The sequence below is a fragment of the Somniosus microcephalus genome, chromosome 5, assembly GCF_052327205.1.
Source record: "Somniosus microcephalus isolate GS21.2 chromosome 5, FLI_Smic_1.0, whole genome shotgun sequence".
In the NCBI taxonomy this organism is placed as follows: domain Eukaryota; kingdom Metazoa; phylum Chordata; class Chondrichthyes; order Squaliformes; family Somniosidae; genus Somniosus; species Somniosus microcephalus.
Window position 1 is genome coordinate 116,665,942 of NC_140991.1, and position 144,179 is coordinate 116,810,120.

A 144,179-nucleotide genomic window follows, 5' to 3' on the forward strand; every position below is an offset into this window, starting at 1 on the left:
TTTCTTGTTGGTCACGGTGGCCCAATATTACCTGGTTGGTGGTAATATTGGTGGTTGTTGGTTTCTGTAGGCCTTTGGTTGCCGCAATCTCCGTTTCTTCTTTCTTCCTTCGAGTCTCCGATGATGATGATCCGTTGAACTGTACTGTGCTGTTTCTCGAACTTGAACTCTGAGCTGAACTATTTAACTGAAAAGGCAGGCCTCAATTATACTACTTTGGGGCCTGGCTTATCTGACCGCCAAATCTCGGGTTTCTTTGTTAAATTTGGCGGGCTCGTTATTTTTAATAGGTTTTAAAATTTTAACGAGCTTCAGGGATGGACCATCTAAACTTAACGAGTTTCGGGGATGGTCCATCTACAGGAAACTTTGTGCTATCCGGCACCGACAGGACCGTGCTGTTGCCGTCCCATCAAAACTGCCGGACAAACCAGCGCTAATATTGAAACATACAGAGATTTTGAGCTCCATATCTGGCAACAAACGCTGTTGCTTAGCAACAGCTTCTAAACAGTCGGCCGTACCTTGCAAGCGTCTCTGTAGCTTAGCAACAGCTTCAGCGAGACCTTGCAGAGCCTGACTGGTGAAAAAAAAGCAACAAAAAGAAAAAAACTAACAAAACGGCTCCTGATTTTTGCCGGCGATTCGAGCATTCCGGACAGTTAACCTCCGGATAAACCAAAGTTTCCTGTAACTCTTAATCGGCCTTTAACTGGTTTCGGGATTGCCTTGAAACTAGTTTAAAAATGCAAAACATTTGTCAATCTCTTTGATTGGTTTTGGACTGTGGTTTGATTGTTGTAACCTGTAGGGCTATGTTCTTTCCTTTGTGTTGCTGGGGACATGTCCTGTTTTATTCATGTACCTTGGCTCTGCGAATTTTGGCAGGAACAGGTTTCATTGTCCTTATGTAAAGTTGGGCTGGCCCAGGACATTCCCAGACTGTCCAATATCCAAACTCGGGGGCCCACCCCACCTCCCCTGTGTCACAGCCTTTTGCAAGCCTGAACATGTCTTTTAAACCAGCCAAATCTTCCTGGGGTTTTTATTTTTAAATCCCTTTGGCCCAATACAGTCCAAAATCTTTTCCTTCCTTACACTTAGGGAAAATGTGTAATTTAACTCTTTGAATTCTTCTGTTAGGCCCAACCATACATTTTATCCTTTTTACAGATTTCTTCTGTGATGTTCCAAAATCGTTTTAAAATAAGGTTATTCTTCTGTTTTGGGGATGTGCAGAAATTTTTGAACCTTACAGATGTAAGTAGCAGAATCGATAAAGGGGAACCAGTGGATATTATATATTTGGATTTCCAAAAGGCATTTGATAAGGTGCCACATAAAAGGTAGCTACGCAAGATAGGGGCTCATGGGGTTGGAGATAATCTATTAGCATGGATAGAGGATTGGTTAATGGACAGAAAAGAGAGAGTAGGGATAAATGGGTCATTTTCAGATTGGCAGGCTGTAACTAGTAGGGGTGCCGCAAGGATCAGTGCCTTGGCCTCAGCTATTTACAATCTATATTAATGACTTAGATGAAGGGACTGAGTGTAATGTATCCAAGTTTGCTAACGATATAAAGCTAGTTGGGAAAGTAAGCTGTGAGGAGGACACAAAGGGCTCAAATTTCATCGGGCCATTGAGGAAGGATTGGAGGTGTGTGGGGGGTTAAAATCACGAAATCGGGGGGCACGAACCCATCCTGCCCCCAACCCGCCTCAATGCCAGTTTCAAAGGAGGCGGGTACCCGCCCCGCACTGGGACCCACCTCCCCGAGGCAGGAAGGGGATTAGTGCCAATTAACTGCCTCTTAACAGGTAGTTAACAGGCAATTTTTAGCCTAATCCCTATTTTTATCCCTGAAGTGTAGGCTTCCCAATGGCTCCAAACCATGCCAAGTTAGCAAGGCGGACCGTCGGGCTGAAGGACTTGGAGGGTTCGAGATGTCCGGTGTTCAGGTGAGTGATGGGTGCATGAGTGCAGAGGTAAGTGTGTTTGGTGTGTGTAAAGTGTTTAAATAAGTTTCACTTACCTTTACTTACTAATGCAGCCTTCCTTCCTTCAGGTCTCGGGGATCCCTCATCTCATCGGCACAGAAAGCAGAATGGCCGCAAGCTGTCAAAATCTGCAGCATTCTGCTTTCTGTTCTGGAGAGATCTCTAAATCAGCCTGAGAGGAAGGAATTAACTTAGAGTACAGATTGTCAGTGTTTGACAGCTTCAAAGAGCTGTCAAACACTGATATTTCATCTGTCAAAAGCTCTTGACAGATGAAATGTCAATCTGTGATGTCACCTGTTGCCGGGTGGCCCTTAATTGGCCTGCTGAGCCTGCTGGGCGGGCTCAACAAGGTCAATCAAGTGAAAATCGAGTGGGTTGGCCACGACTCGATGGAGGCGGGACTACAACCCCAAAAGTTGTAGTCCCGCCTCCTATATGCCTTCATTGATAAAATCCAGCCCACCGAGTCTGCAAAGGGATATAGACAAGTTAAGTGAATGGGCAATAAGGTGGCAGATGGAGTATAATGTGGGGAAATGTGAGGTTATTCACTTTGGTAGGAAGAACAAAAAAACAATATTTTTTAAATGGTGAGAAACTATTAAATGTTGGTGATCAGAGAGATTCAGGTGTCCTCATATAGGAAGCACAGAGGTACAGCAAGCAATTAGGAAGGCAAATGGCATGTTGGCCTTTAAGGATTCAGGATTAGGGGTTGGCCATTTAAGACTGAGATGAGCAGGAATTTCTTCACTCATAGGGTGGTGAATCTTTGGAATTCTCCACCCCAAAGGGCTATGGAAGCTGAAACATTGAGTATATTCAAGGTTGATATAGATAGAGGTTTGGACGCTAGGGGAATAAAGGGATTTGGATATTGGGCGGGAAAGTCGAATTATAGAATCATAGAATCATAGAATGTTACAGCACGGAAGGGGGCCATTTCGGCCCATCATTTCCGTGCTGGCCATCAAAGAGCTATCCAGCCTAATCCCACTTCCCAGCTCTTGGTCCGTAGCCCTGCAGGTTAGAGCATCCCAAATGCACATCCAAGTATTTTTTAAATGTAGTTAGGGTTCCTGCCTCTATCACCCTTTCAGGCAGTGAGTTCCAGACCCCCACAACCCTCTGGGTGAAGAAATTTCCCCTCAAATCCCTTCTAAACCTTCCCCCAATTACTTTAAATCTGTGCCCCCTGGTTTCTGACCCCATTTGCTAAGGGAAATAGGTCCTTTCTATCCACTTTATCTATGCCCCTCATAATTTTATACACCTCAATAAGGTCTCCCCTCAGCCTCCTCTGTTCCAAGGAAAACAGACCCAGCCTATCCAATCTTTCCTCATAGCTAAGATTCTCTACTCCCAGCAACATCCTTGTAAATCTCCTCTGTACCCTCTCTAGTGCCATCACATCTTTCCTATAATGTGGTAACCAGAACTGCACGCAGTACTCTAGCTGAGGCCTAACTGTGTTTTGTACAGTTGAAGCATAACCTCCCTGCTCTTGTATTCTATGCCATGGCTAATAAAGGCAAGCATTCCGTATGCCTTCTTAACCACCTTATCTACCTGGCCTGCTACCTTCAGGGATCTGTGGACATGCACTCCAAGGTCCCTTTGTTCCTCTACACTACTCAGTGTCCTACCATTTAATGTGTTTTCCCTTTCCTTGTTAGCCCTCCCCAAATGCATTACCTCACACTTCTCCGGATTGAATTCCATTTGCCACTGTTCTGCCCACCTGACCAATTTATTGATATCTTCCTGCAGTCTACAGCTTCCTTCTTCAGTATCAACCACACAGCCGATTTTAGTATCATCTGCAAACTTCTTAATCATACCCCCTATATTCAAGTCTAGATCATTGATATTTATCACAAAAAGCAAGGGACCTAGTACTGAGCCCTGCGGAACCCCACTGGAAATAGCCTTCCAGTCACAAAAGCACCCATCAACCATTACCCTCTGCTTCCTGTCTCCGAGCCAATTTTGAATCCAACTTGACACTTTGCTCTGGATCCCATGGGCTTTTAACTTCGTGACCAGTCTGCCATGTGGAACCTTATCAAAAGCCTTGCTAAAGTCCATATACACTACATCAAATGCACTACCCTCATCTACCTTCCTTGTTACCTCCTCAAAAAATTTAATCAAGTTTGTCAGACACGACCTTCCCTTAAAAAATCCATGCTGACTATCGTTGATTAGTCCGTGTCTTCCTAAACGAAGATTTATCCTGTCCGTCAGAATTCTTTCCAATAATTTTCCCACCACCGAGGTTAGGCTGACTGGCCTGTAATTACTCGGCCTATCCTTTTATCCCTTTTTAAACAAGGGTACCACAATAGCAGTCCTCCGGCACCACACCTGAAGCCAGAGAGGATTGAAATATGATGGTCAGGGCCTCTGCTATTTCCTCTGTTGCTTCGCTTAACAGCCTGGGATACATTTCATCCGGGCCTGGGGATTTATCTGCTGCTAAACCCCTTAATCCTTCCTCTCTCACTATGTTTATTTCATCTAATATTTCACACTCCTCCCTGACAGCAATGTCTGCTTCGCCCCTCTCCGTTGTGAAAACAGACACAAAGTATTCATTAAGAACCCTACCGACATCTCCCGCCTCCACACACACATTACCCTTTCTTTAGTTATCCTCTTACTCTTAATATATTTATAAAACACCTTTGGGTTTTCCTTCATTTTACTTGCCAAGAATTTTTCATGCTCTCTCTTTGCTTTCCTAATATCCTTTTTAATTGCACCCCTGCACTTTCTGTACTCCTCTAAAGATTCTGGAGTATTAAACCCTCGGTATCTGTCATACGCCTCCCTTTTTTTCTTTAACCTACCCTGCATCTAGGGGGCTCTAGATTTGTAAGGGTACATATTTGGTCTGAACCCTCCGGATCTCCTCCTTGAATGCCTCCCACTGCTCTGACACTGATTTACCTTCAAGTAGCTGTTTCCAATCAACTATGGCTAAGTCCCCTCTGAGCTTAGCAAAATTTGCTTTTCCCCAATTTAGAATTTTTATTCCTGGTCTATCTTTGTCCTTTTCCATAACTACCTTAAATCTAACAGAATTATGGTCACGAGCACCAAAATGCTCCCCCACTGATACGCCTTTTACCTGCCCAGCTTCATTCCCTAAAACTAAGTCCAGAACTGCCCCCTCCATTGTTGGGCTTGCTACATTCTGGCTAAAAACGTTCTCCTGGATGCATTTTAGGAATTCCGCACCCTCTATACCCTTCACACTCATTTTATCCCAGCTAATATTGGGGTAGTTGAAATCCCCGACTATTACTGCCCAATAGTTTTTGCATTTCTCAGAAATTTGTCTACATATTTGTTCTTCCAGCTCCCTCTCACTGTTTGGGGGTCTGTAGTACACTCCCAGCAGTGTGATCACCCCTTTTTAGTTTTTTAATTCGACCCATATGGCCTTGTTTGATGATCCCTCCAACATATCATCCCTCCTCAAAGCTGTAATAGTTACTTTAATCAATACCATCACCCCCCCGTCCCTTTTTACCTCCCTCTCTATCCCATCTGAAAATCCTGTAACCAGGAATGTTGAGCTGCTATACCTGTCCCTCTTTCAGCCACGCCTCTGTAATAGCTATAATATCATAGTCCCAAGTATCTACCTGTGCCCTCAGCTCATCTGCCTTGTTCGCTATAGAAACATAGAAACATAGAAGATAGGAGCAGGAGTAGGCCATTCGGCCCCTCGAGCCTGCTCCGCCATTCAATGAGATCATGGCTGATCATCCAAACTCAGTACCCTGTCCCTGCCTTCTCCCCATATCCCTTGATCCCTTTAGCCTTAAGAAATATATCTAACTCCTTCTTGAATATATTTAATGAATTGGCCTCAACTGCCTTCTGTGGTAGAGAATTCCACAGGTTCACCACTCTCTGGGTGAAGAAATTCCTCCTCATCTCAGTCCTAAATGGCTTACCCCTTATCCTTAGACTGTGACCCCTGGTTCTGGACTCCCCCGCCATCAGGAACATTCTTCCTGCATCTAGTCTGTCTAGTCCTGTTAGAATTTTATACGTATCAATGAGATCCCCTCTCATTCTTCTAAACTCCAGCGAGTATAAGCCCAATCGACCCAATCTCTCCTCATACGTCATTCCTGCCATCCCAGGTATCAGTCTGGTGAATCTTCGCTGCACTCCCTCCATGGCAAGGACATCCTTCCTCAGATAAGGCGACCAAAACTGCACACAATACTCAAGGTGTGGTCTCACCAAGGCCCTGTACAACTGCAGCAAGACATCCTTGTTCCTGTACTCAAATCCTCTTCCTACGAAGGCCAACATACCATTTGCCTTCTTAACTGCCTGCTGCACCTGCATGCTTACCTTCAGCGACTGGTGCACAAGGACACCCAGGTCTCGTTGCACTTCCCCTTCTCCCAATCTATTGCTGTTCAGATAATAATCTGCCTTCCTGTTTTTGTCATCAAAGTGGATAACCTCACATTTATTCACATTATACTGCATCTGCCATGCATCTGCCCAATCACCCAACCTGTCCAAATCATACTGGAGTTTCTCGGCATCCTCCTCACAGCACACTCACATGCCCAGCTTTGTGTCATCTGCAAACTTGGAGATGTTACATCTAGTTCCCTTGTCTAGATCATTAATATATATTGTGACTAGCTGGGGTCCTAGGACCGATCTCTGCGGTACCCCACTAGTCACTGCCTGCCACTCAGAAAAAGACCCGTTTATTCCAACTCTTTGATTTCTGTCTGCCAACCAGTTCTCTATCCAAGTCAGTACCTTGCCCCCAATCCCATGTGCCTTAACTTTACACGCTAATCTCTTATGCGGGACTTATCGAAAGCCTTCTGAAAGTCCAAATACACCACATCCACTGGTTCTCCCTTATCTATTCTACCAGTTACATCCTCAAAAAATTCCAGTAGATTAGTCAAGCACGGTTTACCTTTTGTAAATCCATGTTGACTTTGTCCAATCCTGTCACTGTTTTCCAAGTGCTCTGCTATTACATCTTTTATAATGGACTCTAGCATTTTCCCCATTACCGATGTCAGGCTTACCGGTCTATAATTCCCCATTTTCTTTCTACCACCTTTTTTGAATAGTGGGATAACATTAGCTACCCTCCAATCCATGGGAACTGTTCCAGAATCTATAGAATTTTGGAAGATAACCAGCAATGCATCTACTAGTTCTAGGGCCACTTCCTTAAGTACCCTAGGATGTAGATTATCAGACCCTGGGGATTTATCGGCCTTCAATCCCATCAATTTCCCTAACACCATTTCCCTACAAACACTGATTTCATTCAGTTCCTCCCTCTCATTAGACCCTTTGTTCCCCTACATCTCTGGGAGGTTATTTGTGTCCTCCTTTTTGAAGACAGAATCAAAGTATGTATTTAATTGGTCTGCCATTTCTTTGTTCCCCATTATAAAGTCCCCTGATTCTGACTGCAAGGGACCAATGCTTGACTTCACCAATCTTTTTCTCTTCACATTGTGAGGGTGCCAGTCAGTTCCTTTTTGTAACCTCTAGATGGCACCTTCACTTGTCAGTCTCCTGTGTTAATTGTTTCTCGTTTTCTGGTGTTAATTGTTCCTAACCCTGTGTTAGTTTTTAATCAGCCTGTTAGCTGTTTATGGTTGGCACCTGGTTTTCTTGGTATATAAGTTCTGTTGTTGTTTCACTCAGTGCTCAGTCCTCACTAGGGTGAACCAGGGAGTTAGTCTTGACAAGGTCCTTGTCTTGACTAGGTTCTCTGTGTGACTAGCCTTTCCTCTATGGCAGCTTGCCTTCACAAGCTGGCTGCCATAGTTCTCTTGAGCTATGTATCTAAGTCTGTGTTCTAGTTCTCTCGAGCTATGTATCTAAGTCTGTGTTCTTGTCTCTGGATTTAAGATGTATTTAAGTCTTGTTCTGTTGAGCTGCTTGTCTTGGTAAGGTGCTGTTTGGACTAGCGTGTTGCTATGTGGGAGCCGTTGGGATCTTGTCTTGAGCCTTGCATTGATAAGCCGATTACCCTCGGGGTAGCTTGTCTGGAGTTGTGCCTCGGCAAGCCGGTTGCCCCTTGTGGTAGCTTGTTGCAAGCTCAGTATAGACAAGTGGGCTTCCTCATGGAAGCTGTCCTGAGTTCCTATCTTGACTAGCTGTCTTGTAACTTGTCTCTAGTTCTCTTGTCTCTAGTTCTTATGTATATTGCTGTGTCCCTTGTGTTAATCTGGTTATGTGTGAATTTAGTAAAGTTCAAACAAAGTATTGTATATTTGTCTCTTGTCTGGTTTCTGCACTTGGGTCCAGAACCTACCTTTGCCTGGAGAGCACGGCCTCGTATTTATACGGCCCCGTGGCTCCCCAACCCTGACACACATATCTAAAGAAGCTTTTACAGTCCTTGCATTGAAGTATATACCATTTGGTACAGGCAAACCTCCTTGTTAACTACTACCTTGCCCTTGATTCCTCTGTCATTCCAATTTACATTCTACATTTTTGTTTTCCAATTCCAGTTTTTCTTCCCTCCCTATTGACTCTATACTTAGGTTCCCATCCCCTGCCAAGCTAACTTAAACCCTCCCGAACAGCACTAGCAAACCCTCCTGCGAGGATATTGGTCCTGTTCCCGTCTGGCTTGTAGAGGTCCCACCTCCCCCAGAAATGGTTCCAATTCTTCAGGAATCTAAAACCCTCCCTCCTATACCATCTCTCCAGCCATGCATTCATCTGCTCTATCTTCCTATTTTTGTACTCACTAGCACGTAGCACTTGTAGTAATCCGGAGATGACTACCTTTGTAGTCCTGGGCCTAGAAATTCAGTTGGTTGCGCCAGCCGGTAACGCCATAAGAGGGGTATATTTCCAGCGCTAGGCACTTAGCGCCCGGGCGCAGACCGATCTGCGCCAACGCCCAAATTCAGTTGACATTTTGCGCCGGCGCCGGCGCAAAGTGTTTGCGCCCGCTCAGCTGCGCGCGCAGCTTATGACGTCATTTCGTCGTGCAACGCTGTTTGTGCGCCCCAAACCGGAAATTCAGTGGCGCCCGCCCAATGTGGGCGTGGCGCTGCTAAGAACTGTGAAGTGGAACGCAACAGAGGCCCTGTGGGCCTCGGGGAGCGCTAATTAAAGGGCACTTACACTGACCTATAAAGCCCAGCCATTTTGCTGCAATGACTTTACTGCTTTGGATTTCTGGACAGAGACCAAGGGACAGAGCTTATTGATTTGGGACAACATAGGAGAGGTATTTTTGGCTTCTGGCCAGTGCTTTGACATTTGATTCATTTGATTTCACTGTTGTCAACTTTATTATGGGGGCTGTATGGGGGTCCAACCCTCAGTTGCAGCATTATGTGCGAAGGGCTCGCAGACGCTGTGAGAGAGGACAGGCATGCCTAGACGCAGAGGGGCCATCACGCGTCGGCAACGTAGGCCTTACCCACTCAGGCAATACCGGCAGCAGGTGTCCTATCTCACCATAACTGCGGCGCATTGTGTTAAGAGGCTGCGCTTCAGGAGGGAGGCGGTTGCAGAGATCTGCCAGCTGCTTCACAGAGATCTGCGTCCACAGCTGATGTGCAGGACGTCTCTCTCGGTGGAAGTGAAGGTCACGGTGGCTCTGAACTTTTATGCAAGCGGCTCCTTCCAAGCCGCTGCTGGGGACATAGCGAACATCTCCCAGTTCGCCGCGCATCGCTGCATCCGGCAGGTCACCGATGCACTTTTCGCGAGGAGACACCAATTCATCTCCTTCCCCATGACCCGACAGAGGCAGGAGCAGCGTGCAGTCGGATTTGCCAGGATCGCGCGCTTCCCCATGGTGCAGGGCGCCATTGACTGCACGCATGTGGCTATGCGGGCACCTATCCACAATGCCGAGGATTACCGCAACCGGAAGGGCTACCATTCCCTAAATGTACAGCTGGTGTGTGACCACAGGCAGCGCATCCTAGCTGTCAATGCCCGCTTCCCAGGAAGCAGCCACGATGCATTTATCCTGCGCCAGACTACTGTGGCTGACATGTTCGAGGCACAGCCTCCACCAAGGGGATGGCTTATCGGGGACAAGGGCTACCCTTTGTGTACATGGCTCATGACCCCGCTCCGCGCGCCCAGGACCCCAGTGGAGGAGGCATACATCGAAAGCCATCAAGCCACAAGGAACATCATAGAGCAAACGATAGGCGTCCTCAAGCAACGGTTCCGCTGCCTGGATCGTTCCGGCGGATCTCTACAGTATTCGCCGGATAGAGTCTCCCAGTTTGTCATCGTGTGCTGCATGCTGCACAACCTGGCTATCCGCAGGACTCAGGCACTGCCACCTGACATTGCACCACCACCTCAGGAGGACCATGAGGAGGAGGAGGAGGAGTACCAGCCCAGGAGGGAGCCACAAGGTCCAAGGGCCGTCCGCCGGGGGCTTATTGATCGACATTTCTAGGCCCCCCTGTCAGGGAATGGGCTGTGGCAATGAACGCACCTGAAGGCAGCCGCACCGCAAGCCCTCAGCCGGTTAACGCAACAACCACTTGAAACCTGAGACGTGGACATGCTGAATAAATAAAAAGCTTTATTTCACAAACTCAGGGCCCTTCCCACATGAAACAGAAAAACAGACAAGACCCCCAAAAAACAGTCAAAAACATCTGTCACTCCCAAAACCTGGGGAGGACTAACAAAACTTGGCCATCCAAATGGCCTTCATCATCGGCCTTACAAAAATAAGCCCCCCCCTCCACAACACAAACACCCCCATAAAAACAAAAAATGCCTTGATCCTCGGACTTACCAAAATAATGCCCCCCCAGAACACAAGCCCCCCAATATAAAAAAACCCGCTATCACCACACTCTAATGGGTGTGCCGAGAGGGCGAGTCCTTAGACAGGCTTCTCTGGCCCCTGCCCGACCTGCTGCTCCACCTCAACCTGGGCCCTGCGCGTGTGGCAAGGCTGGGGGAAGGCTCATGAGGGCCACAATGCGTGTCGGCAGATGCCCTTGGGGGTCGGCCTAGACGAGGCCCGGCCCGGGAGGGGCCGGCTGCTGACTGCTGCAGCTGTGGCTGGCCAGCATCAGTCTCAGCAGCAGCTCGTCGCACCTTGGCTGGGGGAGTGGCAGTGTCGGCTGCACCAATGGGGGCAAGCTGGCTGATGGCAGGCGCGTGCTGCTCGCCAGAGACACTGGCACTCGGCCGGGCTGGCAGTGCAGCAAGCGCAGCAATCTGGTGGAGGCCAGACCGCTGTGCTGCAGCAGGGCGGCGGGTGCCCTGGCGGTGCTTCCGCGCCACAGCGAGTGTGGCAGAAGTGAGTGCCCGAACTGCCCTGGTATGTGCCCGCATCAGCTCTGCCAGTGTCTGGATGGCACCACTCATCTCGCGAGTCGCGTCCTGGGCTGCCGCGAGTTGCTGGACACCCCTGTCGTGCGCTGCCGTGAGTTGTTCGACCCCCCTGGCCTGTGATTCCCCGAAAGCGACCACACTATGAGCCAGGGACTCAATGGCCTGAGGCATCTGTTGCACAACCCCCATGAACTCCTGGTGGCGCCGCTCAGACGCCGCTGACATCTCATCGAGGAGGCGCACCTCCTGGGCGAGGACCGTCTCCGGACTGGAGGGCGGACTCTCCCTCTGGGGAGAAGGCCGCCGAGCTGGCCGACCCTTCCCGCGTGCCTCGAGCCCACTGGGCCCAGGATCTGCCCTCCCCTGCAACACTTCCCCCTGGCTCTCCTGCAGGCCAGACGTCTCCCCTCCATTGCCATCCCCTGGCGCGGATGAGGGTTCCCCCGATGTGCCGCCTTCCTCCTGGTCCTCGTCGTCCTCCTCCTCCAAGGGCCTGGCACTCTGAGCTTCAGGGACCACCTCCTCCTCACCAGCTGAAAGCAGGAAGGCACAAGAGTAGCTTTAGAGTGAGGACAGGGCATCAGCGAGGGAGGCCTGAGTGGTGGCATTATGCGCATTTGTCGGTCAGTGCGAAAGAATGTAGATCTGAAGCGCAAGGGCAACGACAGAGGTCCAACCGGTCATGTCCTTACCAGTGGGTCCCAGTACAGGGTCCGCATCTCCGATCGCAACAGGGCCAGTCACCCGGGCACGCATGAGTCGAGCCACGCTCTCCTCCAGCTCACTGAGCACCTGGTACTGGGGCTGGCCTCCCCCGGTGGCAGACTGACTCCTCAAATTCCATGCCAGCTTGGCCTGCAAGAGAAAGGACGGCCTCTAAGTACAGTGTGGTGCCCTGTTGCTGTGTGCACTGCCTCCCATGGTCGAATAGCTTGGCCAGTGTGGTGCCCTGTTGCTGTGTGCACTGCCTCCCATGGTCGAATAGCTTGGCCAGTGTGGTGCCCTGTTGCTGTGTGCACTGCCTCCCATGGTCGAATAGCTTGGCCAGTGTGGTGCCCTGTTGCTGTGTGCACTGCCTCCCATGGTCGAATAGCTTGGCCAGTGTGTTAAGTGCAGAAAGTGCTATTGATGATCATGCCAGTGCCATTGCTGCGGGAGGAGGGCTGCCCATTAGTCCTTTGAGGTCCCTTTGCCCATAATGTGAGGTGCACATGCAAGGATGAGGAGGACACTGGAAAGGGTACTCACCTTCACCATCCGAGTGAGGTCGTTGTACTTCTTGCGGCATTGGTCCGCACTCCTGGGGACATCGCCGGTGGATGACACCCTGCGGGCGATTTTCCTCCAGGCTTTCCTGTACTGGCTCCTGGGAGCCTTCTTGCCACTGTCCGGGCACAAGATCTCTCTTTTGTTTTCGACACCATTAATCAGCACCCTCAGAGCATGCTTTGAGAAGCGCTGCGCTCGTTCACGGGCCCTCTCCATGGCTCCAGGCGCTATTTTGGCCCACCAGCAGTGTTGAGGCCTAGCTGCAGGGCTCCAGTATGCAGGGCGTGGCAGCAGTCAAAGTCGACCCTTCCCCCTTTAAGAGCTGGCTGGCGTCAGGGTGTCTGCTGTCAATCAAAACATGACCGCACCCGCGCTGCGCCCGGCCTCGGCGTTATCAGGCCGCATCGCCGGCTTAGCGCCTGAAGAGAGCATTGCAACGCCAGTTTCAGCGCTCGGCCAAACTCTTGGCCAACTCTACTGAATTTCGGCGATGTGGCCTACACTTTCCGGCGGGCGCTAACTTTAGCGAACGCCCGACTTTAGCGCCCCAAAAGTGTCCAGACTGAATTTCTAGGCCCTGCTTTTTAACCTCTTTCCTAGCTCCCTAAACTCTGCCTGCAGGACCTCATCCCTCTTCCTACCTATGTTGTTGGTACCGATATGGACCATGACCTCTGGCTGTTCACCCTCCCTCCTCAGAATGCCCTGTAGCCGTTTAGTGACATCCTTGACCCTGGAACCAGGGAGGCAACATATCATCCTGGAGTCACGTCTGTGACCGCAGAAACGCCTGCCTGCTCCCCTAACTATTGAATCCCTGATCACTATTGCTCTCCCTCTCATCTTCACCCCCGGCTGTGCAGCTGAGCCTTTCATGGTGCTGTGGACTTGGCTCTGGCTGCACTCCCCAGAGGAACCATCGCCCTCACCAGTACTCAGCACCGAATACTGGTTGGTGAGCAAAATGGGCTCAGGGGACTCCTGCACTACCTGCCTGGTCCTCCTCTTTTGTCTGACGGTCACCCATTCCCTCTCTGCCTGCACACTCTTAAGCTGCGGGGTGACCACCTCCCGAAACGTGCTATCCACGTAGCTCTCAGCCTCATGGATGCACAGCAGTGACTGCAGCTGCCGCTCAAGCTCCGTAACCCGGTGCTCGAGCTGCTGTAGCTGGTGACACTTCCCGCACATGTGGTTGTCCAGACCACGGGAGGTGTCCAGGACTTCCCACATGGCACAGGATGTGCATTCCATGGGTGTGAGCTGCCCTGCCATAACTCTAATTAACAGACTATTTACTAACCTAGCTGGAATTAACTTAAAACTTTAAGAAAGCCAAGTAAAAACATTTACCAGATACTCACCAATCAGCTCCCTCTTTTTGAAAGTTTAGTTTTTAATCCCAGCTGTTAATTTAAACCAATGCCCAAGATAAAGAGAGAAATACTGACCAACCAATCACTTCCCTGCTTTCCTGTGATGTCACTCCTTGTCTTTGTTGACAAGTCTGCTGCCTTTGCTCTCGGGTCTCGCTCTGCCGCGCTATTTATTTCCTCAGGCTCCACTCTCGCTACCTCTCAGGTCTGCTGCCTCAGCTCTCAGGCCTCGCTCTGCCGCGCTCTTTATATCCTCAGGCTCCACTCTCGCTCCCTCTCAGGTCCGCTGCCTCAGCTCTCAGGCCTCGCTCTGCCGCGCTCTTTATTTCCTCAGGCTCCACTCTCGCTCCCTCTCAGGTCTGCTGCCTCCGCTCTCGGGCCTCGCTCTGCCGCGCTCTTTATACCCTCAGGCTCCACTCTCGCTCCCTCTCAGGTCTGCTGCCTCCACTATCGGGCCTCGCTCTGCCATGCTGTTTATATCCTCAGGCTCCACTCTTGCTCCCTCTCAGGTCTGCTGCCTCCACTCTCGGGCCTCACTCTGCTGCGCTCTTTATATCCTCAGGCACCACTCTCGCTCCCTCTCAGGTCTGCTGCCTCCACTCTCGGGCCTCACTCTGCCGCGCTCTTTATATCCTCAGGCTCCACTCTCGCTCCCTCTCAGGTCCGCTGCCTCCGCTCTCGGGCCTCGCTCTGCCGCGCTCTTTATACCCTCAGGCTCCACTCTCGCTCCCTCTCAGGTCTGCTGCCTCCGCTCTCGGGCCTCGCTCTGCCGCGCTCTTTATATCCTCAGGCTCCACTCTCACTCCTTCTCAGGTCCGCTGCCTCCGCTCTCGGGCCTCGCTCTGCCATGCTCTTTATATCCTCAGGCTCCACTCTCGCTCCCTCTCATGTCCGCTGCCTCCACTCTCGGGCCTCACTCTGCCGCGCTCTTTATATCCTCAGGCTCCACTCTCGCTCCCTCTCAGTTCCGCTGCCTCCACTCTCGGGCCTCGCTCTGCCGCGCTCTTTATATCCCCAGGCTCCACTCTTGCTCCCTCTCAGGTCTGCTGCCTCCGCTCTCAGGCCTCGCTCTGCCACGCTCTTTATATCCTCAGGCTCCACTCTCGCTCCCTCTCAGGTCCGCTGCCTCTGCTCTCGGGCCTCGCTCTGCCGCGCTCTTTATATCCTCAGGCTCCACTCTCGCTCCCTCTCAGGTCCGCTGCCTCCGCTCCCGGACCTCACTCTACCGCGCTCTTTATATCCTCAGGCTCCACTCTCACTCCCTCTCAGGTCTGCTGCCTTTGCACTCGGGCCTCGCTCTGCCGCGCTCTTTATATCCTCAGGCTCCACTCTCGCTCCCTCTCAGGTCCGCTGCCTCTGCTCTCGGGCCTCGCTCTGCCGCGCTCTTTATATCCTCAGGCTCCACTCTCGCTCCCTCTCAGGTCCGCTGCCTCTGCTCTCGGGCCTCGCTCTGCCGCGCTCTTTATATCCTCAGGCTCCACTCTCGCTCCCTTTCAGGTCCGCTGCCTCCACTCTCGGGCCTCGCTCTGCCGCGCTCTTTATATCCTCAGGCTTCACTCTCGCTCCTTCTCAGGTCCGCTGCCTCCGCTCTCAGGCCTCGCTCTGCCGCGCTCTTTATATCCTCAGGTTCCACTCTTGCTCCCTCTCAGGTCCGCTGCCTCCGCTCTCAGGCCTCGCTCTGCCGCGCTCTTTATATCCTCAGGCTCCACTCTCGCTCCCTCTCAGGTCCGCTGCCTCTGCTCTCGGGCCTCGCTCTGCCGCACTCTTTATATCCTCAGGCTCCACTCTCGCTCCTTCTCAGGTCTGCTGCCTCTGCTCTCGGGCCTCGCTCTGCCGCACTCTTTATATCCTCAAGCTCCACTCTTGCTCCCTCTCAGGTCCGCTGCCTCCGCTCTCAGGTCTCGCTCTGCCGCGCTCTTTATATCCACAGGCTCCACTCTCGCTCCCTCTCAGGTCCGCTGCCTTCACTCTCGGGTCTCGCTCTGCCGCGCTCTTTATATCCTCAGGCTCCACTCTTGCTCCCTCTCAGGTCCGCTGCCTCCACTCTCGGGCCTCGCTCTGACACGCTCTTTATATCCTCAAGCTCCACTCTTGCTCCCTCTCAGGTCCGCTGCCTCCGCTCTCAGGTCTCGCTCTGCCGCGCTCTTTATATCCACAGGCTCCACTCTCGCTCCCTCTCAGGTCCGCTGCCTCCGCTCTCAGGCCTTGCTCTGCCATGCTCTTTATATCCTCAGGCTCCACTCTCGCTCCTTCTCAGGTCTGCTGCCTCCGCTCTCAGGCCTCCCTCTGCCACTCTCTTTATGTCCTCAGGCTCCACTCTCGCTCCTTCTCAGGTCCGCTGCCTCCGGTCTCAGGCCTCGCTCTGCCACGTTCTTTATACCCTCAGGCTCCACTCTCGCTCCCTCTCAGGTCCGCTGCCTCCGCGATTGCGATCGAAGATCAGTCATGATCTTAATGAATGGTAGAGCAGGTTCAAGGGGCTGAATGGCCTATTCCTGTTCTTATGTATTTATGACGCCCATCATTTTCTAATAGTTCTTGCACCTGACATGTGAATGCTCGATGTTGGCAAAGTGCAAAAAAGGGACAATTCACTGACATCCCTCAGCTTGAAAAGTACAAAAGCTCACCCACAGGCCCTTCTTATTAATGTTTTAAGTGTTGTATTTTGCAAAGTATTTCAAGGAGAATTTCCAAGGGTTCTCCCGATCTCCCCCTGTAACTTAGTAAATGATTGGTGGAAACACTGGAGAAATTAGGTAAAATGTAATTTATGCTGATGCTCTGGGGTCACGCCAGAGTTACAGCAATAGATCCGGAGAACCCCTGCAGGAATTCTAGCCATCCATCTTATATGTACCAGCTCTGAGCTGGGAAGTGGCATCATTCTTTCAATGCGAGAATAGGCAACAAGGCTGATTCAGTTGCAATGGCCCTACTTATTGAGCTTAATTGGGGTTTTAGTGACAGATTCGCAAACCCATTTGCAACATTATTAATCCATGTCACGAGCTGGTAACTGTTGAGTCTGAGTGTCCCAGATATGCTTATTCTAAATCACTGGACACAGACAACAAGAATAACTTAAACAGGTCTTTACTAATCGAAGGTCAGGGCTGAACTGCTTAGCAAATTACTACACAGAGTTTATATACCGGTGTGGTCACCATCGGTACTACAATATACAGTAGCCAAGAGAAAGTAGTCCATCTCTTAAGGTAGTCTCTTAAGGTGGTACAGGTTACATACACCACAATTCCTCCCTTTTTAGCTTAACAGTGTACATCCCAATTTAAACATAACATGGATAACATATATACAACTTCATGCAAAACTGTTCAAAGATTCAGTCTCTGAGGAGGCCTCCTGATCCGAGTTGGATAACGCCTTTCAGGGGTCTCTGATTCTCGTTGCTGGGGTGACTCATCTAGTTGATCTCTTATGGATTGGACATCATCAGGTACATTGGCGTCTGAGGTAGATGCTTCAGGTTCACTAACTTCTTCCACTGGTGTCTCTGTCGTAGTCATGGGTTCGACCCTTGTTCTCGATTCTACAAGTTGGTCAGCATGACGTTGTATTACGTTTTCACCAATATCCACCGTGTACATCAGGGGTCCTTGTCTGGCATGAATTGTTCCAGATTGCCATTTCTCATTCTTATAGTCCCGGGCTAACACTGGTTGTCCTATTTCGAAACTCCGAGTGGTCTTGTTATTTATATGCTGGAACTGTTTGTTTTCGACTTCCCTCCGCACATTTGGTTTTAACAAGTCCAACCTGGACCGCAACCTCCTGTTATAGAACATCATGGCAGGGCTTTGATTTGTCACTGCATGAGTGGCGTTTCGATATGCCATTAGGAAATTGTCCACCTTGTGTTGTAGTGGAATCTGGTCTTCGCTCATGGCCTTTATCGCCTTTTTGAACGTTTGTACAAATCTCTCGGCCAACCCATTTGTAGCCGGATGATATGGGGCAGAGGTATAATGTTTCACCCCATTCTTCTTCATGAATTTCTGGAATTCTTCTGACACGAACTGCGGTCCGTTGTCTGAACATATTTGTTCTGGCAATCCATTTCTTGCGAATATCGTTCTTAGAACTGCGATCGTCTTTTCCGAGGTAGTGGTCGCCATCTTAATCACTTCTGGCCATTTAGAATGTGCGTCTACCGCAATTAAAAACATGGAGTCCATGAATGGACCTGTGAAGTCAATATGTACACGTTGCCATGGGGTTGAAGGCCATTCCCATGGATGCAGCGGTGCAATTGGAGGTGCATTTTGAACTTTTTGGCACCCTGAGCAGCTTTTAGTCAGATCCTCTATTTGTTGGTCGATACCTGGCCACCACACATAAGCCCTAGCAAGGCTTTTCATCTTGACTCCCCCCAGATGACCTTCATGCAGTTCCTTTAGAACTCTCTCCCTTAATTTAGGAGGAATAATCAACCTTGTTCCATACATCAATGTTCCTTGACAGACGGACAGCTGTTCTCGTCTGGCTGAGAATGCCGGTAACAGTGGTTCACCATGAGCTGGCCATCCCTTCACTGTCACTTCGTAGACCCGGGGCAGTGTCGGGTCATTCCTGGTTTCTCTTTCAATACTTGCATTGGTGACTGGTAAACATTCGATGATGGTCGAGTGAAATAACTCAACAGGGTCAACTGTCGGTGCCTCTTCCGCTGTAGGTAGTGGCAGGCGCGACAGCCCATCAGCATTACCATGTTGCTTTGTACCTTTGAATTCGATCTGATATTGATGTGCCCCTAAGAAAAGGGACCATCTCTGGAGCCTCTGCGCTGTCATCACCGAAACACCCTTCTTAGGGTTAAAAATGGAAACCAACGGCTGGTGGTCTGTCAGCAGCGTAAACTTTTGCCCTTGCAGGTAATGATTAAATTTTTTTACTCCCCACACAAGGCTGAGAGCCTCCCTATCTATCTAAGCATAGTTGTGCTCAGCGGAGGTCAATGGCCTGGATGCGAACGCGACTGGTCTTTCCAAGCCATTTGGCAACTTATGTGAGAGCACTGCCCCAATACCATATGGAGAAGCATCACAAGCTAAACGAATAGGCAGCGTTGGGTTAAAGTGAGCCAACACTTCCTTAGAGGTGATCAATGCCTTGCTTTTGTGAAAAGCCCGCTTACAATCCTCGCTCCACTTCCATGGCACTCCCTTCTGCAAAAGAGCGTTCAGCGGGTGTAGCACCGTGGATAAATTTGGCAGAAACTTATGGTAATAGTTAATCAACCCTAGGAACGACCTCAACTGGAATACATTTTCCGGAGCGGGAGCCTTCACAACAGCTTCGATCTTGTCAGGTGACTTGTGAAGCCCCTCCTGGTCAATGACGTGACCACAGTACGAGATTTGCTTCTGAAAGAACTCACATTTCTGGTGATTAACTCGAAGTCCATATTCTTTCAATCTGGTGAGCACCTGTTCCAAATTTGCAAGGTGTTCCTCATCATCATCTCCTGTAATCAGAATGTCGTCCAGGTAGCATTGTGTGCCTGGAATTCCCTGTAATACCTGCTCCATGGCCCTTTGCCAAATCGCTGGAGCCGATGCCACTCCAAAAACCAGTCTATTATACCAATATAAGCCCTTATGCGTGTTGATCGTGAGATACTGGCATGACACTTCATCAACTTCCATCTGTAAGTACGCCTGCGCCAGGTCTATCTTGGTGAAGTGTTTCCCGCCAGACAACGAAGCGAAGATATCCTCAATCCGTGGAAGCGGATATTGCACCGTGTGAAGCACCGGATTAACAGTGATCTTGAAATCGCCACAGATGCGAACCTTCCCCGGTTCCCCCGGCTTGTTACTCGATGAACGCTTCATGACGGGAACAATGGGCGTAGCCCATTCACTCCAGTCCACCTTTGACAGTACTCCGGAACGTTCTAGTCCCTCCAGCTCAGCTTCCACAGCAGGTCGTATCGCATAAGGTACCGGTCTAGCTTTGAAAAATTTCGGGTTTGCATGTTCTTCAACCTTGATGTTTGCCGTAATTCCTTTCAGTGTTCCCAGTCCCTGCTGGAACACCTCTTTAGCATCGTCCAATATTCTGGACAGTCGTTTAGGTTTGACATCGTCCTTTTTACCGGAATCTACAGTTAGTGCTTTTAAGGAATGCCAGTCCATATTTATTCTCCTGATCCATTCCCGTCCCAGTAGTGGTGGACCTCCCTCAGGTAACACATATAAGTCCATTCCTCGGCTTTCTTTACCCTTGTGGACCACCTTTACCTTTATCTTTCCGATGGGGTATACTCTTTGCCCCGTGTATGTTTTCAATACAATCTCCGTATCCCTTAGGGGAATGTGTGGAAATAACCTTTTGTAATCTTGCTTATTCATGACCGTCAATGCCGATCCAGTGTCCAATTCCATCTTCACTTGGACTCCTGCTATCTGAAGTGTGACCCAGATAGTTTGGTGGTCTGCTGTGTTACCCACATTATGTATTCTTAGACAACCCAGTTCCTTACTGCTGGAGTCTGAATCCGTCTTCTGTTCATCCGAACTGTTCTCTGTCACCTTGTGTACCTTTTTGCACTTTTCCTGCGGTGACTTTTTGTTGCTGGTCTTCTTTCCTGACCGGCATACTTTAGCTATGTGACCTAGCCTGCCACATTTTCTGCATTCCTGATTTTTGAACCAGCACTGGTTCTGATCGTGCGTTGTCCTTCCGCAACGATAACACTTTACTGCACCCAATGCCATTCGATTGGTGCTGAGTTCCGATGACCTTAGCTGCATTTCCGCGGTGCCTCTTGCTGCGGCCTCGTGCGATGCTGCAATGGTGACAGCTTTATCAAGCGTAAGGTCCTTTTCCTCCAGCAGTCGCTTTTGAGTTCCTTCTTTTAGTAATCCACACACGAATTTATCTCTCAGAGCGTCTGCTAGTCCTGTACCAAACTGACAGTACTTTGATAGCTTGCACAGTTCAATTAAGAATTCAGCATTGCTTTCCTCTTTCAGCTGCGTTCTTCTGTAAAATTTAAATCGTTCCGCTATCAGCAGCGGCGTGGGGTTTAAATGTTCTTGCAGGATAGTAACAATATTCGCGAAAGTCTGATCCACCGGTTTATCTGGTGTTACAAGGTGCCTCAATAACCCGTACGTCTTCGCACCCATTGAGTTTAATAAGGTTATTGCTTTCTTATCATCTGGTACCTCATTTGCTGTACAATAAACTCCAATGCGTTCTACATACGTGGCCCAATCTTCAACATCGCTATCAAAAGCAGTGATGTTACCGTGTTTAGGCATCCTTGAGAGTTTCTTTAAATATTTTATTTTCCCAAAATGGCGGCTTCCCGCGCTTGTCTTCGTCCCCCGCCTACTAAAATGGCGGCGTCCCGCGCTTGGCGGCTTTTCCTGCACTTGTCTTCTTCCCCCACCGACTACAATGGCGGCTTCCCGCGCTGGTCTTCTTCCCCCGCTGGCTACAATGGCGATTGCCGCGCTGTTGCCGTTCTCGCCTCCCAGCGGTTCTTAATTTCCCCGATGCTGCTTTTGTTCCCCCGCGGTTCTCGTGGGCATTAACGCTTCCCTTGTTCCTGCGCCTCTCAGCCCCAATTGCAGCCCGGCCCTTTACACCGGCTACGGTCGAGTTCTCCGCGGTTCTCGTGGCATTAACGCTGCCCTTGTCGCTGCGCCTCTCGGGCCCGATTGCAGCCCGGCCCTTTACACCGGCTGCGGTCGAGTTCTCCGCCCTTTTTCCTCCGGTTTCCCTCCCCTTCTCCACTGACAACGCGGCCGACTTTCTGCCCGTGTCACTAGATCGGCTTACCCACCACCGTGGTAGAAGGATGATCACTGCCTGTCGCTGATGGAGGACTTCGTGGTCAGTAATTTCAACCCGGGTTCTTGATGCCTCCTGTGCGATGCGGTGCTCAGCAGGCTGATGAGGGCGGATGCCTCTTCTCGACGCCTGTTCTGAGGACGAAGCTGCCTTGGATGCAAAACTGCCGCAGGGTAAGATCGGACTCGTCGCCACTGTTGAGTCTGAGTGTCCCAGATATGCTTATTCTAAATCACTGGACACAGACAACAAGAATAACTTAAACAGGTCTTTACTAGTCGAAGGTCAGGGCTGAACTGCTTAGCAAATTACTACACAGAGTTTATATACTGGTGTGGTCACCACCGGTACTACAATATACAGTAGCCAAGAGAAAGTAGTCCATCTCTTAAGGTAGTCTCTTAAGGTGGTACAGGTTACATACACCACAGTAACTGTTGTTCACAAAAGACAACCACTTTGAGATGCATTACTCTTTTGGATTTCATAATGCCACCATAATTACCGACACCCAGCAAATTGCCCCAGTGTGCTTAAGCCCCCCACCTCAGAAGTGCACATGTTACTGCGAAAGAGTGAGGTTTTCCTCTTCCCATACCTGTCATTTTTATGAAATCTTAAATGAAATTGTTTATTTAATGACAACTACCACTGAATTATGGGCAGTTTTCTATGTTAGACCTGCACCCAGCTGAAACAGTGCCGAGACTGCAAACATTCATTTCACATAGGACTTTATAGTCAACAGAGAGTTCCCATTGATGCTGGATTTATGACATGCTCCTCCGCTGCTATCATATTTCAAATAAATCTGATCATCCAGTAACAAGATTACAAAACAGTTGTCAGTCATTTGATATAAATAGTTGAGAAGTGTAGCTTGCATGGCTCCTTGGCACTCAGGGGGAGATGGCTTTCACCTAAATGTTATTTGCTTCAAAAGTACCTTTTATTTTGGTGAAGGCAAAGAGCTTGGGTATATATTTACACTGGCAGGACTTTAAATGGAACAATAGTATTTGTAAACCTCGCAGGAGCTGAGCCAGAATTCTTAAATAGGGAGCTGCAATTTAGCCTCTGGCAGGTTCCATACACTCAGTCACAGAATGAGTTCTAAAAATAAATGAATAATTTGTTTAGGTTTGATGTGTCAACAACAAACTGTGGCCTAGAAATTGGATAAGGCCCGAAAACGGGCGGGGTCACCGCCCAGCACTATTTGCCTGCGCCCATTCTAAGTGGTGCAAGCAGCACGCAAAATACGTGCTGCCTGCTCATTTACATGATTGCAAAACGCGCTGCTGATTGGCTTAGTGCTCAACGGGGGGGCCAATATCAGGTGCAGTCTACTGGTCAATAAAGTTCGGCCTAGGTTCTCGACACTACTTAAAGGGGAGGTGCTTTGTTGCAGAAGCACCTCATTGTCAGGTGAAAAGAAGCCATGGCTCAACACCCTAGAGAAAGGGTGAGACGTTTCTCAGATGCTGCACTGGAGGCCTTGGTCCTGAGGGTTCAAATATGCTGATGGGTGAGATGGGCGATCTCGCAGCTTCCATTGCAGCACAGGCAGAAGTGACCCAATGTCTCACTGCTGCAGTGGAAGCTCAGACTGCTCCATTATCGCTGGGTTTACAAGTTTCGAAAGGGGCTTGCAGGGTGTCACAGCAATCCAGCAACCTGTCCTCCAGCAGATTACTAGGATTGCTGAGGCGCAGCCGGGGAGTGGTATTGGCTCCGTGGAGCAAAAACCTGCTGTCCTTTCTCAGGATGACAGCATTCCTACTCCCACCACTCCTACCGTGCCCTTGCTGCTGCCTGTCAGCCAGCCAGTCCGGACTGCTGCCACCCATGCCGATGTGGTGCAGTCTACAGCCAGGCCTTCTAGGTCCAGAGCTGCTCGAGATCATCCTGCAAGGCCACCTGAAGTCTCCCCCGCTGAAAGTCAGCAGCCTTACACCAGTCATGTTGCAGCCACTGGGGGAGCACTTCGTAGGAGCACTAGGAAAAGGCACATGAAAGAAAGACACTAGGAATGCACAAGGGTGATTGGTTAACTTTATTCTTTTGATTTGAATTTGATATATTTATGAATTTTGTTTCGGATGTGTGTTTTGTGGCAGCTCTCATTTCAGCTTTGTGCCCAGGAGGACACTGTGATGTTCTGTGACAGAGGGATGGTATGATAGGGAAGTGGTGAGCAACGGGGATCTGGGGTTTCATTCACTGGAATCAGCATCTGATGAGTCGTTCATGGACACCCTGTCCGGAATGGGGAGTTGTGAAGCATGCAGCAGACCACCACAAAATGGAACACCCACTCCGGCGAGTACTGGAGTGCTCCTCCCGAGTGGTCAAGGTAGTGGAACCATTGCTTGAGCACCCCGATAGTCTGCTCGATGATGTTCCTCGTGGTAGCCTGGTTGTCATTATATGAATGCTGGCCACGAGTGGTGGGGTTGCAGAGGGGAGTCATCAGCCAGGTGCAGAGTGGATAGCCTTTATCACCGAGCAGCCACCCTCGTGTTTGACTTGGTAGCTGGAAGATTGCTGGCACACCGGACTGGCACAGGATGAAGGCATTGTGACTGCCGCTAGGATAGTGGGCATTCACCATCATAATGCACAGGGCGTGGTCGCACAACAACTGTACATTAAGTGAGTGGTAGCCTTTGTGGTTATGGAACATCTCAGGATTGGTATACAATGCACACAAAGCCATGTGTGTGCAGTCGATGGAGCCATGCACCATGGGAAAGCCCGTTATCCTGGCAAAGCCAAATGCACGCTTGTCCTGCTTCTCTCTGTTCATAGAGAAGACAATGAAGTCCCTTCTCCTGGAATAGAGAGCTTCTGTGACCTCCGGATGCAGCGATGGATGGCGAACCGGGAGATGTTAGCTATGTCGCCTGCTGCAGACTGGAAGGATCCGGTGGTGAAAAAATTGAGGGCCATGGTGTCCTTGAGGGCCACTGAGAGAGCCTTCGTTGCCCTGCTCTGAGGCTGCAGATCTGGTTGCAGCAGGTGGAAGAGTTCTGTGACCACCTCCTTGGTGAGGCGGAGCCTCCTAATACACTACTCCTGGCTTGAATGCTGGTAGAAGTGTTCTCGGAAGATCCTAGGTGGGTGAGGTCTCCTGCTGAGCACCCTTCTGCCCCTCCCTCTGCAAGCATCTTGTCCTCTTATTTGCTGCCTCCACTCCATCTCCCTATCATACTCAAGCGCGAGGGACACTGCAGAAGCCTTTAAAAGAGAAGCAAGGCATTCTCCAGTTGCAGCAACACTCCCTGGGAACGGTAGCATAGTGATTATGTTACTGGACTGGTAATCCAGAGGCCTGGACTAATGATCCATGAGACGTGAGTTCATAATCCCACCATGGCAGCTGGGGAATGTAAATTCAGTCAATTAAATAAATCGAGAATAAAAAGCTAGTATCTGTAATGGTGACTATGAAACTATCGGATTGTCGTAAAAAATCCATCTGGTTCACTAATGTCCTTTAGGGAAGCAAATCTGCCATCCTCACCTGGTCTTGTTATGTTCATAAATAAATAGACGTTTTCATTATGAACAGCTAGCTTGAGCTAGTCATTTATTCAGCCATGTGGACTAGTGTACAGCATCCATCTTGACCACTGCCTTGTGGGTAGCCCACTACTAAACATACAGCTCCACCTAGTGTACCATTCTAGAATGACATGTTACTGAACATTACATCCCACTTCCTTAGAGGTTAAACAAAATCAATATCAATCAATCATAACGACATAAACATCTTCACAACAGTCAACACATTTTCAAAGCTTTACTTTATGAACTCTAAGCTTTTCATTCTTTTATTATAGTTTTCTTTGTACTCAAAGATTAAGTCTATCAGGCTTTTTTACTTCACGTGTGGATCTTCTCAGCACAGGTAAGTCTGATGTGTTTTCATGAGAGCCTGTATATGTGTTTGTGTTAGATTGTTCTGGTGGTGAGTGACAAGATTCAGTTGCGGCATTGTCATCGATTTGCTTTTGGATAGTTTCTTGTGTTTTCAGGAGGGAATGGCGGTTCCTCCTGAGAATCTGTCCTTCCTCAGTTCTAACAGTGTATGACCTTGGTCCTACTTCCTCAAGAACTGTAGCTTTCCTGTTCCATGCATCTGGATCCTCAATCCTGACAACATCATCCCTTGTCAATGGTTTCAGAGTTTTGGATGACTTGTCATAGTGTGATTTCTGTTCCAGCTTTAACAGTTGAAGTCTCTGTTTCAGTTCCTTACTCTGCTTTTCTTTTGCACAGCAGGGTAGCGTGGTACGCAACTTGCGACCCATTAGGAGTTCAGCAGGTGAAGAACCACACTCTAAAGGGGAGGCTCGGTAGCTCAGCAGGGCGAGATAAGGATCAGACTTGCTTTCTGTTGCTTTCTTCAGTAGCTGTTTGAGAACTTGAACACCTTTCTCTGCCTTACCATTCGACTGAGCATACAGAGGACTGGATGTGATGTGTTGAAAGTCATAATGTGCTGCAAACTGTTGCCACTCCTTACAGTTGAAGCACGGACCATTGTCGCTAACGGCAATCCTGGGAAGTCCATGTCTGGCGAAGATGGATTTAACATGCATTATGACACTGCTTGCTGATGTGCTTGAGAGCAGTGCCATCTCAGGATAGTTAGAATAGTAGTCAATCAGTATTAGATAGTCTTTACCATTCAAATGAAAGAGGTCCATACCAACCTTTTGCCATGGTGCTGTTGGTAAGTCAGCTACTATCATTGGTTCCTTTGCTTGTTTGTTTTGGTGTTTCTGACATGTCTCACATATGCCTATCATGTTCTCAATGTCCTTATTTATGCCAGGCCAATAAACAGTGTCTCTTGCTCTCCTTTTGCATGTTTCAATTCCGAGGTGTCCCTCATGAATCCTTTTGAGCATGTCTTGACGTAGAGCCTGTGGAATGACTATTCTGTTCTGTTTTAGTAATAGTCCACTTGCGACACTTAACTCTGACCTGATGTGATAGTACTTTGGATAGGAACCTTTTGGCCAACCATGATGAATGTTCTCTATTACTGTTTGTAACACTGCATCTTTTACTGTTTTTTCTGCTATTTGCTTTGATTTTGTGTCTGACATGGGCAGTGCAGCAGTGACCATACTCACATGAACATCCACGTCTTCCTCAGTAGAGCTCACATGACTCATTATGGGTGCTCGGGATAGTGCATCTGCTAACATTATGTGTTTGCCTGGTGTGTAGATCAGTTCAAAGTCATATCTTTGCAGCTTCATCATGAGTTGTTGAATCCTTGGAGACATCTCATTCAGGTTTTTTTTTAAGATGGCAACCAGTGGGCAGTGGTCTGTCTCAACTGTGAAGGTGGGAAGTCCATATATGTAGCCATGGAACTTTTCTAGTCCAACTATCAAGCCTAGACATTCCTTTTCAATCTGGGCGTATCGACACTCAGAATCAGTCATAGACCTGGAGGCATAGGCAACAGGCTTCCAATCTTCACCCTCTGCTTGTAGCAAGACCACGCCTAGGCAATCTTTTGATGTATCCATTGACACTTTGATTCTCTTTGTTGGGTCAAAGAAGGTGAGTACAGGTGTGGTTGTCAGCACTGTTTTGAGGTTCATCCACTCTTGTTCATGTCTTTCTGTCCATGCGAACTCATTTGTTTTATGTAGCAGGTCTCGCAGACAGGCTGTCTTGGCTGACAAGTTAGGAATGAACTTTCCAATGAAGTTTATCATTCCCATGATGCGCAGCACTCCTTTTTTGTCAGTGGGTCGGGGCATGTTGAGTATGGCATTTACTTTTTCCATATCTGGCTCTATTCCTTTACCAGACAGATTATCTCCTAGGAAAGTGACTTCCTGGACACCAAACTGACACTTGGCTTTGTTGAGCTTCAGTCCATTCCGGCGTATGCTCTGTAGCACTTTAGTCAGTCTCTCATTGTGTTCTTTCAGTGTGGAGCCCCAGATGATGATGTCATCAACATAGACCCGAACTCCTTCCAGACCTTCAATTATGTGTTCCATCGCTCTATGAAAGATTTCAGATGCAGATATTATCCTGAAAGGCATTCTGAGGAAACAATACCTGCCAAATGGTGTGTTGAAGGTACAGTATTTGGTGCTCTCTTCATCCAGTTTTAGTTGCCAAAATCCTTGTGAGGCATCGAGCTTTGTAAAGTATCTGGCACCTGACATTTCACTGGTGATTTCTTCTCGCTTGGGAATCTGGTTGTGTTCACGTTTTATGTTTGCATTTAAGTCCTTTGGATCCATGCATACTCTTAGATCATTGTTCTTTTTCTTTACACATACCATGGAGTTAACCCAGTCTGTTGGCTCTTCGACTTTCCTGATAACTCCTAGTGTGGTCATTCTGTCCAGTTCTTTCTTGAGCCGGTCACGCAGGGGTGCTGGAACTCCCTGTGGAGCATGTACCACTGGCTGAGCATCCTCCTTTAGCTGGATCTTGTAAGTGAATGGTAGAACTCCAAACCCTTTGAACACATCCTGGAAATTACTCACTACAGAATCCACCGAGTCATCTGGTCTGCTTATGACACAGTTTAAACGGTAGACTCTCTTGTCCAGTTCTAAGTCCTCACAAGCTTTGTCACCTAGTAGTGAATCAAGTCCTTCAGCCACAACAGAAAACATGAGTGATATGCCTATCAATTAGTCCAATAAAAGGCGACGAGTTAAGAACGTAACTGAAGGTTTTTATTGGCTAAATAACAGAGCCCACCCTCGTGGGTGATCCGATCCAACAGGGAGGAATACTAGCCAGTCAGCTACCTTTATACCTGGGCAGGTAATGGGCGGAGTCGGAGGTGGTCAGCCCAGGTATAACAGTGCGACAAGAGGCGACCTCGTGTAGTGATGTGACAGTGAGAACAGTGAGAACAATATACAGTGATAACTATAACAGTGGTTTACCACATTCACCCCTTGTTTAGATTAGAGTCCGGCGGGGTGAAGTGTATTACCAGCTCTGGTATGTCAGTCTGTCCGGAGGCTTCGTTAGCCTCTCCGATCGTCGCAGCGGCGGTGTTACATTATCCGGTGTTAAAGCTGGTGTCTGCGTAGTCGGCAAAGGCTCGTGGGGTTCCGGCATGCCGTCTACCTCGGCTGGACTCGGGGGGTTGGGAGGGGGGGGTGAGGGTGCGAGGTCTCGTAAGGAGACAGTGTCCTCCCGTCCGTCTGGGTAAGCCACATAGGCGTACTGGGGGTTGGCGTGCAGGAGGTTCACCTTCTCGACCAGGGGGTCCGTTTTATGGGCCCTCACGTGCTTTCGCAGCAAGACGGGTCCCGGAGAGGTCAGCCAGGTTGGTAGGGTGGTTCCCGTAGTCGACTTCCTGGGGAAGACAAACATTCGAGCATGGGGGGTGGTGTTAATGGCAGTGCAAAGTAGTGACCGGATGGAGTGCAGCGCAATCGGGAGGACCTCTTGCCAGCGGGAGGTTGGGAGGCCCTTAGACTTTAAGGCTAAGAGGGTGGCCTTCCATACCGTCGCGTTCTCTCTTTCCACCTGGCCGTTCCCTCGGGGGTTGTAGCTGGTGGTCCTGCTTGCTGCAATACCCCTCTCCAATAGGAACTGACGGAGTTCCTCGCTCATGAAGGAGGCGCCCCGGTCACTATGTATATAGTTCGGGAACCCGAACAAGGCGAAGAGTTTGTTCAGGCATTTAATGACCGTGTTACTGGTCATGTCTGGGCAGGGGAAGGCAAAGGGGAAACGGGAGTACTCATCAACGATGTTGAGGAAGTACACATTACGGTCGGATGACGGTAGGGGCCCCTTGAAGTCGATGCTCAGACGCTCGAAGGGGCGGGTGGCCTTGATCAGGCTTGCTCTGTCCGGCTTATAGAAGTGCGGTTTGCACTCAGCACAGATCTGGCAGTTCCTGGTCATGGTCCTGACCTCCTCGATGGAGTATGGCAGGTTGCGGGCCTTAATGAAATGGTAGAGTCTGGTGACTCCGGGGTGGCAGAGGTCATTGTGGAGGGTCTGAAGTCTATCACTTTGCGCGCTGGCGCATGTAATGCGTGAAAGAGCATCAGGGGGGTCGTTCAGTTTACCGGGCCGGTACAAGATCTCATAATCATAGGTGGAAAGCTCGATTCTCCACCTCAAGATTTTGTCGTTCTTGATCTTGCCCCTCAGCTTGTTATTAAACATGAAGGCAACCGAGCGTTGGTCGGTGAGGAGGGTAAATCGTTTGCCTGCCAAGTAGTGCCTCCAGCGCCGTACTGCCTCCACAATTGCCTGGGCTTCCTTCTCGACCGACGAGTGTCGGGTCTCGGGGCCCTGTAGGGTCCTTGAGAAGAAGGCTACCGGCCTACCCTCCTGGTTAAGGGTAGCGGCTAGGGCGAAGTCGGATGCATCGCTCTCCACTTGGAAGGGGATTGACTCATCCACTGCGTGCATTGTGGCCTTGGCTATGTCTCCCTTAATGAGGGAGAAGGCCGCGCACGCCTCTTCCGTGAGGGGGAAGGATGTGGTTTTCAGGAGGGGTCTGGCTTTGTCCGCATAATTGGGTACCCATTGGGCATAGTAGGCGAAAAGCCCCAGGGTTCTCCTAAGTGCTTTTGGACAGTGGGGGAGGGGTAGCTCCATGAGGGGGCGCATTCTTTCGGGGTCGGGGCCGATGACTCCGTTCTCTACTACACAGCCAAGGATGGCAAGGCGCGCTGTGTTAAACACGCATTTCTCCTTATTGTAGGTGAGGTTCAGCCGTTGGGCCGTACGGAGGAATTTCTCCAGATTCACGTCATGGTCCTGCCGGTTGCGGCCGCAGATGGTGACGTTATCGAGATAGGGGAAAGTGGCCTGTAGTCCGTTCTGGTCAACCATCCGGTCCATCTCCCGTTGGAAAACCGAGACCCCGTTGGTGACACCAAAGGGGACCCTAAGGAATTGGTAGAGGCGGCCATTCGCCTCGAAGGCGGTGTACTGGCTGTCCTCCGGGCTGATGGGGAGTTGGTGGTAGGCCGACTTGAGGTCGATGGTCGAGAATACGCGGTATTGTGCAATCTCATTGACCATGTCCGATATGCGGGGGAGGGGGTATGCGTCCAGCTGGGTGTATCTGTTTATGGTCTGGCTGTAGTCGATAACCAGGCGATTTTTGTCGCCGGTCTTGACTACCACCACCTGGGCACGCCAGGGGCTGCTGCTCCCCTCAATAATGCCCTCTTTCAGGAGTCGCTGCACCTCAGAGCTAATGAAGGCTCTGTCCCCAGCGCTGTACCGCCTGCTCTTAGTAGCGACAGGTTTGCAGTCGGGGGTGAGGTTAGCGAACAGGGAAGGTGGCGGTACCTTGAGGGTGGATAGGCTGCAGGTGTTACGCGGTGGGCGGTTTAACTTTCGCTGGTTGTCGACTGTGAGTGGGGGGAGGGGTCCACCGTATGCTAGGGTTACACTTTGGAGGTGGGATTGGAAGTCCAGCCCTAGTATGACGGCAGCGCACAGCTGGGGGAGTACGAGGAGTTTAAAATTTTTATACTCTGTCCCTTTAACCGACAATGTCACGACACAGTAGCCGCTGATGTCTGTGGCGTGCGACCTCAATGCCATCGAGATGCGGCTGCGCGTTGGCAGGACGGGGAGGGAGTAGTGGCTCACCGTGTCTGGGTGGATGAAGCTCTCCGTGCTTCCGCTGTCGAACAGGCAGGTCGTGGCGTGGCCGTTGACTTTGATGTCCATCATTGAGCTGGCCAGGTGGTGCGGGCGGGCTTGATCCAGGGTCACGGAAGCTAGGGTGTAGATGAGCGCGTCGTTGTCATGACAAGATGGCGGCGAAGATGGCGGCCCCCGTAGTTCACATGCGGCTCTGTTTAAATCGTTTGCCCCGCACAAAGATGGCCACCCCTGCTGTTCCCATGAGGCTCTGCAGGCTTCGGCTGCCCCGCACAAAGATGGCCGCCCCTGGTTTTCCCATGAGGCTCTGCAGGCTTCGGCTGCCCCGCACAAAGATGGCCGCCCCTGGTTTTCCCATGAGGCTCTGCAGGCTTCGGCTGCCCCGCACAAAGATGGCCGCCCCCAGGGTTCGCATGAGGCACTGCTGGCTTCTGAGGATTTGCTTCTGCAGGCCTTGGAGAAGTGGCCTTTCTTGAGGCAGGTTTTGCAGGTCGAGTTTTTGGCTGGGCAGCGCGACCTCGGATGCTTCTCCTGGCCGCAAAAGAAGCAGCCAGCGGCCCGATCGGGGTTGCCTGATGTCGGGGCCGGTACCGGGGCTAGCGGGCCCGGTCGGATCCGTGATGCAGACGCTGAGGTAGGTCCCGGGGGCAGCGCTGTGAAGGGTGGTGGGGTGGGGGTCGGGCCCGAGTCCCAGGGTCGCGAATAGTACCTGGCAAACGCTTCCTGGTCTTGCTGGGTGGCCTCTAGGGTGAGGGCGAGGGCTTCGGCCTTGTCCAGGTCTATGTCCTTAGCTTCAAGCAGTCTTTGCCGTGTGTAGTCGGAACGTAGGCCTCTCACCAAGGCGTCGCGGACATTGTCTTCCATGTTCGCAGTAGCCGTCACCGCTTTAAAGTCACAGTTCCTGCCGAGTTGTCTCAGCGCTCGTGAAAATTCAGCTATCGATTCTCCTGGCTGTTGCTGGCGAGATCTTAAGAGATGCCTAGTGTACATGTAGTTTACCGGGCTCCGGTACTGCTGTTTCAGTAGGTTGATGGCGTCGTCGTACGTAGTCATGTCCTGGATGAGTGTATATACTCTCGGGCTCGCTTGGGCTTTCAGGACTCTTAGTTTGGATCTCTGAGGGACGACGGCTTCCTCCAGGTACGATTCGAAGCAGTCCAGCCAGTGTTTGAAGTCGTTGGCTGAGTTTGGTGCCTGTGGGTTTAGATCCAGGTATGGTGGTTTCAAGGCTTGCAGCCAAGCCGGCTGGTGTGGCCCGTTGTCTGGAGGCTGCTGTTGCTGTGCTGCTGGGTGAGCTCCTTGCTGTTGCTGTTCATTATCAGACATCTTTCAAATTTAGCCAATAAAATTGATATGCCTATCAATTAGTCCAATAAAAGGCGACGAGTTAAGAACGTAACTGAAGGTTTTTATTGGCTAAATAACAGAGCCCACCCTCGTGGGTGATCCGATCCAACAGGGAGGAATACTAGCCAGTCAGCTACCTTTATAGCTGGGCAGGTAATGGGCGGAGTCGGAGGTGGTCAGCCCAGGTATAACAGTGCGACAAGAGGCGACCTCGTGTAGTGATGTGACAGTGAGAACAGTGAGAACAATATACAGTGATAACTATAACAGTGGTTTACCACAATGAGATGGTGCACTTTGTCTTTGACTGTCACTTTAAGTGTGCATACACCTAAGCTATCTATTTTCTGTCCATTATAGCTCTTCAGTAGTACTGACTTTTTCTGTATTTTGGGCTTTTCTTTCATATTTTTAATGTCACTCATACTGATTAAGTTTGCTTTTGCCCCAGTGTCTAGTTTCAATGTAACTGATGCTCCATTTACCTGCAGTGGCATCATCCATTTGTCCTCTTTTACTGCATTAACTTTATGTTCAGCATTGTCCATTCCTGAGGGCTGCACATTTTCTGTATCCTTTTCTATATTGTCACATGACACCATTCCTACAAAAAATGTCTCACTTAAATCAGTGTCCTCAATCACATTGACTTGTTGCCCTTTCTTTGCTTTTACTTTTGAAAAGCATTGTTTGGCAAAGTGATTCTTTCCATTACATTCTGTGCACATTTTCCCAAACGTAGGGCATTGTCTTGACTGGTGCTGGTAACCACAGTGTTTACAATTTAAAATTCCATCCTCCGATTGCTTTGCATTTCTGTTCTGCCCATGTTTCTTCCCCTTGTAGGACACAGCACCAACAGCAGCACAGTCACTCATTACAGTCGCATCATTATTAATTTCACTGAAAGCCTTTGCGTGCTGTTGAGCTAGCTCACTGGCATGGCATATTTTTACAGCATCCTCCAATGTTAGTTCGGTTTCTCTCAACAAATGTTCCCTGACTTTTTTATCATGAATATCAAACACAAACTGGTCACGAATCATGGATGATTTCAGTTCAGAGAAATTACATGTCTGTGCTTTCAGTTTCAGATCGGTCACAAAGCTATCAAAAGTCTCATTTTGCTGCTGTGTCCGTGAACGGAACACGTACCTCTCATAGGTCTCGTTCTTTTTGGGAGAACAATGTGTATCAAACTTCTTTAGCACATCGTCCATTTTTTCTCTGTCCTCCTCTTGATCAAATACAAATGTATTAAATACCTCTATCACCTGCAGGCCTGCAACCATGAGCAGTAATGCTATTTTCCTTGCGTCTGGCATCGTACCGAACCCGATGGCGGCAATGTAGATTTTGAATTGTTGTTTGAAAGTCCGCCAATTGCAGTCGACATTCCCCGTGAGTTTCAACCCCTCCGGTGGCTTCAAATTCTCTATGTCGCGTTTCACAATATTCAGCAGATATTACCACTCCTGGTACCATGTTATGTTCATAAATAAATAGATGTTTTCATTATGAACAGCTAGCTTGAGCTAGTCATTTATTCAGCCATGTGGACTAGTGTACAGCATCCATCTTGACCACTGCCTTGTGGGTAGCCCACTACTAAACATACAGCTCCACCTGGTGTACCATTCTAGAATGACATGTTACTGATCATTACAGGTCTGGCCACAGCAATGTGGTTGACTCTTAACTGCCCTCTGAAATGGCTCAGCAAGCCACTCGGTTGTACATAACCCCTATGAAAAACAGTGATAAGAATAAAAGTGAACGGACCACCCGGCATCGGCTTCGGACACGACAACGGCACACCCAGCCCAGCTGACCCTGCAAAGTCCTCCTCACTAACATCTGGGGACTTGTGTCAAAATTGGGAGAGCCGTCCCACAGACTAGTCAATCAATAACCTGACATAGTCATACTCACAGAATCATAACTTTCAGCCAATGTCCCAAATTCCTCCATCGCCATCCCTGGGTATGTCCTGTCCCACCGGCAGGACAGACCCACCAGAGGTGGCGGCACAGTGGTATACAGGCAGATGGGAGTGGCCCTGGGATTCCTCAAAATTGACTCTGGACCACATGAAGTCTCATGGCTTCAGGTCAAGCACTGGCAAGCAAACCTCCTGCTGATTACCACCTACTGCCCTCCCTCAGCTGATGAATCAGTAAACCCCCATGTTGAACACCACTTGGGAAGAAGCACTGAGAGTAGCAAGGGCACAGAATGTACTCTGGGTGGGGGACTTCAATGTCCATCACCAAGAGTGGCTCGGTAGCACCACTACTGACTGAGCTGGCCGAGTCCTGAAGGACATAACTGCTAGTCTGGGCCTGCGACAGGTGGTGAGAGAACAAACATGAGGGAAAAACCGACTTGACCTCGTCCTCACCAATCTACCTGTCGCAGATGCATCTGTCGATGACAGTATTGGTAGCAGTGACCACCACACAGTCCTTGTGAAGATGAAATCTCATCTTCGCACTGAGCACACCCTCCATTGTGTTGTGTGGCACTACCACTGTGCTAAATGGGATAGATTCAGAACAGATCTAGGAGCTCAAAACTGGGCATCCATGAGGTGCTGTAGGCCATCATCAGCAGCAGAATGGTATTCCACCACAATCATGGCCCGGCATATAACTCACTCTACCATTACTCTACCATTACCATCAAGCCAGAGAACCAACCCTGGGTCAATGAGGAGTGCAGAAGAGCATGCCAGGAGGAGCACCAGGTGTACCTAAAAATGAGGTGCGAACCTGGGGAAGCTGCAACACAAGACTACATAAAGGAAAATCCTAAGATGTTTTATAAGTATATTAAGGGTAAGAGGATAACTAGGGAAAAAATAGGGCCCATTAGGGACAAAAGTGGCAATCTGTGTGTGGAGCCGGAAGATGTAGGAGGGGTTCTAAATGAATTTTTTGCATCTGTTTTCACTATGGAGAGGGACGATGTAGACATAGAAATAGGGCGGGGGGACTGTGATATGCTCGAACACATTAACATCGAGAGGGAGGAGGTATTGGCGGTTTTAGCAGGCCTAAAAATGGATAAATCCCCAGGCCCGGACGAAATGTATCCCAGGCTGCTGTGTGAGGCAAAGGAAGAGATTGCGGGGGCTCTAACACACATATTCAGAACCTCTCTGGCCACAGGGGATGTGCCAGAGGACTGGAGAACCGCTAATGTAGTTCCATTATTCAAGAAGGGGAGTAGGGAAAAACCGGGGAACTACAGGCCAGTGAGCCTAACATCAGTGGTGGGAAAATTATTGGAAAAAATTCTGAGGGACAAAATCAGTCTCCACTTGGAGAGGCAAGGATTAATCAGGGATAGTCAACATGGCTTTGTCAAGGGAAGATCATGTCTGACTAATTTGATTGATTTTTTTGAGGGGGTGACTAGGTGTGTGGATGAGGGTAACGCAGTGGATGTGGTATACATGGATTTCAGTAAGGCCTTCGATAAAGTCCCGCACAGGAGACTGGTCAAGAAGGTAAGAGCCCATGGAATCCAGGGTGCCTTGGCACGTTGGATACAAAACTGGCTTAGTGGCAGAAGGCAGAGGGTGATGGTCGAAGGTTGTTTTTGTGACTGGAAGCCTGTGGCCAGTGGGGTACCACAGGGGTCGGTGCTGGGTCCCTTGCTGTTTGTGGTCTATATTAATGACTTGGATATGAATGTAAAAGGTATGATCAGTAAGTTCGCGGATGATACAAAAATTGGTAGGGTGGTAAATAGCGAGGAGGGTAGTCTCAGTCTGCAGGACGATATCGATGGGTTGGTCAGATGGGCGGAACAGTGGCAAATGGAATTTAACCCGGAAAAGTGCGAAGTGATGCACTTTGGGGGGACTAACAAGGCAAGGGAATACACAATGAATGGTAAGGCCCTAGGCAAGACGGAGGGTCAGAGGGATCTGGGTGTGCAGGTACACAGATCCCTGAAGGCGGCGGAACAGGTGGATAAGGTGGTAAAAAAGGCATATGGGATACTTGCCTTCATTAGCCGAGGCATAGAATATAAGAGCAAGGAGGTTATGATGGAGCTGTATAAAACACTGGTTAGGCCACAGCTGGAATACTGTGTGCAGTTCTGGTCGCCACACTACAGGAAGGATGTGATAGCTTTGGAGAGGGTGCAGAGGAGATTCACCAGGATGCTACCAGGGCTGGAACGCTTCAGCTATGAAGAGAGACTGGGCGGATTGGGTTTGTTTTCCTTGGAGCAGAGGAGGCTGAGGGGGGACATGATTGAGGTGTACAAAATTATGAGGGGCATAGATAGGATGGATACTAAGGAGCTTTTTCCCTTAGTAGAAGGGTCAATAACTAGGGGGCACAGATTCAAGGTAAAGGGCGGGAGGTTTAGAGGGGATTTGAGAAAGAACTTTTTCACCCAGAGGGTGGTTGGAGTCTGGAACTCACTGCCCGGAAGGGTTGTGGAGGCTGGAACCCTCACAACATTCAAGACACATTTGGATGAGCACTTGAAATGCCATAGCATACAAGGCTACGGACCAAATGCTGGAATATGGGATTAGATTAGACAGGGCATGATGGCCGGCGCGGACACGATGGGCCGAAGGGCCTCTATCCGTGCTGTATAACTCTATGACTCTATGACTCTATGACATGCTAAATGGTGCCAAGTGGATGATCCATATCAGCTTCCTCCTGAGGTCCCCACCATCACAGAATCCAGTCTTCAGCCAATTCGATTCACTCCACGTGATATCAAGAAACGACTGAGCGGATTGGATACAGTAAAGGCTATGGGCCCCGAAACATCCCAGCTATTGCGCTGAACACTTGTGCTCAAGAACTAGCCACACCTCTAGCCAAGCTGTTCCAGTACAGCTACAACACTGGCGGGAATGTCAGCAGCAGCAGCGGGGCTATAAAAGGCACCAGAGACCCAGGTAGGCCTCAGTGCGTCGGCGGAAATTTCAGCAGCAGCAGCGGTGCTATAAAAGGCTCCAGAGACCCAGGTAGGCCTACCAGTCTCCGAACTCGGAACTCAGAGGGAAGGAGAGAGGTAAAATTAATCGAAGTGTGATGTCACCAGGAAGCTGGTAGGTGATTGGCTGGTTGGTGAGTACTTTTCCTTCCCTTTTAAACCTTTATAAGTTGGTAAGTTCAATTAAATAGAAGTGTGATATTCATCATCCAGAATCGGGGCAGAGGGTATTTAAAAATAATAATAATAAATTTAATTAATTACATAGAATGGCAGAGCAGGTGATGTGTTACTGCTGCAATATGTGGGAGCTGGTGGACACCATTGATGTTCACAGTGATTACATGTGCAGTAAGTGTTGGCTGCTCGAGGAACTCCGGCTCCATGTTGATGAGCTGGAGTCCGAGCTTCAAACACTGAGACACATCAGGGAGGGGGAGAGTTACCTGGACTCTGTGTTCCAGGAAATAGTCACACCAATTAGGTTAACTAATTCAGATGTAGTCCGTGGTCAGGGACAGGAGGGTGTGACTATGAGTGAGGCAGGTACGGGGGTCCAGGAGGTAGTGTTGGAGGAGCCGCAGCCCTTGCTCTTGTCCAACAGGTTCGAGGCTCTTACTCCCTGTGAGGACGGGAACGGGGACTGCAGGGAGGATGAGCAACCTGGCCACAGCACTGTGGAACGGGGGGCCATTCAAGTGGGGGGAGTAAAAAGAAATGTTGTAGTGGTAGGGGATAGTATCATTAGGGGGATAGATAGGGTTCTTTGCAGCCGAGACCGAGAGTCCCAAAGGCTGTGTTGCCTGCCCGGTGCCAGGGTTAAGGACATCTCCTCTGGGCTGGAGAGAAACTTGGAGTGGGAGGGGGAGGATCCAGTTGTCGTGATCCATGTTGGGACCAACGACATAGATAGGACAAGGAAAGAGGTTCTGCTGAGGGAGTATGAGCAGCTAGGGGCCAAATTAAAAAGCAGAACCACAAGGGTAATAATCTCTGGATTACTACCTGAGCCACGAGCAAATTTGGCTAGGGTAAATAAAATCAGAGAGTTAAATGCGTGGCTCAAAGACTGGTGTGGGAGAAATGGGTTTTGCTTCTTGGGACACTGGCACCAGTACTGGGACAGGAGCGAGCTGTTCCATTGGGACGGACTTCACTTGGCCAGTGCTGGGACTAGAATCCTGGCGAATCGAATAACTAGGGCTGTAGAGAGGGCTTTAAACTAATTAGTGGAGGGGAGGTTTCAAGAGAGCAAAAAATAAAAATGACAGCAGAGAAGGCAATAGAGCAAGGTAGCAGTGTGGGGGAATTAAAAACCAGAGCGTGTCAGGAAGGGACAGAATATATAGAGATAAAGGTAAAGTAGTAAATGGGGTAAAAGCAGGAATAAATTGTCACAAAACATATTTAAAAGTTCTTTATCTGAATGCACGCAGCATTCGTAACAAAATAGATGAGTTGACGGTACAAATAACTACACATGGGTGTGATCTGGTGGCCATTACAGAAACATGGCTGCAAGGTGACCATAACTGGGAACGAAACATCCAGGGGTATTTGACAATTAGGAAGGACAGACAGGAAGGAAAGGGAGGTGGGGTGGCTATGTTAATAAAGGATGGAATCACTGCAATAGTGAGAAATGATATTGGGTCAAAGGATCAGGATAGTGAAACAGTTTGGGTGGAGATAAGGAATAATAAGGGGAAAAAGTCACTAGTGGGCGTAGTCTATAGGCCTCCTAACAGTTGCAACTCTATTGGTCGGAGTATAAATCAGGAAATAGTTGGGGCTTGTAATAAGGGAACAGCTATAATCATGGGAGATTTTAACTTTCATATTGACTGGACAAATCATATTCGGCAGGGCAGCCTTGAGGAAGAGTTCATAGAGTGCATTAGGGACGGGTTCCTTGAGCAGTATGTTACTGAACCAACCAGGGGGCAGGCGATCTTAGATCTGGTCCTGTGTAATGAGGCAGGATTAATACAAAATGTCCTAGTAATGGATCCCCTTGGAATGAGTGACCATAACATGGTTGAATTCCAAATTCAGTTGGCGGGTGAGAGAGTTGGATCTCAAACGAGCATACTAAGCTTAAATAAAGGAGACTATGAAGGTATGAGAGCAGAGTTGACTAAAGTGGACTGGGAAAATAGATTAAGGTGTAAGACAGTACATGAGCAGTGGTGTACATTCAAGGAGATATTTCACAACTTTCAAGAAAAATATATTCCACTGAGGAAAAAGGGGAATAAAAGAAAAGACAGCCATCCGTGGCTAAGTAAAGTAATAAAGGATAGTATCCGACTGAAAACAAGGGCATATAAAGTAGCCAAATCTAGTGGGAGGATAGAAGATTGGGAAGCATTTAAAAGCCAGCAAAGAATAACTAAAAGATTAATTAAGAAAGGGAAGATAGATTATGAAAGTAAACTAGCAAAAAATATAAAAACAGATAGCAAGAGTTTCTACAGTTATTTAAAAAGGAAAAGGGTGGCTAAAGTGAATGTTGGTCCCTTAGAGGACGAGACCGGGAAATTAGTAGTGGGGAACATGGAGAAGGCAAAAACGCTGAACAAATATTTTGTATCAGTCTTTACAGTAGAGGACACTAAAAAAATCCCAACACTGGACAAACAGGGGGCTATAGGGAGGGAGGAGCTAAACACGATTAAAATCACTAAGGAGATGGCACTCGGTAAGGTAATGGGACTTAAGGCGGATAAATCCCCTGGACCTGATGGCTTACATCCTAGGGTCTTGAGAGAAGTAGCGGTAGGGATTGCGGATGCATTGGTGGTAATTTTCCAAAACTCCCTGGATTCAGGAAACGTCCCAGCAGATTGGAAAACTGCTAATGTAATGCCCTTATTTAAAAAGCGAGGTATACAAAAGGCTGGAAACTATAGACCAGTTAGCCTAACATCTGTGGTTGGTAAAATGTTGGAGTCCATTATTAAGGAAACAGTAACAGGGCATTTGGATAAGCATAATTTAATCGGACAGTCAGCATGGTTTTATGAAGGGGAAGTCATGTTTGACAAATTTGCTCAAATTATTTGAGGACGTAACAAACAGGGTGGATAAAGGGGAACCAGTGGATGTGGTGTATTTGGACTTCCAAAAGGCATTTGACAAGGTGCCACACAAAAGATTACTGCACAAGATAAAAAATCACGGGATTGGGGGTAATATACTGGCATGGGTGGAAGATTGGCTATCTAACAGAAAGCAGAGAGTTGGGATAAATGGTTCATTCTCGGGTTGGCAATCAGTGGTGTTCCGCAGGGGTCAGTGCTGGGACCCCAACTCTTTACAATCTATATTAATGATTTGGAGGAGGGGACCAAGTGCAACATATCCAAGTTTGCCGACGATACAAAGATGGGAGGGAAAGCAGTGAGTGAGGAGGACATAAAAAACCTGCAAAAGGACATAGACAGGCTAAGTGAGTGGGCAGAATTTTGGCAGATGGAATATAATGTTGGAAAGTGTGAGGTTATGCACTTTGGCAGAAAAAATCAAAGAGCAAGTTATTATCTAAATGGAGAGAAACTGCAAAGTGCTACAGTACAAAGGGATCTGGGAGTCCTGGTGCATGAAACACAGAAGGTTAGTATGCAGGTACAGCAGGTGATCAGGAAGGCCAATGGAATCTTGGCTTTTATTGCAAGGGGGATGGAGTATAAAAGCAGGGAAGTCTTGCTTCAGTTATACAGGGTACTGGTGAGGCCACACCTGGAATACTGCGTACAGTTTTGGTTTCCATATTTAAGAAAAGATATACTTGCTCTCGAGGCAGTTCAGAGAAGGTTCACTCGGTTGATTCTGGAGATGAGGGGGTAGACTTATAAGGAAAGGTTGAGTAGGTTGGGCCTCTACTCATTGGAATTCAGAAGAATGAGAGGCGATCTTATCGAAACATATAAGATTGTGAGGGGGCTTAATCGGGTGGATGCGGGAAGGATGTTTCCACTGATGGGTGAGACTAGAACTAGGGGGCATAATCTTAGAATAAGGGGCTGCCCTTTCAAAACTGAGATGAGGAGAAACTTCTTCACTCAGAGGGTAGTAAATCTATGGAATTTGCTACCTCAGAGAGCTGTGGAAGCTGCGACATTAAATAAATTTAAAACGGAGATAGACAGTTCCCTAGCTGATAAGGGAATTAGGGATTACGGGGAGCGGGCAGGGAAGTGGACGTGAGTCTAGGTTCGGATCAGCCATGATCCTATTGAATGACAGAGCATGCCCGAGGGGCCGTATGGCCTACTCCTGCTCCTACTTCTTATATGTTCTTATATGTTCTTATATCTACCCAACAATGTGGAAAACTGCCCAGGTATGTCCTGTCCAAAAAGCAAAACAAATCCAATCCAACCAATTATCACCCCATAAGTCTACTCTCAATCATCAGCAAAGTGATGGAAGGTATCGTCGACAGTGCTATCAAGCGGCACTTACTCACAAATAACCTGCTCACCGATACTCAGTTTAGGTTCTCCCAGGACCACTCGACTCCAAACCTCATTACAGCCTTGGTCCAAACATGGACAAAAGAGCTGAATTCCAAAGGTGAGGTGAGAGTGACTGCCCTTGAAATCAAGGCAGCATTTGACCAAGTGTGGCATCAAGGAGCCCAAGTAAAATTCAAGTCAATGGGAATTTGGGGGGAAACTCTCCACTGGCTGGAGTCATACCTAGCACAAAGGAAGATGATTGTAGTTTTTGGAGGTCAATCATCTCAGCCCCAGAACATCGCTGCAGGAGTTCCTCACAGCAGTGTCCTGGGCCCAACCAACTTCAGCTGCTTCATCAATGACCTTCCCTCCATCATAAGGTCAGAAGTGGGGATGTTTGGTGATGATCGCTGATGTTCAGTTCCATTCACAACTCCTCAGATAATGAAGCAGTCCATGCCCGCAGACAATAAGACCTGAATGACATTCAGGCTTGGGCTGATAAGTGGCAAGTAACATTCGCACCACACAAGTGCCAGCAATGACTATCTCCAACAAGCGAGAGTCTAACCACCGCCCCTTGACATTCAACGGCATTACCATCACTGAATCCCCCACCATCAACACCCTGGGGGTCACCATTGACCAGAAACTTAACTAGATCACCCACATAAATACTGTGGCTACAAGAGCAGGTCACAGGCTGGGTATTCTGTGGTGAGTGTCTCACCTCCTGACTCCCCAAAGTCTTTCCACCATCTACAAGGCACAAGTCAGGAGTGTGATGGAATACTCTCCACTTGCCTGGATGAGTGCAGCTCCAACAACACTCAAGAAGCTCGACACCATCTAAGACAAAGCAACCCTCTTGATTGGCACCCCATCTACCACCTTAACATAGAAACATAGAAACTAGGAGCAGGAGTAGGCCATTCGGCCCTTCGAGCCTGCTCCACCATTCAACGAGATCATGGCTGATCATCCAAACCCTAGCACCCGGTCCCTACACCGACAGCCATCCCACCCAAGCCCTATCCCCGTAACCCCACATATTTAATCCCCCCTAACACTAAGGGCCAATTTTTTTATCATGGCCAATCAACCTAACCCGCACATCTTTGGACTGTGGGAGGAAACCGGAGCACCCGGAGGAAACCCACACAAACACGGGGAGAATGTGCAAACTCCACACAGACAGTCACCCGAGGCCAGATTTGAACCCGGGTCCCTGGCGCTGTGAGGCAACAGTGCTAACCACTATGCCACCGTGCTGCCCATTCACTCCCTCCACCACTGGTGTACCGTGGCTGCAGTGTGTACCATCTACAAGATGCACTGCAGCAACTCGCCAAAGTTTCTTCAGTAGTACCTCCCAAACCCACGACCTCTATGACCTAGAAGGACAAGGGCAGCAGGAGCATGGGAATACCACCACCTCCACGTTCCCCTCCAAGTCACACACCATCCTGACTTGGAAATAAATCGCCGATCCTTTATTGTCGCTGGGTCAAAATCCTAGAACGCTCTCCCTAACAGCACTGTGGGAGTACCTTCACCACAAGGACTGCAGCGGTTCAAGAAGGCAGCTCACCACCACCTTCTCAAGGACAATTAGGGATGGACAATAAATGCTGTCCTTGCCAGCGATGCCCACATCCCAGGAACGAATAAAAATAAACTCAGCAACTTTAAACAACTTTAGAAAGCTCCAAACAATTGCACAAACTTAGATCGAGCCAGTAGAAATGAAAAAGCAAGTCCCTTTATATAGCACTGCTGGGGGCGCCTTCCTGCTGCTGAATGCTTGGTCAGCTAGTCGTGATTATGAGAAGGCATTAAAAGGAGCGGCGACGTCCAAAATGGCAGATCTCGTGTTAAGTCAGCATTGTACACTGACGTTACGTTACAATCTGCCTAATCAAAATATCTCCAGCAAGCGCAGGCAATGGCAGCACTGCTGATCTCCACAAAATAGCGGCCACCACAGGACCCGCCGGAAGCGGGCGGAAGCAAGTCGGCCACCATCTTTTTATCAAAACGGGCCTTAACAGCCGGCGCTATACACCCGAATTTTTAGGCCTATTATTTTTATTTGCTTGCCTGCCAGTGTCATAGGAAAGATTCAGACAAAGGGCTTAGTCCTAGTTGGTCAACAAAATCATTTGCAGAGGTTTAAGTTTGTTCAAGTCATCCTTAAAGAATTTATTGTGGTCCATGATACTTAGAAACTCCGACACTTCAGAAGTGGAAACAAAAATCATGAATAACATGGAGAGTTCAAGGAGTGCAAAATTCAGCTTTTATTTGAAGATTCTGCTGTTTTAACTTGTTAAATTCAGTGCTATTGGGATTGACCTGTCTTGTTCATAACTCCATAGATTGCAGTGCAGGAAAGTTTGGGGATAGTGCAGGAAAGTGGAGTTGAAGTTGAAGATCAGCCATGATCTTATTGAATGGCAGAGCAGGCTCGAGGGGCTGAATGGCCTACTCCTGCTCCTAATTCTTATGTTCTTAACATCATCTGCTTTTTGTTTGTGGTGAGAAGATCCTGTTCTCCATAACCGTAGCCCTAATAATGATATAACGTTTTTTTAAACTTTGATTCCACGTTGTGCCTTACTTGCCTCACCTGACGAGCTGCCCTCTGGCAGGATCACATTTCTGTGACCCACAATCCATGGAGCATTTATGGAGTGGTACCCCTTCCTATTCATATATACATTTGATTGACACATGGCCACATTGGTCCATGGTCCATCAAAAATGCTCTGGATTCTTGGGAAGCCTGCCAGCCAATAAAGTTGGTGTCTCCTTTCCACTGGGATAGTGATAAAGGTGTTACCCTGGTAAACATGGCGGCAGTCACTTGCTTTATATAGAAATAAACTACAGACTAGCTTCTCTGGCAATGGCATGATACTGTTGCATAGAAGCTTAATACCACAACGAACTTCACAGCAATGGGAACAGCCAAAGTCCTTGAAGTTGTTAATATGTCAGCCTGCAGCAGATGGCATAGCTTGGTCGCTGTCTCCTCAATGATGCTGATGCAACAAAGATAGGTTTCCTCTGACATACTCAAGTAGGACTGGCTGTAAGCATGGATGCTTGGATAGCGACAGCAGTAAGCATACCACCTGACGTGTCTTTGGCCCTTTAGATGTTGTCCCCTCATTAATTGGTCCTCCTCATCCAATTTATGCACCGCGGGGGAAACAGCCACCCTCCCACCCTTGTTAGGTAGAACTTGTACTGCAGCAATAATTGGGAAGACTTGGGAACCTTGTCTCAATAAACTGAAAGACCCTGCAAAAATATGGAAACATAGACAGAAATAAAAGAATGCACGGTGTTTAAAGCAGACATATAGAAATGATCCCAGCCAAAAAATAGACTTCAGCTGCAATTAAGATAATATCAATCTGCTTTAAGAAGCACTCCAACATAAACCATGCACCCATTGCTTCCATTTTATTTATTTTTAGGTTTTTATTATTCTTTGTTCTCGAGATTTTTGTTGCCATCTCCAGTTGCCCTGATAAGATGGTGGTGGGCCGCCTTCTTCAATCACTGCAGTCCTTGTACTAATGGTACTCCTCTCTAATATTTTGGTTACCTTCCCTACCATGGTTTGGCATTCACTCTTTTTAAAAATATTTCCCTCTGTAAAGAATCTTGGACTGCTCTCGTTACAGGCACTATATATAGTTACAAGTTCCTGTTGATAATCTGTGAACTGCATATTGGCAGCTTGGATGGAGCCAGCCGCATAACGTTCAGGCCCATGGTGGCCCTGACAACCACTATCAGTACCATCCCTGTGGTGAAGCTAGGTTGAAGGCCAGATTCCAAGAGAAGGCGCAACTCTGTCACTGTCCTCCTAGAAATGAGCAGCCTACAAAGGCAGTTTTTCCTCCAACATGCTAAGGTCACTGTGCCTCAGCCTGTAGATATGGCTTTGTGTGTAAAGGTGGGTAAGGGCAGTCCGCCTCTAATGCAATAAGACCTGCCTCACATCCTTTCTTTCATCCTCTTCCTCATTGTCCAACTAACAAAAAAATAGAGGAATCTCCTGTTGAGATTCACGTATCTCTGGTAAACAGGATCAAGTGCAAACCAATATGGTGGGTATATTGTGTTTAATCAGAGTTTAGGATGGAATATAACACACCAGTAATACAGCAAAAACATACGACCGTGACAAGCAGCAGATATCGGACCCAATCGGACAGACGGCTGGCATGTGTAAACAGTTCTCTGACTTCTGGTCTCTCTCTCTCTCTCGGGCCTTCGATGGTGAGCATGGGATCACTCTTAAAAGAGCATTCGACCAGCTGTTCGGCTCTCCCTTCTGCAGTCTGTGTGCAAGCCCTTGGGGTGTCACTTTTTATTCTCTTTTTAGGGGTGGCCTGAGGCCAAGTTATTGACAAGACCATTTAACCTATAAAGGTTCCTCTAAAACTTCATCAACCAATTACAGCTTAAGTTCTTTGTCTTGGTGTTTGGATGAAAGCCCTCCCCAAAAGAAGGTCTCATTACTTCATCCAATTTATCTTTCTTGTTTTTACATTTTGAAGGTTCCTCCATTGGAATCCATCTTATCTCTTTTTACTCTCTCCCCCTTTTTCCCAGCAAGTACAAGGCCCGGCCCTGTCCCTCTTAATCATGGCCCCAGCCAAAGCTGTTGCACATTAACCAGTCGCTATCTCACCTTCATCTAGCAAATGGCCCATTCTAAGATGGATATCTTATCCTCCTCAAATTCCTTTCATGCTATGTCTTTTCCTACTTAACTTTAATTATCTTCACAAGCAGTTTTGCTAAACAAACTCCAAATTCTATCTGTGGAGATTATAATATGGTTATTAGTAATAATGGAAGAAACATAGGCTGGGCCTTCACTGGCCAAATCAAAGATACATTAACAAAGTCAAAACCCTAACTTACAAACAACAGATAACTAGCCTGGCAGGACCATCTTATGGGCCCCTGTGTGGGATGTTTATGTTTCACCTAATCTAACTGATTAAAAAGACTGTCTCAAATTCTAATGCATGTTTCCCAGGAAAACAAAACTTATCATTTAAAAGCCATATACATTTTTAGGCACCCCTAGTTTCTAACACTCCAGCGCCCATTTTCAATGTTAGAACTGTAGCAAGTAATAATATGCCAATGATACATATTTCAGCAAAAAAACAGACAAGTAACACTTAAAATAACACCAATCACAAATCTAAGGATAAATTCCATTCTTTGAGATTCTTCTCCAAAAACAGCAGGTCTTCCTTTAAATACTGTCAGCCTAGACCATACCTTTGCCAAGGCTCATTTTATATGGCTGAACTCAAATCACAATGCACACTGGCAAGAATCTTGGGAAATTGTGTTCATAAGCATCTAATTACAATATTTTGTAATGTTCAAATGAAAAACTTGCTTGTTCTTGGTGAGAGCTCTTAAAACCCACCCTGAGATCCAAACAGCAGTTTATGCAGGGCCCAGAATGGGCAGAGGTCCGCCAAGATCAATGTCTGCCTGATTTTCCGACCCCCAACACACACATTTCACTTCTGCAACACCAGCGATGGCAATCGGATAATGTCCCCCTAACGTGTCTAAAATGTAATCCAAGAACTTTCCTTAATCTTGTAAATGTGCCTTTGACCCCTGTTCCGGGATGATAAAGTCACTGCTGCACTGTGTATGTAACTAACTGGAGATAACACCGCTGCACACAAGTACTTATCCAAGAAATGAGCCACAGCTGTTGCCTGGTTGGTATCCTGGCAACAACTAATACAAACCACAAATGCAGTCACATACTGTTCATTCTATCTCAGTGTGATTCACTCACAAAATGATGAATATTTTAGTTAACAGCAGGACTGGATGTGCTGCTTTCTCAATCCTGATAGTTTATCTATTCCTCAGACAAGTACCAAGGCTGGATCTGCAGCAGTATGTTGCCAAACAAATAACCGCTTTCAAATTAACCGCTTCAATGCTGAAGGATCCTAGGAATTTTGAAAATATTCCCATCGTGCAATTGCTGGAAGAAATGAAATCCTGTTATTCCCCATCGTGAATATTTGGAAATAATCTCAGTGCTACGGAATCAAAAAGATTTGTCTTTGAATAAATTAAACTGTTAGGGATGAATTTTCACATTTTCTGCTGAGCAGGAGCGGATCTGTTGCCCATTTTACACACCGCCCCATTTTCATTAGCCTTGAAGTCAATTCTCTGGCAACTATTTTCTGCCAGCAGTAAAAGTGAAAATTCACCACTACTTACAATTAATGTTGAGTTGAATGGCTGGAAAAGTGGGATTCAGCATTCCCTCCCTCAAAGTTTTACTTTGAACTAGAGAAAGATATGAATTGTACAAAGAGAGAAAGAAATGGAGTGATACACATCAATAGAAGAGAAAATGGAAGATTAGTAAAATATTAAAAATTTATAAACTGGGTATGTATTACAAAGCTACATCAGATTGGAAGACTTTGAGCATAAAAGTCACCCTATAATTCTGAAATGTGGAGAACACTGTTGTATATTGGTCAGTACAGTACTGCTAAAAAATTACAAATAAATTGTCACCAAATTATTTTATCAACCTGTAACTAGGGTAGCCCCATATCCCCACAAACCCCAGTATGTGTGGAGGCTAAAGCCATAGCATGTTTTTCACAACATTTTGGAACTTAACTCAAAAGTGGTAATTCCACGATCCTAGTGGGGAAGCTACACTCACAGAGAGTGTGAGATGGAGCAAGGGCTACAGCACTGTAATCTTGATTCTCAAACCTGAGCTCAGCTCTCTACTTGGAGTGTGGGATCGCAAAATCATCCCTAACGTTACGACATAAGTATATTGGGAAATCTAGAACAAGAAAAGACCATTTAGCCCTTCAAGCCCATTCCTGCAAACCCACTCCACTCAGAGTTCAAGTATGATGAATTCATCATGGACTTTCTTTCCACAGTTGCTGTTGATCCCCTTCTTCTGTTATAGAGGGATGAACTGCAGACTGTTTTATCCGGCAAGAGTCCCCCTGCGTTTACCTAGATGTTTACCTGTTTAAGAAGTTTAATGCCATTGTGACCTTCACAGCCACAGGAAGAGTTGTCCCACTCCTTGAAGTTGTCTGTAAATTAGCCTGCAGCAGATGGCATAGCTTTGTCACTACAGTGAAGTAGAGGCGACAAATTCTCTGAGATAAAAAGTAGGCATTGGTTCACACATATGGGTCTTTGAGCATTGATGGGCATGAACATACTGCCTTAGGTGTTGTTGCATCTGAAGGCTTTGGCCTCTGATAATATCATCCTCCCCATCTAATTCATGCAGCACAGTAGGAACAGCCGAAGATATTCGAACATCATTAGCTGTGCCTTGCAATGCAACGACAATTGAAAAGACTGTTGAAAAGTCTTGACTGACAAAATGAAGGCATTGCAAAAAATGCTGAAATGCAGAGGCAAAAAAGCTATACAAAATGTTAAATGCAAAAATACAGAAATGCTCACAGCAAGAACTCAACAGCTCACCCCCAACTCCAAAAACAGCAGCCTTGCTTGAGGGATTATACTAAGGCAGGCCAAGCCCATGGGACAGTCATGTGCCTACATTATGTTAGTGAGGTGCACACTAGGATAGAACGATGGCTCAAAGTCTTGAAATTCAGTGAGTGATCATATTTACATTATTAACACATTTTAAAAGAGGATTAAACTTGCCTGAAGCACAACTTTATTTGGTCCACCAAAATCCCACCTCACAAAATTTGGCGTATTATATGTCAGGTGTGTGAGTCTGCGCGCCCAATTTAGCAACTATGCCTGCAAGTAACAAGACTCCGCATTACCAGTCAAGCCTCATAAAATCGTCCCTTATTTCTCTGAGATTCATTACAGAAGGAACAAAGCCAAACGGAAGCAAAGCCCCAAATTTGAGTCAATTTGAACATGCTATGCTGATTACCCTAGGCCCTGAGAATATAAAAGGAGTGAGTGAGGTGAAGGTGGAGGCTCTCCTGAAAGTCAGAGCTGCAGCACAGAGCCAGGTGAGAGTTGGGTGAATCTGCTAAACAGAGTGACTGGCTAAATAGCGTGAAGACAGGAATTTGCTGAGAGTGGGACTTCACTGGTAAGTAGTGGGTGAATTGTACAGTAAATGTATTTTTACTAAACTGAAATTTAACTTCGTTTTTTAACTTTAAAAAACTGCAAGTCAGTGGAAGTTAACAGCTGACTGGAATTTTCCCGTTGCCGAGCATGGGGGTTTGGGGGCAAGTCAGCAGTAAAAATACCAGAAATAGCGAGCGTCATCCCGACACCTCACGCATTTAACTTGGGCGGCTTTGAAGGCACAACATGGACCTGATCAGCAGAGGCGGCGATCTCATTGATATCATTAAATGCTTGTTGAGAGACCCTTAAGAGTGATTTTAACACCAGCTTGTGGCTTTAACTGCAGGAGCACGGTATTCACGGAGGTCGGATATCTCGCCTGTGAAGGGCAGGCAGAAGCTCAGTGGCCATTGGAGAGTTCATTCACTGACAGCTGGGAAAAGCACATAAATACTGCAACATTACACCTCATTACTTGCCTCATGGAAAGGCTCTTGCTCTCTCCATTTTGTCCACAGATTTAGGTGTCTGCAGCTTGCAGGTCATTTGTGAAACCTCAGATGCCACTCTCACCACATTGCTACTCACTATCACAACATTGAGGGATTGGCCCTCTGATCTCTACCTGCCTTCTACTATATCAGCCTGAGTGCTGCTTATACTGTCTCAACTTGGTCCTCAGAATCGGACCAAGATGAGCCCCGCCTCCAACAACACCAGCCACACCAGCAGCAAAAGCAGCAACCACAACAGCAGCTTTCTCCTCGCTGATCTGATAGTCCACAGGAGGGAGGGGATCACCACAGGGCTGCAGCGCACCGGAGGTGATACCCCCAACACAAGGTATACAGGCAGAGGATGAGCTTCCTCAACATGATTGAGTAGCAGTGCTTCAGGAGGCTCAGGCTATCGCGCCAGGTCGTCACAGACATTTGTAGCTTGCTGGAACAAGACCTGCTGCCAAGTGGGCCTGGTGGACATGCCTTACCAGTGGCTGTCAAAGTCACCACCACCCTCAACCTCTTTGCCTCAGGCACCTTCCAGAGATCTGCAGCCAACATTTGCGGGATCTCGCAGTCGGCCGCCCACAGATGCATCACCCAGGTCACCAATGCCATTTTTCACAAGTCAGCCAATTATATCAACTTTTCCACTGATGAGCCCAGTGTTACTGAGCGGGCGCTCGGCTTTGCGGCTCTGGTTGGCTTCCCACAGGTGCAGGACGTCATCAACTGCACACATGTGGCCATCAAGACACCCCCACATCACCCAGGAGTGTTTGTGAACCTCAAGGGCTTCCACTCCCTCAATGTGCAGCTCATCTGCAATCATAAAAAGAGGATCATGCGTGTGTGCGCCAGGTTCCCTGGCAGCTATCATGACTCTTTCGTTTTCCGCCATTCCACCCTCCCTCAGCTCTTCGCACCTCCAAACAGACTTACCGGCTGGCTGCTTGGAGTCAAGGACTATCCACTGAAGACTTGGCTCATGATACCCTTGAGCCGCCAAGTACTGAGGCCAAGAAGCATTATAATGAGAGCCACATGTTCACCAGATGTGTCATAGAGCAAACAATAGACATGCTGAAGATGCACTTCAGATGCCTTGACGGAACTGGAGGAGCCCTTCAGTATGCAGCAGCCAGGGTCTCCAGAATCATCACCGTCTGCTGTGCACTGCACAACAGAGCGCAGCAGCGAGGATTGGAGCTGCAGGAGGAGCAAGGCGCAGAGCGCACAGCCTCTTCGGAAGAAGAGGAAGATGAGGGGGAGGAGGAACCTGAAGTGAAGATGGCACCAGCTGCAATGCATATTGCTGCCCGGGAGACTAGGGATGGCCTCATCATGGCCAGATTTACTTAACTTACTCCAATGCAGCCACTTCCCTGCCACATGCTGTACTAAGTTCCCCTCCCCAACAACACCATAAAGCATCCCTACAATGAACAATATATTCCTCTCACCCAACGCCCCAATGCGCGAGATTAATTAATGTCTCACCATTCACTCCAAGTGACAAAGCCACATCCAAGGTTTGAGGCAAAAATGGACAAGACCCGAAAGTGGTGCAAATAAAAACATTTATGTGTGTAATCAAAATAACTGAAACTTAACACTAACATTTTTTGATACACCCATGTGCATACTGGAAGCGCTCCACCTCCTTCTTGGGGGGGCTACTACTCAATGTCGCAACGCTACGTGCAACAGCGCCACGCGCGTTGACACGTAACACCACATCATTGCAGGCCTCCCTCCCCTGATTAAAGGAGAGGGGCCTAACACTGCATGCACCAGGGCCCTGCTAGACCACCAGGGAGCAGGGTGCCGGGAAAACAGCCCGGTACTCATGTAGGAGGTGGTGTGTCGTGCCCAGCCAGCTTCGCCTCTGGCTGTCCCCTTTGAGCGGTTTGAATCGCTCCCACACCCCTGGGTTCTAGACATCGGACTTAGGTACAGGCGGCGATACAGAAAATCGAGTAGACAAGTGGTTTGGTGCAAGAAAACCAACATTTTATTAAAAGCAGAATAGAACAATCTTATCAGAATTACTGGTATGAAAAATTACAGGCATAAAACAATTACACTTATATGGGAATGGGGAACACACGGCACATCGAGGGAAAACAACTACATTAAACAATCCCCTTTTCCTTATCCCACCCCCTATACCTAACTAGATTAAGCTATGAGGGGCCAGGAATTCATGCTCACCGATCCCAAAACCTGTTGCTTAAACGGTTATGAGTTTTGAGGTCCGCTCCCACTGTCCTTTAGGGTACCCCGTCGCCACATGGTCTCAGGGTGCGGAGCTGAAGTTGTTGATGCGAAGCACCCTCCCTTTTCCTCAGCTACCGTCGTCGTCTCGTCGCGATGGGTTTTCTTCTTCTTCTCCCTCGGGCGGTCGTCGGCGGTAATGTTACGATCGGAGTCGATTGGCGGTCTTTATCATCTAAAGGATTTTACTACCCATCCTTTGAATGCTAGTATATTTGTCACGGGCGCTGCCACCCACTCTTCGAATGCCTGCTTATTCGCAATGTTCATGCATGCAACGCCAACTTATTCAGCAAACACCAGCTTATAACTAGGCATTCGGATTTTCCCAATGCGTCTTTTGCTGCCCCTCTCTGCTTTTATTGGTTTACCTTCTTCCTCATCTCATCTCATAAACATAGAAAAAAACATAGAAGATAGGAGCAGGAGTAGGCCATTCGGCCCTTCGAGCCTGCTCCGCCATTCAATTAGATCATGGCTGATCATCCAAATTCAGTACCCTGTCCCTGCCTTCTCCCCATATCCCTTGATCCCTTTAGCCTTAAGAAATATATCCAACACTTTTTTGAATATATTTAATGAACTGGCCTCCACCGCCCTCTGTGGCAGAGAATTCCATAGGTTCACCACTCTCTGGGTGAAGAAATTCCTCCTCATTTCAGTCCTAAATGGCTTACCCCTTATCCTTAGACTATGACCCCTGGTTCTGGACTCCCCGGCCATCATAAACATCCTTCCTGCATCTAGTCTGTCCAGGCCTGACAGAATTTTCTAGGTTTCGATGAGATCCCCTCTCAATCTTCTAAACTCCAGTGAGTATCAGCCCAATCGACACAATCTCTCCTCATACGTCATTCCTGCCATCCCAGGTATCAGCCTGGTGAATCTTCGCTGCACTCCTTCCATGGCAAGAACGTCCTTCCTCAGGTAAGGCGACCAAAACTGCACACAACACTCAAGGTGCGGTCTCGCCTCGTCTGCCCGTTTGTGGCCTGTGTGTCCTGTGTGGTTTTGAACTCGGGTCTCATTCTCCTCCCGCGTTTGGCCCCGGTGTAATGGGCGTCCTTGGTTGTTAATCAGTGCGGGGAGCGAGAAGAGAACCCGCCACGAGGCCAGGGCGCGAGTACGAGCGACAGCAGGCCAAAAGCCAAACGATGAGAGCAGGAGCAAGCACCAAGCGAAGAGCACGATTACCACTGATGGGGCTTACAATTACACCCATTCTTCAGCTCCTTATCTGCGCGCCAAATCTGGTTAGTCCATTGTTTAACTTTTGGCGGGCTTGTTTAAATGATTACAATCATTTGCTTTAACAACTTTTAGAGTGGCTGTCGCCGGGTCTAATGGCCCCGATGTCCCTGTTGTTTGTCATGGATAAGACCTAATTGTCCCCATCCTGACTTGATGGCTACTGTGAGCTATTACTGATTAAATATGCAGAAACCTAATGGCCTCGATTATAGGCCCATTCTAGCTTGATTTATTTCAAGTCGAATGAATGCGTATTCTGTGTTTACTTTGTCTGACTGGCTCCAGAGAGTCCCTTTTCACAGATTCCTGCATTTTAAGTTTCATCTCCGGGCCTGCTTGTCTGCAGAACCTTGCTTTCAAAATCCTGTCAGTTTGGTCACGAGGCTGCAGAAGCCATTTTGGGTACCCCATTTTTTAATAACTTGTCCAAACAGGGTCCCTTGATCCATAATTACGGGGAGTGCGGGAATTTTGAGAACCCTGCACTTACACTCCCCCCTCTGTTGATACTAAACTTGCTTTAAGTATCATCCTGATGAGGTGAGCAAAATTCCGACCCTCCATAGTCAACCTTCCCCTGCAATTATCTATCTAATATACCCACGACACATGTATTTCCCATTCTGTAAAAATGTGGTGTACATAAGCATAGAATAATATTACAGTCGTTTACACACATCCAAGCATGGAGGGGGTCCAACACCCCTGCACCACTTGGTACACATTATCTTTATTACAAACACGTTTGAACATCTTTATTAAAACCAATAAAAGAACATTAAAAAAAACCACAATCTTTAATCAACAATACAAACAGCAAATTCAAACACATGTATCTCCCTCCATCTTAACATAGTGTTCCTTCCAGGCCCTTTGGTTTTGGAATTCTAGTATCTGACCCTTTCCCTTGGTATACTAGGTACAACACTATCCCCAACTGGCAAACCACGAGAATGTGGGAAGCCAGTCTGATCCATGAAGGGACCTCTATATTATTGAAAATGTCCCACCAGGGTGGGATCACAATGTCCAATACCTTAGCCCCTATCTCTACTGTTTTCTGCTCCAGAGTGTAAAAATGTTTCTGTGAAACTATAACTGCTTTGAGTATTTTGGTAAGGTGTTCTGGGAGAGGGGAAATTTCATAGCCGAAATGCGCTACATACTTTTGCAAGTTGGTAAAATTCTCTTTTACAGTGAGGTGAACAGTGGAGGGTTCAGGAATGGGGACAATTCGTTCCTGGGCCACTTGAAATTCTGCCTCGGGTTTAAAACAGAAACTGCTGTCACTAACCAGACACCAGCTATGCTGTCCATGCTGGAAGTGGGACGCTCCTGTGGTGACACAATATGTCCCACCTATATATGCTACCTACGGGGGAACATGGCCTTGTGCCTTTGCCTCCATGGTACAATTTATAGGTTTCGCGCCAGCAGCTCTGAACCCGCACTGTGGTTTTGAATAGACGTTCAAGTGCTGGGGACACAGGATTATGTGTGCTCCCCAGCTCCGGCACCCCGAGAAGTCAGTACCTGTCATAGCATGCTCCCACTTTATGACGTAAGCTGGGACTGCTGTGAAACAAATGTGCGCACCCCCTTGAATGACTCCAATGTTCTCCACCCTGTATACCGGCGCGGGTCGGGCTGTCCTACCCATGACCGGCATCCTAACTACTATACTCATGATGGTGTGGTTGGACCGTCCACAATGCACTGGGACTGGGTAGGCTTCAGAAGCTAGCCGGAGTTGGCACGGGCTTAATGCCTCTCAAACGGGTGGAGGGTTGCGAGGTGCTTGTTGCTGATCCAGGAGGGGACTAAACCCTGTTTTAAATCCTCCAGGTTACTGCGGCCCTCGCCCAGCAACCACGCCCCATACAGCATGCACACCTCGTTCTGCGCAGCCTGGTCAGAAGCATTTCTGTCCTCCCTTATGAGGGCATTTACAGTCTTTGCGTGCTTCTCCAACTCCGCTATAATCTCCTTTAAATGGACCGTCATGGCCTGGTCCTCATGCAACTCCGAGGCCACTAATTTGTTCTCACCCATTAGGATTTTCTTTAACTGTGTTTTTAAACCGTTTATCTGGGTCTGTAATTCTATGTCATCCAAACTGTTGATGACAGAGGACCCAGTGTTAAACGCAGTAAAAACATCATTCCACACTCCCCTTCTTTGTCTCCCTGCATTACCCAAAAACTCATGGGGTGTGGTGTACAGTTCGGTTTTGTCGACATTGGCGAAATCGAACTCATAAAATTTCCTGAACATCTCCTTTAATAGGGCCTGCTATAGCTGATCTGTTTCTTTGGGGGACCACTCCGGTAAATGTACCTCGGTGAGATTTAAAATCACAGAGGCTACCACGTAGTGTACCCCCTGGTATAGTACCTGATCTGTAGGCACTAGTACCAGCCCATTCCCTGGTCCCTTGGTGGTGGCGGGGCACCCTTCCCTTGCTGCCTAGGTCGTGGGCAGGGGCTTTCGGGGGTGGGTTACAAGCTCAGTGGCATTGACTGGGATCGGGGAGTATGGGACCGCGCACACCTCTCGGCTCGTATCCCACTTCATCCCCTTCCCGGCGTCTCGCCACTGCTGGTGGAAAATGATAGATATGCCTGCGGGGCAGACCCTTTCTGACCCCCACATAAAGACATAAATCCCTTGATCCGGTTCCCACCACCTGTCCCAACACACACTTAATCCCCCGTGAGTCCCTGTAATCGTCCGGTGGGTATTGTTCCCCAACCGTTCCCACTCGACTGCGGGGTGTCTCATATCTTTGCTCAGCTTTCTGAGCCACCAACACCTATCCAAAGGAATGTGTCCCTTGCACGTTAAACATACACGTTTCCCTACAGTGGCGCTAACCCTTGTGGTAACGACCTGTACCCTGGGGCACAGGAGGGAGGCCTCCCCATACGTGAACCCGGTCTGGCTGGAGTATTGAGACGAATTGGACCCCAGCCACCCTGGCCACCTTCCCTCATGGAAGTAGACGGCGGGCTCCTCCACATCTCGTTCGCCGCTTCCGTCGATTGCTATAGCTGCTCTCTCTCCTGAGCACCCATAGATGTGGGATTCCTCCACGTCACCCCTTTTTTCAATGCTCAGTCCTATCAGGGCGAGTAGGATCATGCCCCCCTTCATCCTGAAAGTCCTCTGCAAAAGATACAAAAACATACAGCCAGGTCCCCAAGACTGGCTTGGGTGAAGCATAGTCGGGTCTCACGACCTCGACTCAAATACACACACTCTTAGCAGACTACTACTTAATTAAAACTACCCATCACCTTACTTAACTTAAGCTAAACACCCAGACTTAAGCCAAATACCTACTTAAATTACCTACTATATACATCCGCCGCCCGTCTCCGGGCGGCCAGCCTAATTCCTGTTAGGGCTGCGGCACACCGCTCCCTTCGGTGTGGCCGCACTGTCCTGTACTGTTGGTCCCTCACAGCCTGCGGCTGCTGGCTGGGGACCTCTGTCCTTGGACTTCCCCCTGACTCGGGAGGGTGTCCCTTTGAAATGGGGAGCCGGTGACCAGGGTTTCCTTGGCTGGGGCATCCGTGGGGACCTCCTAAGGTCTTTGGCGGGTGGGGTTTTCTTGGCTGGTGGGCCTTTAACCCGAACCGCTGTCCCCTCCGGTGCAATCTGTGGGCTTACCACTGCCGCTGGCCAGGGATTTTCTTCCTTAGGCTTTACCTCTCCCGAACCTGGGCTAGTGGCAGGTAACTCTTCGCAGCCTGTTGTTGCAGGCCGAGAGTCCCCGCCTCCAGGTCCCAAATCTGGGTCCGGGGCGGGGTCTTCGCCCTCGGGTCCCTCCTCCTCTAAACCTGGGTCAGGGGTCGGGTCTTCGCCCTCGGGTCCGGCCTCATCTGGAGTCCAGAAGAGTGGGGGAGTGTCCCAATCGGTGGGCGGGATGGCCCCTCCCCTTAAGCAAGCCACAGCGCCTGTCTGTGCAGTCTGTGAACTCGCTCCCGCTGCAGGCTGAGGATTTCTATCCTCAGACCCTACCCCAACTGGTTGTCTTCTCTTTTCGGGTTTAAACAGTTCACACTGATTAATATAACCAGCAGCCTGTTTTAAAACCTCGTCCGCTGCCCTGAGCGGGCCTTCTAGGGACTCCCCGTTCTCTTCCCTTACCGGGACGGCCTTACAGATGGGATCTTAAGGGGTTTGGACCTGCTTTAGTTCTGGGGCCAAAACTAGCCCCCGTGTGCCTCCCTTGTCCCGGACTGCGGCTACCGGGCCTGCTCTACAGGGATCCCAAGATTCTCCTTACCTAGCCCTCTGCTTGGCCACCTCGTTGGTCCTTTGGTTACCCTCCCACATGGTAGGGAGGGATCCTAAATCTATGGCCAAAGGTTTGGCCATTCCCCCAACCTGCTCGTTCCCTGTAAATCCCATTCGGCTAAATGGGACCTTGTTAGACCTGGGTGGATTGGTCGGGTCTTCCAAATGGACCACCGTGCTGGAAGCTCCAGTGTCCACCGAATATCTCCCCTGCACTGTCTCCACCCACATGTTAACACAGGGCCTGCTCCCCTCGTCGTTTTCAAAGGGACTCAGGTCGACAGGCTGCGCTGGTTCTAGTCAGGGCTGTGGGTCGGATGGGGCGGATGGGGTCCGAGCACCGGTATTGGCTGCTACTCTCCCCTGGCCAGTCAATATGGACCTCATGGTGTCCAAAAATGACTCAACCACGCCAGGAGGGATCCCTGCCTCTATCTTTTGGGCTGGGGCTGTGGAATTCTTTCCCTTGTTATCTTTCCAAGGGTTTTTGCACTCCTTCCTCCAGTGTCCATCCTTCCCACGCCCATAGCAATTGAGCTTTGTGCTCGAAGGGTTATTCCCTTCCTGCTGTCACTCTTTCCTACCCGGTCTGGGTTTTACCTCATGCACCTTCCCCTTGGGTGGGTGTGCATCGGTTCCCCTACCTTTCTTATAGGCTAGGGTCAACTGTCTGATCACCGTAAGTTCGGTGGTCTGGGGATTCTTGGGGTCGAACCAGACTTCCGCCTTGGCCCGGACCCTTGACAAGCTGGTTGCCACCAGGCAACGGAGCCAATGGGCCAGTGGATCCCCGCTTAGGAACGCCTGGTTAGGTGTCCCCGGACAGGCACTCCAGTACACCGGCCATAGCCTGTCCACAAAAGCCTGCGGGGTTTCCCCTGTGAGCTGGACCGTCTTCTCCACACGGGAGAAAGGACTTCCCTCATTCATCCCCATGGGCTCCAGAACTTCATCCCTGAGCGCCTCATACCCACTCTGCTCCTTCTTACATTTGTCAGAGAGGGATTGGAGGAGCCTACTCTCCAGGTAGAATAGCAGCATTTTGGCCTGCTCAGCACCATCGCAGTCATTGACGCTGGCTGCCTGCTCTACTTCCCTGAAGTGGATCGAGCGGTCCCCTTTTTCAGAGAGCTTAGGGATATGGCTCACCATAGCCCTAAGCTGCTGGGTGCTATAGGGTAATACGAACTGGGTTTGGAGAGGTCCCTCATCGTCGCCATTGACGGGTGGGCCGAACCTCCGATGCCGGGCTGAGCACATCGGTCCCGACTCCACCTCCGCTCCCACCTCTGGCTCCACCCCCCCTTGCTGCCAGACCTCACTGAAACTTGGTGCTACGGGCGGTGGTCGTGAGACCTCCTGTTCCTCAACCAGGTCGTCCCTGGGCACTACCAATGGTGTTTGAACCGTCCTCCCCTCGTTTCCCATAAAATCTGCCTGGCCTGCCTTCGGGCTTATGAGGCACACCATGCCTTTTGCCTTCCTCAGGGCCAGGCTCAGATTTTCTATCTGCTCCTTGCAGGGGCCATGATCGGCACCTTCAAACCCCTGTTCACTCGCTAGCTTCTAAGCTGCCTTTACTTCTTTTACTTTCTCCTCCTGCTCGCTAACTTGCCTTGCTAGGCGGGCGTTCTTTTCCTGCAACCTTAACTCATTACCCTTGGCTTCGGTGACTTGGCACTGTAGGTATTCCAACTGGGCCTTATGTTCACCGATTAAATACAACCTTTCCTGATTCAGGGCCTGCAATGCTACCAGTAGCTTCTCCCCTGCTAGAGCCTTATCCTGGATCTCCAGGGCTGACTCCTTCAACTCGGCTGCCTGTGCTGCAACGAGCCTGTCCAAAAGCTGGACCTGCTTTTTGAAACACATCGGCCAGACTGCCTTCTCTAAGGACTTCTTGTGTTCCCTCCCCTCTGACCACTTAGCTGCTGCATCTACCGGATGCCCGGCCCTTAACAGAGTGGTGATCCACTTCTTCGTGATATTCACCTTACTGAACACATAATCAGAAATCCTTTCCTCCATCATGGTTTGCTCACCCAAACCTTTGTCTACTATATCGCACCCCTGTTGCCGGAGTCCTGCCGCGGTCGCCATTTCTGTAGGGGGTGGTGTGTGTGTCAGCTTCACCTCTGACTCCTTTGAGTGGTTCGAATCGCTCCCACTCCCCTGGTTCTAGACCTGGACTTATTTGGGGGTTGTAATGAAATTGCAGCAGACAACTGAGTTGGTGAAAATAACTTGGATTTTATTTGAGACAAGAAAATATACACAATAAATCTTATCACTCTAAAAGGGGGAACACTTCGGAATATGTGAGGGAGAATGACAATCGATAAAAATACCTTACCCCTCCCAATCCCACTATACTAACTAGGTTGAATTCCAGAGGACCAGGAAATGCTCACCAAACGCAGGAATAGTTTGTAGAGTGGGAAAAACTTGCAGATTTTCGGTTTCTTCCAGGTTGCTTTCTTGTTGGTCGCGGTGGCCCAATATCACCTAGTTGTTGGTAATATTGTTGGTTGTTTGTTTCGTGGGGCCCTTGGTTGCTGCGATTCCTTCCGTTCTCCTTCTGTTGTCCCGAGGCTGATGTCTTTCGAATGAGCTGTGCCTTTTCCTGTGTCTGTCCGAACTGTACTGATCAAACCCATTGCATGAACTGCTTCCTTGTCTTTAGTTTATACAAAAACGAAACCTGCTAATCTTGTTAGTTTTTTTACTGGCTCGTTAAGGGCCACTTATTGGTCCCATTTAGTTAACTGGTTTCGGTATAGCTTCCTGAGTAGTTGAAGAAGGTGTAAAGTGGTTTTGAATGTCTCAAACAGTCTTTTAATCTTAGATTTCCTGTAAGGCCTTCAAATTCTGTGCAGGTTCATTTATGCATGGGTTTTAATGGGCTTTGGGCTTTGGGCTTTAGGTGAGGCTGGTTTATTGATTGAATGCAAATTCCCAGATAGGGGCTGAGTTTCGTTTATTGTTCTTCCCAGACAGTCTGGCTACTTTCGAATACACAAACTGTTCTTCTGCAGAGGTCAATCCCACATTCCTGTCGCAGCCTTTTCCTACAGGTCTGAACATGTCTTTTTAAACTAGCCAAATCTTCCTGGGATTTTGAATTAAATCCTTTTTGCCCAATAACTCTGAAACCAGTCCAAAAATCTCTTCCTTAAATTAAACTCTTTGAAATCCTTCTGTTTGGCCCAACCACACTGTTGTCCTTTTTACAGATTTCTTCTGTGATATTCCAAAATCACTTTAAAAATGACCTTTCCTTCTGTTCTGGGGGTGTGCAGAAATTTTGAGAACCCTACACTCAAGAGGAGACCTGTCCTTTAAGTAGCGCTGCCACGGCTGCAAATACACCACCCTGACCCCGTTGGACATATCATCCGGTGATAGGTCAAGGGGCACAACCCAAGTTTGCTACCGCCGCCACTAACCTCCTGCTGACAAGAGACGCAACTCAACCCAATTTTCCCCCCAAAGCCTTTAGAAAGGATAGGGAAACTGGAAGAGGAGAAAGTTTAGCCCTATTGATGAAAAAACTTTTACAACTTGCCAAGGCTTCTTCGGCAGCACCTCCCAAACCCGCAACCTCTTCATCGTTGCTGGGTCAAAATCCTGGAACTCCCTCCCTAACAGCACTGTGGGAGTACCTTCACCGCACGGACTGCAGCATTTCAAGAAGGCGGCTCACCACCACCTTCTCAAGGGCAATTAGGAATGGCCAATAATGCTGGCCTTGCCAGCGACGCCCACATCCCATAAATGAAGAAAAAAAAACATTAGTAAGAGAGGATATAGGTAAGGGAAAGCAATCAGAGAAGACTCAATGTTTAAAATTGAGGAATAAGGAAGGATTTAGAACTGTAATGGAAGTTGTCTACAGGCCTCCTGATAGCAGCAATGAAGTGGCAGAATGTATTAAGTCAGAGATTAGAGAGGTTTGTAGCAAAAGCAGAGTTGTTTTAATGGGAGACTTTAATTTTCATACAGATTGGGAAAAGTGAGTAGCTCAAGTCAGAAACATAGTGAATTTCTCAAGTGTATTCAAGATAGTTTTCTGGAGCAATATGTTCCAGAATCAACAAGAGGGCAGACATACCAGATTTATGGATTAGTAATGAGTAATGAGCCATGAATTGTGCAGCCCTTCTGAACAGAGCATCAGTGTCCTTCAGTGCAGCTACCTGACTAATGTGGCAAAGGTCACATGCTCATGCCGGGATGGATCCGGACACAAAGACGTTTAAGGCAGTGGTGACCCTGACTAGTACAAACAATGTTATTCACCTGATGGACATGTGCTGCAGGTCTTCAGCCTATATTTGTCCAATAACATATTTGTCCAATAACCTCCGGAAGAAAGCTCAACCTTCTGAGGCACTGACGATCAAGGAGGTCTGAAGTAGGACCTTCTTGCTCTGTGAGTGCAAGTAGGGAAGAGGGAAGAGATGATTTGTGTATTCATAGAATGTTACAGCACAGAAGGAGACCATCGTGCCTGGGCCGGCTCTTTGAAAACGCTATCCAGTTAGTCCCACTCCCCTGCTCTTTTCCCAAAACCCTGCAAATTTTTCCTTTTCAAGTATTTATTAAATTCCCTTTTGAAAGTTATTATTGAATCTGCTTCCACCGCCCTTTCAGGCAGTGCATTCCTGTTATCATAACAACTCGCTGTGTAAAAAATGTTTTCCTCATGTCGTCTCAGGTTTTTTTGACAATTACCTTAAATCTGTGTCCTCTGGTTACCAACCCTTCTGCCACTGGAAAGAGTTTCCCTTATTTACTCTATCAAAAACCTTCATGATTTTGAACACCTCTATCAAATCTCTTCTTAACCTTCTCTGCTCTAAGGAGAACAACCCCAGCTTCTCCAGTCTCTCCACGTAACTGCCATCTTTCATCCCTGGTACCATTCTAGTAAATCTCCTCTGCACCCTCTCTAAGGCTTCGACATCCTTCCTAAAGTGTGATGCCAAGAATTGGAAACATATTCCAGCTGGGGCCTAACCAGTTATTTATAAAGGTTTTGTGATGAAATATGTCATTCATCAGACTCTGTATTTAACTACATATATTGTATTGCCTGCTCCGGTGTTTTACCTTGTATTGTATATAGTGCACCGTCCCCTTTCTCCCCATTGGGTGTGTCGGCTCCGCCCATACCTGGCCCTACTTAAGACAAGCCCAGGCTTGTCTTGCAGCAGAACAGCAGAATGCTAGGTGAAGCTAGGTGAAGACACAGGCATCTTTCTTTGCTAATAAAAGCCTTATTTTATCCAGTTAACTTTGAGCCTTGAAGTTATTGAGGCGCATCAATTTTATTAGCAAACTTTCAACGATGGATCAACTTTTGAAACCGGAACGCTTGGATTTGGACCCGCATGCTTCGGATGCATCAGCACGGTTTGGACACTGGTTCCAGTGCTTGGAATTTTTTATGGCCCACTCCGAAGCCGTCACAGCCTCTAAAGCTACCGGAGATGTGAAACTCGGGATCCTGCAGAATCGGGTAAGCCACCGGGTTTTTCCACTCATCCAAGACGCCGCCACCTACCTGGATGCCTGCAACATTCTAAAGGCCCACTATCAGCGGCCTACCAACGAGGTGTACGCCAGGCATCTGCTTGCTACCTGCACACAGCGACCCGGAGAGTCGCTAGAGGACTTTCTAGTCACCCTAAAAGTGCTTGGCAAAGAATGCAAATGCAAAGACGTGAAAGCCACGGTATACACAGACGAGCTTATTCGGGATGCCTTTATCGCAGGCCTTAGCTCTAATTACATCTGGCAGAGACCGCTAGAGGAAACGGGCCTAGATCTGACACAGGCCGTGGAAACAGCACGATCGCTGGATGTGGCTCAGAAGAACTCTGACTCCTACTCTTCAGGCCGCGCGGCCCACGCCGCCTCGTACGCACCAAGGGCGCCGCCATGTTGGAACACATCTTCCCCGCCCGGTAGCCCAACACCGTCGGGGCCCTGCTCTCCCCCCAGAAGCCCTACGACCGCCGCGACGCATCGGGGCCCCAAATGCTACTTCTGCGGGCAGCCGAAGCACACCAGGAACCTGTACCTGGCGAAAGGCACCACCTGCTGTAAGTGCGGTAAGAAGGGGCACTTTGGGAAGGTGTGCAGAGGGAACCCCGCAGGCAAACCCGCCACCGCCACGTGCGCGCCGTGGGAGTGGCCATCTTGGACGCCATCTTGTCCGACCTCGTGGGGTCCGCCATCTCGTGAGCAGACATCGTGGACGCCATCTTACCCGGCCTCGTGTGGCCCACCATCTTGTCCCGATCAGGGCCCTACAGTGGCGTCGATCACAGTGGACCAGTCCAGACCGCACCCACTATCCAAATCGATGGTGGACATCGAGGTAAACGGGTGCAAGGTTAAATGTCTAATTGACAGCGGGAGCACGGAGAGCTTCATTCACCCTGGTCTGGTACAACGACTCTCTCTAACTATAGTCCCTACTCAGGGCACGATCTCTATGGCCGACAAAACCCAGATATCGACTATTGCGGGTTACTGCGCGGTACGATTGTCCGTTAAAGGCACTGTATATAATAATTTTGAACTGTTAATTATGAAGGATTTATGTGTGAGCGTGATCTTGGGCCTGGATTTTCAGTGCCACCACCAAAGCATCACGCTCAAGTTCGGTGGGACCCAGCCGCCCCTCACAGTGTGCGGTCTGGCTACCCTGAAGGTAAAGCCGCCTTCGCTATTCGCGAACCTTACCCCTAACTGCCGGCCAATAGCGACCAAAAGCAGGAGGTACAGCTGGGAGGACAGGCGGTTTATCGCGACCGAGGTAGACAGGCTCCTGAGGGAGCGCATTATTGAACGCAGCAACAGCCCGTGGCGCGCCCAAGTGGTGGTGGTGGTGAGGGGTAGCGAGAAGAAGCGGATGGTGATTGACTATAGTCAAACAGTCAACATCTATACCCAACTAGACGCCTACCCGCTACCCCGCATATCCGAGATGGTGAACCAAATCGCCCAATACCGGGTGTTCTCCACTATCGACCTCAAGTCAGCGTACCACCAGCTCCCTATCAGACCAGAGGACCGTTCGTACACCGCCTTCGAGGCAAACGGACGCCTCTACCAGTTCCTCAGAGTCCCCTTTGGGGTGACGAATGGGGTCTCGGTCTTTCAGAGGGAGATGGACCGCATGGTCGATGACCACCACTTGCAGGCAACCTTCCCCTATCTCGACAACGTCACCATCTGCGGCCACAACCAACAGGACCACGACTCAAACCTCGCGAGGTTTCTGAAAACCGCACAAAAACTCAACCTCACCTACAACGAGGACAAGTGCGTTTTCAACACCACGTGCCTCTGCATACTAGGCAGCGTGGTGGAGAATGGGGAAATCGGACCAGACCCCGACCGATTGCGCCCCCTACGGGAGCTGCCCCTGCCCAACACTCCCAAAGCCCTGAAAAGGTGCCTGGGGTTATTCTCGTATTATGCCCAATGGGTCCCTAACTACTCCGATAAAGCCCGCCCCCTCTTGAAAGCATCCTCTTTCCCGCTCTCTGCTGAGGCCCATGCTGCCTTCAAAAGCATTAAGCAGGATATTGAGCGGGCCACGCTACAGGCAGTGGACGAGAACACTCCCTTTCAAGTGGAAAGTGATGCGTCTGACTTTGCCTTGGCGGCCACCCTCAACCAGGCGGGGCGGCCCGTAGCTTTCTTCTCGAGGACCCTCCAGGGGCCCGAGATCAGACACTCCTACGTGGAAAAGGAGGCCCAAGCCATCGTGGAGGCAGTGCGCCACTGGCGGCACTACCTAGCCGGCAAACGCTTCACCCTACTTACCGACCAGCGGTCAGTAGCGTTTATGTTCAATAATAAACAGAGGGGGAAGATTAAAAATGATAAGATTCTTAGGTGGCGGATCGAGCTCTCCACCTTCGAGTACGACATCATATACCGGCCGAGGGCCCTTAACGAATCCCCTGACGCCCTCTCACGAGGGATGTGTGCCAACGCCACCGGGGATCGGCTACAGACCCTCCACAACGACCTCTGCCACCCAGGGGTCACACGGCTGTTCCACTTCATAAAGTCCCGCAACTTACCCTACTCGATTGAGGAAGTTCGGTCCCTGACCAGGAACTGCCGCACTTGCGCTGAGTGCAAGCCTCGGTTCTACCGCCCTGATAGAGCCCACCTAATCAAAGCTACACGGCCCTTTGAGCGGCTTAGCTTAGATTTCAAGGGCCCCCTCCCGTCCGTCGACCGCAATGTTTACTTCCTGAACATTGTGGACGAATACTCCCGTTTCCCATTCGCCTTCCCCTGCCCAGACATGACCAGCGCCACGGTCATTAAATGCCTCAACAGCCTGTTCTGCCTGTTCGGTATGCCAAGCTATATCCACACGGATAGGGGGGCATCCTTCATGAGTGAAGAGCTACGCCAGTACATGCTGTCCAAGGGGATTGCCACGAGCCGTACCACCAGCTACAACCCCCGGGGTAATGGTCAGGTGGAGCGAGAGAACGGGACAGTATGGAGGGCAGTCACCCTAACTCTAAGGACCAAGGGCCTCCCTATCTCCCGCTGGCAGGAAGTCCTCCCAGATGTGCTCCACTCAATACGGTCACTATTGTGTACCGCCACTAATGCCACGCCTCATGAGCTAATGTTTGTGTTTCCCCGGAAATCCACCTCAGGCGTATCCATACCGTCATGGCTCTCCACCCCAGGTCCGGTACTTTTGCGGAAGCATGTGAGGGGCTACAAGACGGACCCTCTCGTGGAGCCAGTGCACCTGCTCCACGCCAACCCACAATATGCGTATGTCCGGCACGCCGACGGACGGGAGGACACTGTGTCCATAAAAGACCTCGCCCCAGCCGGTAACAACAGCAACAACGACAATGACTACAACAACAACAGCAACAATGACAACAACCACAACAACTATTACCCACCCACTCCACCCACTATTCTTTCATCACCCCCAGAAGAACACCAGCCAACGGTACCCCCACCACCTACTCCTTCAACAACCCCGGTGGCGCCCCCGGCAGAGACCCAGGAGGTCACCCGGGACACCCAGCCAGCACCCGCAGCACCGCAACCGTTACGTCAGTCACAGAGGACTATCACACCCCCGGACAGACTAAATCTGTAGAAGGGGTGAATGTGATGAAATATGTCATTCATCAGACTCTGTATTTAACTACATATATTGTATTGCCTGCTCCGGTGTTTTACCTTGTATTGTATATAGTGTACCGCCCCCTTTCTCCCCATTGGGTGTGTCGGCTCCGCTCATACCTGGCCCTACTTAAGACAAGCCCAGGCTTGTCTTGCAGCAGAACAGCAGAATGCTAGGTGAAGCTAGGTGAAGACACAGGCATCTTTCTTTGCTAATAAAAGCCTTGTTTTATCCAGTTAACTTTGAGCCTTGAAGTTATTGAGGCGCATCAGGTTTAACATAACTTCCTTGCTTTCATACTCTATGGCCGGAATTTACCCCTAGAAAAATGGGTGGGTTTGGGGCGTGGGGGCAGTTAAATTGTTAAAAATGGGATTTCCGACCTGATCCCGCCTCCAACCTGCCCACTTCCAGTTTGAACGGGGGCAGGACGCAGGGCGGGTGACCAACCCGCTCCCAGAGGGCAGTACGTCAATTTAAATATTATGATGAAGCTGGAAGCCTCTTTTTTTCACCTCCATTTTGTTTTTAGCTGCCTGTGGACGAGTTTCATACAATTCATGAAGTCTGGCAGTTAGACTAAGGCGAGGACGGGTGGATCAGGAGGTAAGTGGCTTTATACCTACCTCCTGGATCCAGGATCCCTGCCTAAACCACCCGCCACGATCGGAGACATCACCCCGGGCCTCTGATCAACTCCCCATGCCTCCGATCCCCACCATGAGGCCTCCCCCCCACTCCACCCCATCGATAATGCTGAGGCCGGACCCAATCCTCTGGTGGCCGGACCCAATGCTCTCTCCCTCCCTGCAGCTCCCTGACCCCTGGCCGACCCCCAGCCCCTCCCCACCCCCCCCCCACCCCGCAGAACCTCCAATCCCCCCCACCGATCCCCGGCCAACCCCCACTGCCGATGCTCCAGCCGAACCCACCCCCTCCCCACCTCGCCGTCGTCGTCCCTCCCGCGATCCCCGATCCTCCACTGCTGACCCTCTGACCCCCCCGACCCCCCGCGATCCCCGATCCTCCACTGCTGACCCTCTGACCCCCCGCGATCCCAATCCTCCACTGCTGACCCTCTGATGCTCCCCACCCCCCGCGATCCCCAATCCTCCACTGCTGACCCTCAGACCCTCCCACCCCCGCGAACCCCGATTCTCCACTGCTGACCCTCTGACACACCCAACCCCCATGATCCCTGATCCTCCACTGCTGACCCTCTGACACCCCCACCCCCCCGCTATTCCTGATCCTCCACTGCTGACCCTCTGACACCCCCACCCCCCCGCTATTCCTGATCCTCCACTGCTGACCCTCTGACCCCCCCACCCCCCACTATCCCTGATCCTCCACTGTTGACCCTCTGACCCCCCCACCACCCACGATCCCCGATCCTCCAATGCTGACCCTCTGACACCCACACCCCCCGCTATCCCCGATCCTCCACTGCTGACCCTCTGACACCCCCACCCCCCACTATCCCCAATCCTCCACTGCTGACCCTCTGACCCCCCCACCCCCCGCGATCCCCAATCCTCCAATGCTGACCCTCTGACCCCCCACCCCCCGCTATCCCTGATTCTCCACTGCTGACCCTCTGACCCCCATCCCCCATGATCACCGATCCTCCACTGCTGACCCTCTGACCCCCCCACCCCCACGATCCCCGATCCTCCACTGCTGACCCTCTGACCCCCATCCCCCACGATCTCCGATCCTCCACTGCTGAACCTCTGACCCCCCCACCCCCCGTGATCCCCGATCCTCCACTGCCAAACCCCCACCACCCCCAGACCAACCCTTCGCAACTGAGGCCTACCCAGCTGCAGCCATCCAGCCTCTCAATCTGGCTGGCTGCAGGTAAGAATCAGAGACCTCTCATGCAAATAAGGCCCTGTCGTTAAAGTCGGCAGGGCCTGTGGAAAACCTGGCCTCCCGGGTTTCCCGCCCGCCTCAGAGGCCACCTGCGTCCCTGGAGAAAATTCCGGCCTATGCCTCTGTTTATAAAGCCAAGGATCCCAAATGTCTTATTTAACAGCTTTCTCAACTTGTCCTGCCACCTTCAAAGACTTGTGTACATATACCACCAGGTCTCGCTGTTCCTGCACCCACTTTAAAATTGTACAATTCAGTTTATTTTGCCTCTCCTCATTCCTCCTTCCAGAATGCATCACTTCACACTTCTCTGCATTAAATTTCATTTGCCATGGGGGCGATTTTCTCAGCCCCGAGGAGGTGGGTATAGAGGCGGGACTGTTGGGAAAATGGGAAAATGCCTCCATGCCATCTTCCCAGGAAGCGGGTTGGCGTCCTGCACCGGGTCCCGTCTCCTTGGAGGAGGGAAGGGGTTAAAGCCTATTAACTGCCTGTTAACAGGTAGTTAACAGGCAGAAAATAGGATTATCCCATTTTTGTCCTGTAGGGGGTGGTGTGTGCCCAGTCAGCTCTGCCCCTGACTGTCTCTGAGCGGTTCGAATCGCTCCCACACCCCTGGGTTCTAGACACCGGACTTAGGTACAGGCGGCGATACAGAATTAGAGTAGACAACTGGTTTGGTGCAAGAAAACCGTATTTTTATTCAAGGCACAATAAGATTACAACACTGGAAATTACTAGAATGATTACAAGCACATAAAAGTACACTTAGTTGGGAATGGGGAACACATGGCACAATGAGGAAACAATCACATTAACAATCCCCCTACCCTTGTCCCACCCCCAATACCCAACTAGACTGAGCTAAGAGGGGCCAGGGATTTTATGCTCACCAATGGGGTTTCCTTGACGGTTCGAAACCTGTCGATTAAGCCGGTTTTGGTTTTGGGGTTCACTCTTTGTGTCCTTTGGGGCCTGCCGTCCCCACGTGGTCTCAGTATTGGGAACTGCGAAGGTCCCTCAACTGGGTTGAGTCCGCCGATGCCATAAGGTTAGCGGTTATGGATTTGTCCAGTAAGTCCCCTTTTCTTTTGGTAGAAATAGGGATAGTAAAGTCTTTTGTTGGATACCTTAGGTTGTAGAGTGGAAACCTCGGGTTTTGTTCTTCTTGTGGTTGTTTGGTCGTCGAGTTTCATTGCGGCTGGGCTCGGTTGGTTGCCTTCGGTGTCGGCTTGGTCTTTTGCAGCCTAGTTGTCCTCGGTCGAGCCTGCCCCACTGTTCTGTTACCTCAATCTTGCTGTTTGGCTCTATTCTTTGTCATGCCCCGATGGCTGGCCCTCTTCTGCTGCACGTTTGGCCCCCAGTGTTATGATGGGCGTCCTCGGTGTCAGCGCGGGACGAGAAGAGAAGAGAAGAGAGACCTTGGCTACCGGTGGGCCTACAATTATATAGGTTCTTCATCCCTTATCTGTGCGCCAAATCAGGTCGAGTTCTTTGTTTAATTTTGACGGGCTCGTCTAAGGTGATTACTGTAGTGTCCGAGGATCAATAATACTCAGACTGCAGGAGAACAATAAAACAGGTATTTACTGAACAGAGAGTAATTCAAGACTGAAATACAGAAGCCTGCTATGGCTTTATATACAGGGGTGGTCACTGCCGGTACTGCAGTATAGAATCAGTTCTTCTCTTAAAGGCACATACACACCAATTCCTCCCCTTTTAGATAAACAGTACATAACATTCATTTAACAACTAAATAATAACTAATTACAATTACAATTTTCTCTGTACTATATACATCAACTGAAATAATCATTTATAAGTTCAGTCTTTGAGGAGGCTTCCTGATCCTGACTGGATAGCGCCTTTCTCGAGTATCCTGTTCTTGCGGCGGAGTTGATTCTGGCTCATTGTCATTGGTTGGTTCGTCAGCTTCCAATACCACTGCCTCTGAGGTAGACGCAATCTGTACTTCGGGTTGATTGCCAGGTGCACCTGCTCGTGGTATGGGTTTGGCTTGTTCCTGTGACTCTAGAATCTGGTCAGCATGGCGTCTCACGATGCTCTCTCCAACGTCCACTGTGTACATTAGTGGTCCCTGCTGTGTGCATATCGTTCTTGGCTGCCATTTTTCTGTTCGGTAGTCGTGGGCCAAGACTGGTTGCCCTATCTTGAAGCTCCTGGTTGGCTTCTCATTTATGTGCTGGAATTGCTTATCCTCAACATCTCGTCTTATGTTTGGTTTGAGCAAATCCAGGCGACATCTTAGCCTTCGGTTGAAGAACATTATGGCTGGAGCTTGGTTGGTGACTGCATGTGTTGCATTCCGGTAAGCAAACAAGAAATTATCCACCTTGTGTTGTAGTGGTATGTCGTCATTATGCATTGCCTTTATGGCCTTTTTAAAGGTCTGAACAAACCTCTCAACCAATCCATTTGTGGCTGGATGATATGGGGCAGATGTGCAATGCTTAACCCCATTATTCCTCAGAAACCTCCGAAAATCCTCTGACACAAACTGTGGCCCATTGTCGGAGCAAATCTGTTCTGGCAAGCCATTCCTGGCGAAGATGGTCCGTAGGACTGCAATAGTTTTCTCCGTGGCGGTGGAGGACATTTTGATGACCTCTGGCCATTTCGAATGGGCGTCCACAGCGATTAGGAACATTGAGTCCATAAATGGACCAGCAAAATCAATGTGTACCCGTTGCCATGGAGATGAGGGCCACTCCCATGGATGTAGCGGGGCCTGTGGTCGAGCGTTTTGGACCTTCTGGCATCCTATGCATCTCTTGGTCATATCCTCAATTTCTTTATCGATTCCTGGCCACCACACAAACGCCCTGGCTAGGCTCTTCATTTTTACCCCTCCCAGATGACCCTCATGAAGCTCATTGAACACTCTATCTCTCAACTTGGGTGGAATTACCACTCGGGATCCACACATCAAGGTCCCCCGGCACACTGACAGCTGTTCTCTCCTTGGCGAGAATGCTGGCAACAGTGAGTCGCCATGTGCTGGCCATCCCTTCACCGTCAAATCATAGACCCGAGAGAGTGTCGGGTCATTTCGGGTTTCCTGCTCTATACTTGAGTTTGTATCAGGTAGACATTCGACTATGGTCGCATGGAATATCGCAACAGGGTCCACTGCAGGTGCTTCCTCTACCGTAGGCAACGGTAGGCGCGACAGCCCATCAGCGTTTCCATGCTGTTTCGTACCCTTGTACTCTATGTCGTACTGATGTACCCCTAGAAAAAGTGACCATCTTTGCAGCCGTTGTGCCGTCATCACCGGAACACCCTTCTTTGGGTTAAAAATGGAGACCGGGGCTGATGATCAGACAGTAGGGTGAATTTCTGCCCATGCAGATAGTGATTGAACTTCTTCACGCCCCACACCAGGCTGAGGGCCTTCCTGTCAATCTGGGCGTAGTTACTCTCGGCTGAGGTTAACGAGCGCGACGCAAAGGCTATTGGCCTCTCTGAACCATCAGGGAATTTGTGTGACAGCACCGCTCCGATGCCGTAGGGAAACGCATCACATGCTAACTGAATCGGTAGTGTTGGATTGTAGTGGGCCAATACTTCTTTTGAAGTGATTAGGCATTTACATTTCTGAAAGGCATGCTTACACTCATCACTCCATATCCATGTTACTCCAGTTTGCAGTAGGGCATTCAGTGGGTGCAGAATTGTAGATAAATTTGTCAAGAACTTATGGTAGTAGTTCACCAACCCGAGGAACGACCTCAGTTGCGACACATATTCCGGTGCTGGAGCCTTGACTACAGCCTCAATCTTGTCCGGCGACTTATGCAACCCTTCCTCATCAATCATGTGGCCACAATACGAGATTTGTCTCCTGAAGAACTCGCATTTGGGGCGGTTGGCTCGTAGCCCATATTCCTGTAATCTCGTGAGCACCTGCTCCAGGTTGGCAAGGTGTTCACTCTCATTTTCGCCCATAACCAGGATGTCGTCCAAATAACACTGGGTCCCCGGGATCCCTTGCAGGACTTGTTCCATCACCCTCTGCCAAATAGCCGGGGCTGATGCTACCCCGAATACCAGTCGATTGTACTGGTAAAGGCCTTTGTGAGTGTTTATCGTGAGGTATTTCCTAGACGCTTCTTCCACCTCCATTTGTAGATACGCTTGGGCCAGATCAATCTTTGTAAAGCGTTTCCCTCCAGATAGTTAGGCGAAAATATCTTCTATCCATGGAAGTGGATATTGTACTGTGTGCAGGACTGGGTTCACAGTTACCTTGAAGTCCCCACAGATGCGAACCTTCTTCCGTTCCCCAGGCGTGCTGCTCAATGATTTCTTCATTACAGGAACAATGGGTGTGGCCCACTCGCTCCAGTCCACCTTGGACAGCACACCCGAACGCTCCAGACTCTCCAGCTCTGCTTCAATGGCTGGGCGGATCGCGTAAGGTACCGGTCTGGCCTTACAAAATTTTGGGTTTGCGTTATCTTCGATTTTTATCATTGCCGTTACTCCTTTTAGAGTCCCAAGTCCTTGTTGGAACACCTCTTTCGCGTCAGTTAGAATTTTTGACAGTCGCCCAGGTGTGGCGTCATCATCCTTTTTATCAGTCACAGTTAGCGCCTGAATGGAATGCCAATCCAATTGTATTTTTCGGATCCATTCACGTCCCAATAATGGTGGTCCTCCATCTGGTAGTATATATAGATACAGTTTCTGTGTTTCCTTGCCGTTGTATTCAACTGGCACCCTTATTTTTCCTCTGGGGTAGACTTTTTGCCCCGTGTATGTCTTCAATACAATGGACGTGTCCTTCAAGGGTATGTGTGAGAATAGCCGCTCATAGTCTCGTCGATTCATGACAGTTAGGGCTGATCCTGTGTCCAATTCCATCTTTACTGGGGACCCTGCTATCATGAGGGTGACCCAAATGGTTCAGTGATCCTCCTTTGCGATCACATTGTGTAACTTTAGACAACTTAGTCTCCTGCTCCCGGAGTCCTTATCACTCTCCTGATCTTCCGAGCTACTGTCTGTCAATTTCTTTACTTTCTTGTACTTTTCCTTAGTAGTTCTTGTAGTGTTGATTTTCTTTCCCAACCTGCAGACTCTTGCTATGTGTCCCATTTTCCCACATTGCCTGCATACTTTGTCCTTAACCCAGCAGTCCTTCTGCTCATGGGTTGTTCTGCCGCAGCGATAGCACTTTTCTGTTCCATACGCCATTTCATTAGCGCTGTATTCCTGTGGTTTCTGTGGTATTTCCGTAGCTCCCCGTGCTGCTGCTTCATAGGATACTGCCACGCTGAAAGCCTGTTCTAGCGTCAGGTCCTTTTCCGAAAGTAGTCGTTTCTGGGTTCCTTCACTCTGGAGCCCGCAGACAAACTTATCCCGCAAGGTGTCTGCCAGTCCTGCTCCAAACTGGCAGTGCTTCGATAACTTGCATAATTCCGTAAGATAGTCAGCATTGTTCTCATCTTTGTGCTGGTTTCTTTTATGGAACTTGAATCTTTCTGCTATCAGCAGCAGTGTAGGGTTTAGGTGCTCCTGTAAGATATTAACAATCTCTTCAAAACTTTTCTCCATTGGTTTAGTTGGGGTAATTAAATTCCGCAATAGGCCGTACGTTCTCGCGCCCATCAAATTTAATAATACCGACGCCTTCTTTCCATTGGCCACCTCATTGGCATTGCAGTACACTTCAATTCTTTCCACATACGTGGTCCAGTCTTCTACCTCGTTGTCGAAAGCAGTGATACTGCCACTCTTCGGCATCTTGAGTGATTTAAAATGGCGCCTCCCGCGCTTTTTCTTCTTCCCCAATGTAATAAAATGGCGCCTCCCCGCGCTTTTCCTTCTTCCCCAATGTAATAAAATGGCGCCTCCCGCGCTTTTCCTTCTTCCCCAATAGAATAAAATGGCGCCTCTCGCGCTTTTCCTTCTTCCCCTTGCTGCCACGCTGCTCCTAGCGTTCTACAGGGTAATGGCAGTGACCCGCGGCTTCGGCGCGTCTCCCTTTTCCTTCCCCGCGTTCTATCCTCTCCACGCTGCCCTGTTCTTGAGCGCTCCACCCTCTCTCTCTCTCTTCCTCCCGACGACACTGCACGGCCCCTTTGCAGAGCTGCTCGATCGAGCCCGAGCCCGCCGCAGTCCGGAAGGGTCAGCGCACTACCTGCTACCAGCATGACTTGCTGGAACACCTCAACTGGGGAGCCAGGCCCAACTCTCCACAGCCTCCCCTGCAACTCTCCAATGGATCCCTGGGCGGTTGCCCACGGTCGACGCCCGCCGTTCTGACTTCGACCTCCAAGAAGCTTCTCTTCAGGCAAAAGCTCCCCGTGAAGTGATGCAGTACTGCAGGTGAGTTCAAACCTATCCGTCGCCAGTGTAGTGTCCGAGGATCAATAATACTCAGACTGCAGGAGAACAATAAAACAGGTATTTACTGAACAGAGAGTAATTCAAGACTGAAATACAGAAGCCTGCTATGGCTTTATATACAGGGGTGGTCACTGCCGGTACTGCAGTATAGAATCAGTTCTTCTCTTAAAGGCACATACACAACAATTACAGTCATTCACCTTAACTGCTTTTGGGGCGGTTGTCTCCTTGCTTAATGGCTTCAATATCCTGGCTGTTTGTCATTTATGAAGTTTAATCGGTGTTTTCCTGGCTTGGTAGCTACTTTGAGCTGTAACCGATTATTTATGCAAAAGGTTAATGCCCTCAAGATTAGGTCTATCCTGAGTTGATCTGTTCCAAGATGAAGAATGCATATTCTGTGTTTATCTAGCTATCTGGCTTTAGAAATGACAAAGGGGGAGAAATTCAGTAGGTTGCGCCACCCGTTAGCGCCTTATGAGGGCGCTAAGTGGGTCGCAAGCCAACTGGCGCCCGGGCGCGGCACTGCCTACGCCTCCCGCTAAATTCCACGGGACGTTAGTGGTGGCGCTAACCGTTAGCGCTGCGCCGCTGCCGATGATGTCATCGGTGTGTGCAGCGCCCCGCTGATGCCCTAGCTACGATATTTGGCAGCGCCCCCTGATTTACCGCCGGACGCTATGTCTGACCGGTTCAGGGGGGCCTACCTGCGGCCGGGGAGGCGCAAATTAAAGGCGAGGTGCGGGGCGACCATTTTTGTTGTTGGCCACCTGCCAGCACCTGCCTGCGCTCCCGTCCCCAGCCTCCTGAACCACCCCCCCCCCCACAGAGTGCCGGCTGCACTCCAAGAGCCCGGCACTTCTCCTCGGTGCTGGGCTCTTTTGCCTGCACTCCCGATCCTTGGGAGCCCAGCTGGGCCCCAGATCGCGCTGCACAAGGCCCCTCTCCTTTAAGAAGGGGAGGAAGGCCTGCAATACCGCAGCGCGATGTGCCGCAGCGTGTGGCGCTGCGGCACGTAGCGCCATGGTATTCACTCGCAGCGCCCCAAGAGGGATGCGAGGTGCCTCCAGTAGCACCGCGCTTCCCTTTAGGGCACAACAACTCAATTTCTGGTGCGGGGGCGTGAATGTTTCCGGGGCGCTACTTTTAGCGCCCTGGCGAGGCTGGCGCCCCAAACGGAGCTATACTCAATTTCTCCCCCAAAGTCTTTCACAGGTCCATGCATGTCAGGTTTCTTTTCAAAGCTTTGAATGGGCCTGCTTTTGCAGGGCCTTGCTTTTTAAAATCCTGCAGGCTTCTGTCACGAGGTTTCAGAAGCCATTTTCTTTTGGGTACCCTTTTTAATAACTTGTCCAAAATCAGGGCCCCTTTCTTAGCAACTTTTGGCCAGAAGCTGATGGAGGCAGGACTGAAACCTAACGTGGGAGACCCGCCTCCAAAAGCTTCCCATTGAGAAAATCACCCCCCATGTGTTGGCCCATTTCACCAGTCTGTCCATGTCCTCCTGAAGTCTGTTACTGTCCTCTTCACTGTGTGTTACATTTCGAGTCATCTGCAAACTTTGAAATTATGCCCTGTATACCCAATCTTTAAAAGCTCTCATAATTCTGGAATTGTCCCTTTAGATTGAAAAATTGCAAATGTACTCAATTATTTAAAAAAGGTGAGAGAGGTAAACTAGGAAATTATAAACCTGTTAGTCTAATATCTGTTGTGGGAAAGTTATTGGAATCTATAATTAAGCAGAGTGACTGAGAAATTTGAGCTGATTAGAAAGAGCCAACATGGATTTGTAAAGGGTAGGTCATGTCTAATGAACCTAATTGAATTTTTTGATGAAGTAACTAAAGTAGTAGACACGGAAATGTCTATGGAGATTGTTTATATGGACTTTCAGAAGGCATTCGATAAGGTTCTACATAAGAGGCTGTTAGCTAAAATTAAAGCTCATGGAATTGAAGGCAAATTATTGACCTGGTTAGGAGATCGGTTAGATGCTAGAAGACATAGAAAGATAGAAAAATAGGAGCAGGAATAGGCCATTCGGCCCTTCGAGCCTGCTCCACCATTCAATATGATCATGGCTGATCCTCTATCTCAATACCATATTCCCGCTCTCTCCCCATACCCCTTGATGCCTTTTGTGTCCAGAAATCTATCTATCTCCTTCTTAAATATATTCAGTGACTTGGCCTCCACAGCCTTCTGTGGTAGAGAATTCCACAGGTTCACCACCCTCTGAGTGAAGAAATTTCTCCTCATCTCAGTCCTAAATGTCCTACCCCGTATCCTGAGACTGTGACCCCTCATTCTAGACCCCCCAGTCAGGGGAAACATCCTCCCTGCATCCAGTCTGTCTAGCCCTGTCAGACTGTTATACGTTTCAATGAGATCCCCTCTCTTTCTTCTAAACTCTAGTGAATACAGGCCTAGTTGACCCAATCTCTCCTCATATGACAGTCCTGCCATCCCAGGAATCAGTCTGGTGAATCTCCGCTGCACTCCCTCTATGGCAAGTATATCCTTTCTTAGGTAAGGAGACCAAAACTGCACACAGTACTCCAGGTGTGGTCTCACCAAGGCCTGTACAACTGTAGTAAGACACCCTTGCTCCTGTACTCAAATCCTATTGCAATGAAGGCCAACATACCATTTGCCTTCCTAACTGCTTGCTGCACCTGCATGTTTACTTTCAGTGACTGGTGTACAAGGACACCCAGGTCCCTTTGTACATCAGCATTTCCCAATCTATCACCATTTAAATAATGGTGTGGAGATGCCGGAGTTGGACTGGGGTGGACAAATGTAAGAAATCACACAACACCAGGTTATAGTCCAACAGCTTTATTTGAAATCACAAGCTTTCGGAGCGCTGCTCCTTCTTCAGGTGAAGTGGAGAAATGCATAAAGACACAGCTTATATAGTCAGAGAATCATGTCAGATGTTTACAGGTAACCTTTCCAACTGCCATTTATCACACCAGGTACATGGTACATACTCATGTGACTCGGCCAACGTTGTCTACCTCATACATTGCAGGAAAGGATGCCCCGGAGCATGGTACATCGGCGAGACCATGCAGACACTGCGACAACGGATGAACGGACACCGCGCAACAATCACCAGGCAGGAGTGTTCCCTCCCAGTCGGGGAACACTTCAGCAGTCAAGGACATTCAGCCTCCGATCTTCGGGTAAGCATTCTCCAAGGTGGCCTTCGAGACACACGACAACGCAAAATCGTCGAGCAGAAACTGATAGCCAAGTTCCGCACCCATGAGGACGGCCTTAACCGAGATCTTGGGTTCATGTCACGCTACATGTAACCCCACCTGATGCAGGGTCATCCAGACTCGAGTCGACATTGGCTTGTTCTCTCTACACAGATGCGGCTGGACCTGCTGTGATTTCCAGCCAAAAAAAATGTTTTTTGTCTGTTTTTTTGTTTTTCATACAGACCCCAGCATCTGCAATATTTGACCCCTTGTGACCCCACCTCATTGTTCTTTGATGTAATGTTTCCCTGACTGACCTGTTTGGACACCATTCACACCTTTGACTGCTGTGATTATCTCTCTGCCGAGGTGTGATAAATGGCAGTTGGAAAGGTTACCTGTAAACATCTGACATGATTCTCTAACTATATAAGCTGTGTCTTTATGCATTTCTCCACTTCACCTGAAGAAGGAGCAGCGCTCCGAAAGCTTGTGATTTCAAATAAAGCTGTTGGACTATAACCTGGTGTTGTGTGATTTCTTACATTTAAATAATACTCTACCTTTCTGTTTTTCCTACCGAAGTGGATAACTTCACATTTATCTACGTTATACTGCATCTGCCATGTATTTGCCCACTCACTCAACTTGTCTAAATCGCTTTGAAGCCTCTTTGCATCCTCCTCACAATTCACAATTCCACCTAGTTTTGTGTCGTCAGCAAACTTGGAAATATTACATTTGGTTCCCTCATCCAAATCATTGATATATATTGTGAATAGCTGGGGCCCAAGCACTGATCCCTGTGGTACCCCACTAGTCACCGCCTGCCACCCCGAAAAAGACCCATTTATTCCTACTCTCCGTTTCCTGTCTATTAACCAATTTTCAATCTATGCCAGTATATTACCTCCAATCCCATGTGCTGTAATTTTGCACACTAACCTCTTATGTGGTACTTTATCAAAGGCCTTCTGAAAATCCAAATACACCACATCCACTGGTTCTCCCTTATCTATTCCACCAGTTACATCCTCAAAAAACTCCAGTAGGTTTGTCAAACATGATTTCCCTTTCATAAATCCATGTTGACTTTGTCTAATCCCGTTGATATTTTCTAAGTGTCCTGTTATCACATCCTTTATAATAGACTCTAGCATTTTCCCTACCACTGATGTTAGGCTAACCGGTCTGTAGTTCCCGGTTTTCTCTCTCCCTCCTTTTTCAAATAGTGGGGTTACATTTGCCACCCTCCAATCTGCCGGAACTGTTCCATAATCTATAGAATTTTGGAAGGTGACAACCAATGCATCCACTATTTCCATGGCTACCTCTTTTAGTACTCTGGGATGCAGATTATCAGGCCCTGGGAATTTATCAGCTTTCAGTCCCATTAATTTCTCCAGCACTATCTTTTTACTAATACTATTTTCCTTTAATTCCTCCTTCTCACTAGACTCTTGGTTCCCTCGCATTTCTGGGAAGTTATTTGTGTCAGGAATGACCCAGGTTCTGCCTCGCCTCGCCACCAGAGGGCACCATGAACTCTTAATTGTTTCCTTCTTTATTCTTAATTGTACTCACCTGTGCATGGTTATATGCCTACTATTTAAGTGGTGCTTAGTTTATGTTCATTGCTCAGTCTTGAGTTTCACTGCCTTGTGATTCCTCTTGCCGGCCTGCTAGCCTGTATCTGTGCTGTTGTTATTTTGTTTATTTCAAGTAAAGTCTATCTTTGTTTTTGCAACCTAACCTCTGCCTCAGTTTGCCTTCCTGCAGTTGGGTTCACCTAGTTCCATTCCTCACAATTTGTGTCCTCTTCCGTGAAGACAGAACCAAAGTGTTTAATTGCTCTGCCATTTCCTTGTTCCCCATTATAAATTCTCCTGCTTCTGACTGTCTTCACTAATCTTTTTCTTTTTACATACTTGTAGAAGCTTTTACAGTCCACTTTTATGTTCCTTGCTAGTTTACTCTCATACTCTATTTTTCCCCTCGATCAATCTCTTGGTCTTTTTTTGCTGAACTCTAAACTGCTCCCAATCCTCAAGCTTGCTACTTTTTCTGGCAACATTATATGACTCCTCTTTGGATCTAATACTATCCTTAATTTGTTACAGAGAGTAGGGTTAATTGATATGTACTCAAATTGGAAGGACTTGACTTATGGGGCTCGATTTTCATTGAGCCGTGGAGGCGGGCTTGGAGGCGTGCGGAGGGTTAAAATCGCGAAAACTCTCTCTCTCTCTCTCTCACTCTCTCTCTCTTCTCTCCCCCCACTCCACCCCACCCCCCCCCCCCCCACCGGCCTGGTCCCCAATTCCGAGTAATTTTAACTCAGTCGTGTCTGATGGTCCCGACTCCGTCCCGCATCCAACAGGCGGGACTGGTCGTTCAGGCCCTTAACAACCACTAAATGGCCTCTATAATCCTATTTTGAAAGGCCCTTGCAAATTTAACCCTTTTCCCACATGAAACACGCCTGCTGGGAAACATGAATGTGAAACCTGTCGGGAGCACTATTGGATTGCTGACTATCAACTGCAGGTCAACCATTAAAGAGGAGATTTGATCAGCCATCATTTGCAGGTGGCAGAGGACTTAGTGGTCTCAGGTCTGGGGCAACTTTTAGAAGGCTTAACCACACCTGTGGAAGGTTGGAGCCTCACACCCATCTCCAGTGTGACCTCCTGGGAAACCCCTCTCGCCACCTTCACTCAGCGCTTCCTCAATGGAGGCATATACCAGAAGCATAGGAGCCATTTATTTCCTTCCCATCTGGGCATTAGAGGAGCTCGAGCACCAGCCATGGCAGCAGCAGAACCAGGAACAACAGCAGCACCAGCAACAGCAGCAGCAGCAGGAGCGCCAGGCTGCTGCTCACCCACCTGAAACTGCACAGGCCAGAAGGGGCCAGCGCCTGGAAGTGGCTGGAGAGCACCTTGCTGCACATCGGGGGGCCATGGGGACCCATATCTGCAATGGCAGTCCTACTCAGAAGGACTACCATGAAGGTCTGGTTTCTCTGTTCAATAGATGCCCATCGGTCCTCAAGAGATGTCATTCTATTCTGAACAATGACCATGTTTTCCATACCCTGGCGACTAAGCTCCTCCATGGCCATAGCCATCCTCTCCTCTATGGTAGCCAGCCTTACCACAGAGGTAGCCATCCTTTCCGTGGTGATGCATTCATGCGCCAATGACTCCACAAAGGCTCTGCTCATGTTTGCTATGGGCTCCTCCATTCACTCCACACTCGCAGCGACCCTAGAGACAAAACCTGCCAGAGACTCCTGCATCTGTGCCTGGAGTTCCATCACCTCTAATTTTATGGATGGACCCAGGGGCAAAGGGTCGACATGCTGCTGAGCCGAGCTGGCAGAACCCTGCGCCCTCCGACTAGGCCTCTCCACTGCTGTCCCTGTCTCCACAATCTGCTGATGCTCAATTGTGAGCTGTGGTACACCAGGTGACAACACTACTCTATGTCCCGAAAGTCCCACCGAGGTGTGAGTGTCTGCGCTGGTGCTGGGTACGCTGAATTCTGGTGATGCTGCGCCCTCAGAGGTTGCAGCTTCCTCTGAGGAGTCTGGCTGCTCAGCCTCTTCTTTCTGGCTAGGGCGGACGGATGCTTGTGATGGTCCTGTGGGGGAGTAAAGGAAAGAGTCAGAGATGTGATGCAAAGGCTACATGCACATAGCTTTTTGCAGATGCTCATAAGTCCATCTGTTACAGCTTCACAATCATTATCAGTGACTCATGCAATGTCAAAGAGAGAGATGGGAAACTTTTCTGTCACCAGCTTGCTATGTTACACCCATCTGTCTGTCCCCCACGCGCAAATCATCCTCTATTCCCATAATTTCCAGGACGGCCTCCTCCCAGGGGGTCAGGTGGGCTATTGAGGCTGTCCCTCCTCCTGTCCTGGCTCACTCTCTTTTGTTGTGAGCTCTCTTTTCCTGCAATGAGGGAGACAAGTGGAGGTTGAGTGAGAATGAAGGAGTGAGTGTAGAGATTGCATAGCATAGATGCTTAGAAGGAGACAAAGATGGAGTGAGGTTGCAAGACCAAGGGCCCTCCCTGTGTGTTGTCAGTTGTGTTCAAAGCATCACAGTGATAGGGAGTGTGAGGGCTGCATGGTCGAATAGTTATGTGAATGTGAGCATAGAGAGAGATGGAATGGGTAAGGGTGCATGGATGTCAGTGTCAAGTGGGATGTGGAGGAAGAGATTGCTAAAGCTGAGTGCTGGTGAGGAAAGGCAATGGGGATCAGGTTGAGGGTGATGGGAAATTCATACTCACTTTTCCAGTGCGCTGAAGGGCATGAAATCTTTTCCTGCACTGTATCCAGGTTCTGTGGGTGACTTCCAAGGAGCTGACCTCCTCAGCCACCTGCATCCACACTGCCTTGGTCTGAGTGGGAGGCCTCTTCCTCCCTGATGAAGGGAAGAGCTCCTCCCTGTTGGCCCTAGCCCCATCCACTAATGCCTGCAGTGCCACCTCGTCAAAGCAAGGAGCTGATCTGGCCCTCCCGCTTGTCATATTTGCTGCAGCTCCCTCACACTGCACAGTCAATAAGCTTGGCAGTCTGCAGAAGAAGCAAGGCTTGCTGTGGACCTTAAATGCAGCAGCAATGATGACGTTATCGGAGGGGACTTTCAGTCATGAAAAACCCATTTGCAAAGGCTTCCCACACGTTGGAAATCAATTGGCCAATTGAGTTAAAATTGCATCAATCCCACATCCATTTAGATTCGTGTGGGAAACACGAAATTCGGATAACACAACACCATCCCGCACCTGAGTTAAAATCACCCCATGGTGTCCCAACACTGGGCCTCAACTATTCACTCTATTTATTAATGACTTAGATAACATAATACAGAGCCATATAGCCAAGTTTGCCAATGACGCATAGATTGGTGGCAGAGTAAGCAGTGTAGTTGGGAACATAAAATTACAAAGAGACATTGATAGATTAAGTGAGTGGGCAAAACTGTGGCAGATGGATTTCAACTGAGGTAAATGTGAGGGCATCCATTTTGGACATAAAAAGGATAGATCCAAGTACTTTTTTAAATGGTGAAAAGCTAGGAACAGTAGAGATTCAAAGAGATTTATGGGTCCATGTACACAGATCACTTAAATGTAGTGGCCAGGTACAAAAATTAATCAAAAAGACTAATATTGTAGAGGGCTAGAATATAAAGGGGAGGCAGTTTTGCTACAGCTATACAAAGCACTGGTTAGACCACATCTGGAGTATGGTGCACAGTTATGGGCACCACACCTTAGAAAGCATATATTGGCCTTGGAAGGATTGCAATGCAGATTGACCAGAATGATAACAGGGCTCCAAGGGTTAAATTATGAGGAGAGATTGCATGAATTAGGCTTGTATTCCCTGGAATATAGAAGATTAAGAGGTGATTTGATTGAGATTTTTAGGATTTTGAAAGGAATTGACAGGGTAGATAGAGAGAAGCTTTTTCTGCTGCTGGGGGAGTCTAGGACAAAGGGACCTAACCTTAATATTAAAGCTGCGCCATTCAGAAGAGAAGTTAGGAAACACTACTTCACGCAAAAGGTGGTAGAATTGTGGAACTCTCTCCCACAAAAAGCAGTAGATGCTAGCTCAATTAATAATTTTAAATCTGTGATCGATAGATTTTTGCTAGCCAAGGGTATAAAGGGATATGGAGCCAAGGCTGCTGGATGGAGTTAGGATACAGATCAGTCATGACCTCATTGAATGGCAGAACAGGCTTGAGGGGCTGAATTACCCACTCCTGTTCCCATGTTCCTATTACCTTCCTCTTCCTTATTCTGCGCTCACCTCATTCAGACATATGCATGCTTTCCAGCACAACACCATGACACAAACTCTACTTTCGTCAGCTTCATTTGAAGGGGTGTTTTATAGCCAGCATTCTAACATATGCTCCTCTTTTGTTTCCATAACTGAACCCCAAGAACCAGATCTGAGTGGCACTCAAAGCTGGCACCTGACTGCAACCTGCATCATTCACTCCTTCCATAGAAAGTACCAGCACAAGTAAAACCATTGCAGGGAATTTAGATAGCAATTTAAGGAGTGTGCATTGCACTGGGTGATATACAGAGCATGAATGAGCAGAAGCAGGCATTGGTCACAGTGGAAAAGTAGGAACCTGTTGGCCAAAGAGTCAGCTTGTGTCCTTCATCGCTGCAGAGCTCAGTGGGCATCACTGGGATTCAGCCCTCGCTGGGCCTGCATTTAAAAGAAGGATGTTAACTGATAACCAGTGTTCTTTGCAGCAATTAGAGAATGTGGCAAGCACTGTGCACAGTCTGGTGAAAACCACGGAGGAGTCCACTAACCACATCTGTGCGGTCATGTGTGACCATTTAACAGAACAGTCAACCATGGAATGTGTGGCAAATCCAGAGGTGCTGCTTGTGACAGAATTCCTAAACCCAGTCAGAGTATATCTCATGAATGCACAGATTGCAGCCATATAGGCTTTGAGTTCCAATCTATAACAGGTTCCCTTGTCCAGCTTCGACTAGCGAGGGGATCAGATGGAGAGAACCATGGCATTAGCTTCTAGCCAAGGCTCAGTGGTATTATTCTCGCCTCTGAGTCAGAAGATCGAGGGTTCAAGTCCCACTCCAGAGACTTGAGCACATAATCCAGGCTGACACTGCAGTGCAGTAGTGAAGGAGCATCGCACTGTTAGAGGTGCATCTTTCAGTTGAGACGTTAAACCAAGGCCATGGTGCTATTTGAAGAAGAGCAGGGTAGCTTCCTCCCCCCACCTCCCCCGCCCCCCCCCCCGGCCAATATTTATCCCTCAACCAACATTACTAAAACAGATTATCTGGTCATTTAGCTCATTGCTGTTTGTGAGACCTTATGCAAAATTGGCTACTATGTTTCCTACATGACAACAGTGACTACACTTCAAAAATACTTAATTGTCTGTAAAGCACTGAGACTTCCTGAGGTCATGAAAGGAGCTATATAAATGCAAATGTTTTTTTCTTTTTTCTTTTTTCTTTTTATAGGACTTCATTGGCCTTATTACTGGCCACAGGTCTATTACTGGACACGCCAAGGCACTGCCAGCAGTAGAAGCATGGCTGGATTAGGTATGGATGCGGCTGCTTCCTCTCAGGGTGATGCCACATCTGGCTCCTCAGGCCCCTTCCCATGAAATGATAAGAGATGTTCCAGGACCAGCAAGGGACATTGTGTCAACTGTGGCAGGGCCAAGACAAGGAGATGCAGGACCATTTAATTCCAGGAGGTTCACACTAACATTCAGCGGCCACCTACCTCATTTACTTCTGCCAGTGGGCCCGCACCTAGAAGGTGCACAAGATTAGGATACACAACACATACATAGTCACCAAGGGGAAGCACCAGGACAAATAAACACTAGCTACATACACTCATCACATTTAGGGAATTAAATATGGGTTGCATCATCGTGGAAGCACCATCTCAATAAGGATTCAAGACGAGGGCCAACCACCATCTTCTCCGAGCAACTAGGGATGGGCAATAAGTGTCGCCAGTGTCACCCACATCCTGAGGACAAAAACATACTTATTTCAACTGTGCCCAGAGAGTTCTTTTCTGTTGTATTCTAAAGTATAATTACGCCAAAGGATTGGCAGTTCATGGTAATTGATGTAGTGCAGAGGGCAATGTTTCTGAAGGTGTATTGGGCCACTGTATTGTGCATAATGGAGAAGACTGTTACTTTATTGGGTATATGTGGCATTTAACTAAAGATCTCATCCATAAGAATGGTATATGACTCCTGGGGGGAGAAATTCAGTATAACCCCGTTTGGGGCGCTAACTTCGCCAGGGCGCTAAAATTAGCGCCCCGGAAAAATTAGCGCCCCCACGCCGGAAATTAGTCGGTTGCACCCCAAAGGGAAGCGGGGTGCTACTGGAGGTGCCCCACCTCTCTCTTGGGGCGCTGCGAGGGGAGGGGCCTTGTGCAGCGCGATCTGGGGCCCAGCTGGGCCCCGGGGAGCGGGAGTACAGGCAAAAGAGCCCGGCACCCAAGAGAAGTGCTGGGCTCTTAGAGCACAGCCAGCACTCCGCAGGGGGGGCGGTTCAGGAGGCCGGGGACGGGAGCGCAGGCAGGTGCTGGCAGGCGGCCAACAACAAAAATGGCCACCCCGCACCTCGCCTTTAATTTGCGCCTCCCCAGCCGCAAGTACGCCACCCTGACCCTGTCTGACATAGCGTCCGGCGGTAAATCAGGGGGCGCTCCCGAAGATCGCGGCCGGCAGCATCACCTGTGGCCATTCCCTGCTACTGGGCACTGTCTCAACAGACCCATTGATCTGTGGGACATCAGACCCAATAATAGCATTGAGATTAGCGAAGCCCATATCAATAGCTATCTTCGTGCAATCTTCAAGCTTATCTAAGTAGGATGAGATACCCAAAGCCTTTATGGCAGCAGTCTGAGCAATTGTAAGAGATGCTAAGACTGGAATTGGGACTCTTTAAGTTCCGTCTAATTTATTTTCAACTATTAAATTTCTTAATTTTGCAACTTTAAAAAAAATCTTTGCTCTGTGTGTTGGACAGCAGCCACAATTTTAATAAGAAATATTAGCATATCTACATACTCTGGTGAATTTTATTTTGTTTACTATTAGATTTTCTCATGGGAAATCTATCAAATAGAATGCACAGAGCAACTTTGGAGGCAGTGATTTATGGGTTAATGTTGACTTTTGCTTCTGCTGTACTGTAGAGAATCACCAACTACTTGGAATTTGCTGTATCCCCGGTGCTGTACGTGACCAGAGAGCACTTGATAGTGGATTGAACACAAAAAAATGGGAAACTATTCCATTTGCACAACTTGAGCACAAAATTCACCTTTTTAAAAAAGAAGTTCCAAGCTAAATCTAAAATTAACAGAAGAGTGAGCCTGTGAGGGCAAACTTGAAGATTAAAGAACAACATGTCAGAGGTTGAATTAATATCATGAAATGTATTTAAAGGGGAAGTGTTGAATCCATGGCTAAGCATTCAGGCTGGAAAATCAGAACAGGAGCCACAGTATCGGCGCAAAGAGACAAAAGCAGAAAAGTTAGGCCTCAAAGCTATTATGCTGAGGCAGCTGCTGAGTGTTTAGACGATTCATTGTACTATAGTGGGTTTATTGGTTTACAGTTTAGAGTCCAAAAGACCACCAGGTAGAAGGAGAAGTGGTAACTGAAGAGTGAAATTGGAGCTGCAATGATATTCCACTCTCCACTCGCTGGCTTTTATGAAATCTTCTTAGCAGAATGAATTGGTCCAGGTGCTTTATAAATCTGAGCAGAGACCTCCCATATGTTTAGGGAAAAAATTAAGTTATAAAATTGAAAAATATATATTCCTGAAGTGCCAATTCCCTGCTAGTCCTTTGTTGGCATGGCAGATGCATTGTCTGCGTTCCTTTCACAAGGCTGAATGGAAGAAACTGGAAAAGGACATATAACAACTGATGAAAAGAAACAAAAGGTGAAAATATTACTTGTACACAATAACTTATTTTGATACAGTAAGTACTTGCAGTATATTTTCAAAAACAAGAATTTCTGATAAAAGAAAATGCCTTTACCATCATCTTACACTGAGCTTGGACAAATATTTACATGGTGAGTAAAGTCCAGGCATGCACAGACACTCACGCCTTTTCAGCTTCATACAAAAGGAGCTGAAGTAGTGATCATGCAGGCAGTTTTTAGTTTGCTCACCAATCGTGATGGCTGTCACGTAAACAACCACTGGATTTATTGCATGCTGCCTGATGTGCAGCGTCCATTCTATACCATAAAATAAATGTTACACTGCCTCACGTGCAGTCTATGTGTAAAGTGGAGAACTCGGGGTCATACTTCTCATTGTTCAAAAAAAGCAATAGTATTGCCTATTCTTGATCACAATTTACAACCCACTAATGAATTGTGGGAACACACAGTCTTTTCCAATGATGTGATTTTGCTGAAAAAATAGCACCTGAAATAATAATCCTTTAACATTTATCAAGCAGCTGATGAGCCACTAAATTGGTACAAATGTTGCAAAATTCATCAGTCCAGCTATGAAATGTGCAATTTTGAGGGAGAATTGGAAATTGGAAAATCCTATTGTACTGACGAGCAAAAGTTGTGCTGTGGAGAGATGTGAGACGATTTTAATTGGAGTAGATGGCTTCCACAATATGGGAAGGAGGCAACAAGAATGGCAGTGGGAGAGTGAACAAGGTATCAAGAGTTTTGAGCAGAGTGGCACAGCAGAAGCATGCTGGGCCCATAGCCCAGAGGTCAATGGATCAAAACCATTCTCTGCCAGCAGCAAGATCAACTTTTAAGAGTGAGAGGTGATCTAATTCAAACATATAAAATTCTTACAGGTCTTGACAGGGTAGATGCAGGGAGGACATTTCCCGTGGCTGGGGAGTCTAGAACTAAAGGTCACAGTCTCAGAATAAGGGGTCGGCCATTTAGGACTGAGAAGAGGAGAAATGTCTTCACTCAGAGGGTGGTGAATCTTTGGAACTCACCACACCAGAGGGCCGTGGATGCTCAGCCCTTCAGTATATTCAAGACAGAGATCGATAGATATTTGGATATTAAGGGAATCAAGGGATATGGGGATAGTGCAGGAAGATGGAGTTGAGGTAGGAGATCAGCTATGATCTTATTGAATGGCGGAGCAGGCTAGAGGGGATGAATGGCCTACTCCTGCTCCTATTTCTTATGTTATTATGTTCTTAAGACACCGATGACCTGTCTGGAGTTTAGAAAGAAGTTGCACAACTTAAAGAAAAGCATGATTTGAAACCGCATGTTCCCACAATTTCATCAGTGGATGGCAGCACTGCAGCAACTCGCCAAGGTTTCTTCGACAGCACCTCCCAAACCCGCGGCCTCTACCACTTAGAAGGACAAGGGCAGCAGGCGCATGGGAACACCATCACCTCCAAGTTCCCCTCCAAGTTACACACCATCCTGACTTGGAAATATATTGTTGTTACCTTCATCGTTGCTGGGTCAAAATCCTGGAACTCCCTCCCTAACATCACAGTGGGAGTACCTTCACCACACGGACTGCAGCAGTTCAAGAAGGCAGCTCACCACCACCTTCTCAAGGGCAATTAGGGATGGGCAATAAATGCTGGCCTTGCCAGCAATGCCCTCATCCCAGGAATGAATATTTTAAAAAATGCAGTGAAATAATGCAGTTTTTAGCCCTTTCTGCCTTTCAAAAGAAAAATTAACATTAAAAAGAAGTCCCAAAGGTGAATATTCAGTCTTAAAGCTGAATTCCCTTCCTAACCTCCAAAAATGGGAAAACTGCATCAGCACTAATACAAATGCCAGGGAAGGGGCACCCAGGGTCTCGCACGCAGCACTCCAGCATTGTGCAGAGGGTCAACACTGCAAGACAGGTTCTCTACACACAGGGGCCAGGGGGCCCTCCAGAAAGAATGACTACAACACCGAGGCCGCCACTGCCAGCAGTGTTGCCCCCACCATCTGGCTCCAGTGCCCAAAGAAGCTTCATGACCTCAGGCCAGTGGTCAAGGTCAGTGAATGAATCTTCAAAAGCCATCTCCTACCAACTGCACCACTAGCCTCACACACCGCTCAATGCTCGACCCCCACCCTCAATCACTCACCTACCAACAATCTGCATCAATCATGAGGCACATCTCCCATTCCTAGCCTCACCTCACCCCCTTGGAGGAGACAATGCAGGCCATTCTTGGCAGGGCCACGGCTGAGCCCTTGGCCAGTGGCGGGGCTGAAACAATAAAAGATGCTGATATCCTTATACGTTATCCTTCTACTGGCATGCACGTCAGGCTTTCCCACCCTCACGTCACCCTAACTCCACCCTTGTGTCTTCCTCATTTCACACACCCAAGAAATGCAGCCTGCCCAGCCAGTGGGTGACCAAGAAGAGGGAGAGGAGAGTGAAGAAGAACAAGAAGATGATTGATTTGACACTCCCAGCCACCAGCTCCTCAAGGTCAACCAGCAAGGACATTTCCAGTGTCCCCCACTGAAAGACAGCAACCTTCCACCAGCCATGCTGCAGCCACTGTGTGACATCAGTAGGATAGGCAAAGACACACACAAGACACTCACTAAGAGAATGCATGAGGGTAATGAGTTGATTTCTTGATGTTATATTTGATGGAAAGATGTATAAAGTTGGATTGGAAAGTTTGCTTTGTGGTGGCTTTTATTTCAGCATCATGGCCAATAGGACGTTGTGATAGTCAGTAACAGAGGGAAGGGAAGGTGTGGGACTAATGTTGAAAGGAGAATTGGGGTTGTGGTCACTGGGACCGCAGCAGATGATTCCATCCCGGATATCCCGGCACAAAGAGGCTGTCTGGGACGCATCCTTCCGTCTGTTTCCACCTCTTCTGTTTTCTCCTCTTCTGTGACTTCCTCTTCCCTCTGTGAGAGGATGCTGTAAATCTGAATGAACATAAGAACATAAGAAATAGGAGCAGGAGTAGGCCAATCGGCCCCTCGAGCCTGCTCCGCCATTCAATAAGATCATGGCTGATCTGATCCTAACCTCAAATCTTCTATCACTCTGCATCCACCCGAACCCATGTGATCTCCCGGGAGAGGTGAAAAACCAGATAAAGACCCAATGGCCAATTTGGGAGAAAAAAATCTGGGAAATTCCTCTCCGACCCATCTAGGCGATCGAAATTCTTCCAGGAGATCACTCTGTCCCTATATTTTCTACAGTACTTACCTTCTGTAAAGGCGATCTCCACCCAGCCAGGAACAGGAATAAAACCATCTCCTGAAATCTAACACAGAATTAGAACACAGTAGGAGCAGAACCAGGCTACACGGCCCCTGGGCCCACTCCACTACCCACAGGGCCATGACCATTCCGAACCCAGACTCATGTCCAATTTCCTGCCCGCTCCCCGTAACCCTTAATTCCCTTTACTTCTAGGAAACTATCTATTTCTGTTTTAAATTTATTTAATGATGTAGCTTCCACAGCTTTCTGGGGCAGCAAATTCCACAAACCTACCACCCTCTGAGTGAAGAAGTTTCTCCTCATCTCAGTTTTGAAAGAGCAGCCCCTTATTTTAAGATTATGCCCCCTAGTTCTAGTTTCACCCATCATTGGGAACATCCTCACCGCATCCACCCGATCAAGCCCCTTCACAATCTTATATGTTTCAATAAGATCGCCTCTCATTCTTCTGAACTCCAATGAGTAGAGTCCCAATCTACTCAACCTCTCCTCATATGACCACCCCCTCATCCCCGGGATTAACCGAGTGAACCTTCTTTGTACTGACTCGAGAGCAAGTATGTCTTTTCTTAAGTATGGACACCAAAACTGTATGTAGTATTCCAGGTGCGGTCTCACCAATACCTTGTACAACTGCAGCAATACCTCCCTGTTTTTATATTCCATCACCCAAGCAATAAAAGCCAACATTCCATTGGCCTTCTTGATCACTTGCTGCACCTGCATACTAACTTTTTGAGTTTTGTGCACCAGGACCCCCAGATCCCTTTGTACTACAGTACTTTCCAGTTTCTTGCCATTAAGATAATAACTTGCTCTATGATTTTTCCTGCCAAAGTGCATAACCTCACACTTTCGAGTATTGTATTCCATCTGCCAAATCACTGCCTACTTACTTAGCATGTCTTCTATGTCCCTTTGCAGGTTTTTTATGTCCTCCTCACTCTACTTCCCGTCCCATCTTTGTATCATCTGCAAACTTTGATATGTTACACTCGGTCCCCTCCTCCAAATCGTTAATATAGATTGTAAAGAGTTGGGGACCCAGCACTGACCCCTGCGGAACACCACTAGTTACTGGTTGCCAATCTGAGAACGAACCATTTATCCCAACTCTCTGCTTTCTGTTAGAGAGCCAATCCTCCACCCACGCCAGAATATTACCCACAATCCCGTGATTTTTTATCTTGAGCAATAATCTTTTGTGTGGCACCTTGTCAAATGCCTTTTGGAAGTCTAAATACACTACGTCCACTGGTTCCCCTTTATCCACTCTGTATGTTACTTCCTCAAAAAACTCCAGCAAATTTGTCAAACATGACTTCCCCTTCATGAAACCATGCTGAGTTTGTCCTATTAAATTATGTTTATCCAAATGTCCCGTTACTGTCTCCTTAATAATGGACTCTAACATTTTACCAACCACAGATGTTAGGCTAACAGGTCTATAGTTTCCAGCCTTCTGCCTACTACCCTTTTTAAATAAGGGTGTTACATTAGCAGTTCTCCAATCTGCCGGGACCTTTGCTGAGTCCAGTGAGTTTTGGAAAATTATTACCAATGCATCCACAATCCCTACCGCTACTTCCCTCAAGACCCTAGGATGCAAGCCATCAGGTCCAGGGGATTTATTCGCCTTGAGTCCCATTATTTTACCAAGTACCACTTCCTTAGTGATTTTAATCATATTTAGTTCCTCCCCCCCTAGAGCCCCCTGTTTGTCCAGTGTTGGGATATTCTTAGTGTCCTCTACTGTAAAGACTGATACAAAATAATTGTTCAGTGTTTTTGCCATCTCCATGTTTCCCACCATTAATTTCCCGGTCTCATCCTCTAAGGGACCAACATTTACTTTAGCCACCCTTTTTCTTTTTATATAACTATAGAAACTTGTACTGTCTGTTTTTATATTTTTTGCTAATTTACTTTCATAATCTATCTTCCCTTTCTTAATCAATCTTTTAGTTATTTTTTGCTGTCTTTTAAAGACTTCCCAATCCTCCACCCTCCCACTAGATTTGGCTACCTTATATGCCCTTGTTTTTAGTCGGATACTATCCTTAATTACTTTACTTAGCCACGGATGGCTATCTTTTCTTTTACACCCTTTTTTCCTCAGTGGAATATATATTTTTTGGAAGTTGTAAAATAACTCCTTAAATGTACACCACTGCTCATGTACCGTCTTACCCGTTAATCTATTTTCCCAGTCCACTCTAATCAATTCCACTCTCATACCTTCATAGTCTCCTTTATTCAAGCTCAGCACGCTTGTTTGAGATCCAACCTTCTCACCCTCTAATTGAATATGGAACTCAACCATGTTATGGTCACTCATTCCAAGGGGATCCTTTACTAGGACATTTTTAATTAATCCTGTCTCATTACACAGGACCAGATCTAAGGTTGCTTGCCCCCTGGTTGGTTCAGTTACATACTGGTCAAGAAACCCATCTCTAATACACTCAATGAACTCATCCTCAAGGCTGCTTTGCCCAATTTGATTTGTCCAGTTAATATGATAATTAAAATCCCCCATAATTATAGCTGTTCCCTTATTACAAGCCTCAACTATTTCCTGATTAATACTCCGTCCAACAGAGTTGCAACTGTTCGGAGGCCTATAGACTACACCCACTAGTGTTTTTTTCCCCTTATTATTCCTTATCTCCACCCAAACTGTTTCACTATCCTGCTCCTTTGACCCAATATCATTTCTCTGTATTATAGTTATTCCTTCCTTTATTAACATAGCCACCCCACCTCCTCTCCCTTCCTGCCTGTCCTTCCTGATTGTTAAATAACCTGGTATGTTTAATTCCCAGTCATGGTCACCCTGCAGCCATGTTTCGGTAATGGCCACAAGATCATACCCATATGTCGTTATTTGTGCCGTTAACTCATTCATTTTGTTACGAATGCTATGTGCATTCAGATAAAGAACTTTCAAATATGTTTTGTAACACTTAGTTCCTGTTTTTTCCCTTTTTATTACTTTACTTTTTACTCCATACCTTCTGTCCCTTCCTGACACATTCTGTTTTTTAATTCCCCCACTGCTACCTAAGTCTATGACCTTCTCTGTTGTCATTTCTATTATTTGCTCTCTAGAAACCTCCCCCCCCACTAATTAGTTTAAAGCCCTCTCTACAGCCCTAGTTATATGATTCGCCAGGACTCTAGTCCCAGCACTGGCCAAGTGGAGTCCGTCCCAACGGAACAGCTCCCTCCTGTCCCAGTATTGGTGCCAGTGTCCCAAGAAGCAAAACCCATTTCTCCCACACCAGTCTTTGAGCCACGCATTTAACTCTTTAAATGTATTTATCCTAGCCATATTCGCTCGTGGCTCAGGTAATAACCCAGAGATTATTACCCTTGAGGTTCTGTTTTTTAATTTGACCCCTAGCTGCTCATACTCCTTTAACAGAACTGTCTTCCTTGTCCTATCTACGTCATTTGTACCAACATGGACCACGACAACTGGATCCTCCCCCTCCCACTCCAAGTTTCTTTCCAGCCCAGAAGAGATGTCCTTAACCCTGGCACCGGGCAGGCAACACAGCCTTCGGGACTCCCGCTCTTGACTGCAGAGAGCCCTATCTATCCCCCTAATGCTACTATCCCCTACCACTACAACATTTCTTTTTACTCCCTCCACTTGAATGGCCCCGTGTACCACGGTGCTGTGGCCAGGTTGCTCATCCTCCCTGCAGTCCCCGCTCCCGCCCTCACAGGGAGTAAGAACCTCAATCCTGCTGGACAAGAACAAGGGCTGTGTCTCCTTCAACACTACATCCTGGATCCCTGTACCTTCCTCACTCGTAGTCACACCGTCCTGTCCCTGGCCACGGACTACATCTGCAGTAATTAACTTCATAGGTGTGACCATCTCCTGAAACATAGAGTCCAGGAACTTCTCCCCCTCCCTGATGTGTCGCAGTGTCTGAAGCTCGGTCTCAAGCTCCATAACATGGAACTTGAGTTCCTCTAGCAGCAAACACTTGTCGCAGATGTAATCACCGTGAGCCTCAATGGGGACCACCAGCTCCCACATCTCGCAACAGTAACACATCACCTGCTCCATTCTACATAATTAATTAAATTTCTTATTATTAGTTATGAAGACCCTGCCCGGATATAGATGATAATGTCACACTACTATTCAAAGGACTTACCAACTTAAAGGTATAAAAGAGAAGAGAAGGAAGAAAACCAACCAACCAGCTGATCACCAACCTCCTCCTTGAATACTGTCTGTGTGGCCTGTTTGGTTGACTCATCTCGCTGCTCCACCTCTGCAGTGCTGTCTAAGCCTGGGAGTGGGGAACAAAACAGAGCAAAAAACACACCCTCACCTCCCACTTGCCCGAACTCTCCCACTTAGCAAAACTCCAGCACCACTCAATGCACAAAGCACTCCGTGCACTGCACTAGCCCCTCCCCTTTTATACCCGGATTCTACTTCCGGTTTAAACTGCCCAAGAGTTTAAAAAACCCTTAAAAAATTAAACTTACTTCAAATAATTGACTTCTTAACACACTAAAATTCACAAAATACACTTAAATGATTTTTCTCCCACTTAGCAAAACTTCAGCACCACTCAATGCACAAAGCACTGAATGACAGCATAAAATGCTGGAAATACTCAACTGGTCAGGCAGCACCTCCACCTGAGACATGAACTCTCTTTTTCTCTCCATAGATGTTGCCTGACCTGCTGAGTAATTGCAGCATTTTCTGTTTTCTTAAAGGCCTTCATTTACCATCCGAGCCCTTGCAAGCATTCAGCAGCACTCCCTACACACTTAAAAAACTTTTAACATCTATTGCAGCAAGCCACTACTTCAATAAAAAATTAAAAAAATACAGTCCGAAAGCTTAAATACAAACTTACCTGAAAGATGTATGTGTCTCTTACTGGCAGCACAAAGGTAAGCACGAAAACGGCAGCCGCTGCGGGACCCACCACCAGCTGGCGAAAGAGCGGCGGCCGGTGTTTCAGTGCCATTTAATGGCGCTGCAGAGTGACGCTGAGGGCACGAATTTCTAGCCCAGAGACTTCCCAGGATTTTCACAGATGGTTGAGCTGAGGACACTTTCCTCAGGAACTCCTAAACAGATGTCCCGAGGCTGTGATGATGATTAGCCTCTAATAACCACAACCATTTTCCTTTGAATCAGATATGACTCCAGCCACTGGAAGGTTTATCCTTTGACATCCATTGACTTCAGTTTTGCTAGGGCTCCTTAGTATGATACTCAGTTGAATGTTGCCTTGATGTTAAGGGCAGCCACTCTCACTACTCCGCTGGAATTCAGTTCTTGTGTCCATGCCTGAATCAAAGTTGGGACAAATTTTGGAGCTAAGTGGTTCTCACAGAACCCATACTGAAAGTCAGAAGGAGAATATTAGTGAGTAGATGTTGCTTGATGGTACTCATTCTCCTGAGGATTGGGAGAAGGCTGATAGGCTGGTTTAGATTGGCCAGGATTGGTCTACTGTTTTGATGGTGATCATGGAGAGGGATGTGCCAGGCCATGAAGTTACAGATTGTGATGGTATACAATTTGCTGCTGCTGATGGCTCATAAAACCTCATGAATTCCCAGTTTTGAATTGATAGATCTGCCATCTGTCTGTCCCTCTTAGTACAATGTTAATGCCACACTACACAATGGAGGATTTCCTCACAATGGTGATGAGACTTTGGTCAGAGTATTAATTTGGAGGCGAGGAGGGAACTGTAATGTGGTCGGGAAACCCATGAGAGCAGGTCTCCCTCAGGTCCTGCTGAATTTAACAGGAGGGCCTGATTAGCATTTAGATTCACTGTTTCCCGCCCCTGGCTGGCTGTCGGGCAGATAAACCTGTGGCATCAAGCTGCAGAGAGGAGGGAGTGAGGGATCGAAGGGGTATCGGAGGCTGAAGGTGTTAAGTCTGTGTGTTATATTGAGAATTACTACACAGACCACAAGAGTAAACTTTAACAGGTCTTTACTAGTTGAAGGTCAGGGCGGAACTGCCCAAGAAATCATTACACAGCACTTATATACCGGTGTGGTCACCACCAGTATTACAGTATACAGCAGCCAAGAAAAAGTAGTGCAACCCTTAAAATAGTTCTCTTAAAGGTGGAACGGTTACAGACACTACAATCCTCCCTTTTTAGCTTAACAGTATATATTCCCCATTAAACATAACATCATAACATATATACACAACTTTATGTAAAACAGTTCACAGATTCAGTCTCTCTGGAGGCTTCCTGACTCGGTCCGGATAACGCCTCGGTGGTGTAGTAGTTTTCGGTGGTGTAGTAGGTTCTTTTGGCAAGGTTGATTCGGCTTGAATGCCAGTGTCGGGTTCATCTGATTCCAGTATCACCGGATCGGAGGTAGATACTATGGGTATCTCTGCTTCATCATTAGGCGTATAGAGTTGTGGAGTAGGTTGTCCCTTTTCGGATGACTCTATGATCTGGTCAACATGGCGCCTTATTATGCTTTCACCAATGTCCACGGTATACATCAGCGGTCCTAGTCGTTTGCAAATAGTTCCAGGCTGCCATTTCTCGGTACGGTAGTCCCGGGCCAAAACTTGTTGACCTATCTGGAAGGTTCTAGTTGGCCTTTCATTCATGCCTTGAAATTGCCGGTTCTCTACGTCCCTTCTGATGTTTGGCTTGATCAAATCCAGCCGGCATCTTAGTCTTCTATTGAAAAACATCATGGCGGGAGTTTGGTTTGTAACCGCATGTGTTGCATTCCTGTACGCCAACAAGAAGTTATCTACCTTATGTTGTAGATTTATGTCTTCATTACCCATGGCCTTTATGGCCTTCTTGAAGGTCTGGACAAACCTTTCAGCTAATCCATTGGTGGCGGGATGGTATGGGGCGGACGTGTAGTGCTTAACCCCATTGTTATTTAAGAACTTCCTGAATTCTTCGGACACAAATTGCGGTCCATTATCAGAACAGATCTGTTCCGGCAGCCCATTCCTGGCAAATATGGTCCTTAATACTGTGATGGTTTTTTCCGTGGTGGTGGAGGACATCTTTATTACCTCCGGCCACTTGGAGTGTGCATCCACCGCGATTAAGAACATTGGCCTAGAAATTCAGTTGCGTTTGCGCCCACTTATTGGCTATAAAGTGGTTTGCGCCTAAAGTTTTTTACCGCCCGAAATTCAGATGGACCCTAACATCGGCGTTAGCTGGTAGCGCTGTGCCGGCACCGATGACGTCATCGATGTGCGCAGCGCCCCGGTTGCAATGCTATTCCGGCCCGATGGCCAAATTCAGTTGCGGCCGCCTCGCCCGTGGCAGCCGCAAACAGCATTTGTGAAACGGGGTCTTGCAGCTCCGAAAGGCCGGCGCATAAAGGTGGAGCGGCGGCCGGCCGCTTTCCCGGCGGCCGCCTGGCCGCACCTCCCTCCCCGGACTCCTGCACCACCCCCCCGCGGCACTGATGTCTGTGTCCCGCAAGCCCGGCACTTCTCCGTGGTGCCGGGCTCATTTGCCGGGGGAATCCACCGGTGATCTGACGGCTGCAGGCAGCTCCTCCTTAAGAGAAGGAGGAGGCCTGCAGTACCCCAGCCTGCCGCACCGCATCGGGTGCCGCGGCGGGAGCTGAACGCCTGAAAGTGACATTTAACGCCCCTAGCGAGGCGGCCAAACCCTGCAATAGCGCCCGCCGCCGTCTTGGCCTGTCGCAACTGAATTTTAGGCGGGCGCTACGGGAATCCTGGCGAGCGCTAAATTTCGGGCGCAAAAGACCTGGCGGGGCCATACCGAATTTCTAGGCCATTGAGTCCATAAATGGACCAGCAAAGTCGATATGTACCCTTTGCCATGGAGATGAGGGCCACTCCCATGGATGTAGAGGAGCTTGTGGTGGGGCGTTTTGGACCTTCTGGCATCCTAGACAGCTCTTGGTTATTTCTTCGATGTCTCCATCGATACCTGGCCACCACACAAACGCTCTGGCTAGGTTCTTCATTTTCACTCCACCCAGATGCCCCTCGTGAAGCTACTTTAGCACTTTATGCTGGAGTTTGGGTGGAATCACCACTCTGGATCCACACATCAACGTTCCTCGGCACACTGACAGCTGTTCTCTTCTTTGCGAGAATGCTGGCAACAGTGGTTCGCCATGTGCTGGCCATCCCTTCACCGTTAAATCGTAGACTCGTGAGTGAGTCGGGTCATTTCTTGTTTCCTTTTCGATCGTAGAATTTGTTACCGGTAGACATTCCACTATGGTTGAGTGGAACATCTCCACTGGGTCCACTGTAAGCACCTCTTCTACCGTTGGCAACGGTAGGCGCGATAACCCATCAGCATTCCCATGCTGTTTTGATCCTTTGTATTCTATGTCATATTGGTGTGCCCCTAGGAAGAGGGACCACCTCTGTAGCCTTTGCGCTGTCATAATGGAAACGCCCTTTTTAGGGTTGAATATGGATACCAACGGCTGGTGGTCTGATACAGCAAAAGAGGACAAAGGGATTAATCAGGAAGGGGAAAATAGAATACGAAAGTAAACTTGCAGCAAACATAAAGACAGACTGCAAAAGCTTTTATCGGTATATCAGGAGGAAAAGACTGGTAAAATCCCAAGTCGGTCCCTTGCAGTCCGATTCGGGAGAATATATAATGGAGAATAAGGAAATGGCAGACCAATTAAACTCATACTTTGGTTCTGTATTCACAAAGGAGGACACAAATAACCTCCCAGGAATATCGGCAAACATAGGGACTAATGAGAGGGAGGAGCTGACAGAAATTAGTATCTCTAGGGATATGGTGTTGGGTAAGTTGAGGGGACTGAAGGCCGACAAATCCCCGGGGCCTGATAAACTACATCCTAGGGTACTTAAGGAGGTGGCCCTGGAGATAGCAGATGCTCTAAGGATCATCTTCCGGAACTCCATTGACTCGGGAACAGTACCCGTGGATTGGAGGGTAGCTAATGTTACCCCAATATTTAAAAAGGGGGGTAGAGAGAAAGCAGGGAATTATAGACCAGTAAGCCTTACATCGGTTGTGGGCAAAATGCTAGAGTCCATTATTAAGGATAAAATAGCGGAGCACTTGACAAATGGGGAAAGGATCGGACAGAGTCAACATGGATTTACAAAGGGTAAATCGTGTTTGACTAATCTGCTGGAATTTTTTGAGGAAGTAACTGGTAAAATAGATGGGGGAGAGCCAGTGGATGTGGTGTACCTTGACTTCCAGAAAGCCTTCGATAAGGTTCCACACAAAAGATTATCATGCAAAATTAAGGCTCATGGGATTGGGGGCAAAGTATTAACGTGGATAGAGAACTGGCTGGCGGATAGAAAACAGAGAGTTGGAATAAACGGCTCGTTTTCGGAGTGGCAGGCAGTGACCAGCGGGGTGCCGCAAGGATCTGTCCTGGGACCCCAGCTGTTCACAATATATATAAATGATCTGGATCAGGGAATTGGATGCAATATTTCCAAATTCGCTGACGACACTAAACTAGGAGGAGGGGTGGGCTCTGATGAGGATGTCAGGAGGCTACAGTGCGATTTGGACAGGTTGGGGGAATGGGCGGATACGTGGCAGATGCACTATAATGTGGATAAATGCGAGGTTATCCACTTTGGGGGTAAAAACAGGAGGGTAGATTATTATCTAAATGGCAATAGATTGGGAGATGGGGAAGTGCAGAGGGACCTGGGTGTTCTTGTGCACCAGTCACTGAAGGAGAGCATGCAGGTGCAACAGGCGATTAAGAAGGCAAATGGTATGTTGGCCTTCATATCAAGGGGGTTCGAGTATAGGAATAGGGATACCTTACTACAGCTGTACAAGGTGCTGGTGAGACCGCATCTGGAGTATTGTGTACAGTTTTGGTCGCCCCATCTGCGGAAGGATGTTCTTGCCATGGAAAGAGTGCAGCGGCGATTCACCAGGCTGATACCTGGAATGGCGGGAATGACCTACGAGGAGAGATTGAATAGTTTGGGCTTGTACTCACTGGAGTTTAGAAGATTGAGAGGGGATCTCATCGAAACATATAAAATTATGGCAGGCCTGGACAGGCTGAATTCAGAGAGAATGTTTCCAATGGCAGGGGAGCACAGAACCAGGGGCCACAGTCTAAAAATAGCGGGCAAATCATTTAAAACAGAGATGAGGAAGAATTTCTTCACTCAAAGAGTGGTGAGCCTGTGGAATTCCCTGCCACAGAGGGCTGTGAAGGCTAATTCAATAAATATTTTCAAGAGAGAATTGGATATATTTCTGAAGGCTAAGGGGATTAAGGGTTACGGAGAAAAGGCGGGGACGGGGTACTGAACTGGTAAGATCAGCTAAGATCTCAGATGAAGATCAGCCATGATCTCATTGAATGGCGGAGCAGGCTCGAAGGGCTGAATGGCCTACTCCTGTTCCTATCTCTATGTTTCTATGTTTCTATGTCAGCAGTGTAAACTTCTGGCCCTGCAGGTAATGGTTAAACTTCTTTACTCCCCACACCAGGCTGAGAGCCTCCCTATCTATCTGAGCATAGTTGCGCTCAGCGGAGGTCAATGATCTGGATGCAAATGCGACTGGCCTTTCCGAGCCATTTGGCAACTTGTGTGAGAGTACTGCTCCAATACCATAAGGAGAAGCATCACAAGCTAAATGAATAGGTAGTGTTGGGTTGAAGTGAGCCAACACTTCCTCTGAGGTGATCAATGCCTTGCTTTTGTGAAAGGCCTTCTTACAGTCCTCGCTCCACTTCCATGGTACTTCTTTCTGCAAAAGAGCATTCAGCGGGTGCAGCACCGTGGATAGATTTGGCAGAAACTTATGGTAATAGTTAATCAACCCTAGGAACGACCTCAACTGGGATACATTTTCCGGAGCGGGAGCCTTCACAACAGCTTCGATCTTGTCAGGTGACTTGTGCAGCCCCTCCTGGTCAATGACATGACCACAGTACGAGATCCGTTTCTGAAAGAACTCACATTTCTGGCGATTAACTCGAAGGCCATATTCCTTCAACCTGGTGAGCACCAGTTTCAAATTTGCAAGGTGTTCCTCATCGTCATCTCCTGTAATCAGGATATCGTCCAAGTAACATTGAGTGCTTGGAATTCCCTGTAATACCTGCTCCATGGCCCTCTGCCAAATTGCTGGAGCCGAAGCCACTCCAAAAAACAGTCTATTATATCGATACAAGCCTCTGTGCGTGTTGATTGTGAGATACTGGCGCGACTCTTCCTCAACTTCCATCTGTAAGTACGCTTGCGCCAGGTCTATCTTGGTGAAGTGTTTCCCGCCAGACAATGAAGCAAAGATATCCTCAATCCGCGGAAGCGGATATTGCACCGTGTGAAGCACCGGATTAACTGTGATCTTGAAGTCTTCACAGATGCGGACCTTCCCCGGTTCCCCTGGCTTGTTACTCAATGAACGCTTCATGACGGGAACAATGGGCGTGGCCCACTCACTCCAGTCCACCTTAGACAGTACTCCCGAACGTTCAAGCCCTTCCAGCTCAGCTTCCACAGCAGGTTGTATCGCATAAGGTGCCGGTCTGGCTTTGAAAAATTTTGGGTTTGTGTGTTCTGCAATCTTGATTTTTGCCTTAATTCCTCTCAGTGTTCCCAGTCCCTGTTGGAACACCTCTTTAGCTTCATCCAATATTCTGGACAATCGTTCAGGTTTGACATCTTTGTTTCCGGAATCTATCGTTATTGCGTTTAGGGAGTGCCAGTCCATATTTATTTTTCTGATCCACTCCCGTCCCAGAAGTGGCGGACCTCCCTCAGGTAGTACATATAAGTCCATTCCTTGGTGTTCTTTGCCCTTGTGTATCACCTTGACTTTTATCTTTCCGATGGGGTATACTTTTTGCCCCGTGTATGTCTGCAATACTATCTCCGTATCCCGTAGGGGAATATGTTTGAATAACTTTTTGTAATCTTGCTTATTCATGACCGTCAGCACCGATCCGGTGTCCAATTCCATCTTCACTTGGACTCCTGCTATCTGCAGTGTGACCCAGATAGTTTGTCGGTCAGCTTCCTTACTCACGTCGTGAATTCTCAGACTACCCAGTTCCTTGCTGTTGGAGTCTGAATCCGAATTCTGTTCATCCGAACTCTTCTCAGCCACCTTATGTACCTTTTGTTGTGTATGTAATATGTATGCTACTTTAACCCTATGGCCAGGGCAGCACTACTTTGTAGGGCGTAGTGATACCGTAGTACCACTCCTGGCCATAGGGGTATAAATAGTACTGCGGGTACTGATCTCCCCTCAGTTCCCGCCTGTGGGTATGAAGTAAAGACCTAAGTTAAACCCTTCCAAGCTGTCTCTTCCTTTTTGTATCAAGTATATGCGCATACTTTACACTGGCGACTAGGAACGTTCGAACTCACCAGTACAAGGTGCAACAAAGGATCGGTAGCAGTACGGGGAGAGAAGCTTCTTACCAGCCTGCAGAGTCCAGCGTCGACCGAAGGAGGCCACCCAGTTCAGGAGGAGCGGCAGCAACGGAGCGAGAGAGAGAGGTTCCAGCGAAGGCTGCGGCAGCTGAGAGAAGAGGCTGAACGGGCGTTCCAGCCACGGGGCAAAAGTCCACCCAGGGTCAGGTAAACTGCAATCCTTCCTGGGGAACGCGAGCTGCAAGGGCCAGAAGGGCAGGCGATCTGGGGAACAAACGGAGCCACGAGGACTAGCGGGCCACGAGAGGGGAAGGTCGTTGTAATAGCGGCGGTGGCAATAACGGGAGCTGCAAGAAAAAAAAAAATAACGAACCTGGAGAGACGTCGTTGACAGCAGAGGGAGAAAAGGCGGGAAAAGCGCCATCTAGTGGACAAAGGGGAAAGTTTTTCTCTTCAGCAGTTAAAATGAACAGCGCCATCTAGTGGACAAAAGGGGGAAAGTTTTTCTCTTTAAAAAAAAAATAACAGCGCCATCTAGTGCAAAAAGGCGGGAAAACCTCTTCAGTAGTTTTAAAAATGGCTAAAGAAGCTCGGTTGTCAGAATTTGTTGCCGACATAGAAGATTGGGACGCATATGTAGAAAGGCATGAGCTTTATTGCATAGTAAACAAGGTGAAAGATGACGAAAGGGCAGCAACCTTATTAAATTCTATGGGGGCAAAAACATACGGTCTGCTGAGGAATCTTCTTACTCCAGAAAAGCCAGCAGACAAAACGTATGCCCAAATTGTTGATACGTTAAAGGAACATTTAAACCCTAAGCCACCATTTATAGCGGAAAGGTACCGCTTTTACAGACGCGACCAAAGGAATGATGAGTCGCAGGCAGCCTATTTAGCTGAGCTCAGACGGTTGTCCAAACATTGCCAGTTTGGAGCCTTTTTGGCGGAAGCGATCAGAGACAGATTTGTCTGTGGCATGTTAAATGAGAGTACACGAAAACGGTTGCTGGCCAAGAAACAGCTCAGCCTAGATCAGGCGATAGAAATAGCATTGGCACATGAAGCAGCAGCACAGGGTGCTGCCCAAATACGACAAAATACAACCGGCTATGACACCCATGAGGTGACATTTCACAAAGGTAAATGCTACCGTTGTGGCAAAACCACCCACGACCAAAGTAATTGTTGGTTTCGTGATAAAATATGCCGGCAGTGTGGGAAAAAGGGGCATATAGCGAAAGTTTGTCGGTCGGGTACGAAACCCAATAGTGGGGGCAATCTGAGCAGTACCAAGGCAAGGACAAAAATACATAAGATATCTGACAGTAGCTCAGACGAGTCACAGGAAGGCACAAAAGCAGAGCCTAAAGGTCTGGGATGTCTCAAGTTATATGGTGTAGACAAAACGGAGGACCACAGCACAATGTGGGTTAAAATGAAGGTAGCAGGCGTCGAAGTTAATATGGAGCTGGACACGGGTTCAGCCCTATCAGTAATTAATGAACAAGATTATAACAGGCTGTTCAAACGCATTCCCTTAAAGGATACCGAAATCAAATTAAAAACATATACGGGACAAAAAGTTTACCCGAAGGGAAAAATGCAAGTAACAGTTAAATACAATGGCAGAAAAGTGCCAGGACTTTATTTATACGTCCTACCAAACGGCGGACCACCACTTTTGGGTAGGGAATGGATAAGAAAAATCCATTTCGACTGGAAGTCGATACACGAGATAAAAGTAGAGACCACCAAGGATGATGCAACCATTACAAGCAGGCTGTCGAAAATATTGGCAAAAACGCCAGAGGTGTTCCAACAAGGGCTGGGGACCTTAAAGGACATTAGAGCAAAAATAACTATTGCTCAAGACGCAAACCCCAAGTTTTGTAAGGCCAGACCGGTGCCTTACGCCATCCGGCCAGCTGTGGAAGCAGAACTGGATGCCTTAGAGAGTGCAGGTGTCCTTACAAAGATTGAGTGGAGTGAGTGGGCCACGCCCATCGTCCCAGTTATAAAGAAATCTGCAAATAACACGCCGGGGGAACCAAAGAAGGTTCGCATTTGCGGGGATTTTAAAATAACTATTAACCCAGTCCTGCACACGGTACAGTATCCGCTGCCGCGGATAGAGGACATATTCGCATCGTTAGCTGGGGGTAGACACTTTACGAAGATTGACCTTTGTCAAGCTTATTTACAGATGGAGGTGGAGCAGGACTCAAAAAAGCTCCTAACGATTAACACCCACAAGGGATTGTACCAGTACAATCGCCTGGTATTTGGTGTGGCGTCCGCCCCAGCCATATGGCAGAGGACCATGGAACAGGTCCTACAGGGCATTCCAGGAACGCAGTGCTACCTGGATGACATCCTGGTGACAGGACAAACGGATAACGACCACCTCGCTAACCTGGAGCGAGTACTTCTGCGGTTGCAACAATACGGACTCAGGGCGAACAAGCAGAAATGTGAGTTTTTCCAGGAACGTATCTCATACTGTGGTCACATTATAGATAAGGAAGGCCTGCATAAGTCCCCAGAAAAGATCGAGGCAGTAGTGAAGGCCCCGCCCCCTGAGAATGTATCTCAGTTACGATCATTCTTAGGCCTTATAAACTATTACCATAAGTTCCTCCCGAACTTATCGTCCATTTTACATCCACTAAATTCATTGCTGCAAAAGGGAGTCTCCTGGAATTGGGACGAAGCGTGTGAGGCTGCTTTTAAAAAGGGTAAACAACTCATTACATCAAAGGAAGTGCTCGCACACTTTGACCCAAAAATGCCAATGAGGTTGGCATGTGACGCCTCCCCGTATGGTATAGGGGCAGTGTTGTCACACAAATTTCCCAATGGGACGGAGAGGCCAATAGCATTTGCCTCAAGGTCGTTAACTACAGCCGAAAGAAACTATGCGCAAATCGACAGGGAGGCCCTCAGTCTGGTGTGGGGTGTAAAAAAATTCCACCACTATCTACATGGACAACGTTTCACACTACTGACGGATCATCAACCGTTGGTGTCCATATCTAATCCAACAAAAGGGGTGCCCCTGATGACGGCCCAAAGGCTACAGAGATGGTCACTGTTCTTAGGAGCACACCAGTACCTTATCGAATATAAGGGTACCAAACAGCATGGCAATGCGGATGGCCTGTCGCGGCTACCATTGCCTGCAGAGATCGAAGAGATAGTACAGGACCCCGTGGAAATATATCATACGGCGGTTATGGAACACTTGCCCATCACCAGCCAATGTATCGAGCGGGAAACACGGAACGACCCGACACTGGCAAGGGTTTACGAATTGACCGTGAAAGGCTGGCCGGCGCAGGGTGATGCATCATTGCCGGCGTTTTCGGCAAGGAAGGACCAGTTGTCCGTATGCCGGGGCACATTGATGTGCGGAGCCAGGGTGGTGGTCCCTCAAAAATTACAACGTAAAGTGTTGCGGGACTTACACGAAGGTCATCTGGGGGGTGTCAAAATGAAAAGCCTCGCCAGAGCCTACGTCTGGTGGCCCGGCATTGACAGGGACATCGAGGAAGTAGCAAAAGCATGCCAAGGGTGCCAGATGGTACAGAACGTACCACCCCAAGCCCCACTACATCCGTGGGAGTGGCCCTCAACGCCGTGGCAAAGGATCCACGTGGACTTCGCTGGGCCCTTCATGGATGCGATGTTCCTTATTGTAGTGGACGCCCACTCAAAATGGCCGGAGGTCATAAAGATGTCATCAACGACAGCCGAAAAGACGGTCGCAGCCTTAAGGACCATTTTTGCCCGAAATGGGGTGCCCGAGCAAGTCTGTTCGGACAATGGGCCACAATTTGTGGCAGAAGAATTTCAAGCATTCCTAAAAAGGAATGGAGTGCGACATTATACGTCCGCACCATATCATCCGTCTACAAATGGGCTGGCAGAGCGCTTTGTACAGACTTTTAAAAAGGCCATCAAGGCGATGGGGGAGGAAAGGTTGCCACTACAACACAAGGTGGACAATTTCCTATTCGCGTACCGTAATGCTGCACATACGGTGACCAACCAGGCCCCCGCCGTCATGTTCTTTAATAGAAGGTTAAGGTCTCGCCTCGAATTGCTCAGACCAAACATCCGGAGAGATGTGGAAAACCGAGTATTTCGTAGGGCTCCTGACAGACAGACACGGAGCTTCGAGGTGGGGCAGCAAGTGTTGGCCCGTGATTATAGAAATGAAAAGTGGCGGTCTGGTACGATAAAGGCCCGCCAGGGACCTTTGATGTACACAGTGGAGACAGGGGACGGCATAATCAGACGACATGCTGATCAACTTGTGGAGTCCAGAAACCCAACTGATTCACTACCTCAAACGTCTCAGCACATTGTTCCAGCGGAATCACGGCCCAGCTCGTCGCTACAGAAGTCTCAGGATGGCGAGGAGTTCAGCACTCCAGTGAGCTCCACGGCACAGGATGTGCCATCAGACACCGACGACTCCAGCGATGAAGTGGTGACGGAAGTACCGCCGCCTACACCGAGACCGACTAGAGAAAGACGTTATCCTAGTCGAGACAGGAGGCCTCCTCAGAGACTGAATCTATAACATGTTTCTTTTTATATATATATAGGTAGACAACTCTGATGTAAATATGTTATGTATGTTGTGTTACCAAATGTTATTAGCCCTAGTTATGGTGCATCTGTTGACTTAATTGCACGGGTACGTTTTAATTAAAAGGGGAGGAATGTTGTGTATGTAATATGTATGCTACTTTAACCCTATGGCCAGGGCAGCACTACTTTGTAGGGCGTAGTGATACCGTAGTACCACTCCTGGCCATAGGGGTATAAATAGTACTGCGGGTACTGATCTCCCCTCAGTTCCCGCCTGTGGGTATGAAGTAAAGACCTAAGTTAAACCCTTCCAAGCTGTCTCTTCCTTTTTGTATCAAGTATATGCGCATACTTTACACCTTTCTGCACTTTTCCTGTGGTGACTTTTTGTTGCTGGTCTTCTTTCCTGACCGGCATATTTTAGCTATGTGACCAAGCTTGCCACATTTTCTACATTCCTGGTTTTTAAACCAGCATTGGTTCTGATCGTGTGTTGTCTTCCCACAACGATAACATTTCGTTGTACCCGAAGCCATTTGATCTACGCTGAGTACCGCTGCCTTCAGCTGCATTTCCGCGGTGCCTCTCGCTGCGGCTTCGTGCGATGCTGCAATAGTGACAGCCTTATCAAGTGTAAGATCATTCTCTTCAAGCAACCGCTTTTGTGTTCCTTCTTTCGACAATCCACACACGAATTTGTCTCTCAGTGCCTCTGTCAGGCTTTCCCCAAACTGACAGTATTTCGCTAGCTTACACAGTTCAATTAAATACTCCGCGTTGCTTTCCGCTTTCAGTTGCGTTCTCGCATAAAATTTAAATCGTTCCGCTAACATCAGCGGTGTGGGGTTCAAATGATTCTTCAGGACAGCAACAATATTAGCGAAAGTCTGATCCGTCGGTTTAGCTGGTGATAGAAGATGCTTCAATAGCCCGTATGTCTTCGCACCCATTGAGTTTAGTAAGGTTAGTGCTTTATCTTCATCTGATATTTTATTTGCCTTACAATATATCTCTATGCGTTCTACATACGTGGCCCAATCTTCAACATCGGGATCGAAATCGTTGATGTTACCACGCTTAGGCATCCTCGCGATCTTCTTGAGAAACAAAAGAATTTTTTTTTTTTTTTCCTTTTACAAAATGGCGGTTTCCCGTGCTTGTCTTCTTCCCCCGCCTCCGAAAATGGCGGCTTCCCGCATTTGCCTTTCTCCCCCGCTGGCTGTAATGGCGATTGCCGTATTGCTGCATTCGCCCTCCACAGCGGTTTTCAATCGTGCCTCCCAGCCCCTCTTGCAGTCCGGTCCTTTCCCCCAGCTGCGGCTGAGTTCTCCGCAGTTTTTTTTAATTTCTCCCGCACCTTACGCTGACCCGGTCGCTGCGCCTCGCGGCCTCGGTAGCTGCCCGGCCTTTTTCACCGGTCGCGGTCGAGCTCTCGCTCGACGCTGTTGCGTCTCCCAGCCCGCTTGAAGCCCGGTCTTTCGCACCGGCTGCGTTTACAATCACCGCAGCTCCCGTGCCTTACGCTGCCCCAGTCTCAGCGCCTCTGGCCCCGACTTCTGTCCGGCTCTTTTCCCCGGCCGTGGTCGAGTTCTCCGCCCTTATATTCTCCTTTTTTCCCTCCCCTACTTCACAGTCAACGTTTCCGACTGGCTTCTCGTCGCTGATCGGCTTACCCACCACCGTGATAGAAGGGATGATCACTGCCTGTTGCTGATGGAAGGCTTTGTGTCAGAATTCTTCCCTTGCTCTGCAGACCCGAGTCTTCTCTCAGCAGAATGATGAGGGTGGATGCCTCCTCTCGACGCCCGTTAAACTGCCTTGGATGTATCTCTGCCGCAGGGTAAGATCGTACTCGTCGCCACTGTTAAGTCTGTGTGTTATATTGAGAATTACTACACAGACCACAAGAGTAAACTTTAACAGGTCTTTACTAGTTGAAGGTCAGGGCGGAACTGCCAAAAAATCATTACACAGCACTTATATACCGGTGTGGTCACCACCGGTATTACAGTATACAGCAGCCAAGATAAAGTAGTGCAACCCTTAAAATAGTTCTCTTAAAGGTGGAACGGTTACATACACTACAGAAGGGTGATCGGGGGCCGGAGGGGGGAGGTTGGAAGGCCAGAGGGTGATCGGGGGCCAGAAGGGGGAGATCGGAAGGCCAGAAGGCCGGAGGGGTGAAAACAGGCGCTAAATGGGTGCTGTTCTAGTAAGACACGCCTGTTTGAAAGTCTTGATTTAGCACACAATTTTGGTCCTAAATGCTGATTACCATAATTTGAACTTGCCTGGAGATGCTAAACCCATCGCCTCCTTTACCAAGGTGGCATTTTGCGCTAAACGTGGGCTAAACCAGTGTTTCAGCTCAAGACAGCATCTTGGCCACCTTGGAGGGTCTTTAGCACCTGAACGTGCTGCCAAAAATCGCCCCCTATAACTTTATTTTCACTTGACTTCATCCTTTTGCACCTTGATACACATTAGATTTAAGAAGTAAAAAGATGCAGAGAGTTGATTTGAAAGCACCATCACAAATGAAACTGAACAAGTAACAATTAAAAATATACTTTGCATTCAATTAAAAATTGTCATGCTGAAGAGTTGTACTAAAACTTGCAGGCTAATCCAGGATTGTCTCTTTCCACTGACAAACTGATTAATGTACAACTGAGCAGGATGTGATTATTCCGTGTTGCCAATTTGACACGGTATCTGCTCCGCAGGTGGTTTGCTGATTATGAAAGTCATCCCACTGAGCTCAGCGTGGCACAGGTGGAGTTTCCTTTAGAGGTCTTTACAATTCATGGGATTTTTCAATAGTCCTTCCACCAGTGGCATCTAATTGACCTGAAAACATTGCTCTTTTTTTTTACTTTCAAGTAATGTAGCTTCAGACCTTTGCTTAGTGCAACGCTGCCCTCTATTGTTAGCTTCAGGTTGAGTACAAGTTTTACTTAAATGGAATTTGTCTACAATAAACAAAAAGCATTAAAAAGTAACACTGAGGATTCAGTTGAAAGTATGTACATGAAATATGAAAAGCATTTTGTAGTCAATACACATCAAGTATATATTTTAAAGTATTTTATGCCCAGATGAGCTAGTCAATAAAGCCCCCATCCCCTCCCCTGTAATGGTGTAGAACTAAACCATGTAGGTGTATCCCTTCATAGACCCAAAGAGGATGGAGCACTGGCGGCAGACCTCAATAATATATATTTTCACATCAAAAATTAAAAGACTTACAGAAAACGTTTAAGGTTCAAAATAGAATGACGGTATAGTACGAGGCGCTTTCTTTATCAGCCTCCGAGTGTTCACAAAGTGCCTGTCAGTAATGGTAAGCATTTTGCACATCTACTGCCGTATCATCCATACAGGTAACCACAGTGGGCTGAAAATCCACAGCCCTTCCAGCGTACTCCTGCCACAACTGGCGACAGCGCGGCGGAATAGCCCCAAATTCTGTTCGAACCAGATACGCCCCAGAGTTTCCATTGAGCCTTGTTGGGAGACGAGCCTCTACCCTCTCCAAAGAAGACCAATGACGTAGGAGAGGGAGGGGCCAGGGGAGGAAATACCCCAAAACAGGAGCTACTGCATCTCTGGCTGAGGAGAGGCCCAATGGATTATCACCAGCTGGTATGCCTGTACTTGGCTGCTGAATGGGGCATATGGCAACTGTAATGTATGTACCTTTAAGGGGGGAACTACTTTCTACAGCTCATGTATACTGTAGCACTGGCAGTGACCACACCTGTATATAACGCTGAGCAGTAATCTGTACAGATCAGTTGCAGTTTGAGCCACATGAGTAAACACCTATTGTACCGTTCTCCGCAGTCCGTTTCTTATTATACACGGACGTAACATTGGCAACGAGGCAGGTTCGAACCTACCTGCAACTCTGCATCACCTCCCGGGGATTCGTTCCTGGAGATCAGTGGATTGGAGGTCAAGGCCAGAGACTCGGGCGTTGACCACGGGCAACCGCCCAGTCATCCAGCAGAGACTCGAGAATTGCGGGGGAGGCTGTCGAGAGCCAGGCTTGGCTTTCCAGTCGAGGTGATCCAGCGAAACGGGCTGGCAACAGGTAGTGCGCAGGCCCTTCCCAGACGGCGGCGGGTTAGAGCCCAACCGAGCGGCACAGCAAAGGGCCGAGCAGCGTCGACGGGGAGAGAGAGAGAGGGCAGAGTGCACAGGGCGCAGCCGGTGTTCAGGGGCCGAGCAGCGTCGGAGAGAGGGAGAGAGAGATGCGCAGAAACCTACAGGGCGCCGCCATTGCCACGAGGACCGCTAGGAGTGGCGTCGGCAGCAGCGGGGGAGGAACGAAAGCGCGGGAGGCGCCATTTTAAGCCATTGGGAGACGCCATTATAAACCACACCCAAAATGCCGAAGAGTGGCAGTATCACCGCATTTGACAATGAAGTCGAAGATTGGACTACATATGTCAAACGAATAGAGGTGTACTGCAAGGCAAATGAGGTGTTAGATGACAAGAAAGCGTCGGTATTGTTAAATTTAATGGGTGCAAAGACGTATGGTTTATTACGAAATCTAGTAACCCCAATGAAGCCAATGGAAAAGAGTTTTGAAGATATAGTAACGATACTACAGGAACATTTAAACCCCACACCGCTGCTGATAGCAGAAAGCTTCAAGTTTCACAAACGGAACCAGCATAAGGATGAAAGCAATGCTGATTATTTAATAGAACTGCGCAAACTATCGAAACACTGCCAGTTTGGAGCGGGACTGGCAGATACCTTAAGGGACAAGTTTGTGTCTGGGCTTCAAAGTGAAGGAACCCAGGAATGGCTTTTATCTGAAAAGGACCTTACGCTGGAAAAGGCTTTCGGCATTGCGGTATCATATGACACAGCAGCACGGGGCGCTGCAGAGATACAACAGAGACCGCAAGAATATGGCACAAACGAAATGTCATATGGAACAGAGAAGTGCTATCACTGCAGCAGAACAACACACGACCAGAATGATTGCTGGTTCAAAGACAAAGTGTGCAGACAGTGTGGAAAAGTAGGACACATAGCACGAGTCTGCAGGTCAGGAAAGAAAACCAGCAATAAGAAACCGACCAAAGGGAAGTACAAGAAGGTACATAAGATAACGGAAAATAGTTCAGACGAACAAATGAGTGGTAACGACTCCGAAAGCAGGGAACTGAGTTGTCTGAAACTACATAATGTGATCACAACGGAGGATCACCGAACCATTTGGGTCACTCTCGAGATAGCAGGAGTCCAGGTAAAGATGGAATTGGACACAGGATCAGCTCTAACAGTCATAAACCGACGGGACTACGAGCAGCTATTCTCACACATACCCTTGAGAGACACAAAAATTATTTTGAAGATGTACACGGGGCAAAAAGTCTACCCCAAAGGAAAAATAAGGGTGACCGTTATATATAACAGTAAGGAAACACCAAAACTAGACCTGTATGTATTGCAAGATGGAGGACCACCATTACTGGGACGTGAATGGATCCAGAAAATACAACTGGATTGGCATTCCATACAGGCACTGACTGTGGCTGACAAAAAGGATGACGATGTCACAGCTGGGCGACTGTCAAAGATCCTAACTGACGCGAAAGAAGTGTTCCAGCAAGGACTCGGAACACTAAAAGGCATGACAGCGATGATTAAAATTGAAGAAAACGCAAGCCCAAAATGTTTTAAGGCCAGACCGGTACCTTATGCGATCCGCCCAGCTGCCGAAGCAGAGCTGGAGAGTCTGGAACGTTCAGGTGTACTGTCCAAGGTAGACTGGAGCGAGTGGGCTACACCCATCGTCCCTGTGATGAAAAAGTCGTTGAGCAGCACGCCAGGGGAACCAAGGAAGGTTCGCATCTGTGGGGACTTTAAGGTAACAGTGAACCCGGTCCTTCACACCGTACAATATCCACTTCTGCGGATTGAAGATATTTTCGCCTCGCTATCTGGAGGGAAATGCTTCACTGAGATTGATCTGGCCCAGGCGTATCTGCAAATGGAGGTAGAAGAAGCATCAAAAAAATACCTCACAATCAACACCCATAAAGGTCTCTACCAATACAACCGGCTGGTATTCGGGGTAGCATCAGCTCCGGCTATTTGGCAGAGGGCAATGGAACAAGTCCTGCAAGGGATCCCAGGGACCCAGTGTTATTTGGACGACATCCTGGTCACGGGCGAAAATGACAGTGATCACCTTGCCAACCTGGAGCAGGTGCTCACTAGGTTGCAGGAATATGGGCTCCGAGCTAACCGCCCCAAACGCGAGTTTTTTAGAAAACAGATCTCGTATTGTGGCCACGTTATCGATAAAGAGGGGTTACATAAGTCCCCAGAGAAGATTGAGGCAGTAGTCAAGGCTCCAGCACCGGAAAATGTGTCACAACTGAGGTCGTTCCTCGGGCTGGTAAACTACTACCATAAGTTCTTGCCAAATTTGTCTACAATACTACACCCACTGAACACCCTACTGCAAACTGGGGTGCCATGGAAGTGGAATGACGAATGTAGACGAGCTTTCCAGAAGAGCAAAACACTAATCACATCAAAAGAGGTATTGGCCCATTAAAACCCAGCATTACCAATTCGGTTGGCATGTGATGCGTCACCCTACGGCATTGGAGCGGTGCTGTCGCACAAATTCTCAGACGGCTCAGAGAGGCCAATAGCCTTTGCGTCACGATCACTAACCTCAGCCGAGCATAACTACGCCCAGATTGACAGGGAGGCACTCAGTCTAGCACGGGCAGAATTTCACCTTGCTGACTGATCACCAGCCTCTTGACTCCATTTTTAATCCGAAGAAGGGCGTTCCGGTGATGACTGCGCAACGACTACAAAGATGGTCACTTTTTCTAGGGGCGCACCACTATGAGATTGAATATAAGGGCACGAAACAGCATGGAAATGCTGATGGGCTATCACGCCTGCCACTGCCTACTGCGGAGGAAGCACCAGCAGTGGATCCTGTCGAAATATTCCATTCGACTATAGTTGAATACCTACCGGTAACTAACGCTTGTATCGAAAAGGAAACCCGAAATGACCCGACACTGTCTTGGGTATATGATTTGACGGTGAAGGGATGGCCAGCACATGGCGACTCACTGTTGCCAGCATTCTCGACAAGGAGAGAACAGCTGTCAGTGTGCCTGGGGACCTTGATGTGTGGATCCCGAGTGGTAATTCCACCCAAGTTAAGGGATAGAGTGCTCAATGAGCTTCATGAGGGTCATCTGGGAGGGGTAAAAATGAAAAGCCTAGCCAGGGCTTATGTGTGGTGGCCGGGAATTGATAAACAAATCGAGGACCTGACCAAGAGCTGCTCAGGATGCCAGAAAGTCAAAAATGCACCACCACAGGCCCCTCTACACCCATGGGGGTGGCCCTCATCTCCATGGCAACGGGTGCATATTGATTTTGCTGGTCCATTCATGGACTCAATGTTTTTAATAGCCGTGGATGCGCACTCGAAATGGCCTGAGGTCATCAAAATGTCCTCCACCACCACGGAGAAAACTATTGCAGTCCTACGGACCATTTTTGCCAGGAATGGCTTGCCAGAACAGATTTGCTCCGACAACGGACCACAGTTTGTGTCCGGAGAGTTCCGGAGGTTCTTGAAAAAGAATGGGGTAAGGCATTACACATCCACCCCGTATCATCTAGCCACAAATGGATTGGCTGAGAGGTTCGTACAAACCTTTAAGAAGGCAATAAAGGCTATGTACAATGACAACATTCCGCTGCAGCACAAGGTGGACAATTTCCTGTTCGCCTACCGGAATGCGACACATGCAGTCACCAACCGGGCCCCAGCCATGATGTTCTTTAACCGAAGGTTAACATCTCGCCTGGATTTGCTCAGACCAAACGTACGAAGAGATGTTGAGAGTAAGCAATTCCAGCACATCCATGAGAAGCCAACAAGGAGCTTCAATGTAGGGCAACCAGTCTTGGCCCGCGACTACCGAACAGAAAAATGGCAGCCAGAAACGATATGCACACGGCAGGGCCCACTAATGTACACAGTGGACGTTGGGGAGAGCATCGTGAGACGCCATGCTGACCAGATCCTAGAGTCACAGGAACAAGTCAACCCCATGCCTCGCCCCTACGTACCTGGTGATGAACCCGACGTACAGGTCGCATCTACCCCAGAAACAGTAGCATCGGAAGCTGATGAACCAACCGACGACAGGGGGCCAGAATCGCCTCCGCACCAAGAGCAAGACACTCGGGAAAGGCACTATCCAGAAAGGATCAGGAAGCCTCCCCAAAGACTGAATTTATAAAGACTATTTTGAGCTAATGTTGCATGTTAAAAGTGTTAATTGTAATTAGTTTGATATTTAATTGTTAAATGAGTGTTATGGTACTGTTAATCTAAAAGGGGAGGAATTGTAATGTATGTACCTTTAAGGGGGGAACTACTTCCTACAGCTCATGTATACTGTAGTACTGGCAATGACCACACCTGTATATAACGCTGAGTAGTAATCTGTACAGATCAGTTGCAGATTGAGCCACGTTGAGTAAACACCTATTGTACCATTCTCCGCAGTCCGTTTCTTATTATACACGGACGTAACAGCAACCACTTTGGGGTCCAGATCTCGGTCCTGGCCTGGACCTCTAAACACTGAACATTTTTTTCAATGACATTCTGACCTTTTACAAAGGCAGTTTGGTAATTCCAGCATTTCCCCTGGTTCACAAACTGTGGCGGGCTCAGTGCTGGAGCTCCCAGGCAGGCTCACCTCAGCACTTATGCCAGGCTGTGCACCTCCTGCAGATTTTAGCCCCTAATTAAGTTTAAAATAATGCCCTGGAAACTGCAGTCGGAGGCTTGCCGCCGGCGTACACCTCCGAACCGGAAAAGAAATATGAACTTACTTGGTGTCTCCGGACCTTCGGACTCTTCGGGTCCTGGGCCTGCATAAAGGCCCACGGATCCCAGGGTGCAGCGGTTCGGAAGCATCCCTGTGATCACGTGGGCCAGGCCAACCAATCAAAAAGGGGGATTCCTATGATGCTTATGGGGATTCCATTTATGTAAGGAATCCCCATAAGCATATTAGACATTTTTTTAAATTCATTTATGGGATGTGGGTGTCGCTGGCAAGGCCAGCATTTATCGCCCATCCCGAGTTGACCTTGAGAAGGTGGTGGTGAGCCGCCTTCTTGAACCGCTGCAGTCCGTGTGGTGAAGGTACTCCCACAGTGCTGTTAGGGAGGGAGTTCCATGATTTTGACCCAGTGACAATGAAGGAACGTAGATATATTTCCAAGTCAGGATGGGAAACTTGGAGGTGGTGGTGTTCCCATGCGTCTGCTGCCTGTGTCCTTCTCGGTCATAGAGGTCGCGGGTTTGGGAGGTGCTGCCGAAGAAGCCTTGGTGAGTTGCTGCAGTGCATCTTGCAGATGGTACACACTGCAGCCACGGTACACCAGTGGTGGAGGGAGTAAATGTTTAAGGTGGTGGATGGGGTGCCAATCAAACAGGCTGCTTTGTCCTGACAGTGTCGAGCTTCTTGGAGGTGCACTCATCCAGGCAAGTGAAGAGTATCTCATCGCACTCCTGACGTGCCTTGTAGATGGTGGAAAGGCTTTGGGGAGTCAGGAGGTTAGACACTCGCCGCAGAATACCTAGCCTCTGACCTGCTCTTGTTGTCACAGTATTTATGTGGCTGGTCCAGTTACGTTTCTGGTCAATGGTGACCCCCAGGATGTTGATGGTGGGGGATTCGGTGACGGTAATGCCGTCGAATGTCAAGTGGCGGTGGTTAGACTCCACAATTAAATAAAATTTCACACCACTCAAATAAAAGAAAATGATCACATGTTCAAAATTAATTAAAAGACCCTTTAATTAAGCATTAAAAATAAAATTTTAATTAAAAAAATTTTTTTACATTTTAAAACAGGCCAAAATTTACCTAATATAACTTTAAATGTATGTGGATGTTTAAATCATTTTTTAAAATTTATTTTAACATTTATTGTAACCCTTACGCTGATAAAAGAAGGCCTTACGCCTGCTTTTACCAGGCAGAAGGGTTTTGTGGGCATTCGCTGGGCAGTAGTTGGGCAAATTGCAAATTGCCCAACTCTGCACCAGCGAAAGTGATTTTGCAGGGGTTGCGGTGGTTCTGTCCAAGCAAAACTTGACAGATCATAAGTTCCGGGTTTTTGCACATGCGCAGCGCATACGGAAACCCAGATCTTGTGGGGCTATTCTGAAGGCTTCCAACAGTGTACGGTGTGCATATGCTGTTGGAAGCACTGTAAAATCCAGGCCAATATCATGGACTCCAACAGAACCAAAAACTGATTTGTTCTAAATGGAGTGGAGTTCATCTGCAACAGTCTAAATTAGTTTTATGATCTGCTGAAAGGTCATTGACCTGAAACCTTAACACTCTCCACAGATGCTGCCTGACTTGCTGAGTATTTCCAGCATTTTCTGCTTTTATTTCAGATTTCCAGCATCCGCAGTATTTTGCTTTTGTTTAAATTAGTTTTACGTCTGTCAGCCGAAAAACGTACCCCTTAATTTTCATTAAATTTTATGCGATTGTAATATACAATGACGTTTATCCAAGACTTTTGCCTAATATGTTACTACCTTTATACTTTTATACTACACGTGCTTGGAGTATTGATTTATTTGCAGTGGTTTTTAGTGTAGACAATTACTTTGACTCCCAAGACCATAAGACACATCAAATAATGCATGTATATATGCACATGGCTATCCAATGACAACAGCCTTCATCTCGTCTGCCTGGTGTCAATGCTTTCTACCAATTACACTTAATTAATCTTTGAAGAAGATTGAGATATTATGATAAAATATGCTATTTTGATTTGCTCCACATTGTGTCCACCAGTCACCTATATACTGAACTCACTAGCTGCCATGCGACCACATCATTATAGTACCATGCCCATTTTGTAGGTGCAAAACATTTTAAACACTTTTGGGGTAGAGTTTCTGCTCGGTTGTGCTTGTTTTGTCGGCGCAATTCACCCAAAACCCACACAAAAGATCGCGGAATTATAAATGCAAATTACGTTCAGCGTAAATCGAGTTTCCCCGATATTTTGCACTGGATTTTAAAAATCGCGCTAGGAGCCGGCCCCGCCCACAAAACTGACCACGCCCCCAGATCGAATTAATCACCATTGGTGGTTTCCGCTCATTGGCAGGCCTTCGAGAAGGTTCTAACAATTAAGCTGGTTCTTTTGACCGCAAGGACACTAATAGGCATGTTTTCAAAGATTTTAAATGTATTTTTTTTAATTTACTAAGAAACTAACTACTGTACCTCAATATAACTAGCAAATGGTTCTGTATGTCTTTTTAAAGTCATTTTCAGTGTTTAAAATCGGGTTATTTACCAGTGTTGGATTGTCACTGTGATTAAAAATGCTTATTCTTTTGTGCTAAACCTATTTTCAGCTGTATTAAACAAGCTTTATCAAGTTACCACTCTTAAATATATCAAGGAATACTTTTTAAAGCAAAAATGACAGTCTAAAATGCTGCCCAATTGCAATGGTTCATGGCAGATTTTGCGTTCAGTAATATGCAAATGAGTTTGAATGGAAACTTGAGGAAAAAAACACTTCTCAAAACTGGCGCATTCTTGGGCACAATTTGCACCCGGATCAGCAATTGCGCCCAAAGTGAAACCTCTCTTTTTTGTTCTGTTGGGCAACATTCGATATATTGAAGTTCATTTGTTATAGTTTGATGTACTCATTAGTTTAATAAATAGTAGCAGTGACCCCTCCCACTATCCCACCAAGAAGTTCTCGTATTAGTGTTTGGTTCACTGCCACCTCTCTTCTAGGAATGCCCACCTTGAAGAAGTTCTGCTCTTCTCTTCGATGGGATCTCCGTTTGGCTCTTCAACCTTGTTCATCTTCATTGCTTTCAGTTTCCCTTCTCGTGTTTGATATTTTTTTTAATATATTTTTTATCCACACCTTTGGTTTATGCCTTTTCCTTTTTTTTCTCTCCCACATGGCAGCTGTCTTTCACTCTGCCAGCACATTTCACACTTCATCTAGAGCCATCCTTTGTTTCTTTACCTGTCCTATTACCATCTCGTCTCGCCTTGAATATCTCTAAATGTCTCTTCACCTCTCAAACCTTCCCTTTTGTTCTTTCATCCCCTCCCCCATTTCCCAGCCCCCAACTTGCTTTTTAATCTGTTTCATTTCCTGCTTTTTCTCAGTTCTGAAGAAGGGTTTCGACCTGAAACGTTGCCTCTGTTTCTCTCTCCACGGATGTTGCCTGGCCTGCTGAGTTTTTCCAGCATTTTCTGTTGTTATTAAGAAGTTCTGCTCCATGGTTTCATGTTATCTGCACATAGAAACGCAGCAACAAAACTAGGTAGCACTTTTATTTTTTTGTTTATTCAATTTTAGAACATCCATTTTTTGTTTGATGGTTTGGTAGGAAAATGCAAGGCCCAGAGTGATACTGAGCTGTACAGACAAGAAAGGTCCCAGATTTGATTCTTGGTCTGTGCTGATCTCACACAGGGGTGCTGTAGGGATACCATAATTGGCTTCAGCACCCCTAAACTAACAAGGGGCCTGCTTGTAATTTCTCTCCAATGACTGCTTCTAGAAACTACACATGTATGAAATGAAGGGATTAATACAGGATTCAGAGGCCTAGAAATTCAGTATAGCCACTTTTGGGGCGGTAAAGTCGGGCGGGCGCTAAAGTTTGTGCCCGCCGGAAAGTGGAGGCCACTTCGCCGATATTCAGTAGCTTTGGCCAAGGAGTTTGGGCGAGCGCTAAAACTGGCGTTGCACCCCTCTCTTTAGGCGCTAAGCCGGCGGTGCAGAGTGATACCGCCGAGGCCGGGCGCAGCGCAGGTGCGGTCATGTTTTGATTGACAGCAGACACCCTGACGCCAGCCAGCTCTTAAAGGGGGAAGGGTCGACTTGGTCTGCTGCCACGCCCTGGATACTGCAGCCCTCCAGCTAGGCCTAAACACTGCTGCTGGAGAGAAATAGCGCCAGCAACGATGCAGAGGGCCCGTGAGCGAGCGCAGCGCTTCTCTGCCCATGATTTGAAGGTGATGCTTCGGGGTTTGGAGAAGAGAAGAGATATCTTGTGCCCGGACAGTGGCAAGAAGGCTCCCAAGAGGCTGTACAGGAGAGCCTGGAGGGAAATCGCCCAGAGGGTCACAGCCAACAGCGATGTCCCCAGGACTGCTGACCAATGCCGGATGAAGTTTAACGACCTCACTCGGTTGGTCAGGGTGAGTACCCTTTCCAGTGTCCTCCTCATCCTTGCATGTGCACCTCACATTATGGGCAAAGGGACCTCAAAGGCCTAATGGCCAGCCCTCCTCCAGCAGCTATGGCACTGGCATGCTCATCAATAGCACTTTCTGCACTTTACACACTGGCCAAGCTATTCGACCATGGGAGGCAGTGCACACACCAACAGGGCACCACACTGGCCAAGCTATTCGACCATGGGAGGCAGTGCACACACCAACAGGGCACCACACTGGACTTAGAGGCCGTCCTTTCTCTTGCAGGCCAAGCTGGCGCAGAATCTGAAGAGCCGGACTGTCACCGGGGGAGGCCGTTCCCAGTTCCAGGAGCTCAGTGACCTGGAGGAGCGCGTGGCTCGACTCATGCGTGCCCGGGTGATTGGCCCCGTTGCTATTGGAGATGCCGACCCTGTGCTGGGCCCCAATGGTAAGGACATGACCGTTTGGACCTCTCTCGGTCCCCTTGCGCTTCAGATCTACATCCTTTGCCACTGTCCCACCAATGCGCATAATGCCACCACTCATGCCTCCCTCGCTGACGCCCTGTCCTCACTCTAAAGCTACTCTTGTGCCTTCCTGCTTTCAGCTGGTGAGGAGGAGGCCCCTGAAGCTGCGAGTGTCAGTCCCTCGGAAGAGGAAGACGATGAGGAGCAAGAGGAAGGCGGCACATCGGGGGAACTCTCATCCGCGCCAGGGGATGGCAATGGAGGGGACACGTCTTGCCTGGAGGAGAGCCAGGGGGAAGTGTTGCAGGGGGGTGTAGCTCCTGTGCCCAGTGGCGTCCAGCCACGCGGGAAGGGTCGGCCAGCACGGCTGCCTTCTCCCCAGAGGGGGGAAGTGTTGCAGGGGAGGGCAGTTGCTGGGCCCAGTGGCGTCCAGCCACGCGGGAAGGGTCGGCCAGCTCGGCGGCCTTCTCCCCAGAGGGAGAGTCCGGCCTCCAGTCTGGAGACGGTCCTCGCCCAGGAGGTGCGCCTCCTTGATCAAATGTCCGCGGACTCGGAGTGTCGCCACACCGAGTTCATGGGGGTTGTGGCACAGTTGCCTCAGGCCATTGAGTCCCTGAGGCCAATTTCGGGGACTCACAGGCCAGGGGTTTTGAACAACTCGCGGCAGCACAGGCCAGGGGTGTCGAACAATTCGGGGGCATCACAGGACGTGAGTCGGGCAGAATTCAAGGCATCACAGGACGCGAGTCGAGAGTTCATGAGTGGTGCCGTGCAGACACTGGCTGGTCTGATGCGGGCACAGACCAGGGCAGTACGGGCACTCACTTCTGCCACACTCGCTGTGTCACGGACGCATCGCCAGGGCACCCGCCGCGCTGCTGCAGCACAGCGGTCTGGCCTTCACCAGATTGCTGCGCTTGCTGCAGTGCCAGCCCGGCCGACTGCCAGTGTCTCTGGCGACCAGCGAGCACCTGGCATCAGCCAGCTTGCCCCCATTGCTCCAGCCGCCACTGCCACTCCCCCAGCAAAGCTGCGACGAGCTGCTGGAAAGACTGATGCTGGCCAGCCACAGCTGCAGCAGTCAGCAGCCGGCCCCTCCAGGGCCGGACCTCGTCTAGGCCGACCCCCAAGGGCATCTGCCGTCACGCATTGTGCCCCTCAGGAGCCTTCCCCCAGCCTTGCAACACCCACAGGGCCCAGGTTGAGGCGGAGCAGCAGGTCGGCCAGGGGCCGGAGAAGCCTGCACAAGGACTCGCCCTCTCGGCACACAAAGTAGAGTGTGTTGCCAAATGTTTTTTTATATGGGGGTGTTTGTGTTCTCTATGGGGGGGGGTTTATTTTGGTAAGGCCGAAGATGAAGGCCAATTGGATGGACAAGTTCTGTTATTCCTCCTCAGGTTGTGGGAGTGAGATATGTTTTTGACTGTTTTTTGGGGGTCTTGTCTGTTTTTGTGTTTCATGTGGGAAGGGCCCTGAGTTTGTTAAATAAAGCTTTTTATTTATTCAGCTTGTCCATGTGTGATGTTTCAAGTGGTTGTTGCGTTAACCGGCTGAGGGCTTGCGGAGCGGCTGCATTCAGGTGTGTTCATTGCCACAAGCCATTCCCTGACAGGGGGCCGAGAAGTGTCGTTGAATAAGCCGCCGACGGACAGCCATTGGACCTTGTGGCTCCCTCCTGGGCTGGTACTCCTCCTCCTCCTCCTCCTCCTCCTCATGGTCCTCCTGCTCGTCCTCCTGAGGTGGTGGTCCAACGTGAGGTGGCAGTGCCTGAGTCCTGCGGATAGCCAGGTTGTGCAGCATGCAGCAAACGACGACGAACTGGGAGACTCTATCCGGCGAATACTGTAGAGAGCCGCCAGAACGATCCAGGCAGCGGAACCGTTGCTTGAGGACGCCAATCATTTGCACTATGATGTTCCTTGTGGCTTGATGGCTTTCGTTGTATGCCCCCTCAGCAGGGGTCCTGGGCGCGCGGAGCGGGGTCATGAGCCATGTACACAAAGGGTAGCCCTTGTCCCCGATAAGCCATCCTCTTGGGGGAGGCTGTGCCTGGAACATGTCAGCCACAGTAGTCTGGCGCAGGATAAATGCATCGTGGCTGCTTCCTGGAAAGCGGGCATTGACAGCTAGGATGCGCTGCCTGTGGTCACACACCAGCTGTACATTGAGGGAATGGTAGCCCTTCCGGTTGCGGTAATCCTCGGCATTGTCGATAGGTGCCCGCATAGCCACATGCGTGCAGTCAATGGCACCCTGCACCATGGGGAAGTCGGCGATCCTCGCAAATCCGACTGCACGCTGCTCCTGCCTCTCTAGGGTCATGGGGAAGGAGGTGAATTGGTGTCTCCTTGCGAAAAGGGCATCGGTGACCTGCCGGATGCAGCGATGCACGGCGAACTGGGAGATGTTCGCTATGTCCCCAGCAGCGGCTTGGAAGGAGCCGCTTGCATAAAAGTTCAGAGCCACCGTGACCTTCACTTCCACCGACAGAGACGTCCTGCACATCAGCTGTGGACGCAGATCTCTGTGAAGCAGCTGGCAGATCTCTGCAACCACCTCCCTTCTGAAGCGCAGCCTCTTAACACAATGCGCGGCAGTCATGGTGAGATAGGACACCTGCTGCCGGTATTCCCTGAGTGGGTAAGGCCTACGTTGGCGACGCCTGATAGCCCCTCTGCGTCTAGGCATGGCTGCCCCTCTCACACAGCGTCTGCGAGCTCTTCGCACATAATGCTGGAACTGAGGGTTGCAACCCCATGCAGCCCCCATAATATACTTGCAAACAGTGAAATCACAATGAGTCAAATTTCCAAGCTCTGGCCAGAAGCCAAAAATACCTCTCCTATGTTGTCCCAAATCAGTAAGGTCTGTTCCTTGGTCTCTGTCCAGAAATCCAAAGCACTAAAGTCATTGCAGCAAAATGGCTGGCCTTTATAGTTCAGTGTAAGTGCCCTTTAATTAGCGCTCCCCGAGGCCCGCAGGGCCTCTGCTGCGTTCCACTTCACAGTTCTTAACAGCGCCACGCCCACATTGGGCGGGCGCCACTGAAGTTCCGGTTTGGGGCGCACAAACAGCGTTGCACGACGAAATGACGTCATAAGCTGCGCGCGCAGCTGAGCGCGCGCAAACCCTTTGCGCCGGCGCTAACTGTCAACTGAAGTTGGGCGTAGGCGCAGATCAGTCTGCGCCCGGGCGCTAAGTGCCTAGCGCTCGAAATCTACCCCTCTTATGGCGCTAACGGCTGGCTAACGCAACTGAATTTCTAGGCCAGAATGTCTATTGACACCATGTGTCAGCCAATGAGTTGCACTGTATCAGCCAATGAGTTGGAGGTGGGGCGAGACTTACAGCAGGACTCACAGCAAACAGTCTATTTTACAGCAAACAAAGTCTATTTGCTGAGCAAACAGAGTCTATTTAAACAGCGCACTACAGGAAACAGTCTACAGAGTCTATTTAGAAAGAGTCTCTACGAACTACAGCAAACAGAACTCATGAGCGAAATGACAGCAGCATCTCCCGATAAAAGCAGGGTGATTTCTCCAGCAGTGAATGCAGGATAGTTACATAATACAAATTATGTGTGTAAAATCAATTCCAGCCACTTACAGCAGTGCAGTCTGCAGGCATGGTTGATGGGGGAATTGCCCAATCATCTCCATTCTAGCCAGGAATAGTGGTGTCACTATATGCAGCTGACAGGATTAGTAATGGCAGTGATGCCCACCTTAGTCAAATAGTTTCCTGGCTGTCAGCTGACACAGAAAAATGGCCATTTGCATGAGGTACTGCAAGGTGGTCAATGCCCCTGGAACCGAAGCCCAGCAAGAGTCAGCAACTTCAAGAGAGGAAGGGGAAATAAGGTCTTAAGACTCCAAGTTGCTCTCAATAGCATTTTCACACACACCAATTCAACAAGTAGGACAGCTACTGATGTGACTTATCTAAAAATCATATGCAGTGGATGAACGTATCATGACTTCAAATAGCAATAAGTTTTAAAATATCCTGTAAATGCCAGTCATGTATATAAATCTACAAATCTCTAACTTGTGTACTTTTGGTTATGGTTTTCCTGCACAACTTCTTTTTTCATTGGATAATGACTCAGAACTTATCAATTATTTTACTTTAGCTAGGCTCTAGATTTAATATTAACGATCACTGAGCTCAGTTGGGGTCCAACCAAATAGCATCTGTCCTGCTGTCATGCTCCCGCAGATGGCTGGGTCAGACTGGTATTGACAGAAGGCTGGAATCAGGTTACCAACACCTCCCCTTGGCAACAAAATTATGCATAAAACTTATGGAAACAGGAAAAAACAAAATATATTCCTATATTCCAGGAATTATCCAAAACTTATCCTCTTCATGAGCATGCGTTGTGTACTGGGTGGGTGTAACATCTTAAGTACACTTGATATAACATGGTGTAAAATACTGAAATCAGCATTCATCTAACAGCTGCCAAAGTCACAGGCTAAAGAAAGTAGCAATCAATGTCTTGTCATATAACAGAAACCTGCTGGTTACAAAATTCACAGTTAGTCTGGAAAGAATGGTGGAATCTCACTATCTTATCAGATGTCAGTCTTTTATTTAAGACACTTTTGCATCAAATCCTGGGCTTTGGAAAAGCAACTCCAAAATGATCTGTGCGCTGCTCTCCCAATTGGTGCCTCCACGTTCCTGGTTGCTACGATTTTCAGGCTGCACCAGGCATTTCGCTTATACTCAGCAAAAGGGACCATTCCTGCATTTGAGCCCTCACTTGTTACAAACCAAAATATGGCACAATGTCTGGTGAAGTAGTGTTGCCTACAAATGAACAGCAAACACTCCTGGGCATGAGGCCCTCAGGCCCGTGCGTCAATCCTACCCTGGATATAACTTCAGTGGAAGGTCACTGGATAGATGCATAAATGGGGTTTCTGCCAATCGTCCTCCGAAGTTATGATGGCCAATCAATGAGAACCCCTGAGGAAATTCCCCGTTTATGTGTCCTCCTAGCCTTTAAATAACAGAAGAAGAATCACAGAATTACTGTGTTAGACCATAGGGTTTAGGTTATAATCTATGAATCAGGCTTATTAACATCACTTATAGTCATAGGGCTTGATTTTCAATGGTGCGTGAAGGCGGAATTGGAGGCGTGTGGGGGGTTAAAATCGCAAAAACTGGCATGCGGGACCCCCCCACCCCGGCCTGGTTCCCGACTCCGAGCAATTTTAACTCAGTCGTGTCTGATGGTCCCGACTCCATCCCGCATCCAACAGGTGGGACTGGTCGTTAAGGCCCTTAACAAGCACTAAGTGGCCTCTATAATCCTATTTGGAAAGGCCGTTGCGAATTTAACCCTTTTCCCACGTGAAACACGCCTGGTGGGAAACACGACGGTGAAACCTGGCGGGAGCACTATTGGATTGCTGACTATCAACTGCAGGTCAACCATTAAAGAGGAGATTTGATCAGCCATCATTTGCAGGTGGCAGGACTTAGTGGTCTCAGGTCTGGGGCAACTTTTAGAAGGCTTAAAGCCTGTGGAAGGTTGGAGCCTGACACCCATCTCCAGTGTGACCGCCTGGGAAACCTCTCTTGCCACCTTCACTCAGCGTTTCCTCAACTGAGGCATATACCAGAAGCATGGGAGCCATTTATTTCCTTCCCATCTGGGCATTAGAGGAGCTCGAGCACCAGCCGTGGCACCAGCAGAACCAGGAACAACAGCAGCACCAACAACAGCAGCAGGAGCACCAGGCTGCTGCTCACCCACCTGAAGCTGCACAGGCCAGAAGGGGCCAGCACCTGGAAGCCCATCGGGGCAGGAGATACCCCCCAAACAGGGTCTACAGACACAGGGTCAGCTACCTCAACATGTCTGAGCAGCAGTGCCAAAGGCGGCTCCGACTTTCGCGAGAGGTTGTGACTGACATCTGCGCAATGCTACAGCAAGACCTGCAGGCCAGAGGACCAGGTGGACAAGCATTACCAGTGGCCGTCAAAGTCACCACTACACTCAACTTTTTTGCCTCAGGCTCATTCCAGGGATCAGCAGCAGACATCAGCGGCATCTCCCAGCCGGCCGCACACACTTGCATAACACAGGTAACTGATGCCCTCTTTGCCCTCGCGCACAATCACATCCATTTCACCAGGGATCGCGCAAGTGTCATGGCGCGAGCGGATGGATTAGCTAATCTGGCAGGCTTTCCGAGGGTTCAGGGCGTCATTGACTGCACACATGTGGCCCTTAAAGCACCCCATCGCAATCCAGGTATTTTTGTCAACCGCAAAGGCTTCCACTCCCTTAACGTTCAGCTGGTGTGTGACCACAAGAAGGAAATTTTGCATGTTTGTGCCAAGTACCCTGGCAGTTGCCATGACTCCTTCATACTGCGCCAGTCTAGTGTGCCTCCGCTATTCAGTCCGCCAGACCAACTTAACGGATGGCTACTTGGAGACAAGGGCTATCCCCTGAGGACGTGGCTAATGACGCCGCTGAGGAGACCAGCCAACGAAGCTGAGGAGAGCAACAACTCCAGCCACATGTCCACCAGAGCCATAATCAAGCAAACCATCGGTTTGCTGAAGATGCGCTTCAGATGCCTGGACAGATCAGGTGGAGCCCTGCAGCACTCAGCAGCCAGGGTCTCCAGAATCGTTGTGGTTTGTTGTGCACTTCACAACATGGCACAGCGTCGTGGCTTGCAGATTCTTGAGGACCAAGTGGCTCCTCACATATCTTCCTCAGATGAGGAGGAGGAGGAGGAGGAGGTGGAGAAGGAGGAGTGCGAAAACGAACATCCTGCAGAGGCCCTTCAACCAGCGGCAGCATTACGCGAGAACATTGCTGCCTGGGATGCAAGGTACACACTCATCCTGGCCAGATTTGCTTAGCCTAGTCAATCAAACACTTTTGCCTCGCAGCTTCTTACCAGAGATTTGACAATGGCCAAGAACCAGAGGATTCCTAGCACTCTGACCACCATACTGACAGTTGCAAGTATTCCTAATGCCTCAATGTGGAAGTCCCAATAGCGCAATGACACACGCCACAACTACATTTTCCATCAGAGTTTTTATGTACAATTACAAAGTGATGGCATTTTTACAGTAAACACAAAATTGCACCCAAGTGACTACCCTTGTGAATATTTGTGCAGAATTTTCCTCTTACACGTGCTCCTACGTGGTGCCTCCCCTGTGGCTTCAGCAGATGTGGAGGCCCCTTGCTCACTTTGCTGCTGCTCCTGTCTCGACACCTTTGGTGGGCGTCCTCTGGGGTTGCGAGCCTGTGAGGGCTCGTCAACAGTCTGCTGCTCCTGCAGCTGTCCAGGGGTTGAGACGCCTACCTCACTTGGGTATGGGCTTCGATGGGGCTCTGACCGAGGGCTCTGCAGTGGCATGGAAGTGTGAGCGCTTGGAGAGGAGCTCCCACTTCCTTGAGGTCTGCCACCAACCTCACTCTCATGGGTCAGGTCCCCCTCAGCACCTGCATGTGGCTGGAGAGCACCTTGCTGCACATCAGGGGGGGCATGGGAACCCATATCTGCAATGGCAGTCCTACTCAGAAGGACTCCCATGGAAGTCTGGTTTCTCTGTTCAATAAATGCCCATTGCTCCTCAAGAGATGTCAGTCTATTCTGAATAATGACCATGTGTTCCATACCCTGACGACTAAGCTCCTCCATGGCCATAGCCATCCTCTCCTCTACCGTATCCATCCTCTCCTCTACGGTAGCCAACCTTACCACGGAGGTAGCCATCCATTCCACGGAGGTAGCCATCCTTTCCGTGGTGATGCGTTCATGCTCCAATGACTCCACAAAGGCTCTGCTCATGTTCGCTATGGACTCCTCCATTCACTCCACACTCGCAGCGACCCTAGAGACAAAACCTGTCAGAGACTCCTGCATCTGTGCCTGGATTTCCATCACCGCTGATCTCATGGATGGGCCCAGAGGCAGAGGGTCGACATGCTGCTGAGCCGAGCTGGCAGAGTCCTGCGCCCTCTGACTAGGACAGTCCACTGCTGTCCCTGTCTCCACAATCTGCTGATGCTCACTCGTGAGCTGTGATACACCAGGTGACAACACTACTCTATGTCCCGAAGGTCCCACCGAGATGTGAGTGTCTGCACTGGTGCTGGGTGCGCAGAATTCTGGTGACGCTGCGCCCTCAGAGGTTGCAGCTTCCTCTGAGGAGTCTGGCTGCTCAGCCTCCTCTTCCTGGCTAGGGGGGACGGATGCTTGTGATGGTCCTGTGGGGGAGTAAAGGTAATAGTCAGAGATGTGATGCCAAGGCTACATGCACTTTGCTTTTTGCAGATGCTCATAGGTCCATCTGTTAGAGCTTCACAATCATTATCAGCGACTCATGCAATGTCAAAGAGAGAGATGGGAAACTTTTCTGTCACCAGCTTGCTGTGTTGCACCCGTCTGTCCGTCCCCCACACGCGCATCCTCCTCGATTCCCACTACTTCCAGTACCGCCTCCTCCCAGGGGGTCAGGTGGGCTATTGAGGCTGTCCCTCCTCCTGTCCTCGCTCGCTCTCTTTTGTTGTGAGCTCTCTTTTCCTGCAATGAGGGAGACAAGTGGAGGTTGAGTGAGAATGAAGGAGTGAGTTTAGAGATTGCATAACACAGATACTTAGAAGGAGACAAAGATGGAGTGAGGTTGCAAGACCAAGGGCCCTCCCTGTGTGTTGTCAGTTGTATTCAAAGCATCACAGTGATAGGGTGTGTGAGGGCTGCATGGTCGAATAGTTATGTGAATGTGACCATAGAGAGAAAGGGAATGGGTAAGGGTGGATGGATGTCAGTGTCAAGAGAGATGTGGAGGAGGAGATTGCTAAAGCTGAGTGCTGGTGAGGAAAGGCAATGGGGATCAGATTGAGGGTGATGGGAAAATCATACTCACTTTTCCAGTGCGCTGAAGGTCTTGAAATCTTTTCCGGCACTGAATCTACGTTCTTCGTGTGACTCCCAAAGAGCTGACCTCCTCAGCCGCCTGCAACCACACTGCCTTAGTCTACTTGGGAGGCCTCTTCCTCCCTGAGGAAGGGAAGAGCACCTCCCTATCAGCCCTAGCCCCATCCACCAATGCCTGCAGGGCCACCTCGTCAAAGCGAAGAGCTGATCTGGGCCTCCCGCTTGTCATCCTTGTTGAAGGTCCCTCTCACACCAAACGGAGAAAGCTTGGCAGCCTGCAGAAGAAGCAAGGCTTGCTGTAGACCTTAAATGCAGCAGCAATGATGATGTCACCAGAGGCGACTTTCAGTCAGGAAAAATCCATTTGCCAAGGGTTCCCACACGTTGTAAATCAATTGGACAATTAAGTTAAAATTGCATCAATCTCCCACATCCATTTAGATTCGGGTGGATAACACGAAATGCGGATAACACGACACCATCCCGCACCTGAGTTAAAATCCAGCCCATAGGCACAGAAGGAGGCCATTCGGCCCATCGAGTCCATGCCAGCTCTCTGTAGAGCAATCCAGTCAGTCTATCCCCGTAACCCTGCAAGTTTATTTCCTTCAAGTGCCTATCCAGTCTCCCCTTGAAAACATTGAGTGTCTCTTGCCCAAAACCTTCAATCTGTGTCCCCTAGTCCTTGTACCATCAACTAGTTGGAACAGCCTTTCCCCGTCTAGCCTATCCAAACCGGTCATAATCTTGTACACCTCATCAAATCACCCCTCAACCTCCTTTGCTCTAATGAAAACAAATCCAGCTTCTCCAACCTGTCCTTGTAGCTAAGATTCCCCATCCCCGGAACCAGTCTGGTAAATCTCCTCTGCATCCTCTCAAGTGCCTTCACATCCTTCCTAAAGTGTGGTGACCAGAACTGGACTCAATACTCCAGTTGTGGCCTAACCAGTGCTTTATAAAGGTTCAGCATAACTTCTCTACTTTTGTACTTAATACTTCTATTTATGAAGCCAAGATTCCATATGCTTTGCTAACCACTCTCTCAATATGTCTCACCACCTTCAGGGACCTATGCACATTAACTCCCAGGTCCCTCTGTCCCTGCACACTCTTTAAAACTGTGCCATTAAGTGTATATTGCCTCTCCCTGTTCCTTCTGTCAAAATGCATCACCTCACACTTCTGTTTTAAATTCCATCTGCCACTTGTCTGCCCATTCTGCTAGCCTTTCTATGTCCTGTTGTAGTCGATTGGTATCATCCTCACTGTTTGTCACACCCCCAAGCTTGAAATTCTACTCTGTATTCCAATATCCAGGTCATTTATATATGTCAAAAAAAGCAGTGGGCCCAGCACTGACCCTTGGGGAACACCACTGTCTACCATCCTCCAGTCTGAAAAACAGCCATTTACCACAACTCACTGTTTCTGCCCTTAAGACAATTCCTTATCCACACTGCCACTGACCAACCTATTAGATGAGCCTCAATTTTGTTAACCAGCCCTCTATGTGGTACTTTGTCAAACGCCTTCCTAAAATCCATGTAGACAACATCCATTGCATTCCCTTCATCAATCCTCCCTGTTACATCATCAAAAAATTCAATTAGATTAGTCAAATATGATCTGCCTTTTACAAGTCCATGTTGGCTCTCCTTAATTAGCTTAAACCTCTCCAAGTGCCCGGTAATTTTTTCCTTGATTATTGTTTCTAAATCTTTACCCACCACTGATGTTAAACTGACCAGCCTGTAGTTACTAGGTTTGTCCTTATACCCTTTCTTGAACAATGGTGTCACATTTGCCACTTTCCAATCCTCAGGCACCTCCTCCGATTCTAGGGAAGATTGGAAAATTATGGCAAGCCCTTCTGCTATCTCCTCCCCCAATTCCCTTAGCAACCTGGGATGCAAGCCATCTGGACCAGGGAACTTATCCGCTCTAATCATACCTAGTCTTTCTAGTACATCCTGTCTATCAATTTTCACCCCTTCCATTGCTTCTACCTTTTTCACTTCTACCAATATTTTGTCAGCATCCACCTCTTCAGTAAACACCAATACAAAGTACTCATTGAGTATTCTAGCCTTGCCCTGCATCTCTAAGCATATTTCACCTTCTTTGTCCCTAATAGGCCCCACCCCGCCTCTTACTACCCGCTTACTGTTTACATGCCGGTAGAAGATTTTTGGGTTCCCTTTTATGTTAACCACCATTCTACTCTCATATTCTCTCTTTGTCAATCTTATTTTCATCTTCACTTCCCCTCTCAACTTATTGTATTTGGTCTGGTTCTCCTTTGAAGAATTCGCCTGACATTCATCATACACCTTTTTTTGTTTCATCATCTTCTCTATCTCCCTCGTCATCCAAGGAGCCCTTGCTTTGTTTCGCTTACCCTTCCCTGTTGTTGGAATATACCTAGCCTGTACTTGGAACATCTCCTCCTTAAAGATCACCCATTATTCCATTACAGTATTTCCTGTCAGTCTTTGGTTCCATTTTACCCTGGCTAGATCCTTTCGCATCCCATTGAAGTTAGCCCTATTCCAGTTTAGAAGTTCCACTCTAGATTGGTCCTTGTTCCTCTCCATTGTTAATCTAAATCTTAAGATACGATGATCACTCATACCCAAGTGTTCTTCCACAGACACATGGTCAACCTGGCCCACCTCATTCCCCAGCTCCAGATCCAGTAATGCCTCCTTCCTAGTTGGGCCAAGAACATACTTGTCAAGGAAATTCTCCTGAAAACATTTCAGAAATTCCTCCCCCTCCTTTCCCTTTACCCTAGCATTATCCCAATCGATATTTGGGTAATTAAAGTCCCCCAATATCACCAATCTATAGCTCTTGCATATCTCTGCGATTTCCCTGCAGATTTGCTCCTTTACCTCCCTCTCACTATTTGGAGGCCTATAGAATATCCCCAATAGCGTGATCATACCCTTTTTGCTCCTCAACTCTAACCAAATGGATTCTGTCCTTGTCCCCTCAAGAACATCTTCCCTTTCCAACACTACAATGTCTTCCTTAATCAGCACTGCCACCCCACCTCCTATTTTTCCTTCCCTATCTTTTCTGAACACCTTGTACCCTTGAATATTAAGTGCCCAGTCTTCACCGTTTTTAAGCCACGTTTCCGTTATTGCCACAACATCATGGCTAATTGTGCTTGTAGCACACCAACCTTATTCACCACACTTTGTGCATTTACGTACTTCATGAAGATACATATGTTAAAACAAAAAATAGCAAGAAATAGTTACTCAGCTATTATGGTTTCCTATATTATTTAGGTCTAAGTCTAATCCCATGCCTATCTCCCTCTTTCCTTTGTACCAAATTAGTATCGCTTGACTGCATGTTAATCATTTGTTTATTTTTTTTAATGTTTCAACCATACAAAGGAACATTGCCTGGGGTAGGCAAGGAAAAGTTATAAGTGATTTGGACAGAATATAAGCATACTATAACAGCTATCACAGTATGTCTGAGAGTGTAAGAATGAGTGACATAATAAAACTCACTACGCACTTGATTTGAGCATAAAGCAAGGCTTTAATCAACTTGTTTCTGAACATGGAGGTCTAGTTGTACTTCACTAGTACCTTGTCATACAAAATGTCCCTGGCAAGCTGGGGCCGACGCCCGAGTATTTACACTCCTTGGACGGCGCCACCAGCTGGCCGTCCAGTGTTATTTCACGAGTAGTTTCTTGATGAATGATGAGATTTATAACATTCTTCCTGCCTAAAAGATTTAGAAGTCCGACGACTTCCTCTTAGCGGATCAGGCGGAGCAGGAATAGCCACAGTCTTTTAGATTTTTGTTTATGGCTAGAAGGCACGTCTCCCCGGACCGTGTCTTGGTCCCTGGGCCACTTGATCCGTACCGGTGGATCGACAGGGCCCGTGTTGCTCTGATTGACCCGAGGGAGGCTGGGGAGATCGTGACTCCGGGTGCGGGTCCCCACAGGTGCAGAACTGGCTTCGTCCTGTTGAATAGCCGGGGATTGACCGGCGTCCTGGCCTCGGGTGGCCATCCCACGGGGAGCGCTCGGCTCCCCGAGTGGATCCGGTGGGGCAGCTGGCAGATCTCTCAATGCCCAAGGTAGGGCGTCATCTTCGGGGGAGCGCAGAGTGTCGGCATCATCCCCGTGGGTCCCTCTATCGGTTGAGTCCGTGGAACTGGCTGGACAGGGAGCCAGGTCCCGGAGCGAAATGGTGGACTCCCAGACATCAGGGTACCGCACGTGTGCATACGTGGGGTTGACGCCCGTGAGTTCTAACTCATCGACGAGAGGGTCGGTTTTAGATGATCGGACGAATCTTCGGAGCAGCACGGGGCCAGGAGCTGCCAACAATGATGGTAGAGACGTCCCATGGGTGGAGCGACACTGGAAGCTGAAGAATCGCTCGTGAGGTGTGACATTGGTAGACGTAGAAAGGAGAGACCTGATGGAATGCAACACGTCAGGGAGCATAGTTTCCCACTGCTGGTCTGGTAGGTTGCATGACCTCAGCGCAAGATGAACAGTGTTCCAAATGATAGCATTGTATCTCTCAACCTGTCCGTTACCGATGGGATGGTAGGGTGTCGTTTTACTTGTGGCGATTCCCCGTTGGGAGAGATAACTTTTGAGTTCGCTTGACATGAAGGAGGGACTCCGATCAGAGTGGATGAAGTTGGCCGTACCGCAAAGGGAAAAGACTTGATCAAGGCATTTGATCACTGTGGAAGTAAGCATAGTGGGACAGGGGAAAGCAAAGGGAAAGCATGAATATTCGTCCACCATAGTCAGTAAGTAGGTGTTTCACATTGAGGAGGGCAATGGCCCTTTAAAGTCAATGCTGAGTCGCTGCATAGGCTGCATAGCGTGTATGCACGAGCCATCCGACGGACGGAAGAATTGCGGTTTTAATTCCGCACAAATTCTACAGGAGGAGCACATTCTTTTCACGTCTTCCGTAGAAAATGGGAGATTTTTAGATCGCACAAAGAACAACATACGGGTAAAGCCAGGATAGCATAAGTCAGTATGAAGATCCGCCAGAGTCAAAGTTGACATAGAAGAGCAGAATGCCCGCGTGAGGGTATCCAGGGCCACATTCTCTTTGCCGGGTCGATAATGTATGGTGTATCCAAAGGCAGCCAATTCCATCCTCCAGAGTTGTATTTTGTTATTCTTGATCTTAGTACGTTTCCAGTTATCCAGCATAAAGGCCACACGGAGCGCTGATCGGTTATAAGTGTGAAATGGCGACGAGCGAGAGAGTGACTCCATTTACGTACCGCTTCGATGATGGCCGTAGCCTCCTCCTTGACAGGAGGATAATGGAGCTCGCTACCCTGCAAAGTTCTGGACAGAAATGCAACGGGTAGACCACCTTGATTCAAGGTAACAGAGATCGCCACATCCGATGCATCGCACTCGACCATGAAAGGAAGATTTTCATCAATGGAATGAAGCGTGGCTTTTTCCAGTTGTCGCTTGAGGAGATTGAAAGCTGAAATAGCCGTTGCCTCTAATGGAAATGACTTTGCGTGAAGCAGGGGCTGGATCTTGTTGGAGAAGTGGGGTATCCATTTCGCATAATAGGCAAACATGCCGAGTGTCCGACGAAGAAAGCTGAGATTCATAGGGGGAGGGAGCTCCTGAAGCGGACAAAGTCGCTCTGGATCTGGTTTGATGACAACGTTGCTCACCCAGTAGCCAAGGATGTTGACTGATGGTACTGATTTCACAGATTTGGACTCATTTAAGGTTAAGTTGCGACGCCGGAGAACGTCAAAAAATTTCTGGAGGTTGGCATCATGCTCCTTCTGGTCATGACCAGCAATGGTGATATTATCCAGATATGGAAAAGTTCTCCTGTTTGACTAGGCTATCCATTGCCCGTTGAAAGACGGCCACCCCATTGGTGACCCCAAATGGAAGGCGACAAAACTGGTAAAGCCGACCATTGGCCTCAAAGGCCGTATACTTCTTGTCAGAGTCCTTTAATGGCACTTGATGATATGCGCTCTTTAAATCAAAAGTTGAAAATACCTTGTAGTTGGCAAGGTTATTGACCATATATGCGCTCTTTAAATCAAAAGTTGAAAATACCTTGTAGTTGGCAAGGTTATTGACCATGTCATCGATGCGTGGTAGTGGGTAGGCATCCAGGTCGATATACTGGTTAATAGTTTGCGAGTAATCGATGCAAAGACGTTTCTTGTGTTGCTTCAGAGGATTTTTAACAACGACGACTTGAGCCCGCCAGGAAGATGAACATGGCTCAATGATACCGTCAGCTAGAAGGCGAGAGATTTCTGTCTCGATAAAGGATCGATCATCTTGGCTGAAAAGTCATGATTTAGTGACTATGGGCTTACATCGGGGGGAAAGATTGGCAAACAAGGAGGGCTCGTCGAGCGAAGCCGCCGAAAGCGCACAGAACGCTTTGGAAATAGTAAGCTCCGGCTTTGACCCTCCAAACTCGAAAGTGAGTCTTTTCTGTTGTTTCTGGAAATCCTGTCCCAGGAGCACATCACTGCATAGGTTCTTGAGTACCCCGAGCCGGGTGGAGAAATAAGTGCGGCCATTGAGAATAAGGTCAACAAGACAAAAGCCGGAAGAATTGGTGGTCAGTGTCGTCAGAGCCATTGCAATTTCCCTGTCCAAGGGGTAAATACGCAGTTTTAACTTACTGACAGCTTGCTCACTAATGAAGCTGTCAGAGCTGCATGAGTCGATTAGTGCACTCAAAATGTGTCCATTTACCGAAACCTTCGTGGCTGCATGGGACAGACTTTGGGGAAAAACAGCTGTGATGGGAGGAGGGGCAGTTTTACCCTTGACAGCTGTAACCTTAGTAGTGGTTCTTGGGGGAGGAGCAGTTTTATAGATAGTAGCTGCAAAACTAACAGGAGCTCTCGTCCGGTATACCTTAGAAAAGTGGCCTTTCTTACTAACAGCGGCTCTTGACTGGCATACCTTAGAAAAGTGACCTTTCTTGCTGCAATGATTGCAGGTCGCGTTACGAGCAGGACAAAATTTCCTATAATGGAACGCACCTCCACAGAAGAAACACTTTCTTCCAGATTGCCAAGATGCCGCTAGGGCGGGGTCATCATCAGTGTAGGTTTCTAGGATAGGGTTGTCATCAGCCAGGTTGGAGTCATCATCCATGAGGGCTTCCGCCCGAGGCCTATCGAAAGAGTCACTAAAAGTGATAGCAGCAGCCTGTGCACGTGGTGAAAGATAGGTGTCTGCATTCCTCTTTGCTAAGTCCAGAGAACACGCCTGGTCATAGGCAGCCTGTAACTTGAGGGTTTTATTCTCCAGCAGACGCTGACGTATGAAGGGAGATGCAATCCCATTAATAAAGGAATCACGAATTAACTCCTCCTGGTACTGCTCAGCTGTAACAGCTTTAAGATTGCAATCCTTGCTGAGCCTACGAAGTTTCTGAAGGAATTCGTCAAGTGATTCCCCGGGTTGTTGTCGAGTTGTGGCCAGTAGATGCCGAGCAAAAATTTCATTTGGGGATTTGACATATAGCTGCTGTAGTATTTGGATAGCGACGTCATAGTCTACACAGTCTTCGATATAATCAAACACATGAGGGGATACATAATTAGCAAGCATTCGTAACTTGTTAGGAACATTCTCACCACACTCCTCAAGGAAATTGCTAAAGGTACGATACCAGTGTTTCCATACCTTAGCGGCTGTAAGTGAATTCGGGTCCAGGTCGAGACGGGCGGGTCTGAGTAGTTTCTCCATGATGGATCGATTACTTGTCTGAGTTCCCTTCTACGGTTCGAGTCGTAGCTGGCTGTTCCCGAATCACCCAAAGCATGGAGTCGATATCAAGTTGATTAAATTGACGTAATAAAACTCACTACGCACTTGGTTTGAGCATAAAGCAAGGCTTTAATCAACTTGTTTCTGAACATGGAGGTCTAGTTGTACTTCACTAGTACCTTGTCTTACAAAATGTCCCTGACAAGCTGGGGCCGACGCCCGAGTATTTATACTCCTTGGACGGCGCCACCAGCTGGCCGTCCAGCGTTATTTCACGAGTAGTTTCTTGATGAATGATGAGATTTATAACAATGAGTATCCAAAATAAGTAGATTAAAATGTTATTCATAACACTGGAATCTTGGCCTTATGTTAATATAATGTGAATTAAAAAAGGAAGGTCGGGATGGGAATAGGGCCACTAAGGAATGGACAGGATAATACCACAGGCAACGATAGAGAGATGGCAGAGATATTAAATAATTACCTTGCTTCAGTATTTACCAGGGAGATAGAACAGATGGAGATGACATCGGATGATGAGACTAGAAATGAGATAACTGCATTTAAAATAAAACGAGGAGGTATACTAAATAAACTAATGAAACTCAAAGAGAATAAAACCCAGGTCCGGACGGATTACATCCACGCATTTTAAAAGAATCTAGGGAAGAGATAGCAGAGGCATTATTACACATATTTAATAATTCGTTAGACAAAGGTGTAGTGCTAGAGGACTGGCAGATAGCTAACGTAATACAGGTAGACTACCCTTTATCCGGACTTCCGAAAACCGAAACCCTCTAAAAACCAAAGGTTTTTTCGTTCAGCGTAAGTCGTGCGTACGACTTACGCTGAACGAAAAAACCTTCGGTTTTTAGAGGGTTCCGGTTGCGGAAGTTCGGATAAAGGGTAAGTCGTGCACACGACCCCCCGCCGACCCCCCCGCGGACCCCGCCGGCCCCGACAACCGCCGACCCCGCCAGCCCCGACAACCGCCGACCCCACCAGCCCCGACAACCGCCGACCCCGCCAGCCCCGACAACCACCGACCCCCCCGCGGACCCCGCCGGCCCCGACAACCACCGACCCCGCCAGCCCCGACAACCGCCGACCCCCCCGCGTACCCCGCCGGCCCCGACCCCCGCCGACCCCGACTGACTTACGCTGAGCGTCAGTGTAAGTCGTGCGCACGACCCCCCGCCGACCCCCCCGCGGACCCCCGCCGACCCACCTTCCAAAATCCGAAATTCTCCTTTATCCGAAACTTGGCTGGTCCCGAGGTTTTCGGATAAAGGATAGTCTACCTGTACCTATTTTTAAGAAGGAAGATAGAACATGTCCAGGGAACTATAGACCAGTCAGCTTAACATCAGTGGTAGGAAAAATAATGGAATCCCTACGAAAGGAGAAAATGGAAGAACATCTAGAAACCCAAAATATAATAATAAATAGTCAGCATGGATTTCAAAAGGGAAAGTCTTACTTGACCAAACTAATTGAACTTTTTGAAGAGGTAACAGAGAGAGTAGACAAGGGTAATGTAGTAGATGTAATTTATCTATATTTTCAAAAGGCCTTCAATAAGGTACCACATAATAGACTAATGAATAAGGTCAGGGAATGTGGAGTCAGGGGACAGGTAGCAGAATGGATAGCTAGCTGGCTTCATGACAGAAAGCAGAGAGTAGGGGTAAAGGCTGGCTATTCAGAGTGGCAGAAGGTGGGAAGTGGTGTTCCACAAGGATCAGAGCTGGGACCACTGTTGTTCACAATTTATATTAACGAATTAGACCTTGGAATCAAAAACACAATTTCTAAATTTGCGGACGACACCAAATTAGGGGGATAGTCAATACTGAGGAAGACTGCAACAAATTACAAGAAGACATTAATAAACTTGCAGAATGGGCATATAATTAGCAAATGAAATTCAACACAGATAAATGTGAGGTATTACATTTTTGTAAGAAAAATAGGGAGGTCACATATTACTTGGAAAATAAGAATCTAAATGGGGTAGAGAAGCAAAGGGATCTCAGAGTAAAAATACACAAATCACTAAAAGTATTGACATAGGTTAACAAAGCCATTAAAAAATCAAACCAAGCACTAACGTTTATTTCTAGAGGGATTGAATTGAAAAGTAGGAAAGTTATGCTAAACTTGTATCAAACCTTGGTTAGACCACACTTGGAGTACTGCATACAGTTCTGGTCACCATATTATAAAAAGGATATAGAGGCACTGGAGAGGGTGCAGAGAAGATTTACAAGGATAATACCAGAAATGCAAATGTATACCGATCAGGAAAGGATGAACAGGCTGGGTCTCTTGTTTCTTGAAAACAGAAGGCTGAGGGGTGACCTAATAGAGGTCTTTAAAATCATGAAAGGTTTTGATAGAGTAGATAGAGAGAGAATGTTTTCACTTGTAGAGAAGAGCAAAACTAGAAGCCATTAATATAAGATAATCACCAAGAAATCTAATAGGGAATTCAGAAGAAACTTCTTTACCCAGAGAGTGGTGAGAATGTGGAACTCACTACCACAGGGAGTGGTTGAAGTAAATAGTATAGATGCATTTAAGGGGCGGTTAGATAAGCATATGAGGGAGAAGGGAATAGAGGGTTATGCTGATAGAGTTAGATGAGGAAAGACAGGAGGAGGTTCGAGTGGAGCATAAATACCGGCATGGGCTGGTTGGGCTGAATGGTCTGTTTCTGTGCTGTAAATCCTATGTAATCCGATGTAATCCGATGTAATTCTCTTGAACCCAGGTGGTCAAAGGGTTACATGTGTTTGAACTATTTTTTCTACTGCGCTTCTAGGGCAAAAGTGATATTATTTCAGGTAATCTAGAACCCATTCCTTGACAATTGAGGAAAGAACTTCTAATCAAGATTATGTAGGAATGCTTAGCATTCTCATACTGCACCCTGTGCAAAAATAATGCACACAAGAATGTAGTAAACTTTGCCAATGAAAAGTTCTAACCTCTAATCTTAGGCTGATTTACAAGAAAATGTAATTATGTTAGTCAATAATCAGGCATCCATGTATTTTTCATATGTCCTCCAGGTGGCACATATGATCTATCTTGTGTTATTATTAGCCACTGCACTGAAATCCAGTCACTTTCTGGATCAATTATTGTTAAACATTACAATTGAAAGACAATATTATGGGTTCACACATTGTGGAGGAGTACCAATGCACAGCACCACAGAATTATAGGACATAGGTTCAAGTCTATGGCTGCGAAATTCGGTATGTTAGCGCCAACTGTTAGCGCCTGGCGGGGGTGCTAACAGGGCACTAAGGGGTTAGTGCCCGGGCATGGCGAATGCATCGACGCCCACGAACTTCAGTGCCGGTTTAGCACTGGCGCTAATTCTTAGTGCCTGGGCCTCTAGCACCTCGCAGATCGTGACGTCATAAAGTACGCAGCATCCAGTTATCGCCTCAGATGGAAAATTGACTCTCCCCCCTGCTTTATCGCCTTGCGCCAACAACACCCGCAAGAGGCGGTGTTGTGAACTCAGCTGGCCGCTTTGGGAGCAGTAATTAAAGGCAATGCTTTTTGGCTAATGCTACCTTTATTATTTGCACCAGTCTGGTGCCTGTGCAAAGTTTTTAATGTTTCATAGATGCAAGATGTCCAAGACCTCCAATTTGTGAGAGTGTTTGGGGCTGTAATGGCAGTCACCCAGATTGCCTTGCAAAACATGACTACTAGCTTGTGCAGCATCACTGGCCCTTCCCTTTAAGCGAGGGAAGCAGCCTCTGTGAGGAAAGAGTGCCATTTACAATGCGCTCAAAATTGTTTAGTGCTCTGCCGCTACCGCCCCGCTCTCAGACTTTACCGCCGTAAGAGAAGTGGTTAGCACTTGATCTAGCGCTCCACTTCCCTCTTGGAGCGCTAAAACTGAATTTTGCGGGAGGCAAAAATGATTAGCGCCTGGTGCTAATTTTTCAACATTTAGAGCTAAAAATTCGGTCGTGCCGCGTTTGGGGCGCCAAGCTCACCTGAGCGCAGGAAGTCCCACCCCGGAAGGAGCCAGGAGCGCCAGCGCGATATTCAGTTTGAGCGCCCCAAGAGGGATGCGCGGCGCTGCTCGAGGCGCCCCGCGTCCCTCTTGGGGCGCTGAAACTGAATATCGCAGCGCACGTGCCGCAGCGCCACACGCTGCGGCATGGCACGCTGCGGTACTGCAGGCCTTCCTCCCCTTCTTAAAGGGGAGGGGCCTGCACCAGCACGATCACCGATCGCGAGTGCCGGCAAAAGAGCCCGGCACCGAGGAGAAGTGCCGGGCTCTCAGGATACAGCTGGCACTGCCCGGGGGGGGGGGGTTAGGAGGCCGGGGAGGGTGGCGCAAGGAGGTGCTGGCAGGCGACCACCGAAAAAAATGGCCGCCCCGCACCTCCCCTTTAATATGCGCCACTACTGCCACAGGTAGACCCCCCTAAA

The 144,179-nt window shown here is 48.4% G+C and overlaps 1 pseudogene; it reads left to right on the forward strand.

Moving 5' to 3' along the window:
• Positions 1-50,105: 50,105 nt before the first annotated feature.
• On the forward strand, positions 50,106-86,589 carry LOC147117268 (uncharacterized; annotated as a pseudogene).
• The last annotated feature ends 57,590 nt before the right edge of the window (positions 86,590-144,179 follow it).